Source organism: Mchenga conophoros, linkage group LG3 (assembly GCF_057382185.1).
Source record: "Mchenga conophoros isolate Kocher_MC1m ecotype Shallow Benthic linkage group LG3, M_conophoros_male_GT1.1, whole genome shotgun sequence".
NCBI classification, from domain to species: Eukaryota; Metazoa; Chordata; class Actinopteri; order Cichliformes; family Cichlidae; genus Mchenga; species Mchenga conophoros.
Window position 1 is genome coordinate 22392015 of NC_140528.1, and position 117118 is coordinate 22509132.

The 117118-nt window shown below is 41.6% G+C and overlaps 5 protein-coding genes across 6 annotated transcripts in view; 3 read left to right on the top strand and 2 right to left on the bottom strand.

Moving 5' to 3' along the window:
• Positions 1 to 9127: 9127 nt before the first annotated feature.
• On the top strand, positions 9128 to 25454 carry LOC146577703 (protein NLRC3-like). Of its 2 annotated transcripts, XM_085268264.1 has the most exons (7): positions 9128 to 9289; positions 15793 to 15928; positions 17373 to 17486; positions 19588 to 19689; positions 21160 to 21236; positions 21353 to 23192; positions 23785 to 23965. In XM_085268264.1, the coding sequence occupies exons 2-7, from the start codon at positions 15819 to 15821 to the stop codon at positions 23963 to 23965; spliced, it is 2424 nt and encodes an 807-aa protein (XP_085124390.1). In that variant the 5' UTR covers positions 9128 to 9289; positions 15793 to 15818. The 2 variants fall into 2 exon arrangements, with proteins under 2 accessions (XP_085124390.1, XP_085124391.1); XM_085268265.1 differs by lacking the exons at positions 17373 to 17486; positions 19588 to 19689 and adding an exon at positions 25262 to 25454 and having other exon boundaries at positions 23785 to 23961.
• Positions 25455 to 26228: 774 nt separating this feature from the next.
• On the top strand, positions 26229 to 95158 carry LOC146577704 (ribonuclease inhibitor-like). The gene is made up of 7 exons (XM_085267699.1): positions 26229 to 26299; positions 36009 to 36185; positions 45832 to 46008; positions 49199 to 49375; positions 91273 to 91449; positions 93819 to 93992; positions 94668 to 95158. Exons 1-7 carry the CDS (start codon positions 26229 to 26231, stop codon positions 94678 to 94680), a joined length of 966 nt encoding a protein of 321 aa, XP_085123825.1. The 3' UTR covers positions 94681 to 95158.
• LOC146577705 (neuroligin-2-like) lies at positions 60032 to 64011 on the bottom strand. The gene is made up of 4 exons (XM_085249555.1): positions 63973 to 64011; positions 62104 to 62337; positions 61222 to 61535; positions 60032 to 60916 (listed from the first exon to the last, which is right to left on the bottom strand). The coding sequence occupies exons 1-4, from the start codon at positions 64009 to 64011 to the stop codon at positions 60088 to 60090; spliced, it is 1416 nt and encodes a 471-aa protein (XP_085105681.1). The 3' UTR covers positions 60032 to 60087.
• Positions 80323 to 82470, top strand: LOC146577706 (protein NLRC3-like). Its single transcript, XM_085268436.1, has 2 exons — positions 80323 to 80530; positions 80672 to 82470. The coding sequence occupies exons 1-2, from the start codon at positions 80323 to 80325 to the stop codon at positions 82468 to 82470; spliced, it is 2007 nt and encodes a 668-aa protein (XP_085124562.1).
• A 17382-nt stretch (positions 95159 to 112540) lies between the features above and the next one.
• LOC146577707 (protein NLRC3-like) overlaps positions 112541 to 117118 on the bottom strand; it is a 15774-nt gene continuing 11196 nt past the window's right edge. The window contains exons 8-10 of the mRNA XM_085268238.1: positions 114592 to 114768; positions 113705 to 113878; positions 112541 to 113029 (exon numbers count right to left, since the gene is read on the bottom strand). Of these exons, the coding sequence (XP_085124364.1) occupies positions 113020 to 113029; positions 113705 to 113878; positions 114592 to 114768 (361 nt within the window). The 3' untranslated portion in view covers positions 112541 to 113019. The remainder of the gene's footprint in view (positions 113030 to 113704; positions 113879 to 114591; positions 114769 to 117118) is intronic.

A 117118-nucleotide genomic window follows, 5' to 3' on the forward strand; every position in this document is an offset into this window, starting at 1 on the left:
ACATCGGACAAAGAGACCAAGCACTATGGCTCAATTACACCTTACCTGTTTGGTATTTGGTGAGTATTGAGTTGTATTTTTGTTATTGACCAAATACTTATTTTCCACCCTGATTTACGAATAAATTCTTTACAAATCCTACCATGTGAATTCATGGATTTTTTTTCACATTCTGTCTCTCACAGTTGAAGTGTACCTCTGGTGCAAATTACTGACCTCTGTCATCATTTTAAGTGGGGGAACTTGCACAATCGGTGGCTGACTAAATACTTTTTTGCCCCACTGTATGATCCACCGGTGGTGATATTTTGGTATTTTCTGAGTTCCTGATTTAACAAATCAACTCTTTAATCCAGGCCTGAGAGATTGAACTTTAAAGCGCTATAAAATATTCTTACTGAAAACAGTCGCAAAGTATTTTTCTCCATGATTATAATGAGCTTGGGAGAAATTCACTTATATGGGACACTGATCGAATGAGAAGTCCCGAGCCTAAAAGGATTGCAGCGAGTCAATCCAGTCCAAAAACAAGGAACTGTTTCCTTCAAAATGATGACGTCATCTTGCTGGTGATGGAGGCTCGAATAGGTTGCGCGTGAGACTCCATTATCAGCAATATCTGGTATGAATGTGTGTGGATGTATGCATGTGACTGGACTGTGACGGACTGACGACTAAAAGTTTAACTGACTTGATATTGAGACAAAAACGGTACCGACTTTAGGATTAGTGAATGTCCACAACAATTCACCCAGCCTGTAAAAGAAGGGTGGATGTTTTGTCTTGCTTTGTTTTGTTTTTGCAAGAACAGAAGGATGATAGAGACTAAGGGGGGAGGCTGTAGCTTCACATGAGTGTGAACTGCAGACTGAACCCTTTGGTTGCTAATTTTGAGTTACTGATGTTTGCATTAAGAAAATTGTGTTTTTAGTAGCTGTAGTTCGATTAATGTATCATATTATATGGTTGGGAATGTTAAATGCTAAAGTGAAGAAAAGGTTTGATTCCACTCATGACGGAGCAGGTTATTATTAACCATAGCAGGTCACTGTAAAGAGTCAATTAACTTTTATAGAGGTAAAAAAAACAAAAAAACAAAAACCTCCACTGAGGTCTATGAATAACAGGGGAATGATAGACTTGCCACACTCAAAATGGAGATATGTAATGATAAACACTGGTCCCCGTCTTTTGGGTGCTTTCTTGAAATAGTCAGCAATTTAAAAGTAAGATAGACACAATGTCCTCCTGAGACACAGGGAGGAAGAAAAAAGAAAAAAAGGAAAAGCATTTTCCTTTTTTCTTTTTCTTTTTTTCTTTTTCAGATAAATCAAGTGTTGGGACGGTAAAAAAAACACATTACAAAAACAAAATTGTTTTTAACTAATTTTATTTAAATTTTACAACATGTGCACTACAGTGCACAAGGGGAGTTCATTGATCACGAATGTGAAACTAACAAAATTCAAGAGCTATTTAAGAAAATTAAAAGCTCCACTGAATTTGTTGTAAGCAGGATATTAAAACTTATTTATATAACAATATAATAATAAAAATGTAGATCAGGGACCAACTTAGAAGTCACTGACACTTCACTAGCTGTAAGCCATTGGTTCAGGAACAAGTGATTGCACTGGGCTTTCTATTTCACAAAAATCAATTCATTTATGATATCTGAGGAAGTACTGTGATTTTTTTATTTGGAGACACAAAGCAACATTTGGCACTTCCCACATCTCACATATGTTTTACTGTTGCACCCAACCATTCTACAACTGAAATGCTTTGGACTGTTAACCATCTCAGGCAAGTGGAGGGAACCATATTTTGCTACACTCTCATCTGATTGGGGCCTCCTTTTCTTGATTTTTGGAGAGAACTCTTCATTACTGGTATTATTCAGGTCTTGTTCACATGTTTGTCCCTGGTTTCTCAGCCAAGAGGAGCTTGAACTCCAGATACTGGGAGTTCTTTTTGCACATTGAGATCATTGATAACTTTCAGCAAAGACGTGATCGTGTAGAAACAATCAGGTGTCATGGATTCAGCTATAAATGCGACTCTTATTTTTTACTATACTGGAAATCATTCCTGCATTTTACCCATATTTTATTTTTAACTCAAAGCAAAAATTCCAGATTCTCCTACATGTTGGTTTTGGACCAGATAGGACGACAGATTTCAGGTGGCCCTGTGTTTTTCTCTATCACATCTGCCACTGCATCTCGATAATCTTTGTGTGGCTCCTCCTGGGTTCTCACCCTCTCCTATCTGGCTCACATGACTCTCATCTTCTGAAAAATCTCTGTTTGAATCTCGCTCAATTATTCTGTTAAGAATTCTCTCTGCCTTTGTCAAAGAGTTGTCTACTAGGAAAAAGTGAAATAAATAAGTACAAAGTCCCGACGTGCACTAGAGTACACATTAATAAATTAGTCATGTTCTCTGTGAAACTCAATAAGCCTAATTCTTAAAGACCCCTCAAATTATTTACTAGATGTTTATTTTTTGAAAATTAATAAAAATCTGAGTTTAACAAAACATTTTAAATGTAAATATCAAGCTTACCTTTCTTTCTTCCTTAAAATGTGTTGGTGGGCATGCCAGCCATTTTGAAAAGGTGGGAAAACAATTGGAAAGGCCACACCTCCACACATGTGATATAATTTTAAAGGTACTGTTGTCCTCTCTAAGAAACATCAGGACTTAGAGGAGTGGCAAGTAGAGTATGAGAGCTACAAGAAAAAAACTAAATGTGTACTACAGTGTGCAAAAATGAATTACTGGGTCATCAGGGGGTTATGAGGGACATTTATAAAACTAAAAATCCCACAAACCTTGAAGTGCACTTGAAAAGCTCACACAAGAAGGTTAACCTAGCTTACCTTGAAGAGCTCATCAGGGGGAGCACACCCCCCCCCCCCCCCCCCTCTCCTTGAAGAGCTCCCCCACTTAACCAGCATCCCCAGAAAACAGCTAACCCCAGATAAGGCAGCGTGATGCGTCCCGAGACAACAGGACTGGGACATCTAAATAATTGTGTGAGTCAATCGCCTTCAAAAAGTTTATCAATTCACTTGAACCAAAATTAGGAACACCCGGTGCTGCAAGAGTTAATAGTCTCAATACCCAAGGATAAGCGGAAGAGCATGATTGATATGATGGAACTGGGATTTGGTTACACTTAATTTTTGCAAAACACAACTAAAACTATAACTGAAACTAATCAAAACTAAACTGAAATTAAGGATGTTCAGAAAATAAAAACTAGACTAAACTAGCGACTGATTGGTAAAAACTGATTACAACTGGTAAAAATTGAAAATCTGGAGTCGAAGCTAAATAAAAATAAAAACTAATGAAGATGGCAAAACGTTTAAAACCCTGGTGCAGAGATTGGTGAATCTGACCAGGAAATGTTATAAAATGGATTGTCGGAACAGCCAGCGTTAAAGTCACCTTTGACAGTCCAGACTAAGATGGCGTTGAACATCTTCAGGGCGGAAAAGGGTTGGTGTGACCAAGGTGTGGTTTGGCTTGTTGTATGTATATTTTGAGATCATATGGCTCTGGATGGACCAGTTACCAGGCCATGGAAGGAGGGCAGACTCATTGACTGAGGAGAAGGAATTTTCTGGGATTGGAGATCCTCTGGGTGAGTGGTTGACTGAAAGCATGCATAAAATAAAATTTATCTGTTGTTATTGATTGGTAATAGATTGATAATTGGCCACATTTACAGCTGTATTGACTTGTTGTGGACGTAGTCGACTTCAGGTTTAAGCACTCTAATCAACAGGTTGAAAATAGTGACATTAAAGGAAGAGTATGCAGCGCCACCCTGTCAGACGCCAGTGACGGTGGAGCTCAGTGATGAATCAGGTGAGCTGCATTCATGGTTGACTCATAGCGGAGTTTCCCCTGCTGTGGTCAGTAAGGGGAGATCAGGGGGAAATAAGATTTAAAAGAGGCATTTATAAACGTTTATGTGTCAAGTGAAACGGGATAAAAGGGGGTGTTTTACTCTTATTTTGGCATCAGCTTTATTATTGCATCAGAATCATATAACTAGCATTGCATTAAACATTTATTGAAGTTTTTGACATTGTACTAACATTTGTGTTCCAGTGATTGTTATAACCGCAGGTTAATTTTCTATTTACAGGTGTCAGGATAATCATACGATCTTCTATTGCAGGTGTAACCATGATCATTTTCAGACATATTGCAGTTTGTTGCTCATTATAGAGTTGTGCTCAAGTTAATAAGGGTTAAAAGCTACAGTCAACGCGATGTTTGGCTGATCTATGGTGTGGAGTGACTTCGAGCATAGAGGGCCGCACGCGCTTACATAACATTGATATCATGTTATTCTTTGTGATTTTTATTCAATTATGTCTTTAAGCTAAGTTTTAAATAGTGGCAGTTAATTAAATGACATTCATTTAAGATTATATACTTGAGTCAGAGCATCATACGCAGATCAACTTAACAATCTGGGAAACCTTGTAGCTGCCTAACCTTTTCTTTGAATGTTCTAGCTCCGTTGATTTGACACATTGGAATGTGTCAAAAAAAAAGGGGGGGGGGGGAAGTTGAGTTTTAACATCAAACAAGGATTATTTGAACATTTTTATAACTTCATTTGTGTCTTTAATAACTTAGGAATGGTAAAGCTTAAGCTAAGAGCGGCCCGAGAAGTTTCCGGTCTTTTGTAGAGAATCAGTGAGAAGCATAAATCATTATTTCCATGTGTAAGCATCAATCATTGAAATGAACTGAATAGCGTTTAGAAGATTTGTTAATTTGTTTATCTTTTGTTAAAAAGAGTGGTTTCAATAAGTTTCAGACACACCTTGCAAATGTGCTTATGATGAGTTGGCACTCGGCCTTTTGAAGGTCATAAGCTTCGTTCGGTGTGATGGTCCGGACTGATAAAGTGTAGGAAATGCCTTGAGTGCAGAGGGCTAAATGCAAACACGCTTACACACACATAGGATATGATTAGAATAAGTCCCTGGGACATTCTGAATGTTTTAGACCAATTCTGAATCACTAGAAGGTCAGTAGATAACAACATTAGATTATTAGGGTTAGGAAGAGAGGTGTTTTGGTTTTCTGTCTCTTACAGAGAAAGGGACAGACACCAGACGAGGTCACAGATATGCGAGGATCCTCCGCAGCAGAGACAGACACAGTGACTGCCGAGACATCAACTGGGTCCAAGTGTCATGGCGTTTGGGCTCCAGCTAGTCACCACAAAAGGATGGATCCCATAAACACAGCAATAACCATGAAGGGGTTGGCGGAAATCCAGGAACACCAGACCAACGAAGTTCGAGAGGCTCTTGGGCAAAAAGGGGGACGCGTTCCTGATCTTTTTCTGGAGGATACACAGATCGTTGTTTGAAATCGGGGCAGAATAATCCCCTGATCTGTGCCACGACTGAAGGGTTGTCTAACCCCTGAGGTTGAAGAATGAAGAGCAGAGGATCACCCAACTGGAAGACACTGGTAGCTGCAGCAATAAAATAAAGGCTAAAAGCTCCTTGGACAGAGGTTCTAGTCTGAGTACGTCGGAAGGGTATAAGGTAGCACCAAAATAAAGCTGTGGGAGAACTGGGGAGTGTCATCTGTACCTGCTATTGTTGGAATAATAGTTTTTCTTGCATCTGAACTGCGCAAACACAGAGGTCATCTCACATATGGTTCGCCCCTCAGGGGGACAAAGGGCCTCAGGAGTGAGAAGAGATGAACCCGGCGACACTGGATTATAGGGTGTTGGTGAGCTCATTATTCTAACGAGCTCATCAGGGGGAATTGTTAGATTATAATATTATTTTATGCCATGTTATACCCCTAATTAAAGATTGTGAATTATTATGTAGTTTTAGTTTGCATCATTCTCCTGAATTAGAAGAAGATGATAACTATTGCATTTGTTAAACTGATTTGCATTACATTAGACTGCTGATTTATTGTGGATGAATGATATTGTTTTATGATGCATTATACTGCTGAGTTATAAGAAATACTGTTTGCAGAAAGTCATCACCTTATTGGTCTGATTAGAAGAGAACAGAACATACTGGAGTTTTCTGCCCCATCTCAGCAGGAGCAGATAAACGGGGAGCCAAGGTCGTAGCTTAGGCGCCGTGTGAGCGAAAGGATGTGAATGTTTAGGCTTTTATGATAAGGTGGAGGCACCAGAGGCTATAAGAGTTTGAGCAATGTGTAAAGGATACTGGCAAGTGGCTTTGGCACCAGAAGCGAGAGAGCTGACAGCCTTCAAAACTCCTTTTGGTATGTACCAATTTAAAGTCATGCCATTTGGGCTTCAAGGTGCACCAGCGACATTCCAACGATTAATGGACCATGTACTGAGAGATGTGTCAGCATTCTCTGCAGCATATCTGGATGACGTGGTGGTGAACAGCCAGTCCTGGGAAGAGCATGTCATTCACCTACAGAAGGTGCTACACTCCATCAGAATGGCTGGACTGACTATCAATCCCAAGAAGTGCTCCATAGCCAAGAGAGAAGTGGAGTACTTGGGCTTTGTAGTTGGCTCTGGGAAGATAAAGCCGCAGGTTGGAAAGATTGAAGCAATTCAGTCCTTCCCAGTTCCGACAACAAAAAGGAAGGTGAGAGGTTTTCTGGGTCTAGTAGGCTGGTACCGGAAATTCATACCTTCTTTTGCAGAGCGATCCACTGTACTGAATGACCTCACAAAAGGCTCAGCCCCCAACAAAGTGCGTTGGACAGAAGACTGTGAGCAAGCATTCAGAGACCTCAAGGAAGCAGTTTGCACACATCCAGTTCTACACAGTCCAGACTTCAACAAGCCATTCATCTTGCAAACTGATGCTTCAGGAGTTGGCCTTGGTGCTGTCCTTCAGCAAGAGGTGGATGGTGAAAGAAGGCCTGTGGTGTTTCTGAGTCGGAAACTACTCGACAGGAAGACGAGGTATTCGACGGTGGAGAAAGAGTGCTTGGCCATGAAATGGGCTATTGAGGCCTTGAGGTATTATCTTCTGGGACGTCACTTCACTCTGGAGACTGATCATCGTCCCCTCCAGTGGTTGAACCGCATGAGGGATGCAAATGCCCGCATTGCAGGATGGTACTTGTCTTTGCAGCTTTATGACTTTACGGTCCAGTATAGGCCAGGGAAGTCAAATGTGGTTGCTGATTGTTTATCTAGGATGACAGAGGACTGAAGCACTTCGCGCTCAAGAGAGGGAGGAGGAAATGTAAGGAAGAGGACTCCCTTACTGTATTTTTTTTTTTTTTTGTGCCTGTCCCGTTTGGCTCTTTTGCCATCACAATTATTGTCTAAAGGCAAAGAAAGATGCCCAACGGATTTACTTTACCAAATTGACCATCCCAGCCTTGCCGTAATGGTCCATTTGATTCACCTTTTATTGTTCATTTCATTTTCACTTACTGAATACGGGACAGACTTGACTGTATTTATTTATATTATATGTATAGCACTTTAGAGCACACCTTTCACTTTATTAAAAGCACCTTATCAAGCAATTTATGAGCATTGCACTTTAAGCATGGATTTGCACACAAGAAGTTTAAATATTTATTGACTATTTATTGGGAATTTTAAAATCAGTTGGTAGCCTTATTTCAGATCCTGCACAGCTGCTCCTCATCAAGGAATGTGGTGGTTGTCTGTCAGGAGAGAAGAACGGTGATTGAGATTGTGATTAAGGTTTACCAGTAAGGAAAACTAATGCAAACGTGTGTGTGAAATCTAGGGATAAAAGTGGTGCAAATAAGTGTTTGTAAGTTAATGATTACTCACCTTTCTTGCCTGTGTCCTCTTCAAGGTGTTTGGGCAAATGTTTCCCCTGGGGTCCAGACACCATTTAAAGGTTCCGGGAGAGACCATTGGTAAAGAGAGTGTGGTGAATCTTTTTGTGCTTGGGTTTCTGGGTTTTTATAATATTGGGTTTGGTGTAACATTAAGTGTGAAATATTTATTAATATGTAAATGTGGAAATGTATTTATGTATTTATTTATTCTAATTAATATATTGTATACTGTGGTGGAAGGTTGGGATTTAAGAATTTACCTGAGAGTGGAATAATGGTTAAGTCTGTGACAGCTGAACATATTTAAGGCTGCCAGTTGTCATTAGAGGTGGATTTTTTGTGCTGTGAAGAAGCTCGACAAGTTAATTGTTGTAAGGAGAGCCATATAGCAAATAAATACTTTGTTCCACTACACTTGCCTTGGTCTGTCTCACTGTGTTTCCAGCCGCTAAGGGCCGCCCTGTTACAAGGACAAACAGCAGCACATGTTCTCTAAATGTTTGCAGTCATTTTTAAATGACGCTGATACTACATGAGACATTTTCCACATTTATTGTCTTTGAACAGAGAATAATAAAGCCATCAAACATACACAGGCTTCTGCAAATACAAACTTCTGTGGTGCATTTGATGACCTGCAGAGGAGAACAAGTCGGGCTTTTCAGCCCTAACACAACAAGAACAGCTGTGGAACCATTGGCCATTTGCCATAGTGTAGCTGAGTCAAAACAGCCCAAGTGCTGAGAGGGAAAACATGATGATTTATGTAAAGTCATAACTGGCTGCAGCAGCTGAGCTTTGACCTGTGAGCTGCAGCTTAAGCTTCTTTTATGGTTCAGTGTTTAATGTTTAAACTGTTTATGGCTGCACACACACCCACAGTCAGGTTGTATACATATTGAAATATTATATACAGTGTGGCAGCTGACCTTTGACCTTTGACCTTTGAGCTTCAGACTCATTGCTGGTGTGAGGTGTTTACTATTGAAGCTTGCAGACACACCCACATCCTCTAATTTGTTCTCAGGGTTGTTCAGTGTGTTGGAGTTGGAGCAGAAACCTGCTGCAGGTTAATTATTGATCAAACAATATCACACAAGGTGCAGCAGCTGACCTTTGACCTGCGAGCTTCAGACTCATTGCTGGTGTGAGGTGTTTAATACTATTGAAGCTTGCAGACACACCCACATCCTCTGATTTGTTCTCAGGGTTGTTCAGTGTGTCGGAGTTGGAGCAGAAACCTGCTGCAGGTTAATTATTGATCAAACAATATCACACAAGGTGCAGCAGCTGACCTTTGACCTTTGAGCTTCAGACTCTTTGCTGGTGTGAAGTGTTTAATGTGACTTCAGCCTGCAGACACAGAGGACTGATGAAGCAGAAGATTGTCTCTGTTTCTACACAGACCTGGTCCAGACAGCAGAGCTGCAGAGGGAAGACGTTCATGGGAAGAAGCTGAGTAAGTGCAACGTCCTCTTTGAATCCTGGATCAGGAAGTGAAGCCGGGGAATATTTGGTGTTTCAATAAGGTTTCTGTCTTTGACTCAGTCTGCTGTCACTTTGTTTCAGAGAGAAAAAGAGATTTCAGATTAACTGCATTATATGCTGAGTAACTAAATGCTGCTAGTCTGTGGTGTCACTCCCAGCAGCATCACGTCATTTCTTTACTCTGACCTTTAACATCAGTTAACTTAGCTAGCAGAGCAGCTAGCAGTTAGAGTATGAACTCTGTGTCAGCAGTCAGCTTGGTCCTGGTGGTCACCTGGTTTCATGTTTGCTGATGATCCAGATGTGTCCACATAATTATTTATTTCTGTAAATGTAAAGACTTTACAGATAAACAACAGCAGCCCTCTGGCTGGACTCTAACCTGTGAGTTTCCTGTGACTGAAACCACAAGCTGACATTTTCCTTCTGAAGCAGCTGAATGGATGTTTAAGTTTACCTGCATACATGGTGCAAATAAACCCGCTTTGGATGGTTTGGAGGCGGAGCCCAAAGCAGGACAGGATTCTAATGTGATTGGTCACTTTGATGAGGTGGCTGGAACTCAGGTGGTCGAGCAGGTCACCTGCTAACCAGAAGGTTGGTGGTTTAATGCCAGTCTGCATGGTGTCCTGGTGAATGTTCGACAGGAAACACTTAGACACATGGAAAAAGTGCTTGTGTGAACGTACAAGTTGTGTAAAGCTTGTGTTTGAAAAATAAAGTTTATTTCTTATTATTTATTTTATAATAAAGTTTTTTCCTGTGCAGCAGTGGAAATACTGACAACTATAGCTGGATTATTTATTTGAACTCTTTTAAACCAGAGGCTTCAGACGCAGGTTCTGCAGCCTTTAATGGTAATAGTCAAAGTGTGATCGGTGAATTGTGAGCAGCAGAAAGGAGGAAAGCACTAATGCTGGCACAAGGGGCCACAAGCCAGTGTACTCCAAGTGCCAGCCTGGGTAAATGGGGAGTGTTGCATTAGTAAGGGCCTTCTGAACTAAAGCTTTACCAAATAAAATGCGTGGATCATAATGAATAAGACTGTCATGCTACTGATGGCTGAAAGAAAAGGAAGAGGAGGAAGGAGGCATGTTAGGAGTAGGGATGGGTATCGTTTAGGTTTTATCCGATACCGGTGCCAAACCGGTACTTTTGAAACAGTGCCTGTGCTTAATCGGTGCTCGAATCAGTGATTAAAGAATGGAGAACACAAACTTTGTCCAAAAACCTCTCATGTTTTTATTTTTAGCAGTCTCTTTTTTTCTGCAAAATGATAACCAAGTTAGCCTTTTCTGTTGATACAAGATACCTCCTTTGGTTGGAACCGGTGCTTAAAGAATGGAGAACACAAACTTTGTCCTGAAACCGCTCATGTTTTGTTGTTTTTTTTGTAAAAAGATAACAATGTTAGCCTTTTGTGCAGCTATAGGGCATATATGGTATCACTCTATCAAACAAGAAGACAGCAGCATGTAACTACAACGGTGTTTGCTTGTTCACCTTACATTAATGTAATAACGTGGTTAGCCTACTCAACGTAAATTACACACAAACAACATTAAGCTACACACGCAGAGAAGAACGGCTGCTGCTGCCGTCATCATCCTCATCATTTCTGCTCCTCTGGCAGGGCTAGGGGCCAGGACTCTCCTCTTCAGGTTCTTGGGGGATGTTGCTAACTCCGTGTCCGATAACAGGCACCACACCCGCAGTAGTTGTGCTCGGTGTGAGGTCTTGCAGGAAGCTATCAAATACGGTGCATTTCTCGGCTTTAAAAAAAAAACACTATGCGTCGCCGGGTGTTTCATGGTAAACAGACTGATTCTTATATAGCGCTTTTCTACTCTCCCAGAGTACTCAACATGCCACATTCACCCAATCACACCAGCACTTTATCTGTACTCAGTGCTTTCTAAGTACATTCACACTCCGAATGTGGAGAGCAAGTTGGGGTTAGTATCTTGCCCAAGGATACTTGGCACGAGGAGCCTGGGATCGAACCATCAGCCTTCCGACCAGTAGGTGACCAGCTCTACCTCCTGAGCTACAGCCTCCCTGTTTCACCAGATTCGAGGTGTTACCTCCTTTGCACAGTATCAGCTTAAAGCACTTGTTGCAGGCTGCTGAGTTTGCATCTTTTGCTGTGAAGTACAGCCAGACTTTGACCGCTTAGCCTTGGGCATTTTTAATCTGTCGCTCTGCTCTAAAAGAACATACGTACCGGGGCCCGCCTACTATCCTTGGAAAGGTAAAATGATTGGCTAGAATCCAAAGTGTATGACATCTCAGGAAAAAAAGCACCAAAATGTGCATTGCTTTTCAGTCTGGTTACTACCGTTTATGTCAGACCCGGTGCCATAATGACATCAGATACCGGTGCCCATCCGCAGTTAGGAGGCAATGGTAGAGAAGGAAAGACAGGAGATGGTAAATGGCCTGCATTTGTATAGCGCTTTTCTAGTCCATAGGACCCCAAAGCGCTTTACACTACATTCAGTCATCCACCCATTCACACACACATTCACACACTGGCGATAGCAAGCTACATTGTAGCCACAGCTGCCTTGGGGCGCACTGACAGAGGCGAGGCTGCCGGACACAGGCGCCACCAGGCCCTCTGACCACCACCAGTAGGCAAACACGGGGTTAGTATCTTGCCCAAGGATATTTGGCATGCAGCCAGGGTGCAGCCTGGGATCGAACCACCGACCTTCTGATTAGTGGCTGACCTGCTCTGCCACCTGAGCTACAGCCACCCAGAGTGGAGGTGATGTATCTAAATGCATCTGAACAAAGCAGAAGTGCACACCAAACTCAACGGATAGTCAAATGTAGAATCACAGAACAGAACTGCAGGCTGAGTTTGGATGTTTGTCTTTCACACCTCTCTGTGTCTCACACACACAGTGACGTCAGACACAGTCACACTCACTGTTCCATCTGCTTTGTGCACAAATTCATTACTTTCTTCCTTCAATGATCTACATACTACGTGCTGCCCAGTGAATACTTTGCAATGTATTCCATCCCCTTTCAAGGCAGAATTACCCAGTTTATTCCCCATTACAAGACAACAATCAGTCACACTCACACAGACCACGTCTGGCCCGCACTCGCTCACACGTGCGTTTACCCACCAATGAGAGCTCTATCCTCCTTACATATTGGTGGATAAACCAAACACTCAACGCCCTCAGCGGCAGAGGAAAAACCTCCTTTCGGTGGAGCAACCATCCTTAACCCTCCTTAAAAACTGGCGAAGAAACCAGACCTCCTTAGAATAATTAAAAAACTGGTGGGGAAACCAGACCTCCTTAAAAAAAATAAAGAAAAACCGGTGGAGAAACCAGGTAGCTTCTAAAACACCATCTGTTTTAGAAAACAAAACAGATGGTGAATTCTTTAGAGAATTTTCTAGAAATCTTTTTCTTTCAAAACAGAATTCAGAATATTGATCTTTGACATGGAAGCTGTTTCTACAGGATCCTGATGGACACTCAAAGCTTTCATAAAATGTTCTCATTAGTTGTTTGCAGCAGAATATCACCTGATGTGAACCAAAACAACAAAAGTGCTCTGCACATGTGTGTGAGACTACAGATTCTAGAATCAGAACTGCTGATTTCATTACTCTGAACTTTTAAAGGCAGGTTTTGTATCTGAGAGCAGGGACACTTGCTGTGTTCAGTGTGACTCGTCTCTGCAGAAGGTCAGGGCTCTGATAGTTGCAGTTAGCGGGTGACTTACTGGGCAGGTGGATCCTGAGTGTCTGTGGGAGTCAGGGTTCATTATGGTCCTGGTTGCTACTGGAAATAAAGAAACAAAAGGAGTGTGTGTTGTTCAGGAAGTACAGACTGTAGCTCAGCAGGTAGAATAACTAACTGGAAGGTTGGAGGTTTGATCCCTGGCTGCTCCAGTCTGCACGCCACGGTATCCTTGGGCAAGATGTGGAACCCCGACTTGCTCTCCGATGCATCCATCATAGTGTCATTGTTAGAAAAAGAAGTGCTTGTGTGAATGAAGCACGCTGTATAAAATGCTTTGACTGCTCATACAGAAAAGCAGCTCATAAGAACTGGTTCATTTTCCAGATAATTCCACTATTAAGACAACAGACATTTGGGAGGCTTTCTCTGAGAGTAACACTGAAAGTCTTGCTGCTCCTCCACAAAATGAACTTCAGATTAAAGACACAGCTCAGCTAAACACAACTCAAACTAATCTACACTATTTTTCTTTATTATGCAGCGTTTTTATAACTATTTCCAGATGTTTCTAAAGATGGAAACAGAATTAAACTCCAGCCTGATGCGTTTCTGAGGTTCCTGACTCTGACCGTCCCTCAAACGCCTCTCTGATCGTTTCCTTCCGTCGCTTTCGTGAATGTTGTGGCGCAGTTGATCGTCTCGAAGTTAAGGTAACGTTAGCAGTCTGTACTGTTTTCCTGGCTGACATCAGCTGTGTGCAGCTTAGTTTCAGCATAAATCTGCTTCGTTTTATGTGAGATCAGAGTCTGGGAACGAGACAGAAACAGTTGATGATCAGCAGCTGAACTCGATGTTACTGTGGATCCACTGACTGATGACTGTAGGCAGCTTCTCCTGCCTCCGTCAGTCTGTGGCTGTATGGGCTCAAATTGTGGTCATAAATATTTTGTACTTGTAAACCAGGATTTGTAGGTGTAAAAATAATTTGTGTGTGGACTTAGCCAAGCAATACGTGTGAAACTCTGCACTCAAGTTTCAAGTTACAAGTACGTCCCTATTTTTCTGCCTTTCATCTGATTGGCCAGTGTCATGTCAATCACAAATTTAACAATCCAATCAGAGAACAGGTGGGTCTATAATTCATTTGAATAACATCCTCAGGCCTAATATTGCTCATGTGACACATCGTGGACATTCTCTCAGTTCTGTACATATTATTTGTATTGCACTTCGGTTTTTTGCAAACGGGAGCTTTCTGTATAATATTGGTGACGCTGAGCACGTTTCCAAGGCTACCGTCTGTCGGGCAGTCAGGAATGTTACAGTTGCACTGAAACGTCTCCTGTACTCGTTTGTGGTGTTCCCCGGTCACAGACCCACAAGATTTATCAAAGAGGGATGCCACAAAATTGCAGGTATCAGGATGAACGAAACTTAATTCATGATGTGGTGATACTTGAACTACTACTTAAATTTTACATTTATTTTCACGGTTCCCAGGCGTGATTGGCTGTATAGATGGCACTCACATTCCAATCATTGCTCCTTCAGTAAATGAAGGAGACTATGTGAACAGGAAGTCGTTCCACAGCATTAATGTGCAGGTACATAGTTCCCTGTAGCATTTCAAACTAACAAATTATTTCATTATAGTAATGGATGCTAATTTGTGTTCTCTGCACTGTGAAGATCATATGTGATGCTGCCAACATTATCACAAATGTGGAAGCCAAGTGGCCAGGCTCTGTGAGTGGTGGTGGTGGAGGACCCCCACCTGTTTTTCGGGCCTCCTCTTTTTTTCTGTTGGCTATAACGGGCCACATTTGAGCATACAGAGTAAGCAAATATGTACTTGTAATGTGCTCAGATGATTTCAATAAGTGCTTACAGAAAGAAAATTAATGTAGCCTCTAACTGCAATTGATTTACATCGGACAAAGAGACCAAGCACTATGGCTCATAATACAATTACACCTTACCTGTTTGGACTATATTTTTATATTTCATTTAAACTTGCTGCCAGGCACGTTTGGGGCCTGTTGGGTTGCACCTGCGCTCACATCACGTCACAAAATAAAATGTATAAAATAACAAATAAAATATAATAAAATAACGTGTTAAATGGGTGGAGATCCCTAGATCAATGTTTAAATTAACACTCACGCATTGACTCTGTCGGCTATGTTTTGCCATGCATGCTCCCTTTATTTTGCACCTGAGGCTGTGTTACTTTTTTTCTGCAAAATTTGCATGTTATCGGCATATGCTGCCATCAGAATTTCGGCCTTAAGCGCTGTAAAATACATTGACCGCGCCTTCTTTCCCTCCGTCTCCATGGTGACTCGCTTAATCTGTGCTCCACTAATCAGGGCTTTATGTATCCTCGTGCGCGCGCTTCACTTGGGGTTAAAGCAACTCCGCGTTGACTGAACTAATTGTTATCAGCCTTTCTGAAACCGAATATTCCGAGTTGGACAGTTCGGGGTTACTCAACCCTGAGTATCGTTTTTCACTCTGAGTTTTCTAAACCGGCTTCCTGAAATAGGGCCCTGGTTAGGTTTAGGCTGTTATTGTGCTTCAGGCTGAAATATGAGGAGTAAGGAGTGGGGCTGGTTAGCCCTCATGACCCTCACCATAACACATACGTCACAGGACAGTGTTTACCACAGAAACTCCATGAAATGATCAATGAGAACTTTAGAAACCCGTCAGTGTGATGCTTCCAGTACAACAGCACCTCTGAGTGTGTGTGTTTTCCTCTCAGACTAACTCCACCCTGACATCAAGAAGATGGAGGAAGAGGATGGAGCAGGATCTGCAGCATCCAGCTGTGTGTCTGTGAGGAGTGACTGGTCCAAAGAACAACCTCCAGACTTCAGTAATGAACCTGCAGCAACAATGTAAGAGAGCTGCTGACTCATTTATTCAGTGTAAATAATGATTTTTGATGCAATGGGAGAAGAAAAATGACAAAAACAGTTTTAAAAATAAGGATTAAAATATTACAAACTATGTTTTTGAGTTTCCTGATGTAGCACAAAAATATATGAACATAACTGTATATAGGACAGATATTTTACGGTTCTTTTAGGCAGCACCAAAAAACAAAAAGACTATTTTAAGCTGTCTGAGGTAGTGAGTCAACATGTCACACTGGGTCAAAGGTCAGGGAGTAAAAGTGTGTTTTAAAGAGCAACATGTCAAAGGGTATTATTGAAAACTTTAACAAAAGACTGTTATGTGACAAAGAGTAAGTACATTATTTTTATGAGTTTCAGATTGTTCATCATGTCTTTAATTTAACATTTCCATTTTTTCCTTCCTGTCTCATGAAGCTGTTACATTTATTGTGTGGAGATCAGGGAGATATGTTACTGTTACTGTCATAACCATTATCATTACCATTGCATTAATCATCATTTCATCAAAGCATTTATTGATGCTGTTGGTATTACGTTAAAACTTGTTTTACAGGTGCTATCATAATCCTATATTAACCTTTATTCCAGGTGCAGTTATAACTATTTTTATACACATCTTGCAGTTTGTGCTTTTAAAGAGTTTAAGCTCAGTCTGTTAATTGATGGTCAGAAGCTTCGTCTGGCGCGATGTCGCGATGCCGATCTATTGTGCAAAGTGACTTAGAGGTATGGAAGGATTGCCTACACGCTTACAAAACACACATGATACAAGTATTCATTATTATCTTTTATTCGTTTATATCCTTTTTATTGAGCTTTGAGTAGTGGCATTTGATTAAAGCATTTATTCAATATATTACACATATAGTTTCAGTTAAATTGTTACACATATGAGAGTCTGGGTGTGAGCTTTAGTAGGCGAGAGGTGAGACAGAGTGCAATTGAGGTCGAGACATCCACACACACACACACACACACACACACACACCGTAGGTAGACTTATATTCTAGGTTAGAGTTCAGACATATTTTGCTTGTAACTGCATTTTGTGCCTGCATAAGTGATAGTTTGCTGCAGGACGTGCGTCTGATGTTCCAGGGATAAGTGAAAGCAAGACGAGCTACAGGAAGCACCTGGCGTGGAGACAATGTTCTTTTCAAACTGTGTCAAAAGTTGTCAACAGAACATTTGTGTTTTTAACTCATGCAAGTATCTGCTCTGACGCAAGAGGGGGCGTAATAATACCCTGATGTTATAAAAGCAACTGCTTGTGTGCTTTTGGGCGGAGATCGACGCTGATTGTGTAACGGTGTTCATCTCCCTACGCATGTGTTCATTAAAATCATCGTTTGACCTAATTCTTCTGGACCTTCGTTGTTTTGTTCTCATCCTCAATAATACGCGACAATTGTTTTTCTTTTAGGATCAATAAGAGGCCAGAATCTCCTGGACCTGAACCCAGCTGTGTTTCCTTAAAGAGCAACGAGTCGAAGGATATTTATATAAACTTTAAAGGCTGTTCTTCTGCTGCTGAGAGGTAATGTGTGTCTAGATGTTGTTCCTGACTCTGTATTTTTGAATAAATCCTCATGTTTAATATCAGCTCAGCTCTTTTTCACACACATTTCTATGTTGGTATGTGAAGCGGTGTGTGTTGGAGTGTTTCCACAAACACAGCAGTCAGAGTGGAAAGAGTGGATGTTGTAGGAGGTGTTTGTGTAGTGAAGAGGCTGAGTGTCTGTAGGACTCCAGCTGCTCCAGCAGGTGTCTCCTTTGTGCTTTGCTTCAAACACAGTGTAGGGAGGAGCTTCCACTCAGGTGTTTCAGGTGTTGCTGGATGGAGGAGGACAAATAGTTTTTCCCTTCAGTGACACTTCAGCAGCTCAATGTTCTGGGAGATGTTTGTCTTTATGAAGGTTTATGGATTCTTGTTCTTACTTTGGTGAAACTGAGCAATACATTTTCCATCTAACATTTAAAGTAAATTTCCAGGTGAATAAAAGATCTGCAGCTGCAGCCTCTGTGATGTTTCACAGTCTGAAAGTAACAAATTCAACCAGAGTTCAAACAAAGGCTTAATATACGTGTGTGTTTGATATAATGCCAACAAGTACAAACAGGTGTTCTTACAGGTCTTAATCACAGAGGTCTGATAAGTCTGGTGACTTTCACACTCAGCAATTTTGCTGCCTTTTATTTTATATTGGCCTTTTTAAAGCCCTTCAAAGTCTCCCACATTCATACAGAGCTTTTAACACCAAACTCCTTTACAGTCCTTCTCCTCTCACACACGATCACACGACTGATTTGTCTGCAGCAGCTGTGTTACTGCTAGTATTTTATTATGTGTGTAATCTCCTCATATTGTTCCTGTGGTTTAGTTTGACTTCCTTCTGCAAACTCAGCTGCTCTGTTGCTGATACACGTCTCCATGAATATGATTGATCAGATGCTGCCAACACCATGTGTTTCATGTGAGCGCTCAGCTGAAACCCTGGGTTGACTTATCGAGTTAATAACAAGCTCCACGTGACTGTGAATGCTAAAGTGAATCAGATAAAGGAAAGAGACCCTGCTAATGTTGGACTCACTTCTTAGTGTAGATCCCAGGAGGAAGTTCAACATAGCCATTCTTTGTGCTAGCTCGACCAAACCTGAGAGCACAGTGCAGGATAATGATCATCATCTGTCTCTGTCAAGGACATTTAAAATCCACAAATAACAAACATAATTATATTTGATCATTAAAAATATGTTTTCACTTAAAAAAGCATGAGCACACTGGTGGATTACAGAAACATGAAAACTGGTTAACAGTAAAGTTAATTTAGGCGTAAGATTTTATCATTGATTTTAAAGTCTCTGCTGCAGAGAGGTGAGCTGTTAGTAACAAGAACTCTCTGATTTAAATGATTTTGATGTTTCCTGGTTTCTAAAATGCATCTCTGTAGCAGAGCAGTGTCTCCAAGGACACACAGGCTCAGCTGTAACTGTCAGTTTATCTGGTTTAAGACCCATTTGGACTCAATTGGCTGTTTTTAACTATGTATTTTAATCAGAGGTGTAAATCTAGACCTCACACATCTGGATCCTAAACTATGATAGAAACAGCTGCTAGCAGTGGGTAGTTTGACTTTGATACGCTGCTCTAGAAAGCAAACAAAGGTTTGTGCAGCTCCTCTTCAGAAAAGTGTTCAGAGAGCAGCTGCTGTATTAGACAAAGGCTCGTCGTGTGAGCCCAGATGTGTGTAACAGCTGGATGAAGGAGAACCATCACAGTCGCGTCTCCATCCCGCCTTTATTAATGAACTTCCTGTTGCTTGCAGATGACAGGAACACAAAGTGTTTGTGCCACGTGATGCTGCAGGATTTGTTAACGTGTCCATGATGGTAACATCTCCTCGTCTAACTGCAAACACATGAGCGCTCCTAACGGCAGCTATCACAGCCACACAGGCAGACTGTGTCTCACTGTTGCATTCAGGGACATTTGTTTTCCTGTAAAAAGCTGAACTCTAATCTAAGAGGACTGTTACTGACAGGAAACAGCTGCATTATCTGCAGTCTGTGTGACCACAGCTGCTTCAATCACTTTATCAGAGAATTGATCATTGAATAAAACATGTTTGTGTCTGCAGAGGTCAGAGGTCACAGTCTGCAGGATCCAGCTGTCCGTCTGTGAGGAGTGACTGGTCCAAAGGTCACCCTCCAGACTTCAGTGCTGAACCTGGACCAATGAGGTCAGAGACCTGTGATGACTCCTTTACATGTTTGTGTTTTCCTGGATAAATATGACCAAAGATTCATTAAAAAGATAAAAATATTAGACTTTGTCCTGTAGCGCTGTGTGGCAGGCAGGATTGGACCCAAACACAACAGGATGAAGTCAAAGAGGCAGCTTTATTTCAGCTGTGAACATGCAAACAGCAGAAATAAGGAAACATAACTGTAGGTTAGGTTAGGTAAGGAAAACACGTCTCTGCCTAGTCTTGAAAATCTAATCTTATCATCCATTGTTCTTCTAGGGCCTCTTCTTCTTGTGGCCTCAGCTAACTGCTAATATTTAAATGGCTAACATTAACATGTGTGCCAGCCAGGTTAACATTTATGATGACCTATGATTAATTAACTGATGTTGAAACTGGAGCTTTACTGACCTCTGAAATTCCTCCTAAAGTGTTATTCAGTGTTGTGACAGTCAGCTGCTTCAGCTGCTGCTGGGATGGGCTGTGGCAAAGAGAACAGAGAAAATCCAAATCAGAGTTTTTCTCTGAATTAAAAGCAAGGAAACAACAATATATTCTACATGGTGAAACTGATGGTTTCTGGTGTTTGGGTCTGTTTTTCTGTATTTATGCAGATAAAGTGTAAACTCAGATGAATTATACCATCAAATGTTAAAGGAAAATATCAGGATGAGTGTCTGTGAGCTGAGAAGGACGTGAAGCGAGCAGTTTATCCCAGAGCTGAAGCTGCTCTGTGTGCAGAGATGAGCTCAGATTCCTGCTGTGATTGATCAACAGTCACAGAAATGTAGACTTGTAGTTATTACTGCAGTATGGTCACAGCAGATACTGATAAACATGTATTATGAGGATGGATGATCAAGTTTCTCACTCTCTCCTTTAAATCTCAGTTTTTTCTTCTTCACAGTTTATCTGTTAATTTATTAATGAATAACACTGAAAGAGTTTCTGTTATATTTCCCCTTGAACATCAGCTTATTAGGGCGGCATTAGGAAATAGCCCCCCTCCAAAGAATGAATAAATGAATGATGATAATAATAAAATGATTCAAAAGCAGAGCTCAGAGTGGTAGAATGGTCAAACATGGATCCACGGGTGGTTCAACTGCATTTGGTGACGTGACTAAAGCAAATCTTTCAAATAATCCCACCATCAACGGGATGTTGTCTCCTTTACTACGGTTACTTTACTTGGTCACCGTGTGAATTTCTTTGAAATGAACCAAATTCTTTTATTTGTTGGTTGTTGCATATTTAACCTCTACAGTCAGGAAAGGAGGAGATGAGGCCTCAACAATGTTGGGTTGTAGCTGTGGTTCAGGTTAGAGTGAGTGTCCATGGAATAAATGTAAGTCCGTGAACTGGAAACATGACTGTGTTCAAACTTTGTTTTCCTTTTTATAATGAGTCTAATCAAAGGTGGACAGAAGTATCTCCACTTTGACTTTTCTGTGTCACCATCAGAGCTTCTGCACAGTGTGGAGAAAGATCCAGAAGCAGAGCTGGACTGCAGACAGCCAGTCAGAGCAGCTGTGTACAAAGTAAGACTGAACATCTGTCTGCTGATGGACTCATTTCTGAAAACTGGACTTCTTGTGTTGTTCAGACATTGAAGAGTTTTCTTTCTCTTTAGTCTCATTGTTTTTCTTTCTTTCAGCAGATGTTGGTCTGCAGGAGGTTTTAGATGAACATAAGATCAGTCTGAGGAGGAGATGTGAACGTGTGAGTGAAGGAAGTGATGAAACAGGAAGTAGAACCCTCCTCAACACCATCTACACTGAGCTCTACATCACAGAGGGACAGAGTGAAGAGGTTCATACCCAACATGAGGTGAGGCAGCTGGAGACAGCTTCCAAGATGGACGCCCTCCATGACGCTCCAATCAGGTGCCAGGACATCTTTAAAGCCTTACCTGACCAACAGAGACCCATCAGAGTGGTTCTGACCAACGGCGTGGCTGGTGTTGGAAAAACCTTCTCAGTGCAGAAGTTCACTCTGGACTGGGCAGAGGGCTTGGAGAACCAACATGTCAGTGTGGTGGTTCTGCTTTCATTCAGGGAGCTGAACCTGATCAGAGATGAGCAGTACAGTCTTCTGGAGCTGCTCCATGTTTTCCATCCAACATTACAGAAGGTCACAGCAGAGAAGCTGGCTGTCTCTCAGCTTTTGTTCATCTTTGACGGCCTGGATGAAAGCAGACTTTCATTGGATTTCACCAACAGGAAGCTGCTGTCTGATGTCACACAGAAGTCATCAGTCAGCCAGCTGCTGACAAACCTCATCCAGGGGAATCTGCTTCCCTCGGCTCTCGTCTGGATAACTTCCCGACCCGCAGCAGCCAATCAGATCCCTCCTACATGTGTTGACAGGCTAACAGAAGTACGAGGCTTCACTGACGCCCAGAAGGAGGAGTACTTCAGGAGGAGATTCAGTGATGAAGAGCTGTCCAGCAGAATCATCTCCCACATGAAGACATCCAGGAGCCTCCACATCATGTGTAGTATCCCAGTCTTCTGCTGGATCACTGCTACAGTTCTGGAGCACATGTTGACTACAGAGCAGAGAGGAGAGCTGCCCAAGACCCTGACTGACATGTACTCACACTTCCTGCTGGTTCAGACAAAGAGGAAGAAGAACAAGTACCATGAGGGACGTGAGACGAGTCCACAGGAGCTGACGGAGGCTGACAGGGAAGTTCTTCTGAAGCTGGGGAGGCTGGCGTTTGAACATCTGGAGAAAGGAAACATCATGTTCTACCAAGAAGACCTGGAGCAGTGTGGTCTGGATGTGACAGAGGCCTCGGTGTACTCAGGAGTTTGTACAGAGATCTTCAAAAGAGAGTGTGTGATCTTCCAGAAACCAGTCTACTGCTTTGTTCATCTGAGCATTCAGGAGTTTCTGGCTGCTGTCTACATGTTCCACTGTCACACCAACAGGAAGACAGAGGTGGTAGAAGGTTTTCTAGGGAATTTCCGAGAAGAATACAAAAACAGATCTTTTTTTAAGAACATGTTCAAGTCTTATAGCTTCCCATCACTGGATGTCTTTTTGACTAAAGGCATGTATAAATCCCTCCAGAGTAAAAATGGCCACCTGGACCTGTTTGTTCGCTTCCTTCATGGCCTCTGTCTGGAGTCCAACCAGAGACTCTTAGTAGGTCTGCTGGGTCAGACAGAGATCAGTCCAGGAACCATCCAGAGAGTCATCAACAACCTGAAGAAGATGAACAGTGATGAAATCTCTCCTGACAGAAGCATCAACATCTTCCACTGTCTGATGGAGATGAACCACCTCTCAGTACATCAGGAGATCCAAGAGTTCCTGAAGTCAGAGAACAGATCAGAGAAGAAACTCTCTGAGATCCAGTGCTCAGCTCTGGCCTTCATGCTGCAGATGTCAGAGGAGGTTCTGGATGAGTTTGACCTGCTGAAGTACAAAACATCAAAGCGGGGACGACAGAGACTGATTCCAGCTGTGAGGAACTGCAGAAAGGCTCGGTGAGTCCAGATGTGATCATTAACATCATTGATCAGTGTAGGTTAGTAGTTTAATGTTGAAAATAAAATCAGATTGTAAGCAGAAAGTGTTTGTGTCCGTACGCTGCAACCTTCCACACCATTCCTTTATTGTACAGACTCAGCAGCAGCTCCATGGATCCCAAATCCAAGAGTGGAGAACAGATTTGAAGTGTGTCACATCCATGCAGTCACAGCTGTTTCCACCATGTTTCCACTGATATTAATCCTGTTCAATGACACGTTTCATATCAGTGAATATGTTCTTTAGGACGTCCACTGACATGTTTAAGTGTCCTGCTGGAAATCACTCAAATCATCCATGAAATCCATGAAAAAGCCAAAAGCAGATTAAAGCCAAACAAAGATTCTCATTAAAAGTCTGCAGGTCTGAGAGAGACTCAATCGTTGTGTCATGTCAAACACAGTAAGAGGAGCTGAAGCACAGATGTGAAGAGCAGATTCATCAGATTATGACCTCACTCTGTTTTGTCTTCATATACATTCAGTCTGTGTTTATAATGCAGTTTTTCTGCTTTTATAATAACACATTTTATATTTTCTATCATCACAGACTGACTCGGTGTGGACTCTCAGAGTCTCACTGTGAAGTTGTGGCCTCAGCTCTGAAGTCCAACCCCTCCCATCTGACAGAGCTGGACATGAGTTGGAATGATGGCCTCCAGGATTCAGGTGTGAAGCTTCTGTGTGCTGGACTGGAGAGTCCAAACTGTGGACTGGAGACTCTGAGGTGAGTTCACTGACTGCGGCTGTTGTTGTTTTTCTATATTTCAGGTCTTTGATGTTTGAAACTTTCTTCAGTTCCTAAATGTTCAGGATGTGTCTGAAGACAAATGTGAAGAAGTTTGAGTGCTTTCAGAAATGTTGTCTTTCCAAACGACTGAACAACAGTTTTTCCTTTTGGCTCCAAACAGAAGTGACAGACTTGAGCAGGGTTCATTTAAAGGCTGACAGAAGTGGAGTGGTGACGGGGAGATGTTTGACAAGACAGTGTTTCAGCCTCCACAGGTTCATGTTGTGCTCCATCAGTCAGTGAAGATGAAGTCAGTGCTGATGAGGCTGTAGAGTGTGTGAGGGATGTGAATGAGGATGATGAAGATCTGATGATAGCAGATAAAAACAGGCTGCAGAGACTTTGAGCCATACAGGGCACACAGTGTGTGTACAGAACAGCTGAAATCATTATGGAGGCCTCACTGGAATATGGAAGCATCACAGTACAGCTTCAGTGAAGCATTAAAGTCTCTGATATGAGATGAGAAATGAAGCAGCCAGAGCTTTTTCATGAGTGGAAATCCACTGTGACTGTGAGCTGCTGCTACAGCCTCCAGATTAGCCAGCAGCTCATCCTGCTCAACATTTCCTCACCAACTTTAATGGAAGTGTGATGTTTTCAGCTGGAGTGATGGTCAGGGTGGCCTCCCTCTCCTCTTCTTCTCCTCTTCCTCTTTCATTTGTAAAGCCACTTCTGCTGCTTTCATTCATTTGGAAGTCCTGTAGCTGAGTTTGGGAGAGACTAACAGCCTCGGCAGCAGAGGGGAGAAAGGCTGTAACACCACCACTTTACTCTGTTCTACCTGTCACATCATTTTATCAGGAAACAAATATGCTCATGTTTTTACTATGTTTGTCTTGAAGATGTAAGAAGATCACATGGTGCTTTTTATTATTGTGTTGGTTTGTTTGCTGTCTCTTGGATGGAGCCCAGCTGTGCGTGGCCCCTGGGCCTGTGGTCAGAGTGTGTGCTGGATAATCCGGCCCAGGATGAGGCCAAACTGACATGGGATGAAATGTCTGTCACATAATTGAGCTTTGTGAGAAATGTACGACTTTAATGTGAAACATTCAGAGTTTTTTCTCTTGTTGTGTTTGTTTGAAACTGCTTCCTGTTGGCTTCAGCTGTTTGGAGTTTCCATTTTCTAAACTTCTACATTCTGAACCTTCTTCAGCTCTGAACAGATGATGAAACACTGAATGATTTCAAGCTCACACTTTGTCTAATAAACTTACATCTTTCATTCTTTATACAGATTGATGGACTGTGATTTGTCAGAGATCAGCTGTGATTATCTGGCAGCAGCACTGAAGTCCAACCCCTCCCATCTGAGACAGCTGGACCTGTGGGGAAACAACCTGAAGGATTCAGGAGTGAAGCATCTGTGTGGTTTCCTGGAGAGTCCAGGATGTGGACTTGAAACTCTGAGGTCAGTCAGCATGTTTTAGTTGTGCTGAGATGAATATGATGTGAAAGTTGTGCTGACACTAAACTGCAGACATCAGGCTGATATTATACTGATCCACACTGAGGATCTTCATGGTAAAGTCTGTTTTCTTCTTCTCTGGTTTAGTCCATTGACTGCAGCAGAACAATGTTCACATTTCAAACAGTGAGACTCAACGTATGGCCCGCGGCCCACACGCGGCCTGCCCACCTTTCCTGATTCAGAGAGAGGGGACCCTGATTAACTGTGTAGTGTTCTTCCTCACAGTTCTAAGTATCAGACACAACAATGAATAATCCACAGCTGACTGTCTTTAGCAGGTCAAAGGTCACGGCACACAGCAGGCAGTGGGAAATATTATAACTCTGATCATTTATCAGCACATATCCATATGTATAAAAACAAAGCTGACACTGTGAGACTTGATCAGAGGTGTGATCATCACAGCAGAGGCCTTTGTGTCAAAGTCACTGAGGATCAAACAGAAACACATGAAGCAGATTTTCCTGTTCTGGCTTTTTATAGCAGATAACCTTCAAAATATTCTGCAGTCCATCAAAAACTGAAGCAAACCATGAATCAACATGTGAACATGAGCTGATGCTGCTGAAGGGAAGCAAAGTTACAGAGGTTTGATTACAGACACAGCTGAGAGTTTGTAATCTGTCATCATTTTAAAAGGTTTACATTTCTTCAGTATATCCACATTTGCAGCTGGTACCTCAACCTCCACTTGTCCAACACAACTGCTGTCCACTGCCTCCATGACATTGTGATGTCAGATCTTCATCAATCACTTCTGCACAGGGCACACCTTCAGACTCTGCAGCTGCATAACGAAAGCCTGTAAGATAAAATTAGACATAAGGTAAATGTACACCAATATTCCAATGACAGGTGTGTGATTCATCTGGAAGTTATGTGCGGATTAGTGTACAGTGATAGCAATTTAGTATGTTTTTAGAGGGGGGGGGTTGTTTACCTCCGATGGGTGCTCTTTTTCGCTTCCGTTGCGTACGCCTTGAGTGCCGGTCCGAGTCTGATACAGGTATGTCGTCATGCCCCATGTGCAGTGTTGGTTCTGTGGAGCAGGGAAATTATTTTACTGCTATTGTTAAATAATCATCATTATTACCATTGCATTAATAATATAATCTGGAGTTTATATTGCATTCAGGGGTTGAACAGTGTGTGTCTTTCAGAAAGGCTAAAAGTCACAGGCTGACAGGAAACAGGCTTGCAGAGAGTTTGCAGAAGCAGGAAGTTATTTTGAGCAGCAGGCTAAGACGAGGCTTTAACAATGTAACAGATAGCTTTAAGAAGGCCTTAAGATGTTATGCATACAGTTATTATGTTGACCTTGTATTTCAGGTGCAGTTATGACTATTTTATACACAATGCATATCTGTGCTTATTAAAGAGTTGGAGCTCGGTCAATTAATTGGGGGTTGGAAGCTTTGTTCGGCGCGATGTCCGGACAATCTATTGTGCAAGTGACTTGGAGCCATAGAAGGAATTGCAATACATGCTTACAAAACACTTATATCAGGTCATTTCATATTAAGGTTTTAGTAGAAGTTCTTGGTTAAAACATTTATTTAGTAGAAGACATACACATAGTCTCAGTGAGCCTCTGGTCTAGTGAAAGGTCAGAAGTGCAACAGGTGAATTGAGAAAGAGCATTTGAGGACGGGACACAGACAGTTACTAGGTGAAGAGGTGACACAAAGAGCATGTGAGGTCAACACACACACACATGAGTTAGATTTATTTAGAGGAGAGATTAGTCATGTCTCGGTAAAAGAGGAACCGTCCTTGTTGTCTCGGCAAGAAAGAGGAACAATTCACTTTAAGACAAGAACGGAAAGTACCAGCCATGAAAATAGAAGATGATCTTCTGGGTTAAAAGTCATTGTGGTGTTGATCTGATCTATGTATAAAATGTATCTGTGACGCATGAAGGGGCGTCAGTAAATCAAACCCTGATGCTATAAAATATCTGTTTATGCTTTGATTAAGTCGAAGATTAATTCCTGTCTGTGTACAGATTATTCTTCCCACACGTGTGTATTCATTAAAATCATTGTTTGACCAAGAGCTCCTGGACCAAGGGTGGTTTGTACTCTCCTTCCTCAATTTTGAACCTTAACATTTGGGGGCTTCGTCCGGTGATTGAGGAGGGAGGATTGGAGGTTTAGATGGAGAAATTTGGTGGTCTCTGAGGTGGTCTGACGGGCAGACATGAATTCCAGTGGTCAAAGTGAGTGGGCATAAGCCGGCTTATCTAAAAGGTAAGGCACTACCTGTTGAATTATTTCCAAAGTGTGCCAAATTGGACATGATAAAATTTAAGTCTACTCACTGAAATTACTGGTGGGTGTCTGTTTTGATTCTGATGAAAATTTCATGAGTTGAAGCAGTTAAGAGTCTGATAAGAAAAGTTTAAATACTGGGTTGAAGTCCCAAAGAAATTGAGTTAGAGTCTCAAGTAGTTTGGTAGGGAATTGGTTATTGTGTTGGTTAGAGTCCAAATTTGGTCATAAGAGTAGACCTGAGCGGTCATTTTGTGAGTTGGAGTCTCCATTGACCACTAGGTTGCACCTGCCTCAGTTATACACTTGTTTCGGGTGTTGATTGTTGTTTCAAAGTATTATAAATTATTCTAGAACGGCAGTTCGAGTCTGCTAGGAAGCGCAGTTCTCGGAGGTAATGCTCCCTCCCGGCCAAGGACGCTTGGCCCTGACCTATCGGCGAATAGGGTTAGTACGGTTGGCAACCGGGGAGAACTTGGGAACCTCCAAAATAGCTAGGAGTTAGAGTCTCCTTACCGTTTGGAACGGTAGTCTGCGCTTTTTTGGCCAGCAGAACTTGGACTTCGGGCGTGTAACTTTAACTTAAAACTTCGGGGTAAGCCTTGGCTGGGAAATGCCAAAAATAGAGCTTCAGGCAAAGTTTGGGTTGGTTGACGCTTTTAAATTGAGTTAGGGATTTTAGAGATGAGGCCAGAAACAGTTAAAGTCTGATACTGGTTGATTGGTCGCAAAAAACTCAGGGAGTTTATCCGCTGGGCGGTTATTTTAAATTTGTCTAAATTGTGTAGGCGCTAAAGCTGACAGATCTGACAGTGGTTGTAAATATAAGATGTCTTTGTAATATAAAATAAGAGATCTCTGTGTGAAAGGAGTCTGAGGCAATGCTGGAGCTATTTTTAGACTGTGTGTGTGTGAGTGTGAAAATGCAAATGAGTAAGCAGTGAACTGTTTAAGCCACAGTTGGTTTTACAAATACTGCTGCAAACATTGTAGAGTGTGTGTGTAAGATGCCATTTATGTTTATTAGAGGGTTATAAATAAAGTATTGAGTTGCCGTAGTGATGTATAGTAATTGACTGAGTTTGGATGTAGATATATAAATATATTGAGTGCACTGTATATACTTAAGACTAACACATCACTTTCAGTAGTAACTTTTCTCCAGCATTAGTTGCTGGTGTGTTTTATTTTTTCAATTTCTTGTGTGTGCGGTGAGAATTAATAGAGGTTTCAATCGTTTTTTCTTTGTTTTTGTTTACTTGCTCTTTCTGATTATGACAAGCATGTCTAAAATACTCTTAGGAAAGTGTGTTTTGAGTTATATTCCTCAACTCTGGTCACAGTTTAAGTGTGTGAATGCGGTGACTAGAAGGTTTTGAATGATGAATAAAGGTGTGAGAGGTATTTCTTTGGTGATGTAAAGTAGGATGTTTTAAAGTTTGAAAGTGTTTTCAATTTAAGAGATGCATGAGTGATGTTATAAGAGTTTGAGTTTCTTTTCTTTCAGTTTAAAAACACATAAGTACATACACTTGGTACACCTGTTTACTCTTTGACTTTATTAAAACAGACGGTGTATTTGAGTTTGAATTTCAGTAATTGTATGTTGATATGGTAATTTAGTTTATGTTAGGTAAAGGAGATGTCCATCTCCGCGTCTGGTACTGAGTGAAAGTGAGCACGTTGAAGATTGTGATGTGAATGCTGACAGGTGTGTGTGTGTGGGAGGATTATGAAATCATTGTGTGAATGATGCTACATTTTAGATCAAAAGTTAGCAGAATTACAGAGGGTTTGTAGATTGTGAATACAAAATGAGTTTGATTTGCCTGGAGAAACAGAAAAGCAGCTTGAGCCGCTCTGAGAAGCTGCGTGCTGTGTGTGTGTGACAGGAAGTTACATGCCCATAAAAGGAAGTCTGAGAGAGAAGTGTGTGCGTAGGCAAACTGCAGGGTGTGTGTGCGTGGGAGTATTGTAAGGGAGTATTGTTTTTACATCAAGGTTTAGTAGAACTAAAGTAGAACATTACAAACAAACAGATAAAAAAGTAAAATTGAAGAGAGAAAATAACTGACAATTACATTAATGAATAGAAAACATACATACACAAAGTGCCATATGTGAAATTATTCGAGGAAAGAATCAGAAGCGAGATAGTTTAATATAAGATGCAATGAAGGAAGCAGCTTACACTCCTTTAATTTCCAGAGCCAGTGTGTTCCCTCCCCTGCCCACTTGGGCCCCGTATCAGGCGAGTATGGAAGGCTGGATAGCCCATGACGGGTAAGATCCCACCTCGAAACCCTGGGACAACCTAAGGCAGGCACAGTCACGATTACTCGGCCTCACTCAGTCCCTGTGAGCTTAGACTCACAGGTGAGATGAAGTGAAGAAGACGGGACCTCAAGGGTAAAGCCGCTGGGCTAAGGCGGAGGGGAAAGTGGCAAGTGGAGCCCTGACTTCTGGCTGAGGAGCAGGAATGCTGTTAATAAGGTGGGAACTTAAAATTTGGGTTAGTAAATTTGGGAAAGAAACTGACGGCTTAAGTGGAGAATTATGAAGGAGTCTGACACACTGCAAAAGCAACATACACAAACAGAAAATGCATTAACCTTATAAAGACAAGACAAGCTCATGATGATTATTTGTATAGATACTGATTAAACCTGGCTTAGAACACAAAGATACGCAATGAAGATCAGTTTGCTACTTGTATGAGTGGTAGAATGGTGTGAATGGTTAATGAAATACATTTGAGTTTGAAGCTGAGGAATAACTCAAAGAAGCTATATGACAAAGGGAGTTATGAAAATAAAAGTGATTAAAGTAGTTTTAAAAAGAGTGACTTAGGAGTGCTCTCTCGTACTAAGTGATCAAAACTAGTGATCACTGTAGAAAGAAATAAAATGATTTAATGAGTTGGTAATGTTTAAACATATGTTTCTGTTGTTACAGCAACTCATTGAGAGATGACTCAGTATGCAAATTAGTTGGAGTGAGTGGTGACGAAGGAACTTCCTGTGTGTGTGTGTGTGTGTGTGTGACTGAGGAAGTGACTTTCAGAAGAAGAAGCATGGCAGACAAGAGAAGTACAGATTTGGGTAGGAAATAGTTTATAGTTTAGTGATTATATGTTGTCGTAAGGGGCTTTTATGCTGAATTTAAGTATGTTAAAGGGGGTGATTTTTGTGTGCAAATTGTGTGGTTTTAATGAGACTTTCGGTGTATTGAGGAGGTGAAATTATGTGGTGGCAAAATTTTTGTGTGTTTAAGGTTGTTGAGGTTGTTGTGGTGATGGGTTGATTCTGTCAGTTAGGTTTGGGTTGTTGTTTTTGTTTTTAATAGAGGGAGTTTTAGGAAACATCGACATGTCTAAAATTGGGCCCATTATTTTGTAACAGTGCACTTAAAGAAAACCTGTCAGGTGATTTTGTTTTGTGTTCTCATGAGCTAATAATCAGCTCTATTTTTTTTTCATTTCTGTTTTAAGCAGGCCTGCAACAGTGAATAACGGCGCTGAAAATTCTCGGGAAGAGCAAATATAAGGGGGCTTTCCAGATTACAATTGGCTGAGGAGAAAGCTACCTGTAGGGACTATTCATAGTCCCTGTAAAAAGGATTTTATGCGAGTCAATCCAGTCCAAAAGCATAAAGAAATATTTTCCTATGGAAAATAAAAAATGACTGAGCTCATTTTGCTGAGGGTGGAGTATCTGATCGTGCGGGAAGCTCCACTATTAGCAAATATATGGTGTGACTGCATGTGAGTGAATGTGTGACTGGATGACGGTGAGAATGAATAAATGTGGACAAACAATTGGCTTTTACCAGAGAAAATTTCTGTTTTGTTGACTGGGGTTAGATTATGGGATTATAGTATATTGTTGGGAGAATGCCAAATGTTTAAGGGGAAACATTTTGATGTAACTCAGTTACCATTAATTGAAGAAACACATGACTGATAATTGTTCTGTTTTAAGTTTATTTTATGACATAGATTGGATCATGAGTGGGGAAACTGAGCATTTTTAAGTTTTGTATAGTATCTTGACACATGAAATGTATCAAGATAAAGGGGGGTTTAGGGTTTATTAATTTAATTGTTTAATAATTTAGGATCATTTTAGGACCTTTTGGGTTTTTGATCATTTGGATATGGTAAAACTGAAACTGTTATTTTTAAGTTAAGGTTAAAGGATTAAAGTGAACTGAATCCTGTTTAGAAGATACAATGCCGGTTTTTCAAAGCTGTGAATAAATCTTAGAGGGAAAATTAGTGAGGGTTGAAGGAGTAGAACAGGTTTGATTTCTTTTTTGATTTCTAGAAGTAGTGGTTATAATGTAGGCTTACACATATAGATATTACATAGGAGGTATTTTTAGGATAAAGGGGAGAGCTTGTAAATAGAAATGATTTTTATACATATTGCATTTTTTGATATGAGTTATTGAAGTTATTGAAGGATTGCACGCGCTTACAGACACAGAGTCCATAAACACACATGACAGTATTGATTCCAGGCAAAAGGCCTCAAATTAATTTAGCTTTTAACTGAACTTAAAGAAGGACCAAAGAGGAAGGAGAGTACAAACCACCCTTGGTCCAGGAGCTCTTGGTCAAACAATGATTTTAATGAATACACACGTGTGGGAAGAATAATCTGTACACAGACAGGAATTAATCTTCGACTTAATCAAAGCATAAACAGATATTTTATAGCATCAGGGTTTGATTTACTGACGCCCCTTCATGCGTCACAGATACATTTTATACATAGATCAGATCAACACCACAATGACTTTTAACCCAGAAGATCATCTTCTATTTTCATGGATGGTACTTTCCGTTCTTGTCTTAAAGTGAATTGTTCCTCTTTCTTGCCGAGACAACAAGGACGGTTCCTCTTTTACCGAGACATGACTAATCTCTCCTCTAAATAAATCTAACTCATGTGTGTGTGTGTTGACCTCACATGCTCTTTGTGTCACCTCTTCACCTAGTAACTGTCTGTGTCCCGTCCTCAAATGCTCTTTCTCAATTCACCTGTTGCACTTCTGACCTTTCACTAGACCAGAGGCTCACTGAGACTATGTGTATGTCTTCTACTAAATAAATGTTTTAACCAAGAACTTCTACTAAAACCTTAATATAAAATGACCTGATATAAGTGTTTTGTAAGCATGTATTGCAATTCCTTCTATGGCTCCAAGTCACTTGCACAATAGATTGTCCGGACATCGCGCCGAACAAAGCTTCCAACCCCCAATTAATTGACCGAGCTCCAACTCTTTAATAAGCACAGATATGCATTGTGTATAAAATAGTCATAACTGCACCTGAAATACAAGGTCAACATAATAACTGTATGCATAACATCTTAAGGCCTTCTTAAAGCTATCTGTTACATTGTTAAAGCCTCGTCTTAGCCTGCTGCTCAAAATAACTTCCTGCTTCTGCAAACTCTCTGCAAGCCTGTTTCCTGTCAGCCTGTGACTTTTAGCCTTTCTGAAAGACACACACTGTTCAACCCCTGAATGCAATATAAACTCCAGATTATATTATTAATGTAATGGTAATAATGATGATTATTTAACAATAGCAGTAAAATAATTTCCCTGCTCCACAGTTCCCAGTCTGGATTTGTTACATCCATTTCATATGCTGGTTTGCCTGCAATAATGCCAAATCATAAGCTACTCAGTCGACATGATGTGGTTCTGCAGCATCACACATTAGCATGTTTTATCTCATTATCTATGACCTCAGCACGTTGAAAATAACACTAAAAGCCTTTCAAGAGTGATATGAATTAATTTAGAACTCACCGGAAAGAAAATGCCGTGAGCAAACCAACAAAAAGCTGGGGATTGCAGAGAACTCGATATCCGCTCGTCTCACCGCTGCAATCCAAGCCTGACGTCTTTGTTTAGTAATATCGGATACATGGGATCCCTCACGTTGCCTCCAGGATGGAAAACGATGAAAAGAGAGCCCGTTATCCAGCTTCTTGCCTTCACGATCGTGTGATCTAACGTTGCAACCGACAACACAACACGTACGATCCATAGCTGAAATGGTATCCTTTGGCTGGCCTACTGTCATGGCGGAAGGGGGCATGGCCCATCTCCCGTGACATCACGCTCCAAAGCCCTATAGGTGGGAAAATGTACCATGTCGACCAATCAAAAATGATATGGAAACATGACATTTGGTTGTTTAGCAAAAGGGGGAAGTTTTAGGAGTGACCGGCAAGAGAGAGCGAGTGAGCGAAAGAGAGAGAGAGTTTTGATACGTGAGAGATTTGTGACGTTTACCGTGTTTGGTCTCAAGTTAGTTTGTTGTCTTGTGTATTTAGTGTGTAGCTGTTGTTTTGTTTTGTGTGTCAGTTCTACTAGTGATCGTCACAGTTGCTGCCTTAAAGCCAACAAAGGCAGATTGCAGTGTAAACGCTGAGTGACACACCTGCTGTCAGACCTGCAGGTTTATCCCTGTGCTGTTCTCATATGTGTTAGAGTGACACAAACTATTGTTTGACACCTGATTGTTCTGTAAATAGTTTGAAATGATTATATGAAAAACGTCTGAGCCTTGGCTGCATTTTTTGGTAAATAGTACCATATAACTTTGTTGTTTGCAAAACGTGTGCGTATTTTTAAAAATGTACAATCTCTATTTGCATTTCAAGTTATGAAGATGATTCGTTAAACATGTGTGTGGTTTTTACAGTCAAAATATCACTTTCTATGTGTATTTTAAATTTTGTCTGAATTTAGATAAATTGTGCTGATACAGTTGGTCAAAATGAGAAAATAACAGATTGGCAAGATAAACTGTTTTTAAAGGTAAAATATAGAGGCCACATCAAAAGTAGTCAAGAAGGGTTAAAGGCTAAAAGCAAAGTTGTCACTGTTGGGTCTGTGTTTCCACAAGCCCCGCTAATTCTAGAGACTTATTCATCATGAAGAAAACAAGACAGTCGATCGATCAATTATTTGCGAAAGGGAGGCCTCGTCTGTGTCCACCACGAAAATGACCACAGATCTGACCTCCTGCTGCTACCTTTTATTGGGAGACAGTTCACACAAAACACGTCAGAACAAAGCCACGCCCCCTTTGTTCTAAGACAAAGCATTTTATGTATATGTGTGAACTTCTGTAAGAGTGTGTGTGTGTGTGTGTGTGTGTGTGTGTGTGTGTGTGTGTGTGTGTGTGTGTGTGTGTGTGTCAGACCTCCTGCTGAACAAAGGGTCGTAAACCCAGGAAGTTTACATCAAAAGAAACAGATCTTCCAGATAGGATGTATCTACAATAAAACCTCCCCCAGCACAGAGAGGTTGGAGAGGTGGCCAGGATCAAAGGAATGGCTTTGATCCTACTGCTTGAACTAAGACTGTACAAATTTAAGAAACACAATGGCAACATTCAACAATTAGACTTAACAGTCACCAAGTACTGTTTATATTTGTGTGTATTGCTGCAGCTTTTTTGAGTATTAATTTGGTGCCTTTGTGTGAAATAATGGTATTGTGAGTGATCCATATAGTCACAAAGAATAGCCACTTGTTTCTGTGCTACCAAAGTTCCCCGGCTTTCATTCAAAATGTGTTTATCGTCAGCACCTGCACATTAAACTACTTAAACATTATAAATGTCTTCAAGCTCACACTGAGGCCTGTGGGGTACTATCAGCCACTGAGACAGTACACACATTTATATGTCTTTGTATATGAATATTTCATACTTTAAGACTGCCTGTTTATTTAAGGGAGATGAACAAAATACATTGGAATTGTACAAAATAATATCATGGATGATAAATTAAATAGATTTTAAGTAGATGCTTGTGCATTCTTAAAGTCTTATATGTTGAACTGAACTATGTGATCTGTTCAAAGCCTTAATCTTAATTTGAAGTGAAATGTGCATTTTGAGTTTATACACTATGTATATAAGGCGACCGTTTCCTTTTGCAGTATTTTTGTGTGGTGTACTTTTCTATGTCTTAACAAAAGGGGAACAAAGGTGTTTAAGTTCACCTAGGATGATGTGTTTTAATTTTCACATGGTCTTGCTTGAATTTGACCCTGACAAAGGCGTATGAACTCTGTCAGCTGTTTGGAGTTTCCATTTTCTAAACTTCTACATTCTGAACCTTCTTCAGCTCTGAACAGATGATGAAACACTGAATGATTTCAAGCTCACACTTTGTCTAATAAACTTACATCTTTCATTCTTTATACAGATTGAGGGACTGTGGTTTGTCAGAGATCAGCTGTGATTATCTGGCAGCAGCACTGAAGTCCAACCCCTCCCATCTGAGACAGCTGGAGCTGAGTGACAACTACAAGCTGCAGGATTCAGGAGTGAAGCATCTGTGTGGTTTCCTGGAGAGTCCAGGATGTGGACTTGAAACTCTGAGGTCAGTCAGCATGTTTTAGTTGTGCTGAGATGAATATGATGTGAAAGTTGTGCTGACACTAAACTGCAGACATCAGGCTGATATTATACTGATCCACACTGAGGATCTTCATGGTAAAGTCTGTTTTCTTCTTCTCTGGTTTAGTCCATTGACTGCAGCAGAACAATGTTCACATTTCAAACCTTCAAAGAAGAAGAAAAATCCTCCACTGGATAATTCACTGTGAAACTCTCCAACTCTTCATTCCACCTTAAAGTCTGTCTGACACTGAAATCCAAAGCAAAATGTGCGTTTGCTTTACAGACAGCAGTCCAACACAAACATACACACATCATCCAAAACACAGTCCAACATCCAAATCTCCTCCACTGCCAGCATGAATGATGGGAAAGAGAAGGAGGAACACTCTGACATTCAGGGTTAGAATGAGTTTCATGAAGCAGACTGTGAAGATCAAAGCTGCATTAGAAAGCTTACATGAATGAATGAGTGGACAGAAGTGGACAGAGATCATCTGAAGCACTTCAAAGGCTTTAAATCAGCACATTTCTCTTTATTCTTTATCAACTCTGTTAGTTTCTCTCAGTTTTCTGTGGAATGAAGCTAACAGCAGGCTAATAAGATGCTGACCAATAGGTTTCTATTAAAGGTTGTAATTTGTATATGAAAAAGTGCTTTGGCTCAGCAGGGATCAGCTTACAGGTAGAATACAGCTGCTGGATGGGATTAGCATGTCATAGCTATCTACCAAACTGCTAACTGGGGGATTTCAGGCCATCTATGGATCATTTTTGCTAACTGTTTATTCAGCTTAGGCTCACAGGGCTGCAGCCTGTGCCCTAGCTGTCATAGGGCAAGAGGCGTGGTCCACCTGCACAGGTGAGCAGTCCATCACAGGGCCAACAGAGAGACAGAGAAGCACTCTCTCACATCCACACCTACAGCCAATTTAGAAGCACCAATGAACCTAAGCAGCATTTCATTGGACTGTGGGAGAACATCCAACCTCCACAGAAAGGCCAACAAGCTTCAACCTACAACCTTCTTGCTTTAAGGCACTAGTGCGAACCACTTTTCCCCATTTCAGCCCAAATCCTGCATCTTCCTGTTTCTGACTCCAGGCCAGCTCCACTAACACTTTCTCATCAGACACTGCCACCTAGTGGAGGAAGTCTTAGTTCCATTTGAAGCTTCAGATTACAGTTAGTTCCTTTACAAAGAGGTGGAGGTGGTGGGGCCACAGCACCATCATCACTGAGTGCCATAGGACACTTAACCTTTGTTTCCATATGCTGGGAACTTCCTGTTGTTCCAAGGAGGACTGGAAAATGTGTGAAAACCTCCCAGTCAGTTCCTCACAGCACACTTCAATCATTTCCCTCCCACAGCATCAGGACCAGGGCTTTTTCTCTCTTTGGTCCCACTAAGAGATTTCCACACAAACACCTCATCAGTGGGACTCTCAGAGCTACCAGCCCTTTGCTACAATCACAAAGCTCTTCATTGAAATCAATGATATCAAAGCTGGAATCAAATGAGTCCAAGTCTTCTGCTGATTCAGCATCACATTCATCTTTGCTCCTTGTTCTGCATCCCCACCATGGACTTCATTCCTTTCCAAGCCAGCCTTGAGTGTCCTTTATTCAGCTCATCCTCTGCTTTACTTTTACACCTGATTTTAGCTGCTTTATCTCTCTTTCAACAAGTTTCTGTGCCTCCATCTTTTTCTTCTCTCCCTCATAACAAGACAGCTTCTTCTGCCTGAGAACATGTTGGAGTGATTTACTAATCCAGGGCTGCTTATTGGGGAAAATGCTTCCTGTTTTCAAAGTAATCCCCATTTTTCCCAGAAAGAAATGCAAGTAGAAATCGATGATCTAAGTGAGAACATGAGCCTTTAACAATAGCAGCAAAATATCTCTCCAATCTCAATACTCCCTCTCTCGACCTCTGGAACACCAGAGGTCACAATACATTGTGTTGGGTCACTCCTCGGCCCACTCAGCTGCTTCCATGTCCATCCATGGCATCATGGACATCGGGGTCACCACTCCCGCTCTGACCCTCTCTAGCCGTCCTCTGGCTCAGCAAATCAGACAACCTCATGTCATCTAAGTGGTCCAGTAATAAACACCAGCTCCCCCTCGAGAACACTCCATGCGTAAGATTAGGTTTTTTCTGCGTCCCTCTCTTGTGGTCCATCATGCCTCGGGCCTCCAGGATCCTCACCCCCCTGTGGTCTCCGAGATCTTCTGTAAAGCAAACCAAACACCTTTACCTGCACCTCCCTAACTTATCATCTTTGGGACTCTTTAATCAAAAGCCTGATCCTAATTATCTTCTTGACTTATTGACTTGTATTTATATATATTCTTCAACGTTACTCATCATTTTAAAACTCTTAAAACGCTGCTTTCACGTCCCTGCATGCGTTTCCTGTCGCTTGCCTTATCTAATCATCAACATCCTGTACACAGAAGTCTCGCTGCTGCAAGGCCTCCACTCTGACCTAGAATCTCCTTTCACAAGAAAATCATTATAAGCGCCTATTCTACTAAAAGATCCAAAAAAAAACAACCACTTTAATCAATTAAGTTTAAACATATAAGCAATTACTCCTGCATACATTTTATCACAGCTAAACGCTGCCTTGAAACAACTCCTGTGTGTTAACACCAGTGTTGGTCAAGTTACTTGAAAAAAGTAATCAGTAACTAATTACTGATTACTTCCCCAAAAAAGTAATCCCGTTACTTTACTGATTACTTATTTTCAAAAGTAATTAATTACTTAGTTACTTAGTTACTTTTTAAAAACACGATTTACAACCTGAAGAGGTGATAAAGCGATAGATCTTTCAGCCCAATTCTACTTTTTCTGCATAATCCATCATACAAAATGTAATCAAATGGAAAAGTCTCTTTTTTTAAACTTGTTTTATCAGTTTTAATCTTTTAATTTTATGCATCAAGCAAAAATTGAATTATATGCAACATTCTCTGACTTGAATAAATTAGTTTAACATTGAAACCTATTTTCTGCACATTCCAGCACATAAAATGAAATATTTTTTGTGTTTATACTCAGTCTTTCAAATAGATGCAAGTAAAACACAGCAGAAAATAAATAAACTCAAAGACTCAGCGGTCCTGTTGCTCTGTTTTGACCTGTAAAGCAGGACTGGGGGTAGGTGGAGGTTTACCCTGGTGCAGGTGTGCCGCGGTCAGTTGAAGAATCCGCGAGTTTCTCTGTGAATTTCCCATTACGTCGTTGCGCACTCGGTGCTTGCTTGGAAGTTTAGGGTTTTTTTTCCGCTGTAAAAGGTTTTCTTCCCACGCACAACGGACACTAATGTTTCTGTCACTTTTTATGGAATCAAACTCAAAGTAAGGTCAGTACTTCCACGCTTTAAACGCTGCACGCTCATACTCTCTCCCACAATCGATTTATGATCCATTGTTGATCTGCACACAGCTGTTGTCACTAACGGCGCACTCGCTTAGGTCACTGTCGTGAGACATTCTCGCAAAAAAATCACGGTTTTAGTAACGCAGTAACGCAGCGTTCCTACGGGAAAGTAACGGTAATCTAATTACCGATTTTGCAATAGTAATCCCTTACTTGTTACTTGAAAAAAGTAATCAGATTACAGTAACGCGTTACAAGTGACGCGTTACTGCCCATCTCTGGTTAACACTAACTTCATTTTAAAACTCACATTTCCTATGTTATAACCTGTTTTTGGTACAGCCTTTTTATTTCATCTTGCTCCTTTGATGTAACAATACCTTCTCATTCTAGTTTATCAGACTTAACCAAAATATATGCTTTCCTTCCTTTGGTCCTTCTCTAAAGCAAGAAACTCCTATTCAGTTCCTCTTTTCTGTCACTTGTTACAGGGCCAGCTCAAGTTCAGTTAAACGCTAAATTAATTTGAGGCCTTTTGCCTGGAATCAATACTGTCATGTGTGTTTATGGACTCTGTGTCTGTAAGCGTGTGCAATCCTTCAATAACTCATATCATCCTCACAGTAGATTGGCTAATCATAGCGCTAGCCAAAGGCTCGTGACCCACAAGAGACGAATTGAGCCACAACTCCCTTAAAGGCACAAAATGCAATATGTATAAAAAGTCATTTCTACGTATAAGCTCTCCCCTTTATCCTAAAAATAAATCTATGTAATATCTGTATGTGTGTCTTCTATTCATTAATGTAATTGTCAGTTATTTTCTCTCTTTATTTTACCTTCTTTTTGTTTACCTCTTTGTTTGTGACGTGGACATCCCTAAACCATCCTGAGTTCCGGCTTCAATTTCAACATAATTGTACCCTCTATTCTCGCAGTCGAACTCGTCTGGGCTTCACCTTCCCACTGGCCCCTGTGCCCTTCTCTTAGTGTCCTTTGTTGTCTTGTGATCCCCAGCAAACACAGTCTGTTTCTTCTCTGTTTCTTCTCCGTTGCTCTTTTCAGTATTTTCCTTTTAGATTAAATCCCAGCCTGGCAAAATATCCCATTCAGTGTCTTTAAACAGTTATGTCACACTGTTCTTACCAGCCTGCAGTTCACCGTGCATTTTCCATCACGTGCTTTTCTTCCATGCTGCTGCTGGTATCGTCAGTGTAGTTTCAGTTGCACTGTCTTTTGCCTGCTGTTAATTCTTGAAGTCCACGATGTTCTGTCGGTCTTCATCAGGAGATTAACTGTCCTATGAGCTTCTTCTCAGGATCGGGACAAGTGGGAGGTCAAGCTGTAAAATTTTAAGCCAAAATCTGGCCTGTTTTCCTCCCAATTCTGTTAATCAATGGTTTTGTACTCAAGATTCTAGGTTGAAAGAAGTCCACCTGTATTGACACACTAAAGCATACAATTAATATCCTTTTCATTTCTTTTCTTAAAACCTCCATTTGCTTCATCTGCCTGGAGTTTAACTCGTATGTTTCTCTCTCTGTGTGCTCACTTGTCACAGTCAGTTCCTTTTATGGGCATGCAAAGTTCCTGTCACACACACCATTTCCTGTCAACCTTGCAGCTGCTCAGAACCATATTTTCTGTTTCTATCTCTCCTGTTTTGTTTTTTTTACAGGCTAATAAAACTCTTGTTTTACTAAGTCTTGATCTAAAACAATTCACCCTTATTTCACGCACACACTTCTAAATATACTAAATTCTTTGCGTTTGTCAGATCGTCTCACACACACACCGCCTTTTCTCTCACACTTCCACTTCTGCACTCACTCTACTATCAACTTTCATAGTGTTATTATTATTTATTATTTTGTACAAATCACACCCAATCACTCAAAACCTGCTACTCACAGCATTCACACACTTAAACTGTGACAAGAGTTGAGGAATATACTCACAACACGCTTTCCTAAGAGTATTTCAGACATGCCTTTCATAATCAGAAAGAGCAAGTCAAAGAAAACAATTGAAACCTCTATTAATTCTCACAGCACACACATAGAATAGAAAAAATAAAACACACCAGCATTTATTGCTGATGAGAGGTTACTCCTAAAAGTAATATGTTAGTCTTAAATATATACAGTGCACTCACTATATTTATATATCAAAACTCAGTCAATTACTATACATCCACTACGGCAACTCAAAACTTTATTTATAGCCCTCTAATGAACATAAATGGCGTCTTAAACACACACTCAACAATGTTTGCAGCAGTATTTGTAAAACCAACTGTGGTTTAAACAGTTCACTGCTGACTAATTTGCATTTTCACACTCACACACACATAGTCTAAAAATAGCTCCAGCACTGCCTCAGACTCCTTTCACACAGAGATCTCTTATTTTATATTACAAAGACGTCTTATATTTACAACCACTGTCACATCTGTCAGCTTTAGCGCCTAAACAATTTCGACAAATTTGAGTTAACGGTCCAACCGATAAAGTCCAACTTTTTTGTGATCAATTAACCAGTATCTGTCCAACAGTTTCTGGCCTCATCTCTAAAATCCCTAACTCAATTTAAAAGCGTCAACCAACCCAAACTTTGCCTGAAGCTCTATTTTTGGCATTTCACAGCCAAGGCTTACCCCGAAGTTTTAAGTTAAAGTTACACGCCCGAAGTCCAACTTCTGCTGGCCAAAAAAGCGCAGACTACCGTTCCAAACGGTAAGGAGACTCTAACTCCTAGTTATTCTGGAGTGCCCCAAGCTCCACAGTGACCAACTGACTATCCCTCTTCGAGGACAATGCCTAAGCGTCCTTGGCATTGGCAAGCGTTACCTCTGAGCACTGCACTTCCTATCAGTCCAACTGACGTTCTTGAATAATTTATAATACTTTGGAACAACAGTAAAACAGCCAAAAAAGTGTAAGACTGAAGCAGGTCCAACCTTATAACCAATACGGGCTCCACCCCAAACAATAACCAAATTCCCTAATATACTAAAATCACTCAGCAGTCCAACTGCTTTCCACGGTCCAACCGTATTAAATCCTTTAGCGGTCCAACCGCATTCAATCATTTTTAGCAGTCCAACTGCATTAAATCCTCAGTACTGTCATGAGATTCTCATCAAAATCAAAGCAGACATTCCCCAGTAATTTCAGTGAGTAGACTTTAATTTGTAATGTCCAATTTGGCACACTTTGGAAATAATTCAACAGGTAGTGCCTTACCTTTGGATAAGCGGCTTAGAACAACAATGAGAAAAAGAGAGCTGATTATTAGCTCATCAAAACACAAAACAAAATCACAATGAATTATCGGTTAATTTCATTTAAAATAATTCATTATGTATTTATATACAATTCAAATTAGTTAATTACATATTTTGTTGGTTTGTTTTCTATTTTAATTATTTTACTGACACATTTAATGAATTATTTAATGATGTATTTATTTAATTCACGTTGCTACTCCTGGCCCTGCATCGCTGTTCATAAATACATTTTATTTGTCAGCTTCACCCATCAAAGTCAGGGGGCGGGGTTAATGCTGATCAAGTCAACACCATTGCTTTGGTCTGGTGGGCGTTCTTTTAGTGGGCTTTTCTCAATACTAAGTAGGCCTACACACCAGGGTTTGGACATGTGTGGACCCAAACTATACTTTTACCCTTTTTTGTGTGTCACCAAATACACTTTAATATTTTCTAGACAAGAATGTAGTGGCATAATCTTTAACCTCGTTTGGCTCCAAACAGAAGTGACAGACTTGAGCAGGGTTCATTTAAAGGCTGACAGAAGTGGAGTGGTGACGGGGAGATGTTTGACAGGACAGTGTTTCAGCCTCCACAGGTTCATGTTGTGCTCCATCAGTCAGTGAAGATGAAGTCAGTGCTGATGAGGCTGTAGAGTGTGTGAGGGATGTGAATGAGGATGATGAAGATCTGATGATAGCAGATAAAAACAGGCTGCAGAGACTTTGAGCCATACAGGGCACACAGTGTGTGTACAGAACAGCTGAAATCATTATGGAGGCCTCACTGGGATATGGAAGCATCACAGTACAGCTTCAGTGAAGCATTAAAGTCTCTGATATGAGATGAGAAATGAAGCAGCCAGAGCTTTTTCATGAGTGGAAACCCACTGTGACTGTGAGCTGCTGCTACAGCCTCCAGATTAGCCAGCAGCTCATCCTGCTCAACATTTCCTCACCAACTTTAATGGAAGTGTGATGTTTTCAGCTGGAGTGATGGTCAGGGTGGCCTCCCTCTCCTCTTCTTCTCCTCTTCCTCTTTCATTTGTAAAGCCACTTCTGCTGCTTTCATTCATTTGGAAGTCCTGTAGCTGAGTTTGGGAGAGACTAACAGCCTCGGCAGCAGAGGGGAGAAAGGCTGTAACACCACCACTTTACTCTGTTCTACCTGTCACATCATTTTATCAGGAAACAAATATGCTCATGTTTTTACTATGTTTGTCTTGAAGATGTAAGAAGATCACATGGTGCTTTTTATTATTGTGTTGGTTTGTTTGCTGTCTCTTGGATGGAGCCCAGCTGTGCGTGGCCCCTGGGCCTGTGGTCAGAGTGTGTGCTGGATAATCCGGCCCAGGATGAGGCCAAACTGACATGGGATGAAATGTCTGTCACATAATTGAGCTTAGTGTAGTTTCATTTCTGCACAATTTAAAAACAACCAAAACTTTGTTCTGTCTTTTCTATGTTATACTGTAGACTTTCTTTGATACTGTGTCCAAAAGGAGCAGCTTTTACTTTGAAGGGGAGGCGTCTCTGTTTCCTCTTCAGGTTGGATGATGGAAGCAAATTAGTAGCTGTGTCCCAAAACGTCGGCTGCATCCTCCAGAGGCTGCATTTGAAGGCCGATTACGTCACAGCCAGGCGATGAAGGCTGTCCGTATTTGTCGACTCCTTCAAATGTGCCCGACAAATGCGTCCTTCATTTCCCCGAATTTGAAGGATTCGTCGGGTGTGTCCTTCGTGGCCCACCATATCCCAGAATTCATAGCGCGGCCCAGCCAAATTTCAGCTGCCAACAATGGCGGCAGCTACTAAGTTTTCAAATTACTCTTATTAATCTTTCTGGGTCACAAAATAAACTTTTAACATATTGTCAGGCGAGAAAGTAGCTGTGTAAACTTCAAATATCTGCTTGGTTTATCAAGACATCGCATATTTGCAAAAGTGTGCCGACGTTTTCGGAGACGTCTGTTACCCACCCGCTCGCTAGCAAGCCGGGGGGTTCAATGGTCACTCCAGCCGGCGAGAGCAGCGGACGCCCGGCTTCATCGTTTTCAGACCCCGCTCTTTCGCTACTCAGGTTAAACATGATATATAAGTCACTCGGATAACTTAAAAATGTAATTGTTTGCCTTTTTTCTGTGTTTTATTTGTTCCGGAGTAAATCGGTTTGGCTGAGATCAAAGTTCCTCCGGGATTTTCACACAGCTGAATAAACGTTAAACAGGAAACTGATTAAACAGAAGTGTGAGACGGTCGAGAATTTACGCCAGTGTCCTGTTATATTTTAGATAGCAAGGAGCAGACGGCCGAGTTTATTAAACTCCACAAAGACAGCGGTGACGCAAATCTGAAGGCTAGACCGTCCCATTTCACAGCCTCGCACTTCCAGCCTTTTCGGTCTTTGAAGGACCCGGCCCACGTAGACCGCGAATACCGGGTCCTCCGAAGGATGCAGCCGACGTTTTGGGACACAGCTAGTGTGCGATGTTCTTTCAGTGTTGCACTTTGTAGACGCTCCCTGAGCACTGGTCTCACAGCCAGCTGCACATAGAGACCAGTGTTGTTAGTCCAGGTCAGAAGATGACTTGTTGGAATGAAAATGAGCTTGTAGTTTGTCTGCTTTAATAATGTGACTGGAAAAAGGTGTTGGACTTCAAATATGTCCATTTCTTTCACACTTCACCTTTAAAAGTGAAGCCTTGTGGTTCCTGGAAGGAAAAACACGACTTTTTCAAGTCTTTGTCCTGTTTTTATGATAAATGTACGACTTTAATGTGAAACATTCAGAGTTTTTTCTCTTGTTGTGTTTGTTTGAAGCTGCTTCCTGTTGGCTTCAGCTGTTTGGAGTTTCCATTTTCTAAACTTCTACATTCTGAACCTTCTTCAGCTCTGAACAGATGATGAAACACTGAATGATTTCAAGCTCACACTTTGTCTAATAAACTTACATCTTTCATTCTTTATACAGATTGAGGGGCTGTGGTTTGTCAGAGATCAGCTGTGATTATCTGGCAGCAGCACTGAAGTCCAACCCCTCCCATCTGAGACAGCTGGACCTGAGTGACAACAACAAGCTGCAGGATTCAGGAGTGAAGCATCTGTGTGGTTTCCTGGAGAGTCCAGGATGTGGACTTGAAACTCTGGGGTCAGTCAGCATGTTTTAGTTGTGCTGAGATGAATATGATGTGAAAGTTGTGCTGACACTAAACTGCAGACATCAGGCTGATATTATACTGATCCACACTGAGGATCTTCATGGTAAAGTCTGTTTTCTTCTTCTCTGGTTTAGTCCATTGACTGCAGCAGAACAATGTTCACATTTCAAACAGTGAGACTCAACGTATGGCCCGCGGCCCACACGCGGCCTGCCCACCTTTCCTGATTCAGAGAGAGGGGACCCTGATGAACTGTGTAGTGTTCTTCCTCACAGTTCTAAGTATCAGACACAACAATGAATAATCCACAGCTGACTGTCTTTAGCAGGTCAAAGGTCACGGCACACAGCAGACAGTGGGAAATATTATAACTCTGATCATTTATCAGCACATATCCATATGTATAAAAACAAAGCTGACACTGTGAGACTTGATCAGAGGTGTGATCATCACAGCAGAGGCCTTTGTGTCAAAGTCACTGAGGATCAAACAGAAACACATGAAGCAGATTTTCCTGTTCTGGCTTTTTATAGCAGATAACCTTCAAAATATTCTGCAGTCCATCAAAAACTGAAGCAAACCATGAATCAACATGTGAACATGAGCTGATGCTGCTGAAGTGAAGCAAAGTTACAGAGGTTTGATTACAGACACAGCTGAGAGTTTGTAATCTGTCATCATTTTAAAAGGTTTACATTTCTTCAGTATATCCACATTTGCAGCTGGTACCTCAACCTCCACTTGTCCAACACAACTGCTGTCCACTGCCTCCATGACATTGTGATTTTGCTGTTGGTCTTCTGTCAGATCTTCATCAATCACTTCTGCACGGGGCACACCTTCAGACTCTGCAGCTGCATAACGAAAGCCTGTAAGATAAAATTAGACATAAGGTAAATGTACACCAATATTCCAATGACAGGTGTGTGATTCATCTGGAAGTTATGTGCGGATTAGTGTACAGTGATAGCAATTTAGTATGTTTTTAGAGGGGGGGGTTGTTTACCTCCGATGGGTGCTCTTTTTCGCTTCCGTTGCGTACGCCTTGAGTGCCGGTCCGAGTCTGATACAGGTATGTCGTCATGCCCCATGTGCAGTGTTGGTGCCCAGTCTGGATTTGTTACATCCATTTCATATGCTGGTTTGCCTGCAATAATGCCAAATCATAAGCTACTCAGTCGACATGATGTGGTTCTGCAGCATCACACATTAGCATGTTTTATCTCATTATCTATGACCTCAGCATGTTGAAAATAACACTAAAAGCCTTTCAAGAGTGATATGAATTAATTTAGAACTCACCGGAAAGAAAATGCCGTGAGCAAACCAACAAAAAGCTGGGGATTGCAGAGAACTCGATATCCCCTCGTCTCACCGCTGCAATCCAAGCCTGACGTCTTTGTTTAGTAATATCGGATACATGGGATCCCTCACGTTGCCTCCAGGATGGAAAACGATGAAAAGAGAGCCCGTTATCCAGCTTCTTGCCTTCACGATCGTGTGATCTAACGTTGCAACCGACAACACAACACGTACGATCCATAGCTGAAATGGTATCCTTTGGCTGGCCTACTGTCATGGCGGAAGGGGGCGTGGCCCATCTCCCGTGACATCACGCTCCAAAGCCCTATAGGTGGGAAAATGTACCATGTCGACCAATCAAAAATGATATGGAAACATGACATTTGGTTGTTTAGCAAAAGGGGGAAGTTTTAGGAGTGACCGGCAAGAGAGAGCGAGTGAGCGAAAGAGAGAGAGAGTTTTGATACGTGAGAGATTTGTGACGTTTACCGTGTTTGGTCTCAAGTTAGTTTGTTGTCTTGTGTATTTAGTGTGTAGCTGTTGTTTTGTTTTGTGTGTCAGTTCTACTAGTGATCGTCACAGTTGCTGCCTTAAAGCCAACAAAGGCAGATTGCAGTGTAAACGCTGAGTGACACACCTGCTGTCAGACCTGCAGGTTTATCCCTGTGCTGTTCTCATATGTGTTAGAGTGACACAAACTATTGTTTGACACCTGATTGTTCTGTAAATAGTTTGAAATGATTATATGAAAAACGTCTGAGCCTTGGCTGCATTTTTTGGTAAATAGTACCATATAACTTTGTTGTTTGCAAAACGTGTGCGTATTTTTAAAAATGTACAATCTCTATTTGCATTTCAAGTTATGAAGATGATTCGTTAAACATGTGTGTGGTTTTTACAGTCAAAATATCACTTTCTACTTGTATTTTAAATTTTGTCTGAATTTAGATAAATTGTGCTGATACAGTTGGTCAAAATGAGAAAATAACAGATTGGCAAGATAAACTGTTTTTAAAGGTAAAATATAGAGGCCACATCAAAAGTAGTCAAGAAGGGTTAAAGGCTAAAAGCAAAGTTGTCACCAAGTACTGTTTATATTTGTGTGTATTGCTGCAGCTTTTTTGAGTATTAATTTGGTGCCTTTGTGTGAAATAATGGTATTGTGAGTGATCCATATAGTCACAAAGAATAGCCACTTGTTTCTGTGCTACCAAAGTTCCCCGGCTTTCATTCAAAATGTGTTTATCGTCAGCACCTGCACATTAAACTACTTAAACATTATAAATGTCTTCAAGCTCACACTGAGGCCTGTGGGGTACTATCAGCCACTGAGACAGTACACACATTTATATGTGTTTGTATATGAATATTTCATACTTTAAGACTGCCTGTTTATTTAAGGGAGATGAACAAAATACATTGGAATTGTACAAAATAATATCATGGATGATAAATTAAATAGATTTTAAGTAGATGCTTGTGCATTCTTAAAGTCTTATATGTTGAACTGAACTATGTGATCTGTTCAAAGCCTTAATCTTAATTTGAAGTGAAATGTGCATTTTGAGTTTATACACTATGTATATAAGGCGACCGTTTCCTTTTGCAGTATTTTTGTGTGGTGTACTTTTCTATGTCTTAACAAAAGGGGAACAAAGGTGTTTAAGTTCACCTAGGATGATGTGTTTTAATTTTCACATGGTCTTGCTTGAATTTGACCCTGACAAAGGCGTATGAACTCTGTCAGCTGTTTGGAGTTTCCATTTTCTAAACTTCTACATTCTGAACCTTCTTCAGCTCTGAACAGATGATGAAACACTGAATGATTTCAAGCTCACACTTTGTCTAATAAACTTACATCTTTCATTCTTTATACAGATTGGAGAGCTGTGGTTTGTCAGAGATCAGCTGTGATTATCTGGCAGCAGCACTGAAGTCCAACCCCTCCCATCTGAGAGAGCTGGACCTGAGCTACAACAACAAGCTGGAGGATTCAGGAGTGAAGCATCTGTGTGGTTTCCTGGAGAGTCCAGGATGTGGACTTGAAACTCTGGGGTCAGTCAGCATGTTTTAGTTGTGCTGAGATGAATATGATGTGAAAGTTGTGCTGACACTAAACTGCAGACATCAGGCTGATATTATACTGATCCACACTGAGGATCTTCATGGTAAAGTCTGTTTTCTTCTTCTCTGGTTTAGTCCATTGACTGCAGCAGAACAATGTTCACATTTCAAACCTTCAAAGAAGAAGAAAAATCCTCCACTGGATAATTCACTGTGAAACTCTCCAACTTTTCATTCCACCTTAAAGTCGTGTCTGACACTGAAATCCAAAGCAAAATGTGCGTTTGCTTTACAGACAGCAGTCCAACACAAACATACACACATCATCCAAAACACAGTCCAACATCCAAATCTCCTCCACTGCCAGCATGAATGATGGGAAAGAGAAGGAGGAACACTCTGACATTCAGGGTTAGAATGAGTTTCATGAAGCAGACTGTGAAGATCAAAGCTGCATTAGAAAGCTTACATGAATGAATGAGTGGACAGAAGTGGACAGAGATCATCTGAAGCACTTCAAAGGCTTTAAATCAGCACATTTCTCTTTATTCTTTATCAACTCTGTTAGTTTCTCTCAGTTTTCTGTGGAATGAAGCTAACAGCAGGCTAATAAGATGCTGACCAATAGGTTTCTATTAAAGGTTGTAATTTGTATATGAAAAAGTGCTTTGGCTCAGCAGGGATCAGCTTACAGGTAGAATACAGCTGCTGGATGGGATTAGCATGTCATAGCTATCTACCAAACTGCTAACTGGGGGATTTCAGGCCATCTATGGATCATTTTTGCTAACTGTTTATTCAGCTTAGGCTCACAGGGCTGCAGCCTGTGCCCTAGCTGTCATAGGGCAAGAGGCGTGGTCCACCTGCACAGGTGAGCAGTCCATCACAGGGCCAACAGAGAGAGACAGAGAAGCACTCTCTCACATCCACACCTACAGCCAATTTAGAAACACCAATGAACCTAAGCAGCATTTCATTGGACTGTGGGAGAACATCCAACCTCCACAGAAAGGCCAACAAGCTTCAACCTACAACCTTCTTGCTTTAAGGCACTAGTGCGAACCACTTTTCCCCATTTCAGCCCAAATCCTGCATCTTCCTGTTTCTGACTCCAGGCCAGCTCCACTAACACTTTCTCATCAGACACTGCCACCTAGTGGAGGAAGTCTTAGTTCCATTTGAAGCTTCAGATGACAGTTAGTTCCTTTACAAAGAGGTGGAGGTGGTGGGGCCACAGCACCATCATCACTGAGTGCCATAGGACACTTAACCTTTGTTTCCATATGCTGGGAACTTCCTGTTGTTCCAAGGAGGACTGGAAAATGTGTGAAGATCTCCCAGTCAGTTCCTCACAGCACACTTCAATCATTTCCCTCCCACAGCATCAGGACCAGGGCTTTTTCTCTCTTTGGTCCCACTAAGAGATTTCCACACAAACACCTCATCAGTGGGACTCTCAGAGCTACCAGCCCTTTGCTACAATCACAAAGCTCTTCATTGAAATCAATGATATCAAAGCTGGAATCCAATGAGTCCAAGTCTTCTGCTGATTCAGCATCACATTCATCTTTGCTCCTTGTTCTGCATCCCCACCATGGACTTCATTCCTTTCCAAGCCAGCCTTGAGTGTCCTTTATTCAGCTCATCCTCTGCTTTACTTTTACACCTGATTTTAGCTGCTTTATCTCTCTTTCAACAAGTTTCTGTGCCTCAATCTTTTTCTTCTCTCCCTCATAACAAGACAGCTTCTTCTGCCTGAGAACATGTTGGAGTGATTTACTAATCCAGGGCTGCTTATTGGGGAAAATACTTCCTGTTTCCAAAGTAATCCCCATTTTTCCCAGAAAGAAATGTAAGTAGAAATCGATGATCTAAGTGAGAACATGAGCCTTTAAAAAGTCCCAGTGGGTGCAGTCAAAGCAGTCCCTCAGTCCCAGTATATAGTCTTTGGTCCAGACTGGAACAAGTGTGTGCCCAGTTTGAGCTCTCTTCAGTGCTGTGACCTGACAGACCCAGAGGGGCCATCACATCACATTTAGATGCTCCCCTAATGGAGCCACAACACATGTCCAACACTTAGTCTGTCTTGTTGGACCAACTGGAAGAAATGATTCAAGGACTTAGTCACAGAACAGAGATTCAAATCTCCAAAATCCAACTGGCTGCATCAGGACATATAGTCTGAAACTCTGCACAGTTTCCTGTTTGAAGCTGCTTCCTGTTGGCTTCAGCTGTTTGGAGTTTCCATTTTCTAAACTTCTACATTCTGAACCTTCTTCAGCTCTGAACAGATGATGAAACACTGAATGATTTCAAGCTCACACTTTGTCTAATAAACTTACATCTTTCATTCTTTATACAGATTGAGTCGCTGTGGTTTGTCAAAGATCAGCTGTGATTATCTGGCAGCAGCACTGAAGTCCAACCCCTCCCATCTGAGAGAGCTGCACCTGTGGAGAAACAACCTGAAGGATCCAGATGTGAAGCAGCTGTCTGATCTTCAGCAGAGTCCAGACTACAGACTGGAGACTCTGGTGTAAGTAGAGTGATGGAGTGAGTGGGTGGTGCTGTCAGCAGTATTGTACTAAACACAGTCAGTATGAAACAAAGATCCAGTGTTTCCTGTAAAGCTGCAGCTTCTCAGTGAAGCTGTGAGAGGAGAATGGTGACAGGCTTCAGGATTGGACACAAACACTTCCTGTTTCTGACCTTTATGGTCACCATGGTAACGGCTGACACGCTCTGATCAAACGCTGTCAACAGCCAATCAGCTCTCTGAACAAAGCAGCACGCAGACCAATGACTGCATTCATTTCCAAGTTTAAAGCAGTGAAGAACACAGTCTGTAGGTGAGGAAGAATTTAGTGAGAGCAGATGTTTGGATGGAATTCCTCCAGTTAACAGCTGGAACCGTCCATCTGGATTGTTGGGCTTGTTGTTGGGGTTCCTACAGAGCTCAGAGTGGACACACCAAGGTTCTTCTAATGAATGAAAGTCCAAACTCAAACTAGGAGGGAAAAACATTTTCATCAACTTCAATAAAAATCCAAAGATTAGAAAAAGTGAAGCAACAATGAGTCCTAGTACAGTCCCAGCACTGAAGTCCCTGCTGCTCTTTATACTGGATGTGCTGCATCACTGACTGACAGCTGATGAAGAGTCTCTGGAAACACTCGTTTATCTCCTCTGCTCTTCCTTCTTCTCTCTGCAGGTGGAGGCTATGGTGGTAAACAGGACGGTGTGTGTGCTGAGAGAGGAGGAGCTGTGTCCTGATGATCCAGAGAGGTTGAAGCAGCAGCAGCTTGTGTGTAGAGACGCTCTGACTGGGCCATGTTACTGGGAGGTGGAGAGGAGAGCTTCATCCAGCAGTGACTGACAGAGGAATGAGAAGAAGTGCAGATGACTGTCAGTGCTGCAGAGTGAACTGCTCTGAGAACAGCTCCACTGTCAGACACAATGTAGAGTCCAGCATCATCCCTGTGTGTCCCTCTGGATCTGACAGAGGATCATCAGTGTATCTGGACTGCTCTGCTGCTGCTCTGTCCTTCTACAGTCTCTGCACAGTCTCTGTCTGACTCTGGCTTCAGACCCTCCTGGATCAAACTCACCTGGAAAGACTTTCAAACATCACTCAATAGATTTGAATACAGAATATATTTGATATATACTGTAGATGTACTGTAGAGTTGCAGTTTGTCACTTGTAAATACAGTCTGTGAGCAGCTGTGAGCTGAAAAACTTTTTATCTTTTAGGCGCAGATACAAATATGACAAGTATCAGTGTGAGATACAAAAGGTCACATCAGTCAGCAGAGGGAACAGTGATCACACAGCAATGTAAGAATAGAAACATAACAGTGAATCTGGACATGTATACAGATGGAAGCAAACAAACAGGATGTAACACTACATTAAAGCCACAAATGGGAAGAAAACAAAGCCAAAGGAAAATATATTTGATCTCAGGAATCCAAATCAGATGCTTTAGAGCAGGGGTCGGCAACCCTGGGCACGCGTGTCACAGCTGGCAAGCGAAGGGTTAACTGATGGCACGACCATAGCTGGACTGGCCATCGGGCATACTGATGGTGATTTTTCATTTTTATGGGCTGATGATGTTTTTTTATTTTTTTGTAACGGTATAAACGATGGAAGGTGGTGGATTGGCCGGATGCTGGTCGATGTGTAGAAATAACTCAGTTGTTTGGTGGTGGCTATGGCGGAGCTTCCACAGAGGCAGCAGGTGGATGAGGGAAAGGGGAGGCAGGAGGAGCAGAGACCCGAGGCGGCCGCCGGTCCGAGTGTTGGCCCCCTTGAACTTTCCCACATTTTGTCACATTACAGCACAAACATGAATCAGTTTTATTGGAATTCCACGTGAAAGACCAACACAAAGTGGAACGGAAATCATACATGATTCCAAACATTTTTTACAAATAAATAACTGCAAAGTGGGGTGTGCGTAATTATTCTGTCATGGAAAAACACACTGCCATCAACTGTTTTGTTTTTGTCAAAATCACTGTAATATAATCACTGTACCTTTATATACATGTGACTTATATTAATGCTGCTGCCCTCTTGTGGCTAAAGTGTAATTATGTTCTTGTTATTAGGGAAAACATTTGAGAGTAACATGACAAATGAGTCAGCACTTTGGCTTCAGCTTAAGAAATCCTCATTTTTATGTCATCAATTATAGTTGCATGTATTCATTATCATAAGTTAACCTTTAATATTGATGTCTTAAATTGATTTTACTTAAACTAGCAATAATTTTATGGTTGCATTAAATAAATGCATCACTAATGAATGAACTATTTCAGTAATTAATTTAAAAAATCTACATAATCAATTAAAGATATATATTAATAATGAATTATCCATTAATTTCATTTAAAATTTTTCAATATTTGTTTATATACAATTCAAATTAGTTAATTACATATTTAATCAATTATTGGTTTGTTTTCTATTTTGATTATTTTACTGACACATTTAATGAATTATTTAATGATGTATTTATTTAATTCACGTTGCTACTCCTGGCCCTGCATCGCTGTTCATAAATACATTTTATTTGTCAGCTTCACCCATCAAAGTCAGGGGGCGGGGTTAATGCTGATCAAGTCAAAACCATTGCTTTGGTCTGGTGGGCGTTCTTTTAGTGGGCTTTTCTGTCACGGCCTGCGTGGCAGACTATGATGAGGGGAAGGAGGACCCAAATGCCAACACGTTCTCACTCCTGTATGGAGGACCACAAGAGCCACGCGCATCGAAATAAAGAATTCTGTGCTTAAGTAATGAATTATAGAATAAATTCTGCATTTGTAAATTCATTTTTGAATTCCCATTTAATAAACTGATTTTTGAAATGCTTTTAAAAACTGCATTTCAAAATCCTTTTTCCAATTGCACTTTAATAAACTGCATAAATTGCATGAATGAAGGGATCCTGCAGCGAAACGGAGAGCCCAACCTCTGACTTAGTGCCTGTTTACTCAGTCTGACCACCTGTGAAGTTAACGCGCTAACGTGGCTAACGCTAGCATCACCACACGTAGCCCCGTTATTTTAAGGTCATCTTAGCTCATGAAAGTTTAACGTCGCAGCTGTACGAGCTAGCTACGTGTTTTGTAAGCTGCTGTGCTCTTCACAAATAAAGCTGGAAGCAGCTCAGACTATTAGAACCAGCACTGAGGCCTGTTACATTTATGTTAGAGCAACAGCTGCAGCCTTTAAACTAGCGATTAAAATGCTGACAGTAATCAGAATCAAAAACGGTTTTATTGCCAAATGTTGAGCAGGTTTACAACATTAGGAAATTGCTGCGGTGCTTCAGTGCAAACATACTGTCATATAACACTTAAATAAAAATAAAAATAAGGATTAAAAGTGCTAAGTAGATAGATATATACATGAGTGCAGGTGGTGATCAGGGCCAAACATGGAATGATGCAGTGAACACAGCGTAGGGTCACGTGGTAGTGGTGGGAACAGTCATACGGTTATTGTTCATGTGTCCAACAGCAGAGGGGAAGAAACTGTTCTTATGGCGAGAGGTTCTGGTGCGAATGGACCGGAGCCTCCTGCCTGAGGGGAGCAGGTCAAACAGACTGTGTCCAGGGTGAGAAGGGTCAGCTGTGACTGAGCTGCACGCCCCAGTGTCCTGGAGGCGTACAGGTCCTGCAGAGATGGGAGTCTGCAGCCAATCACCTTCTCAGCAGAGCGCACAACACGCTGCAGTCTCTGTTTGTCCCTGATAGTGGCTCCAGCGTACCACACGGTGATGGAGGAGGTGAGGATGGACTCGATGATTGCAGTGTAGAATTGCATCATCGATCATATAATCCATTGTTTCAAATTAGACCTAAAACTCCCCCTTTTGACACATCTTCATGTGTCAAACAAAACCACAACTAGAAAATTAAAAGAAAAAGGTTCATCAGATCATTTCTCAGAAAACCTCAGCGATTCTCCTCTCGAGTATATTTGCTCCGGGCCTGCAAACCTGTGTTTAAATAATAAAATCAGTTTAATTATCATGTTCGATCTTTTCAGCTCCTGGCTCCACCCAGAGCCTGCATCCCCAGAACGACCTAGAAACAAAACCTGTATATTAGCATCAACTTCACATTTAAACTCAGTTCCCCCCCTGTCCTTCCCTCACTGTGATCCACTCTGTGCTATAAGAAACTAAACTTAAAACACAACAGTTATCAGTCATGTGCTTCATACAAAATGTGCGTATGTTTTAGTTTCACGTTGATCCTCTGAGTGTCATGGTACTTCTTTTAATTTGACTTTATCAAATCGAACCAAAATAGGTTTGCTGTCTTTACTTTGCTCGTTTTCCTCCAGCACCACCTTGTATCACCTGCCCTTTCCCTTGGACCAGTGTTTGTTGTTCCATAACTGAATTTGGAATGTGACAAGTCCACCAATCCCCTATATAACTCCTACATTTGGCTTTGGTTCTGTTTTCCTTCTATAAAATGTCGTTGACTTCTACAGTGGCCTGCTTTGGTTAATGGTAACATCAGTAATGTCAAACATTTTCTCCCCTTCAGCATTTGGCATTTTCCCAACAATATAATGTGACACCATCATCTAAACCCAGTCAATAAAACAACATTTTCTTAAAGCAAACATCAGCAACCCAAAATTAGCCGCCCAAGGGTGGAGTCTGCAGCTCCACTCTCATGTGAACCTTTCGGTCTCCCTCTCTCTCTCTTGTGCTCCTGCCAAAAGCAAAGCAAAGCATCCACCTTTTTCTTACCGGCGTCGTGAATTGTTTGTCAACATCTACTCATCCTAACGCTGGTCCAGTCTTTGTCACGGCTGCACAGCAGACAAGTGGAGCCTCACGCGCAAAGCATCAGAGTCTCCACCCTCATCAATATGAGCTCATTTATTTGTTCTTTCTTTTGTTTTTAGAAAAAGAGTTCTTTATGATCTTGGACTGGATTGACTCGCTGCAATCCTTTAGACAGGAACTCGCAGGTTCCCACAGGTGACCTTTTCCTCAGCCCATTGTAATCTGGAAAAGCTCACCTTATATTTGCTCTCACAACAATGTTTTACAGCGCTGTTAATTCAATCTTGCAGGCCTGCTTAGAACAAAGAAGGAGGAAAAGAGAGCTGATTATTAGCTCATCAGAGCACAAAACATCATCACCAAAGGGGGCGACACCTGACAGTTTTCTCTAAGTGCACTGTTACAGAAATAATGAGCCGCTCCTCGACATGTCCATGTTTAGTAAAACTCCCTCTATTGAAATAAGAAAACAAGCCAAAGCTAACTGACAGAATGAACCCATCACTAAAACAACGACCCCAAAAATCTTCATCACAGAAAAGTTTTGCTTACTAATCCAACAATATGTTGTGGGAATTAGAACTTTCCGGGTCATAAAGCTTTTGCCGACTCTTGGCTTAACTAATACTGACATAGTCTGAAATCAGACTTAAAGTCACTCCCTCTGTTCATTTAGGATAAATGTATCTATATCTGATTTAGGCTAAATGCCTTTTGTTTAGATGAACTGCTGGACTTCCAGACCAGCAGGTTTAGGGAAGTCTTTATGGGGTCACACTCTGACCCCCCCCCCCCACCACACACACACACACACACACACACACACACACACACACACACACACACACACACACACAGGCAACGTACTCTTTGTTTGTATGTAGACGTCATATGTTAATGAACGTCATATGTATATTCATGTAACCTCAATAAAAGAGCAGTGTTACGGGGGAGCGGACGAGAGCAACTGGGGTGAAGCGAAGGAACGGCGTTTGTCCGGTTCTCTCCCGTGCACGGGAAACATGAAGAACTTTGCCTACTCGTGTCTTGCTTTGCTATGTAATTAAATTGTCCTTAACGTTCCAACGAATAGGTTTATGCTACAAACCTATCACTGAGGTTAACTACACAACCCCTCGCCACCTCCTTATACACAGGAGTGAGTACAAAAGGGTTCGTACGGACGCATCAGCCGGCCGTCCTTCTGCTCGACACTGTTAGCTGAAAGATGATCGGATCATCCTCTGTCCTGTATTTAAGGCTGAGAGTCTTTGTCCAGTCTCTTTTCCACAGCTACTGTCCACAGCACTGATCCACCTGCAGCACAGCCCCACTCAGTTGTTTTATGATTTACATTGTGCACGTTTCCCTTCCACTGAGCTTACAAAACCTCTGACAGGAGAAGTCAGGCATGTGTTTCCCCCACCTCCCCTTTTAGGCAGTAATAAAATAGAAAACAAACAATCAAACAGGCTAAAGCTAGAGCACAAGCAAAGACAGCACCGGTGACTAAGTTCTCCCATACTGGACGTACGCTACCACGTGGGCTCAAACAGCAGCACATCAGCTCAGTTTACATACTGTTGACATCTTCATCAGAGGGTCAGCAGGGAGCGCTGCTGAGCTGCAGTGGTCTCCACCAGAGTGACGGAGCAGGAATCACAAACAGCACAAACCCACCGTGTTGTTTCCACCCTGTTCAGGAGATCTGAGCCCCCATCCCTTTTTTTCATGTTGCAGCTCTGCACTGCAGGCCCTGAACGCCTCCCGGTTACCCTCAGTGTGCTTAGAGTTTAATTTACAACCGACGAGCTCACAGATCATCTGCAGGCAGGTGAACGAACCCTTAATGTGAGGATAATAGCAGAGCTGAGCTGAGGTCAGAAATAGTCAGGAACGGTGTCGACACAGTGAAGTCAGCTGTTTGGGAATTTGTCTGATTATCAGTTTGGGGGGGTCGGTGTTAAATAACAAAGGCGGTGTAGGATGGAGAGAGGAGGAGGGAGGGAGCAGTGATGATATGAAGTCAGAATACACATGTGGCAGACATAAGGGGGTCAGACAGGAGCAGCATCAGTCTCTGCTCTGTTTTGTTAATAACGTAGAAAAATAGTTTTGTACAATCAAGCTACATCGACGGACGCTTTACCTCACGTACCCTAAAATGAAAAAGTAGTGACAGTAAGATGGAGGCTGCACATGACACCATGACTGAGTTCACAGCTGTTGCTTTGATTCTAACGTTTAAGACTTTTGGCATCGACTCCGTTTTAATAAATGAGTGCTGGGAGGCGTCGTTTGACTTCAGGAGCTCCTGCAATGCTCCTGCGATGCTCCTGTAATGCTCCTGCGATGCTCTTACTCTGCGGGAGAAAACCAAAAACCAAAAGTAGCAAACATGGAGCGATATGACTCGTTTAGATTTTGGGAAACGTGCATCGACAGGTACAGTGTCCTTTTCCCCGCGTCTTTAAAAATAATTCATGCATAGATCCCCCACTGAGAAAACCCTTTTATATACTTTCTCCTTTGTACACATTTTATATAGAACTATATATAATATCATTTCTCTATATCTATATTTTCAGAAAAATTCTTTCCACACAATAAAAAACAACAATTAAACAAATGCTTCAAACAAAACAACAAAAAGAGAGAAGATGGAAGAAAGAAAATCACGACTGAGGCCAGTTTGGCACTTTGTCATGAGAACATGACAGAACTCTGTTAGTTGACGGTAAATAGCGATACTCTATTTTTCTTTCGTTTTTCTTCTCCCTCGATGAGAAATGAAACACAGCAGTACTTACTTGGCACCTAAAAATGCTGGTCGAATGAAAGATATCAGTGTTTTCATAGTTATATGTTTAGTGTACGCCTCCCGCCTCCAGACTGCTCAGCAGATCGGGAATTTTTAGAGAAGAGCAGGAGGGAGGCGTGTCAAATGAGAGGAAGAGAGCAGTAATAAAACACGGATGTAGAAAAGAGAAGCATAATGTGCACATAACACACAGGAGATGGAAAAAGAGATGTAAAAAAGAGAAAACAGCGAGGAGCGAGAGAGCATTCGTCCCTTTGACAAATGTTGGAGGTCTTGAGCCTGGAAACAGCAGACCGTCTTTGAAAACAGTATCTTTGAAAGATCTGAGTCACCCACCCCAAACTGCTCATCTGCTGCTGGACACTTCAGTTGCACCTCCACATGCCACCAGTGGAGGGAGCTGCCAAGTTTCACAGCACATGACGCAGCAGGTGTAGTTGCTTTTGGAGAAAGAAGAGAATAAGAGGACAGAACGAAGGCCCACGTCTAGAGGCCTCCCTTCCAGAGCGGTAGCAGAGCCAGTGTTCCTGGTCCCTAGGTGGCGCTGTGTCGGGCCTGTCCCTACTATACCCTGGTGGTGGAGTGGGGGTGGGGCAGGGTGTTGTTGTGGCCGGTGGAGGGGAATGTGTTGAAGGCGTGAAGAGGCTGCATGCTGGTGATGGTGCTGGGGATCACGGTGATGGTGTATGGCGTCATCAGCGGCACGTTGTCGGGGGCGCGGCGCAGCGCCAGGGTGTAGTCGGGAGGGCAGGCGGGCCGCAGGATGTCGTGGGGTCGCAGGGGCTCCATGTCGTGGTGAGCGTCGTGCTCCCAGTCCTTCATCTGCAGGGACATGATCTCCTCCTCCTGCCTGTGAGCCAGGTCGTTGGCGGGGCCGCCCCGCTGAGGGGACAGCCGGTGCCGGCGCATCTCGTGCCGCTTGTCACGCTTGTAGTAAAGGGCGGCGAAGGCCAGGATGTTGAGGAAGAAGAGCGACGCTCCAACTGCAACTGTCACGCTCAGTTCGGTGGAGTAGTCGCGGGTGTCTCCAGGAAAGAGGTCCTGGGGCGGGCGCTCTGAGCCCTCGGGCTCAGGATCTGATGGGAAGGTAGGGTAAGGATGACGAGTGGTTCGAGGAACGTTGTTTCTGGGCCTCATGGTGCCGGGGTCACGGCCTGCGGGGGAGCGCGTAGTGGTGGGAAAGAGCACGTCGTGCAGGCTGTGAAGATGAGGGACTAATTCCAGCCAAAAGGCCACTTTGTTAGCTCTGTAGTTGTCTCTGATACGAGGTTTCAAACCGATGTGAAGGTACTGCTTGTCCTTCCAGTTGAACTTGGTCCAGATGACCTCCTCGAAGCGGTTGGGCTTGGTATGAATGAACTCGGTGTCCTGAGGGACGGGCAGGTTGGGGTCCCTGGTGGAGCATAAAGGTTAAACGTTTCAGTTCAAAGTTATATTCAGTCTCCATTATAAGTAACATGTGGAATCAATACACTGAATACAGACAGGAGGCCCATTCTCTGTGCAACCTTTAAACTATCTAAGACCAACCGGCTGCTCTGGGATCTGGATGCTTTTGGTGAACCAGTATGTTAAATTCTTCAAAGCCACACGGGAATTAAACTAGCAACCTAGATTCAAGTATTCAAGATGACTAGAAGGCTGTCAGAGAACATACAGTAACGTGTACAGTTTACACTACTGTGACATGAGGCCTACCCAGTCTTTGCGAAGTTAGTCCAGTAAGTCATGACCACAGCGCTCAGCATCACATCGTTCTTGGAGAAGTTGCACGGGAACAGGTCCGTGGCACCGATCATCGGTACGCCGAACACGTAAGGTATCTCGTCTCCGTGCGCGGCGTCGGCCCACTCGGGCCGCGTCTCGGTTTGGCAGTGGTGGTAGAACGTGTAAAAGTAAACTGGGGACTGAAACTCAGCATGGAGTTTGGCAGTGGCCACAGCTGGTGCCACCCACTGGTGGTCCGTAAACAGGAAGCGAGTGAGAAATCTAGAGAGGAAAAAAAAGTCTTTCTGATAACAGAAGGAGTGACAGGCAGCAGAGAGGAAGCATGACTGCATTATCCAAACATGTCTGTACTGTGACTGTGGTCCGGCTGTGAGGGGTTCGCAGGCCGATCTGTCAGAAACACCGACACTGAGATTGGGAGCCCACTACCTGGGGGATGATAGCATTACTGCCCACAGAGCCTCAAAGGTTAAGGCGCAGACACGCCGTGATGTGGATGAGTGGCTCTCTTTAGCACGCTTGTCTTGTTTGATGCACTTCACTGGGCTCACATGTTACTGATTCCATTCTTTACTCGCATGTTTTAAACGCTTAAAGCACTTTCACAGCTTTTTATATTCTTTTGAAAATTCATGTGAACTCAAGCTGTCAGAATTGTAATGTAAGCTTTGATAATTGTCCACATTTGTCATTTTGACGATTATCCGTTTATTTTAATGAATACAGCAAACAGAAAAAAACTAACAGATCAACAAACGCGGCTCCTAATGAGACAAAACCTGATGATGCTGCAAAATGCAGTTAAGTGAGAGGAGGCTGTAAAATGGAATAACTGAAAAAGTGGCAGTGTACAGAGGTGGCGTCCTCACCCTCTGGGTAGCCGTAGAGGTTGTCAACAAAGTTGGAGATGGTGTAGTCGAACGCCGCAGCTGAGATGCCGTCGTTGTCCTCACTGTCGTCCACAAACTTCAGCCCCTCTCCCTGGTTCACTCCTATCAGGATGTCATAGTTTAGGAGCTCCCCCTGGTGGAGCAAATAAGGAAGAACATGCTGAGTGCTGGAACAGAGCCTGTGTGCATCACAAGTCTACAACAGGAAGTGCAGCTGAAGCACAGCTTTGTGAATTGGCAGCATTTCATTTCCCAGTAAACAAAATAAAGATTAGCTGTTGCCATGAAATTCCTACTATAAACTGTAAATACTGCAATATATGCAGGGTTCATACACATTTTTAGGGTCAAATTCAAGCACTTTTTAAGCACATTCAAGGTCAATTTTCAAGCTTTTCCAGCACATTACCAAAAAAGAAGCATGTTTCACTTTGCATCACCTCAGTAAGACCTTGTAAAAATTTAAACAAATCATCTGAGGTCGATTTAAATGTCTTTTGTTCCCCTTTTGTTAAAAGAGCAGCACACAAAAATACAGAAAAAGGAAACGGTTGCCTTACATGCATATAGTGTACAAACTCAAAAAAACACATTCCTCTTAAAAATGTGCAAATGTGAACAAATCAACTTGTTAGAGATCTTCATCTCCACTGTAAATAAACAACAAGCCAGAGAACAAGAAAACTGCACCAAACACCACAAACACCAACAAATTAATGTCTTCTCATCAGACATTGAAGCTTCTTTCCTGTGTGACATAAAAAATAAGAGACTGATGTTTGTTTGTTTTTTTAACTAGTTAAGCACCCACGTTCAGTCATCCACCCATTCACGCACACATTCACACACTGGTGATGTAGCTACAGCCACCCTGGGGCGCCACCAGGCCCTCTGACCACCACCAGTAGGCAACGGGTGAAGTGTCTTGCCGGGTGAAGTGTCTTGCCCAAGGACACAACGACCGAGACTGTCCAAGCCGGGGCTCGATTACAAGGCGAACTCCTAACTCTTGAGCCACGATCGCCCAGTGGGGACATGGGGACATTTCAATTTCCAGCAGGAAGCTCCCCCTTTTTGTTAAACCCTTTAGATCAGGGGTCGGCAACCTGCGGCTCTTTAGTCCTTATAGTGCGGCTCCGCGTGGTTTGTGAAAATAAATTAGCTGAAGTGTATTTTATTTATGTTAGTTCTTTTTTTAACTTGTATTTCTAAATTGGAAGATTATTGTGATTTTGCAATATACAAATAAAATTATATTTTCTTATTTTTTCATCGCTCAAAATAAGCGTCACACTCGCGGAAGCCGGTGTACCCGGCGAAACGCCGTGCATTTATCGAGCCTTTCAACCCCAGATAGGCCAATTATGGCTCTTTGGCTCTTTGGGTCTTAAAGGTTGCTGACCCCTGCTTTAGATGAACAGAGTTTTTTAATTAAATACATAATCTTTAATAAATGTTCTCTTTTATAAAAAGTAGGATAATTAAAAAAACTTTTATTATACCTCTATTGAGTAGAAAAAAAACTTGTGTTTTCTGTCGTCTGTTATATAATATTAGGGATGTTTGTGACAATTAATTTCTTAATCGGCTGGACTAACCAATAGTCCACAACCAGGAAACACTGAAATTTTAAGTTAAGTTTGAAAACAGTTTAAAAAAAAATACCCCATTCCAAAATGTCTTGTGACAATCTCATTGGCTTAGGGAGTGATGATGTCATAGATCTTAAGAATCTTAAGTCCTTTGATGTTTTTCCTTAAGTAGGGGTGAGAAACAGCAAGTTTTAGTTCGTTTCAGCAGCATCTGTGTTTGCAGCCTACAAAACGTTCACCACAAGCTCTTCAAAGTCATCGTATAGAAACTCCAACATGTTTCCAAGAAAAAAACAACCAATTCAAAAAGATTACGCCGCCTCTCCTTCCTGGCGTGGCCGGCCAATTTCCCCAAATGGCTCCTCATCCTTCCAAAGGGCGTTAGAGGAGAGTAGGAAGGAAAACTACTTTCTCCAGAAAAAAATGCAACAAATTGAAGAAGAGAAACTTCAACTGGAGGACAAATGTAGACGAATGGAAGCCCAAAATAAAGAGCTGGAAGAAAGACAACAGCGCCAGCCGGACATAAAAATTATTAATGAGGGCTGGGGAATCAAGTTTGCTCAGAGCCGAGAGCAGATTGTGCACCTCATTAAAGAAAACAGGCAAAAGAGTGCAGAACTAAAAGAAATGACCAACCAGCTCCAAGACAAGAAAACGATGACTGATAAGATACAACGGGATCTCCAATACATGGACCGAAAAAATCGGCTCCTCCAAAGACAGCTCCATGAAGCTGTGGAAGAAAAGAAAGAATTCCTCCAACAGAAGGAAGAGCAGGACAAAAAGCAACGAGACATGCAGCACGAACTGAAGAGCATGCAGGAAAAATACCGCATGCTGAAAGAAAGCCTGGATGAAACACTGCGCCAAAATAAAGACCTTCTTCAACAGAAAGATCAACAGCAAGAAAGACTGAAAGAAGGAAAACGTATCATCTAGGACTTTGAGTCTAAAAATCTAAAACTGCAAGAGTTTTGTAATCAGCTGGAGGACAAAGCAACTAAAGTGGAAGAAGAAAAGGACAAACTGGAGAAACGCTGCTCACAGATGCAGAGAAGGATCGATCAGATAGCGAGAAACAACTCCGAGCTCGTTAAGGGGATTTTGGTGGAATTCAATAACTTGAAGCGTGAAAACACTCAAATGCAGGCGCAAAAACAACAAGAAGACAAAATACATGAAGACCTGCAGCTCACGCTCCAAGAAATCCAGAAAAGAAACGAGCAGTTAGAAGACAAGCACAAAGAGGTCCAACAGAGAAATGCAGACATGCACAAGGACAAGCTGATACAGGAGGCAACATCCAAACAACTCAAAGACAAGCTTGAAGAACAACAAGCAACATTGGAAGAGGTGGAACAAAGATGTGAGAAACTTGAAGAACAAAACGCAGAAACCATCGATGAGCTGAGAAATCTCATCCTGGAGAAAAAAGCGCTCGTGGAAAAGTGCATGAAAAAAAAGAGAAAATGGTTCCACTTGTTCCGGAGGAGAGAGGCTACTGCTTCCTCACCTGATGTAGCCTCGTCTTGCTCCACCTCTGTTAACCCCCCCAACCAGTCCCGGCCGTTGACTGTCCCCTCCTGAGCCTGGTTCTGCCGGAGGTTCCTGCCCGTTTAAAGGCAGTTTTTCCTCCCCACTGTCGCCAACTGCTTGCTCAGAGGGGATTGTTGGGCTTTTCTCTCCTCTGCCTTGTTTCTTCATTTACTTGTTTAACTTTTTTCAACTTATCTAAATAATAAACCAATTAAATTTATCCTTTGAGTATTTTTCATCTCATCTTTACAGAATCTTTCCAAAACATTTTCAAACATTCAGATCTGTCTTCTATTTTCTTCTTGAAGCCTCATAAATGGTGAACTAAAAACCCGGAACATGGTTTGAAACATAGTTTCAGCTGAAACTGGCATAACATGCTGTGTGTGTGTGTGTGTGTGTGTGTGTGTGTGTGTGTGTCAGGGTATCACTAGTTAGGTCATCATGTTTAGACTCATTCACTCCAAAATTATTTAGGCCAAATCTTTAAAACAGTGTCATTTCATACACATTTTCAATTCACTTCAATCGCACAAATGCAGAAATAATTATTTGCAGTATCTTATTTATTATGAGAATGTCATGCCTGATCATTTGTACCTACACCACCAAAAATGGGGGCAAAAGGGAGGAGATCATGTTTAATCGGTTATAAGAAAAGGTCAGAAATATAAGTGCTGACATGAGCAGTGTCCACAGAAACCTCTGACTCTCAGCTCAAAGCTCATATAAACCATTTCTACAACCAGCAAACAAACAAAGACACCGAACAGTTAAAAGAGCAGTGACGTCACCACGAATCTGTGGTCAGGTAATATCCATGTTTTGACTGATGATTTTCTGGAGTTAAATGTGAACCGAAGCATATTTTGGGTGTTATATGCTATTAAATACTTTTTAATTTATTTAAAAGTATTTAATAGCATATAACACCCAAAACATGCTGGGTGTGGAAAGAAAAAAATCAGAATTTCCTCTGTTTGAGTCACAGTAACTTTGACATAGTAACATTTGCAGTAAGTCCTAAATGTTCACCTTTAAAATCCCTCCCTCTGTTCATTTTGCCCACATCATGTTTCAGTGGTTGGCCTCAGGTTCTTCAGCTTCCTGACAGTCTGAAGTCAGCTGACAGAGTTTCACCTGCTAAATACACAGAAAATCTTGTTAAAGCCGCACAGTTTGCCCAACAGTAATATTCCCATTAAGCCCTTTCTAAACACTTTATAACAATGTGTCATCACTAAATTATAAACTTCTTCTCCAAATCTGCACGACTGCACTTAGTCACAGACTTTATTTAATTGTCCTGCGGCTGCTATCATATATTTGACCAAACAGTTCTTCTCACACAGTCACAGATATATTTCTCTCAATGCAAACTTCACTCATGTCTCAGACAGGAAACTTGAGTTTTTCTTTTTTTTCTGTCCCCACTCATTCAACTAATTTGCATATTGAGTCACATCTCGAGAAGTTGCCCTGACAACAGAAATGCATATTCAAAACATTGCTGCATAATTCAATTATTATTCTTTTATTTTTATTTCTACAGTCGTCACTTCTTTTGCTCAATCAGCTGGAAACCACTTCTAATTCACTATTTTAAACCTGCTTTAAGCTTCTAATCCCTGGTTGGTCCTCCCAGTCTCTTTTTCCTTGTCACAAAAGTCGCTCTATTGTCCTGCAACTTCCTGAGTTATTCCTCAGCTTCAGCCTTTAAGTGTGTTAAATCTACACCATTCAGCATTTATGTCATGTATTCACATTCATGAGTGTAAGCATGTCTTCATTGCGTGTATGTTGTGTGTTCATATTAATATTGAGTGTAAGCTGGTCTTCGTTGCCTCGATGTGTTTTTATAATCAGATTTAATTCCTGCATCTTTGCGCTGAACTGTGGATTCAAACTGTCTCACTTCTGATTCTCTCCAAAAACAATTTCACATGTGACAATTTCTACATGTGTGTTTTCTATTTTTCTATTCATTTATGTATTATTAGTTCATTTATTTCTTTATCTCTCTCTCTCTCTTACTTTTTTTATTTACCTTTCTGTTGCGATGCTCTGGATGTTTCTAAACCCCACAAATGCAGTCTCACTGTTCAACCCAATTTTCCTATGCTGGCATCCTGGCAGCTGCACGCTTGACTTTTCTCAGTTCATGGGCAGTTATTTTGCGCCTTGGTTTTTCCACACGCTTCTTGCGACCCTGTTGACTATTTTGAATGAAACGCTTGATTGTTCGATGATCACGCTTCAGAAGCTTTGCAATTTTGAGACTGCTGCATCCCTCTGCAAGATATCTCACTATTTTTGACTTTTCTGAGCCTGTCAAGTCCTTCTTTTGACCCATTTTGCCAAAGGAAAGGACGTTGCCTAATAATTATGCACACCTGATATAGGGTGTTGATGTCATTAGACCACACCCCTTCTCATTACAGAGATGCACATCACCTAATATGCTTAATTGGTAGTAGGCTTTCGAGCCTATACAGCTTGGAGTAAGACAACATGCATGAAGAGGATGATGTGGACAAAATACTCATTTGCCTAATAATTCTGCTCTCCCTGTAGACTTTTGTCTTATCGCCTTAACCTCCATGGTCTCAAATTCTTTAAGGATATAATTTCTTTTAACCGGATTAGGGCAAATTTCATTTATCAAAATATTCCTGATCACTTTGTTTGTAAACCTGCTGTCACCAAATTCAACTCCAGCTATGCAGAGCTGCCTCAGTCCAGGAGAAATTTTAGAGTGCACAATATCTTCTTTTATCATTGATCTCAAAGGGACTGGGATGGCTTTCACTGGGGATTTATATCTCTTAGCAGTACATCTTACATCAAATTTCTCACAAAACGTCTCATGTTTTAGTAAGACCCCATTATCATCCATAAAATGAGCTACAGCCCAAATCCCTTTAGATCTCCATTCATCCACGTACACAGATTTCCTACACAAACGGATATACCTGTTGTTCCATATAGGGGTGTTGTGAGGAGTAAAGCTATGTTTATAGATTAATTTCCAGTAGAGACGGACCTGCTGATGGAAAGCTGAGAGTTTAACAGGTAACGAACTGCAATCAAAGTCACAACGTAACAAAAAGTCTATTCCACCCATTTTGCCAAAAATCACATTGGGAATAATGTTCCAAAAGGAATTTTTGTTCCTAATGAAAGATCTTAACCATTTCAATTTTAGTACACCATTCATAACATCAAAGTCAGTGGCATTAGCCCCACCCTCTTCATAATTCTTAATCACATCATTTTTCTTTATATAATGACATTTGTTCCTCCATATGAACCTAAAATTAAGAGTATTTATAGATTTAATTAGTTTTGGAGGTATGGGCAGAGAAAAGGCTGGATAGATGAGTCTGGACAGACTGTCCATGTTGGTTAGCAAGATTCTCCCAAACAGAGTTATGTCCCTTTGCAGCCACATGTTTAAAATTGACTTACACTTTTCTATATTGGTACAGATATTCTTATTTTCTGTTGATGTCTTATCCTTGCAAATTACAATGCCCAGATACTTCACCTCTTTTTTGATCTGCATATTATTTATTGCTTGCAGGGGACACTCATGCAGAGCTAGAATTTTGCATTTATTAATATTCAGCTGTAGGCCAGAAGCTTTGGAGAAATGGTTGATCGCCTGCAAGGCTAAAGGAATCTGGTCCTCATTTTTTAGAAACAGGGTGGTATCATCTGCCAGCTGACTGATTATTATCTGTTCACCCATCACAGTTAACCCCTCAATGTGACTGTTTTTAATCAAAATAGACAACAGCTCAGCAACCATGATGAACAGAAGTGGTGAGCTGCTACATCCCTGCCTTATCCCTCTATTAACCTCAAACCTTGAACATGTACCATGTTCTAGCAAAACAGAGCTGTTAATGTCATTATATAGCATCTCTATAACATTGATAAATTCCTCTCCAAAACCAAAAGACTGCAGAGTTTTTAATATGAACGTATGTTCAACTGAGTCAAATGCTTTGTAAAAATCCAAGAACAGGATGTACCCTCTCTCTTGGATTAATTCACTGTATTCAAGGAGATCCAAAACCAGCCTAATATTGTTATGAATTAGTCTTCCTTTCAAAAAACCTGATTGTGTTTCACTGATAATGTTTGAGATGCCTTTCTTTAGCCTCTCAGCTACAGCTCCAGACAGGATCTTATAGTCAGTGTTTAGTAAGGTGATGGGTCTTAAATTGTCTAAAATTCTTTTATCCTTACCCGATTTAGGGATCAGGGTTATCAGCCCTTGTTTCGTGCTCGGCATCACTTCTTTTTTCTCTATCGATTCCTTTAATGCATCAAACAATAAAGTTCTTAGGTCCTTCCAGAAGAATTGATAAAAATTAGTAGTGAGTCCATCTGTCCCTGGGGACTTGTTTAATGCCATTTTCATGACCACCAAATCCAGTTCCTCAATTTTAAGCTCTGAATCACACAGATCTTTGAACGGCTTGTCAATACATGGGATGAGATTATGAATGTTATCAAAGAAACTATCAGAATCAGCTGCTGAATATTCTGAGGAGTACAATTTGGAATAAAAAGTGAAGACTTCTTTTCCAATCTTTCTGAAATCTTTACATTCAGTCCCATTTATCAACAAGCTTGAGATTAGATTTCTCTGCTGTCTGCACTTTTCCAGCTTACTAAAATATGATGAGTTCTTTTCACCTGCCTCAATCCACTTGGCTCTCGATCTTATAAAGGCACCCTGGGCTTTCTCTAGGTAAAGATCGTCTAATTTAGTTTGTAACTCCATCAATTTATTCTTTTCTTGCACGTTTAGTTTTTCTTTACTACAGCACTGAGTTATTTCACGAAGTAAATTACTTTCATATTCCCGTTTTTCCCTGTTCAGTTCTTTGCAGAATTTTATAGTGAATTCTCAGATTTTGAATTTAATAAGTTCCCATTTCTGTATATTACCCACTACTGAGTCATCATTTTTTATATCTGTAATTTTATGTCTAATTTTATCACAATACTTGTCCTTATTTAAAAGGCTGGCATTAAATTTCCAATATCCCCTGCTACTACGTTTCATCCTTGTTGGTTCTAAGACAAGATCAATGAAACAGTGATCAGATAGGGGTGCTTTGGAGATTTTAGATGGTGAAGTACACCTCAAAATGTCATCGCTCACTAACCAATAATCAATTCTTGACCTGCTTTCTCCATTAGGTTTAAACCATGAATAATTCTTAACTCCAGGATTCAAACTTCTCCAAATGTCTGTAAAATTATTATCACTAGAAAAGTTCTCAATAATGTTATTCTGTTGCCTCCTTCCTAAGCGAGGAGGCCATCTGTCCATCCATTCATCTGAGGTCATGTTCCAGTCTCCTCCTATTAGGATGTAATCTGTGGGGTACATAACTTTAAACTCTGAAATAACATTTGTTAGATTTTCCAATAGACGTTTATTTTGACCTTCGTTATTATGTCCATAAAGATTTGTAACAATTAGAAATATACCTTCGCTCTTCAAGCTGCAGTTGACCAATGACCCTCACTATCAGCTTTATATGTTATAATCTCCCCTGGGAACTTATTAAAACAAATCGCCACACCTCCAGATCTGTTAGATCCACGACTGAAAAGAATCTTGTCTCCCCACTGATTAGCCCAAAAGGTAACATCGGCATCCACAGAGTGAGTCTCTTGTAAAAACAGACAGTGACATTTTTGCCCCTTGCAAAATAAAAAAAGTGCCTTTCTCTTAACAATTTCCTTCAAACCCCGAACGTTTAATGAACCAAAAGAAATTTTTGAGTGAACCATAATAAGAGTATGCTAAGAAAATAACTTTTTTTTTAAAAAGAAAAGAAAAATATATAAACATGAGTTTAAATTGTAACACTTGTCACCAACTCAGTGACTAATAACCTTTAACTTTAAGTAGAACTCTTTTGTCCCATTAATAATATTCCACTGTATACAGTCTTACATCAAGTCTTTCATTCAACGTCGATGATCCTCCGTCCTTCGATGTATCCATGAGGACCCCGGAAAAAGGCCCGTTTCCCAGCCCGTCTGGCTTGTTCAATTTGCGACCACAGCCGCCTCCTCTCTTCCCAGTCCTCCCGCGGCAGTACCTCAGCGAAGTGGAAACCGCCGTTCTTACAGACAGCCGAATCTTTGGTGCGACGCCAAATCTCCTCTTTCACGTGTCTCAGAGCAAACAGAATGATGATATGTCGGACCTTGTTCTCAATCTTCTTCCCAACTCTATGCACCACATCCACAGATTCTTCAAGCTTTGATATCATATCAGGTGCGATCTTGCCAAGAATTCCAATAACCAGCGATCTGACACCTTCATCTCTTTTCTCTTCTAATCCTTTAATCCGGAGGCACCACCTCATTTTGTACCTTTCTTGCTCTCACACTCTCTCCTTGAGATCGTAGTTATCTTTGGTCAACTGCTCGTTTCGTCTCTCCAACTCTTTAACCTTTTGTTTACATTCTTTCACCTCCTCCGAGTTGAACTGAACCGCTTTGGCTAGGCTGGCTAGCATCGTACTAGCTTGCTTGCATTGCACACTCAGGTCAGCTAGCTGCTCGTCCACTCTTTTTTCAAGGTTTTTTCTACGTAGTCATGATCCGTTCCTTCTCTGCTGTCTTCCTTTCCATCACATGGCGATGTTGTTTCTTGTTTTTTGAGGTCGAGTTTGAATTTAGCAGGTTTAACTATACTTGGGGCAGTCATTTTACTACTTTCGAGTGGAAACAATAACGAACACAAAGTAAATTCTGGGACAAGTTCAACGAGCTCCTAATTCGTGCGACTGCTCAACTCGCCATCTTGCGCCACCGTCTCACTACTAGATGAACTTGTGACACACATCTGCAGCAGAGGCTGAGTGGCTGCTCTCACACCTGGAGCATCCAAATCGACCCACAAACACGCTGAAAGATGCAATGCCATCAATGTGGATTGTCAAGACTGAGAGACCTCTTCCCTCTGACCCCTCCCCAAACCCTCAAACCCTCCTACCCACCTCGACATACAAACTCTGTGTGGCTTCACGTGTTCTGTTGATGTTTACATGATCGAAATAACTTGAACACAAACACAAACAAAGAGGAAGACCGCACCGGAAGGAAACAACTACAAGTCCCAGCATCCTCTGTGTTTAGGGAGCAGCAGTGAAAGTGAAAGCAGGAGGAGGAAGGTGGAGCTGAGGCAGGTGAGTGTTTACATGAATATGTTTCTTCTTATGACATAAAATAATTCCACGCTGTTCGTGTCTGTGGGTGAAATGTGAGGCCGGTCGGCTCCTCTGAGCGCTGGTTTCCTGTAAGTAGAGAGGAAGTGAGTTTAGCTGAGCCTCCGTTTAGTGTGAGAGAGCAGGAGGAGAGTGAGAGCTGTGCTGAGGCAGGGTGAGTGTTAACACCGCTCTGACATTACTGTGTCTCTGTGGCGGGAACAACAGGCTCCGTCAGTGGAGGCAAAAATAATCAGACTTTGGTTTTTCAAAGGAAACAACTTTATGTCGGAAGTTCCCGCACGCTCATTGGATAACGATGTGTCAATCTCGAGCTATTAGCCAATGAGCGTGCGGATTCACAGAAAGACCCGCCTTTATCACGGGACTTTAAAAACTACAATGGCGACAGAAACTCCGTGAGTGGAGTTCAGGGTGACGTTATGAAACTGTGACGTTTGAGCCACTTCCCGTTGAACGTGAAACTGATGGTTTCTGGTGTTTGGGTCTGTTTTTCTGTATTTATGCAGATAAAGTGTAAACTCAGATGAATTATACCATCAAATGTTAAAGGAAAATATCAGGATGAGTGTCTGTGAGCTGAGAAGGACGTGAAGCGAGCAGTTTATCCCAGAGCTGAAGCTGCTCTGTGTGCAGAGATGAGCTCAGATTCCTGCTGTGATTGATCAACAGTCACAGAAATGTAGACTTGTAGTTATTACTGCAGTATGGTCACAGCAGATACTGATAAACATGTATTATGAGGATGGATGATCAAGTTTCTCACTCTCTCCTTTAAATCTCAGTTTTTTCTTCTTCACAGTTTATCTGTTAATTTATTAATGAATAACACTGAAAGAGTTTCTGTTATATTTCCCCTTGAACATCAGCTTATTAGGGCGGCATTAGGAAATAGCCCCCCTCCAAAGAATGAATAAATGAATGATGATAATAATAAAATGATTCAAAAGCAGAGCTCAGAGTGGTAGAATGGTCAAACATGGATCCACGGGTGGTTCAACTGCATTTGGTGACGTGACTAAAGCAAATCTTTCAAATAATCCCACCATCAACGGGATGTTGTCTCCTTTACTACGGTTACTTTACTTGGTCGCCGTGTGAATTTCTTTGAAATGAACCAAATTCTTTTATTTGTTGGTTGTTGCATATTTAACCTCTACAGTCAGGAAAGGAGGAGATGAGGCCTCAACAATGTTGGGTTGTAGCTGTGGTTCAGGTTAGAGTGAGTGTCCATGGAATAAATGTAAGTCAGTGAACTGGAAACATGACTGTGTTCAAACTTTGTTTCCTTTTTATAATGAGTCTAATCAAAGGTGGACAGAAGTATCTCCACTGTGACTTTTCTGTGTCACCATCAGAGCTTCTGCAGTGTGTTTCTGGGGCAGATAACATTGCAGCATTATGGAGACATTATGGAGACAAAAAGAAAAGCGTCTGGACTTCTTTAAGTTAAACTTAAAGAAGTCCAGACGCTTTTCTTGGACTGTTCAGTGTTGAGTCTCATTCACACACTCCCTCAGACTCTTCACACACACTGATTTGCTGACATAAACACACTCCTGTGTGCTTCACACACACACTGAGGACCATCTACAGACTGTGAGCTCCGTCTTCTTTGTCTTTGGAGCCGAACTCTGACAAAGTTAGGAACAAAACTTTCTCCAGCGTGTGAACTTTCCTCCTAGACTCAGTCTGAGCAGTCAGACCACATATTTCTAAAGCAGCACATGAAGGTGTGGCTCACACACACACAGGTGAAGGAAACAGCTGCAGTATTAAAAACTGCTTCACTGTCTACAAATATATGAACTGAATGTTTCTTTCAGGCTGTAAAAACCTTATTTATCCTCCATTACAGTCCTGCATTCAGAGCATTACTTCTGTTATATTAGTACATGTATTTTATTCTGATGAACACATGAAACTCTGAGCTGGATTGAATCCATTGAATCAGAGTCCAGGACTCAGACTAAACACACTGAATGTGTCCTGAGCTCGGCCGCTGTTCCACAGTAACTGCTGTCAGAGTCACTGTTACTGAGTTAGCTTAGCTAGCAGAGCAGCTAGCAGTTAGAGTATGAACTCTGTAAGCAGTCAGCTCGGTCCTGGACATGGTTACTGACATAAAGCTGCTCTCTGCAGCCATGTTTGACCTGCTGCTTTGTAGGACTACAGTAATGGAGGATTTGGAGGCTGAACTGGGCTCTGTGACACTTTTTGTAGTGAACTGATGAAAGCTGCGTCTCAGATGGATGTTAGTCCAACACATCAGACACGACCTCTGCAGCTCTCAGTTGATGTGCACATGAATGATTTGTGTTTCCTCTGCAGGTGAAGGTAGAAAGTGTGTGTGAGCTGATGTGAATTGAGCAGCATGGATCAGTGTGAGGACAGAGAGGAGGGAGTCCCTCCCTCTAAAAGCACTCTGTGTGGGGAACATGAGAGCCAGACCAAAGCTCAGAGGTGAGATGACCATCTCTAACTGTCCATGACTCTTCTCCATGTCACAGCTCAGCACTCACATCACTGCTCCATCATTATTCACACTCATACCTCTGTGTGTGTTGTTTTAAAGCCCAGAGCTGTGGGGCGTACCAGGCTCAGCTGGACATAACCCTGAAACTAATCCAGAGCCTGGACCTGAACCCAGCTGTGTTTCCTTAAAGAGCAACAGGTCGAAGGGTGTTGGTGTAAAATTTAACAAAAGACTGTTATGTGACAAAGAGTAAGTACATTATTTTTATGAGATTGTTCATCATGTCTTTAATTTAATATTTCCAGTTTTTCCTTCCTGTCTCATGAAGCTGTTACATTTACTGTTTTTCTTTTAGGATCAATAAGAGGCCAGAATCTCCTGGACCTGAACCCAGCTGTGTTTCCTTAAAGAGCAACAGGTCGAAGGATTTTAGTCTAAACTTTAAAGGCTGTTCTTCTGCTGCTGAGAGGTAATGTGTGTCTAGATGTTGTTCCTGACTCTGTATTTCTGAATAAATCCTCATGTTTAATATCAGCTCAGCTCTTTTTCACACATTTCTATGTTGGTATGTGAAGCGGTGTGTGTTGGAGTGTTTCCACAAACACAGCAGTCAGAGTGGAAAGAGTGGATGTTGTAGGAGGTGTTTGTGTAGTGAAGAGGCTGAGTGTCTGTAGGACTCCAGCTGCTCCAGCAGGTGTCTCCTTTGTGCTTTGCTTCAAACACAGTGTAGGGAGGAGCTTCCACTCAGGTCTTTCAGGTGTTGCTGGATGGAGGAGGACAAATAGTTTTTCCCTTCAGTGACACTTCAGCAGCTCAATGTTCTGGGAGATGTTTGTCTTTATGAAGGTTTATGGATTATTGTTCTTACTTTGGTTAAACTGAGCAATACATTTTCCATCTAACATTTAAAGTAAATTTCCAGGTGAATAAAAGATCTGCAGCTGCAGCCTCTGTGATGTTTCACAGTCTGAAAGTAACAAATTCAACCAGAGTTCAAACAAAGGCTTAATATACGTGTGTGTTTGATATAATGCCAACAAGTACAAACAGGTGTTCTTACAGGTCTTAATCACAGAGGTCTGATAAGTCTGGTGACTTTCACACTCAGCAATTTTGCTGCCTTTTATTTTATATTGGCCTTTTTAAAGCCCTTCAAAGTCTCCCACATTCATACAGAGCTTTTAACACCAAACTCCTTTACAGTCCTTCTCCTCTCACACACGATCACACGACTGATTTGTCTGCAGCAGCTGTGTTACTGCTAGTATTTTATTATGTGTGTAATCTCCTCATATTGTTCCTGTGGTTTAGTTTGACTTCCTTCTGCAAACTCAGCTGCTCTGTTGCTGATACACGTCTCCATGAATATGATTGATCAGATGCTGCCATGTTTCATGTGAGCGCTCAGCTGAAACCCTGGGTTGACTTATCGAGTTAATAACAAGCTCCATGTGACTGTGAATGCTAAAGTGAATCCAGATAAAGGAAAGAGACCCTGCTAATGTTGGACTCACTTCTTAGTGTAGATCCCAGGAGGAAGTTCAACATAGCCATTCTTTGTGCTAGCTCGACCAAACCTGAGACCACAGTGCAGGATAATGATCATCATCTGTCTCTGTCAAGGACATTTAAACTCCACAAATAACAAACATAATTATATTTGATCATTAAAAATATGTTTTTACTTAAAAAAGCATGAGCACACTGGTGGATTACAGAAACATGAAAACTCGTTAACAGTAAAGTTAATTTAGACGTAAACAAAGTGTCAAACATACTTAAGTAGAAGGACTGATGTTTGTGTTAAAATACCCTCTTAAAGCTGAAATAATGATTCAGCTTCTTTACTCAAGTAAAGGTAAAAGAGTCCAGGCTCTGAAATGTACTCACAGTATTAAAGTAAAAACTCCATCTTTGAAGGAAATTTCTGCCAGTTTTTGTGCAAAGTTCCCTGAATTTCTACCTCCAACATTAATATGAGAAAATTATCTGAACTTTTATTCTAATGAATTTAATCAGCTTGAACATTTTGTAGCACAAAAGTAGAAAAAACCCAAAGGGAATCAAAAATAGCTCCGTTTGCTGTTGCCTGCATTGTAGATGGGCGGCTTTGCCTCAACACCTAAACAGGAAAATGAGTTTAGTCAAGTATTAAAGTGGGATTGAAGAGGTGAGGAAACCAGAGATCAGGTGTTGTGGTGCAGCATGGTCACAAGAATCATTTAGAAATGGGTCAAAATATTTTCTCTTCTAGATTTTTTGCACACAGTCTGAAGTGCTGCTGCTCTGAGGTTTACTGCTCTCTGTGCACTTAGAAAACTGTGAGGTACAAGTAGATTTGACACAAGTTATAATGGCTGATTTCCATATAACGGTGGAATACAGGGACTTAATCGTTAAGTTAGAAGAAAGTTTGAAGCCTAATCTTGAAAGTAGAGATAGTGTCTGTCTCCTGAATCCAAACTGGAAGCTGGTTCCACAGAAGAGGGGCCTGAAAACTGAAGGCTCTGCCTCCCATTCTACTTTTAAATACTCTAGGAACAACAAGTAGGCCTGCAGAGCGAGAGCGAAGTGCTCTAATAGGGTGATATGGTACTACAAGGTCATTAAGATAAGATGGGGCCTGATTATTTAAGACCTTGTATGTGAGGAGCAGGATTTTGAATTCTGGATTTAACAGGAAGCCAATGAAGGGAAGCCAAAACAGGAGAAATCTGCTTTCTCTTTCTAGTCCCTGTCAGGACTCTTGCTGCAGCATTTTGGATTAGCTGAAGGCTTTTCAGTGAGTTTTTTGGACATCCTGATAATAATGAATTACAGTCGTCCAGCCTGGAAGTAATAAATGCATGAACTAGTTTTTCAGCGTCACTCTGAGACAGGATATTTCTAACTTTAGAGATGTTGCACAAATGGAAGAAAGCAGTCTTACATATTTGTTTAATATGTGCATTGAAGGACATGTCCTGGTCAAAAATGACTCCAAGGTTCCTCACAGTGTTACTGGAGGCCAAGGTAATGCCATCCAGAGTAAGAATCTGCTTAGAGACCATATTTCTAAGCTTTTCAGGGCCGAGTACAATAACCTCAGTTTGATCTGAATGAAGAAGCAGAAAGTTAGCGGCCATCCAGGTCTTTATGTCTTTAAGACATTCCTGCAGTTTAACTCATTGGTGTGTGTTATCTGGCTTCATGGACAGATAGAGCTGGGTGTGCTATGTCTTCTGATGAGGCTGCCTTGGTGATTTCAACATCCATGTCTGCTGTGACTTTAAACTTCTGGTCAAGGACTTTTTAAATATTATTGACTCTTTTAACTTGACCCAGTGGGTTACTGGTCCCACACATGAAAAAGGTCACACACTAGACTTGGAGCTTTTCCACGGGCGGGATGTGTGCGTCACTGAAATATCTGAGTTGGGCATCTCTGATCATTTTCCTGTGTTGTTCACTCTGACACTGCGCTGCTCAGAAGATAAGCCGTACAGCTGGGTCTAGGGATGCTTTTTAAGTAAAGGTTTAACTACAGCCAGCTAGGGATGGGTACCGTTTAGATTTGAAAACCTGCTAAATCAGAATCAGTTGCTGATGACGGCTTTTTTCTTTTACATCAATCACGTATAATCTTAACTCAAAGTGAACATAGACTTGATTGCTCAGATCAGCCAATTCAAAATGCTAATTCAATCAACTCTGAGTTCATGGCTAGACTCAGTTTGTTGGCCCTGCACCTTAAAACTATTTCCTGTTTGTCTCTCGTGTTTTTTGGATATTGTTTTCACATCTTATGTCACGGCTAGCGGGGCGAGCCATGTTGAATTTAATAAAGGACCCAAGATGCCGACACTGCTGTGAAGTGAGTGAGCTGTATTGAAACGGTGAAGTGCAGTGGAGATGGCCTGTGCAGAAGCTAAGATAACTACTAACTGAAAAAACTACAAAACTAACCTGAAACCTTAAACGGAGACACGGGGAGACAACACAGACGAACCAGCAACAAGCAGGAGAAAACAAAGGGCTCATATACACAAAAGAGCCATCAGGGAATGAGAAAAGGGAGACACAGCAGGATTCATTGGACATAACCAGACAAGGGGAAGCAAAAGTAGACACACTAACATAGGACATGGCACTGTCAAAATAAAACAGGAAGTGAACACAGAGACACAATACTAACACAGTACAGAGGGAACACAGAAACCAAAACCTCAGAACTAGAAAATCTTAATCAGAATGAAATTGTAACAAAAGACAATAACAATCAAAACAAAACTACTGAGTCCACAGACTCGGGACATACATCGGCTCAAACTGTGGTCATAAATATTTTGTACTTGTAAATCAGACTGTGTAGTTGTGAACTGAGATTTGTAACATTGTAAAACAAAATATCTGGAAAGTTCATGTTTTTGCGTTCATTGATTTGTGTGTGTAAAAATGTAAAAATGTAATAAATGTAAGAAACATTAGAACTACTTTTGCTGACACAAAGTTTGGCGAGCACTGCAAGTTGTCCCTTTAAACCAGTCACTGATATAAAGAGAGCACCTTGTTCCAGGGCATCTGAGCATGGAGGGAAAGCTTTATGCAGGAGATGGTAAGAGCTGTTGGGACTAAAGAAACTGAGCAGAAAACTACAGACATCTGGAAACTGAGTTGTTAATTCTCAGTGGGATCACCAGGACTAGCAAAGCTTCACCATGACAGTCATCTGATTGACTGAACCCATCCAAACATCACTTCATGGACCTTTAGCTTGTGTCTGTGTGTGGACAGACATAACATGAGCTAATTATACATTACTCCTCCACAGAGTGGACCAGCAGAGAGCAGAGGTTTCCACTGGTCAGTCTGCACAGCAACATCAAACACACCTGGACTCTGTGGTTATGGTTTGTAGTACTACGTTTACATTTGTTCTTTTCAGTCACCTCTATGCTGCACTTTGTGGACCAGAGGATTGTCAGTGTGTCCAACATAAATCAGAGTTTGGGCTCCATGATTTCAGTCAGATTGGGGTGACTGTAGCTCAGGAGGGGAGCAGGTCAGCTACTAGTCAGAAGGTTTGTGAATCAAACCCTGGCTGGCAAATGTACTGGGTAACGTACTAAACCCAAGCTGCCCTCTGATGCATCCATCAGAGTGTGAAAGAAAGTATTTAAGCATAGAACAATGTGCTTGGTTGAATGAGGCATGTTGTATAAATACTTTGTGTGCACAGAGTATCAAAGAGAGCTATATAAGAACCAGTCCATTTACCACTGGGTAATTCATATAGTCTTCTTTTCCAGCGGCTGGAGGACAACATCACCATGTTTGTGAAGAATGAGCTGGAGAAAATCAAGAAGGTTCTGTGTCCAGATCACCCAGAAACTTTAAAGAGCCAGATGGAGGATGAGGAGATGTTTGAAGGAGAGGATGAAGATGAAAGAAAGAGCTGCAGAGAAGCATTTCTGAAGATCACACTCCACTTCTTGAGGAGACTTAAGCAGCATGAGATGGCTGACCATCTGCAGAGCAGTAAGAGAATTTCTCTAAAGACTGAATATTGATCTTTCCTAATAGCTCAAGAAATGGACAAATAGACATTCATCCTTTCAGGGTACTGAAAGGCTATGATATTTATTATATAATATTTGTTTCTGAATTTCTTACCTTCAGAAATATTTGCTCCACTCTGTAAACGAGAACTTAAAGCCCAACTGAAGAAGAAGTTCGAGTGTGTGTTTGAGGGCATCGCTAAAGCAGGAAGCCCAACCCTCCTGAATCAGATCTACACAGAGCTCTACATCACAGAGGGAGGGACTGCAGAGGTCAATGATGAACATGAGGTCAGACAGATTGAAACAGCATCCAGGAAACCAGACAGACCAGAAACAACAATCAGACAAGAAGACATCTTTAAAGCCTCACCTGGAAGAGACGAACCAATCAGAACAGTGCTGACAAAGGGAGTGGCTGGCATTGGGAAAACAGTCTTAACACAGAAATACAGCCTGGACTGGGCTGAAGACAAAGCCAACCAGGACATCCAGTTCATATTTCCATTCACTTTCAGAGAGCTGAATGTGCTGAAAGAGGAAAAGTTCAGCTTGGTGGAACTTGTTCATCACTTCTTTAATCAAACTAACGAATCAGGAATCTGCAGGCTTGAAGACTTCCAGGTTGTGTTCATACTTGATGGTCTGGATGAGTGTCGACTTCATTTGGACTTCAACAAAACTAAAATCCTGACTGAAACAAGAAAGTCCACCTCATTGGATGAGCTGCTGACAAACCTCATCAGAGGGAACCTGCTCCCTTCTGCTCGCCTTTGGATAACAACACGACCTGCAGCAGCCAATCAGATCCCTCCTCAGTGTGTCGACATGGTGACAGAGGTCAGAGGGTTCACTGACCCACAGAAGGAGGAGTACTTCAGGAAGAGATTCAGAGATGAGGAGCAGGCCAGCAGGATCATCTCCCACATCAAGAAAGCTCGAAGCCTCCACATCATGTGTCACATCCCAGTCTTCTGCTGGATCACTGCTACAGTTCTGGAGGATGTGCTGGAAACCAGAGAGGGAGCAGAGCTGCCCAACACCCTGACTGAGATGTACATCCACTTCCTGGTGGTTCAGGCCAAAGTCAAGAGGATCAAATATGATGGAGGAGCTGAGACAGATCCACACTGGAGTCCAGAGAGCAGGAAGATGATTGAGTCACTGGGAAAACTGGCTTTTGATCAGCTGCAGAAAGGAAACCTGATCTTCTATGAACCAGACCTGACAGAGTGTGGCATCGATATCAGAGCAGCCTCAGTGTACTCAGGAGTGTTCACACAGATCTTTAAAGAGGAGAAACAACTGTACCAGAACAAGGTGTTCTGCTTTGTTCATCTCAGTGTTCAGGAGTTTCTGGCTGCTCTTCATGTCCACCTGACCTTCATCAACTCTGGACTCAATCTGCTGGAAGAGCAAGAAACAACGTCCATGTGGTCTAAATTATTTGATAAACCAAAACTCCAATCTCTCCACCAGTGTGCTGTGGACAAGGCCTTACAGAGTCCAAATGGACACCTGGACTTGTTCCTTCGTTTTCTCTTGGGTCTGAAGACTAATCAAACTCATTTGCAAGGCCTCATGACACAAACAGGAAGTAGCTCAAAGAGCAATCAAGAAGCAGTTCAGTACATCAAGGAGAAGCTCAGTGAGAATCTGTCTGCAGAGAAAAGCATCAATCTGTTTCACTGTCTGAATGAACTGAATGATCGTTCTCTACTGGAGGAGATCCAACAGTCCCTGAGTTCAGGACGTCTCTCCACAGATAAACTGTCTCCTGCTCAGTGGTCAGCTCTGGTCTTCATCTTACTGTCATCAGAAAAAGATCTGGACGTGTTTGACCTGAATAAATACTCTGCTTCAGAGGAGGCTCTTCTGAGGCTGCTGCCAGTGGTCAAAGCCTCTAAAAAAGCTCTGTAAGTTATAAAGTTTTTATTATTTAATTTGGTTGGTATGTTATGGAAAACACACTGCATCAACTTCTGTTTTGTTTTTGTCAAAATCACTGTAATATAATCACTGTACCTTTATTTACACGTGACTTGTATTAATGTTGCTGCCCTCTTGTGGCTAAAGTGTAATTATGTTCTTGTTATTAGGGAGGATTTGAGAGTAACATGCCAAGTGAGTCAGCACCTTCGCTTTAGCTTAAAAAATCCAAATTCTTATGTCATCAGTTATAGTTGCATGTATTCATTATCATAACTTAACCTTTAATATTGATGTCTTAAATTTATTTTGAGTAAACTAATGTTAAGGTTCAAATATTGGGGAAGGAGAGTACAAACAACCATGGTCCAGAACTTGGTCAAACGATTTTAATGAAATACACGCGTGGGAAGACCAGCTCCGTTCGCAGACCGGGCTGATCTCCGACTTAATCAAAGCATAAACAGATATTTTATACCATCAGGGCTTGAATTTAATGACGCCCCCTCATACGTCACAAACAGAATATATGCATACGTCAAATCAAAACCACAATGACTTTTAACACAGTTTAAAAGAACATTATCTCCTATCTTCATGGCAGGTACTTCCTGTCACTGCCGGATGCTCGCTTATCATCTTGACACATCAGCAGCAGTTCTGCGACAAACTGCTCTTTTGCAACCCCGAGCAAAACATGATTAAACTTCCACCTATAAATGATTCTCTTTAACTAAGTGTGTGCCTCGTCCTTAAAGGCTCCTCAAAATAACCTGCACTTAGACTCTGCTTTCGGTTTCAGTTCTGCAAAAGGCACACTCTTCAAACCTGCAACTTCCTGTCAGCCTGCAACTTAGTCTTTCTGAAAGACACACACTGTTTAAACATCTGAATGCAATATCAATTTTGTAGATTATATTATTAATGCAATGGTAATGATGATGATTATTAACAATAGCAGCAAAATATCTCTCCAATCTCAATACTCCCTCTCTCGACCTCTGGAACACCAGAGGTCACAATACATTGTGTTGGGTCACTCCTCGGCCCACTCAGCTGCTTCCATGTCCATCCATGGCATCATGGACATCGGGGTCACCACTCCTGCTCTGACCCTCTCTAGCTGTCCTCTGGCTCAGCAAATCAGACAACCTCATGTCATCTAAGTGGCCCAGTAATAAACACCAGCTCCCCCTCGAGAACACTCCATGCGTAAGATTAGGTTTTTTCTGCGTCCCTCTCTTGTGGTCCATCATGCCTCGGGCCTCCAGGATCCTCACCCCCCTGTGGTCGCCGAGATCTTCTGTAAAGCAAACCAAACACCTTTTCCTGCACCTCCCTAACTTATCATCTTTGGGACTCTTTAATCAAAAGCCTGATCCTAATTATCTTCTTGACTTATTGACTTGTATTTATATATATTCTTCAACGTTACTCATCATTTTAAAACTCTTAAAACGCTGCTTTCACGTCCCTGCATGCGTTTCCTGTCGCTTGCCTTATCTAATCATCAACATCCTGTACACAGAAGTCTCGCTGCTGCAAGGCCTCCACTCTGACCTAGAATCTCCTTTCACAAGAAAATCATTATAAGCGCCTATTCTACTAAAAGATCCAAAAAAAAAAACAACCACTTTAATCAATTAAGTTTAAACATATAAGCAATTACTCCTGCATACATTTTATCACAGCTAAACGCTGCCTTGAAACAACTCCTGTGTGTTAACACCAGTGTTGGTCAAGTTACTTGAAAAAAGTAATCAGTAACTAATTACTGATTACTTCCCCAAAAAAGTAATCCCGTTACTTTACTGATTACTTATTTTCAAAAGTAATTAATTACTTAGTTACTTAGTTACTTTTTAAAAACACGATTTACAACCTGAAGAGGTGATAAAGCGATAGATCTTTCAGCCCAATTCTACTTTTTCTGCATAATCCATCATACAAAATGTAATCAAATGGAAACGTCTCTGTTTTTTAAACTTGTTTTATCAGTTTTAATCTTTTAATTTTATGCATCAAGCAAAAATTTAATTATATGCAACATTCTCTGACTTGAATAAATTAGTTTAACATTGAAACCTATTTTCTGCACATTCCAGCACATAAAATGAAATATTTTTTGTGTTTACACTCAGTCTTTCAAATAGATGCAAGTAAAACACAGCAGAAAATAAATAAACTCAAAGACTCAGCGGTCCTGTTGCTCTATTTTGACCTGTAAAGCAGGACTGGGGGTAGGCGGAGGTTCACCCTGGTGCAGGTGTGCCGCGGTCAGTTGAAGAATCCGCGAGTTTCTCTGTGAATTTCCCATTACGTCGTAGCGCACTCGGTGCTTGCTTGGAAGTTTAGGGGGTTTTTTTTTCGCTGTAAAAGGTTTTCTTCCCACGCACAACGGACACTAATGTTTCTGTCACTTTTTATGGAATCAAACTCAAAATAAGGTCAGTACTTCCACGCTTTAAACGCTGCACGCTCATACTCTCTCCCACAATCGATTTATGATCCATTGTTGATCTGCACACAGCTGTTGTCACTAACGGCGCACTCGCTTAGGTCACTGTCGTGAGACATTCTCGCAAAAAAATCTCGGTTTTAGTAACGCAGTAACGCAGCGTTCCTACGGGAAAGTAACGGTAATCTAATTACCGATTTTGCAATAGTAATCCCTTACTTTACTTGTTACTTGAAAAAAGTAATCAGATTACAGTAACGCGTTACAAGTGACGCGTTACTGCCCATCTCTGGTTAACACTAACTTCATTTTAAAACTCACATTTCCTATGTTATAACCTGTTTTTGGTATAGCCTTTTTATTTCATCTTGCTCCTTTGATGTAACAATACCTTCTCATTCTAGTTTATCAGACTTAACCAAAATATATGCTTTCCTTCCTTTGGTCCTTCTCTAAAGCAAGAAACTCCTATTCAGTTCCTCTTTTCTGTCACTTGTTACAGGGCCAGCTCAAGTTCAGTTAAACGCTAAATTAATTTGAGGCCTTTTGCCTGGAATCAATACTGTCATGTGTGTTTATGGACTCTATATGTCTGTGAGCGTGTGCAATCCTTCAATAACTCATATCATCCTCACAGTAGATTGGCTAATCATAGCGCTAGCCAAAGGCTCGTGACCCACAAGAGACGAATTGAGCCACAACTCCCTTAAAGGCACAAAATGCAATATGTATAAAAAGTCATTTCTACGTATAAGCTCTCCCCTTTATCCTAAAAATAAATCTATGTAATATCTGTATGTGTGTCTTCTATTCATTAATGTAATTGTCAGTTATTTTCTCTCTTTATTTTACCTTCTTTTTGTTTACCTCTTTGTTTGTGACGTGGACATCCCTAAACCATCCTGAGTTCCGGCTTCAATTTCAACCCAATTGTACCCTCTATTCTCGCAGTCGAACTCGTCTGGGCTTCACCTTCCCACTGGCCCCTGTGCCCTTCTCTTAGTGTCCTTTGTTGTCTTGTGATCCCCAGCAAACACAGTCTGTTTCTTCTCTGTTTCTTCTCCGTTGCTCTTTTCAGTATTTTCCTTTTAGATTAAATCCCAGCCTGGCAAAATATCCCATTCAGTGTCTTTAAACAGTTATGTCACACTGTTCTTACCAGCCTGCAGTTCACCGTGCATTTTCCATCACGTGCTTTTCTTCCATGCTGCTGCTGGTATCGTCAGTGTAGTTTCAGTTGCACTGTCTTTTGCCTGCTGTTAATTCTTGAAGTCCACGATGTTCTGTCGGTCTTCATCAGGAGATTAACTGTCCTATGAGCTTCTTCTCAGGATCGGGACAAGTGGGAGGTCAAGCTGTAAAATTTTAAGCCAAAATCTGGCCTGTTTTCCTCCCAATTCTGTTAATCAATGGTTTTGTACTCAAGATTCTAGGTTGAAAGAAGTCCACCTGTATTGACACACTAAAGCATACAATTAATATCCTTTTCATTTCTTTTCTTAAAACCTCCATTTGCTTCATCTGCCTGGAGTTTAACTCGTATGTTTCTCTCTCTGTGTGCTCACTTGTCACAGTCAGTTCCTTTTATGGGCATGCAAAGTTCCTGTCACACACACCATTTCCTGTCAACCTTGCAGCTGCTCAGAACCATATTTTCTGTTTCTATCTCTCCTGTTTTGTTTTTTTTACAGGCTAATAAAACTCTTGTTTTACTAAGTCTTGATCTAAAACAATTCACCCTTATTTCACGCACACACTTCTAAATATACTAAATTCTTTGCGTTTGTCAGATCGTCTCACACACACACCGCCTTTTCTCTCACACTTCCACTTCTGCACTCACTCTACTATCAACTTTCATAGTGTTATTATTATTTATTATTTTGTACAAATCACACCCAATCACTCAAAACCTGCTACTCACAGCATTCACACACTTAAACTGTGACAAGAGTTGAGGAATATACTCACAACACGCTTTCCTAAGAGTATTTCAGACATGCCTTTCATAATCAGAAAGAGCAAGTCAAAGAAAACAATTGAAACCTCTATTAATTCTCACAGCACACACATAGAATAGAAAAAATAAAACACCAGCATTTATTGCTGATGAGAGGTTACTCCTAAAAGTAATATGTTAGTCTTAAATATATACAGTGCACTCACTATATTTATATATATATATATATATATATATATATATATATATATATATATATATATATATATATATATATATATATATATATATATATATATATATATCTCAAAACTCAGTCAATTACTATACATCCACTACGGCAACTCAAAACTTTATTTATAGCCCTCTAATGAACATAAATGGCGTCTTAAACACACACTCAACAATGTTTGCAGCAGTATTTGTAAAACCAACTGTGGTTTAAACAGTTCACTGCTGACTAATTTGCATTTTCACACTCACACACACACAGTCTAAAAATAGCTCCAGCACTGCCTCAGACTCCTTTCACACAGAGATCTCTTATTTTATATTACAAAGACGTCTTATATTTACAACCACTGTCACATCTGTCAGCTTTAGCGCCTAAACAATTTCGACAAATTTAAGTTAACGGTCCAACCGATAAAGTCCAACTTTTTTGTGATCAATTAACCAGTATCTGTCCAACAGTTTCTGGCCTCATCTCTAAAATCCCTAACTCAATTTAAAAGCGTCAACCAACCCAAACTTTGCCTGAAGCTCTATTTTTGGCATTTCACAGCCAAGGCTTACCCCGAAGTTTTAAGTTAAAGTTACACGCCCGAAGTCCAACTTCTGCTGGCCAAAAAAGCGCAGACTACCGTTCCAAACGGTAAGGAGACTCTAACTCCTAGTTATTCTGGAGTGCCCCAAGCTCCACAGTGACCAACTGACTATCCCTCTTCGAGGACAATGCCTAAGCGTCCTTGGCATTGGCAAGCGTTACCTCTGAGCACTGCGCTTCCTATCAGTCCAACTGACGTTCTTGAATAATTTATAATACTTTGGAACAACAGTAAAACAGCCAAAAAAGTGTAAGACTGAAGCAGGTCCAACCTTATAACCAATACGGGCTCCACCCCAAACAATAACCAAATTCCCTAATATACTAAAATCACTCAGCAGTCCAACTGCTTTCCACGGTCCAACCGTATTAAATCCTTTAGCGGTCCAACCGCATTCAATCATTTTTAGCAGTCCAACTGCATTAAATCCTCAGTACTGTCATGAGATTCTCATCAAAATCAAAGCAGACATTCCCCAGTAATTTCAGTGAGTAGACTTTAATTTGTAATGTCCAATTTGGCACACTTTGGAAATAATTCAACAGGTAGTGCCTTACCTTTGGATAAGCGGCTTAGAACAACAATGAGAAAAAGAGAGCTGATTATTAGCTCATCAAAACACAAAACAAAATCACAATGAATTATCAGTTAATTTCATTTAAAATAATTCATTAAGTATTTATGTACAATTCAAATTAGTTAATTACATATTTTGTTGGTTTGTTTTCTATTTTAATTATTTTACTGACACATTTAATGAATTATTTAATGATGTATTTATTTAATTCACGTTGCTACTCCTGGCCCTGCATCGTTGTTCATAAATACATTTTATTTGTCAGCTTCACCCATCAAAGTCAGGGGGCGGAGTTAATGCTGATCAAGTCAACACCATTGCTTTGGTCTGGTGGGCGTTCTTTTAGTGGGCTTTTCTCAATACTAAGTAGGCCTACACACCAGGGTTTGGACATGTGTGGACCTAAACTATACTTTTACCCTTTTTTGTGTGTCACCAAATACACTTTAATATTTTCTAGACAAGAATGTAGTGGCGTAATCTTTAACCTCTTTTGGCTCCAAACAGAAGTGACAGACTTGAGCAGGGTTCATTTAAAGGCTGACAGAAGTGGAGTGGTGACGGGGAGATGTTTGACAGGACAGTGTTTCAGCCTCCACAGGTTCATGTTGTGCTCCATCAGTCAGTGAAGATGAAGTCAGTGCTGACCAGGCTGTAGAGTGTGTGAGGGATGTGAATGAGGATGATGAAGATCTGATGATAGCAGATAAAAACAGGCTGCAGAGACTTTGAGCCATACAGGGCACACAGTGTGTGTACAGAACAGCTGAAATCATTATGGAGGCCTTACTGGAATATGGAAGCATCACAGTACAGCTTCAGTGAAGCATTAAAGTCTCTGATATGAGATGAGAAATGAAGCAGCCAGAGCTTTTTCATGAGTGGAAATCCACTGTGACTGTGAGCTGCTGCTACAGCCTCCAGATTAGCCAGCAGCTCATCCTGCTCAACATTTCCTCACCAACTTTAATGGAAGTGTGATGTTTTCAGCTGGAGTGATGGTCAGGGTGGCCTCCCTCTCCTCTTCTTCTCCTCTTCCTCTTTCATTTGTAAAGCCACTTCTGCTGCTTTCATTCATTTGGAAGTCCTGTAGCTGAGTTTGGGAGAGACTAACAGCCTCGGCAGCAGAGGGGAGAAAGGCTGTAACACCACCACTTTACTCTGTTCTACCTGTCACATCATTTTATCAGGAAACAAATATGCTCATGTTTTTACTATGTTTGTCTTGAAGATGTAAGAAGATCACATGGTGCTTTTTATTATTGTGTTGGTTTGTTTGCTGTCTCTTGGATGGAGCCCAGCTGTGCGTGGCCCCTGGGCCTGTGGTCAGAGTGTGTGCTGGATAATCCGGCCCAGGATGAGGCCAAACTGACATGGGATGAAATGTCTGTCACATAATTGAGCTTAGTGTAGTTTCATTTCTGCACAATTTAAAAACAACCAAAACTTTGTTCTGTCTTTTCTATGTTATACTGTAGACTTTCTTTGATACTGTGTCCAAAAGGAGCAGCTTTTACTTTGAAGGGGAGGCGTCTCTGTTTCCTCTTCAGGTTGGATGATGGAAGCAAATTAGTAGCTGTGTCCCAAAACGTCGGCTGCATCCTCCAGAGGCTGCATTTGAAGGCCGATTACGTCACAGCCAGGCGATGAAGGCTGTCCGTATTTGTCGACTCCTTCAAATGTGCCCGACAAATGCGTCCTTCATTTCCCCGAATTTGAAGGATTCGTCGGGTGTGTCCTTCGTGGCCCACCATATCCCAGAATTCATAGCGCGGCCCAGCCAAATTTCAGCTGCCAACAATGGCAGCAGCTACTAAGTTTTCAAATTACTCTTATTAATCTTTCTGGGTCACAAAATAAACTTTTAACATATTTTCAGGCGAGAAAGTAGCTGTGTAAACTTCAAATATCTGCTTGGTTTATCAAGACATCGCATATTTGCAAAAGTGTGCCGACGTTTTCGGAGACGTCTGTTCCCCACCCGCTCGCTAGCAAGCCGGGGGGTTCAATGGTCACTCCAGCCGGCGAGAGCAGCGGACGCCCGGCTTCATCGTTTTCAGACCCCGCTCTTTGGCTACTCAGGTTAAACACGATATATAAGTCACTCAGATAACTTAAAAATGTAATTGTTTGCCTTTTTTCTGTGTTTTATTTGTTCCGGAGTAAATCAGTTTGGCTGAGATCAAAGTTCCTCCGGGATTTTCACACAGCTGAATAAACGTTAAACAGGAAACTGATTAAACAGAAGTGTGAGACGGTCGAGAATTTACGCCAGTGTCCTGTTATATTTTAGATAGCAAGGAGCAGACGGCCGAGTTTATTAAACTCCACCAACACAGCGGTGACGCAAATCTGAAGGCTAGACCGTCCCATTTCACAGCCTCGCACTTCCAGCCTTTTCGGTCTTTGAAGGACCCGGCCCACGTAGACCGCGAATACCGGGTCCTCCGAAGGATGCAGCCGACGTTTTGGGACACAGCTAGTGTGCGATGTTCTTTCAGTGTTGCACTTTGTAGACGCTCCCTGAGCACTGGTCTCACAGCCAGCTGCACATAGAGACTAGTGTTGTTAGTCCAGGTCAGAAGATGACTTGTTGGAATGAAAATGAGCTTGTAGTTTGTCTGCTTTAATAATGTGACTGGAAAAAGGTGTTGGACTTCAAATATGTCCATTTCTTTCACACTTCACCTTTAAAAGTGAAGCCTTGTGGTTCCTGGAAGGAAAAACACGACTTTTTCAAGTCTTTGTCCTGTTTTTATGATAAATGTACGACTTTAATGTGAAACATTCAGTTTTTTCTCTTGTTGTGTTTGTTTGAAGCTGCTTCCTGTTGGCTTCAGCTGTTTGGAGTTTCCATTTTCTAAACTTCTACATTCTGAACCTTCTTCAGCTCTGAACAGATGATGAAACACTGAATGATTTCAAGCTCACACTTTGTCTAATAAACTTACATCTTTCATTCTTTATACAGATTGAGGGGCTGTGGTTTGTCAGAGATCAGCTGTGATTATCTGGCAGCAGCACTGAAGTCCAACCCCTCCCATCTGAGACAGCTGGACCTGAGCTGCAACAAAAAGCTGCAGGATTCAGGAGTGAAGCATCTGTGTGGTTTCCTGGAGAGTCCAGGATGTGGACTTGAAACTCTGAGGTCAGTCAGCATGTTTTAGTTGTGCTGAGATGAATATGATGTGAAAGTTGTGCTGACACTAAACTGCAGACATCAGGCTGATATTATACTGATCCACACTGAGGATCTTCATGGTAAAGTCTGTTTTCTTCTTCTCTGGTTTAGTCCATTGACTGCAGCAGAACAATGTTCACATTTCAAACCTTCAAAGAAGAAGAAAAATCCTCCACTGGATAATTCACTGTGAAACTCTCCAACTCTTCATTCCACCTTAAAGTCTGTCTGACACTGAAATCCAAAGCAAAATGTGCGTTTGCTTTACAGACAGCAGTCCAACACAAACATACACACATCATCCAAAACACAGTCCAACATCCAAATCTCCTCCACTGCCAGCATGAATGATGGGAAAGAGAAGGAGGAACACTCTGACATTCAGGGTTAGAATGAGTTTCATGAAGCAGACTGTGAAGATCAAAGCTGCATTAGAAAGCTTACATGAATGAATGAGTGGACAGAAGTGGACAGAGATCATCTGAAGCACTTCAAAGGCTTTAAATCAGCACATTTCTCTTTATTCTTTATCAACTCTGTTAGTTTCTCTCAGTTTTCTGTGGAATGAAGCTAACAGCAGGCTAATAAGATGCTGACCAATAGGTTTCTATTAAAGGTTGTAATTTGTATATGAAAAAGTGCTTTGGCTCAGCAGGGATCAGCTTACAGGTAGAATACAGCTGCTGGATGGGATTAGCATGTCATAGCTATCTACCAAACTGCTAACTGGGGGATTTCAGGCCATCTATGGATCATTTTTGCTAACTGTTTATTCAGCTTTGGCTCACAGGGCTGCAGCCTGTGCCCTAGCTGTCATAGGGCAAGAGGCGTGGTCCACCTGCACAGGTGAGCAGTCCATCACAGGGCCAACAGAGAGAGACAGAGAAGCACTCTCTCACATCCACACCTACAGCCAATTTAGAAGCACCAATGAACCTAAGCAGCATTTCATTGGACTGTGGGAGAACATCCAACCTCCACAGAAAGGCCAACAATCTTCAACCTACAACCTTCTTGCTTTAAGGCACTAGTGCGAACCACTTTTCCCCATTTCAGCCCAAATCCTGCATCTTCCTGTTTCTGACTCCAGGCCAGCTCCACTAACACTTTCTCATCAGACACTGCCACCTAGTGGAGGAAGTCTTAGTTCCATTTGAAGCTTCAGATTACAGTTAGTTCCTTTACAAAGAGGTGGAGGTGGTGGGGCCACAGCACCATCATCACTGAGTGCCATAGGACACTTAACCTTTGTTTCCATATGCTGGGAACTTCCTGTTGTTCCAAGGAGGACTGGAAAATGTGTGAAAATCTCCCAGTCAGTTCCTCACAGCACACTTCAATCATTTCCCTCCCACAGCATCAGGACCAGGGCTTTTTCTCTCTTTGGTCCCACTAAGAGATTTCCACACAAACACCTCATCAGTGGGACTCTCAGAGCTACCAGCCCTTTGCTACAATCACAAAGCTCTTCATTGAAATCAATGATATCAAAGCTGGAATCAAATGAGTCCAAGTCTTCTGCTGATTCAGCATCACATTCATCTTTGCTCCTTGTTCTGCATCCCCACCATGGACTTCATTCCTTTCCAAGCCAGCCTTGAGTGTCCTTTATTCAGCTCATCCTCTGCTTTACTTTTACACCTGATTTTAGCTGCTTTATCTCTCTTTCAACAAGTTTCTGTGCCTCAATCTTTTCTTCTCTCCCTCATAACAAGACAGCTTCTTCTGCCTGAGAACATGTTGGAGTGATTTACTAATCCAGGGCTGCTTATTGGGGAAAATACTTCCTGTTTCCAAAGTAATCCCCATTTTTCCCAGAAAGAAATGTAAGTAGAAATCGATGATCTAAGTGAGAACATGAGCCTTTAAAAAGTCCCAGTGGGTGCAGTCAAAGCAGTCCCTCAGTCCCAGTATAGAGTCTTTGGTCCAGACTGGAACAACTGTGTGCCCAGTTTGAGCTCTCTTCAGTGCTGTGACCTGACAGACCCAGAGGGGCCATCACATCACATTTAGAAGCTCCCCTAATGGAGCCACAACACATGTCCAACACTTAGTCTGTCTTGTTGGACCAACTGGAAGAAATGATTCAAGGACTTAGTCACAGAACAGAGATTCAAATCTCCAAAATCCAACTGGCTGCATCAGGACATATAGTCTGAAACTCTGCACAGTTTCCTGTTTGAAGCTGCTTCCTGTTGGCTTCAGCTGTTTGGAGTTTCCATTTTCTAAACTTCTACATTCTGAACCTTCTTCAGCTCTGAACAGATGATGAAACACTGAATGATTTCAAGCTCACACTTTGTCTAATAAACTTACATCTTTCATTCTTTATACAGATTGGTGAGCTGTGGTTTGTCAGAGATCAGCTGTGATTATCTGGCAGCAGCACTGAAGTCCAACCCCTCCCATCTGAGACAGCTGGACCTGTACGGAAACAACCTGAAGGATCCAGATGTGAAGCAGCTGTCTGATCTCCAGCAGAGTCCAGACTACAGACTGGAGACTCTGGAGTAAGTAGAGTGATGGAGTGAGTGGGTGGTGCTGTCAGCAGTATTGTACTAAACACAGTCAGTATGAAACAAAGATCCAGTGTTTCCTGTAAAGCTGCAGCTTCTCAGTGAAGCTGTGAGAGGAGAATGGTGACAGGCTTCAGGATTGGACACAAACACTTCCTGTTTCTGACCTTTATGGTCACCATAGTAACGGCTGACACGCTCTGATCAAACAGTGTCAACAGCCAATCAGCTCTCTGAACAAAGCAGCACGCAGACCAATGACTGCATTCATTTCCAAGTTTAAAGCAGTGAAGAACACAGTCTGTAGGTGAGGAAGAATTTAGTGAGAGCAGATGTTTGGATGGAATTCCTCCAGTTAACAGCTGGAACCGTCCATCTGGATTGTTGGGCTTGTTGTTGGGGTTCCTACAGAGCTCAGAGTGGACACACCAAGGTTCTTCTAATGAATGAAAGTCCAAACTCAAACTAGGAGGGAAAAACATTTTCATCAACTTCAATAAAAATCCAAAGATTAGAAAAAGTGAAGCAACAATGAGTCCTAGTACAGTCCCAGCACTGAAGTCCCTGCTGCTCTTTATACTGGATGTGCTGCATCACTGACTGACAGCTGATGAAGAGTCTCTGGAAACACTCGTTTATCTCCTCTGCTCTTCCTTCTTCTCTCTGCAGGTGGAGGATATGATGGTAAACAGGACGGTGTGTGTGCTGAGAGAGGAGGAGCTGTGTCCTGATGATCCAGAGAGGTTGAAGCAGCAGCAGCTTGTGTGTAGAGACGCTCTGACTGGGCCATGTTACTGGGAGGTGGAGAGGAGAGCTTCATCCAGCAGTGACTGACAGAGGAATGAGAAGAAGTGCAGATGACTGTCAGTGCTGCAGAGTGAACTGCTCTGAGAACAGCTCCACTGTCAGACACAATGTAGAGTCCAGCATCATCCCTGTGTGTCCCTCTGGATCTGACAGAGGATCATCAGTGTATCTGGACTGCTCTGCTGCTGCTCTGTCCTTCTACAGTCTCTGCACAGTCTCTGTCTGACTCTGGCTACATTTTTGGCATTTATATTCTTGGTTGCTCTCTTTATATTTTTCACATGCAAAATGTGCCCATCTTTGGCAAGATTCATACTGCACCTGGAAAGGAAAAATAAATGGCTCATATTCTGTTTGGTGAATACTATTACTCAACATTTTAATTATGATTGGCAAGTAATGATACTAAGACTTATGTGTTTCTTTTGTTTTGTTTTGTTTTACCATTTCAATCATGCTGCGGTCAGCGTTAGCATCTAACATGGAGCAAACAATGCAGTAGTCCTCAGCGTTCCCTGAAACACAATCATAGTTAGGTTTTAATCAAACATTATTTATTGAATAATTAAAAAATAATAGTACATTTTTTCCAAATATACTTCCTGGAAAATTAGTCTAAATTAGACTTTGAGAAGGGTCTTATCTGAAAGTGTTTGAAGAGCACTATTTGTACTGTGCTGTTTGAAAAGCACTATTTAAATTGGAAGTACGCACTAACGTGATAAGGACTTTACTGGACTTACCTCGATTTTCAAGTAGGGTGCAAGCTATCTGCATTCGCTCCAGCACAACTGCCTCTGTAGTGGTTGACACCTCACTGACCTCTCCAAAATCAAGGTAGTGTTCTGCAAACTGTGAGATTGATCATAATTAGAATGTAAAGTCTTAATTAGGTAAAGGATAGGATAATTATAAGCCACAAGGCTTCAGCCTATTCCTTTTTCAGTTACTGTATGATTAAGTACTTCTATGTAAAATGATCATCTTTGTTGTTGTTGACCGAAATAACTTTCACTTCACTTAAATTCACTTAAAGTCTTAATTCTAGCTAACAAGAAACTGAATCATTTGAATACGGGTTACCTTTAACAGTAAAACTCCACAACTGCTGGAATCCTGTCGCTTGTTGTGTTGCATAGTCTGTAACTGCCACTCCATGGTGTCTTCATGCCCTCTCATCCTCAGAAAATTCCTAGTTGAACAAAAGTGTTTGTAATGAAACAAGATTTTTTTTTTTTTTAATCTAAGAATAACACCTCAGTATCATACATACCTCCAGTTGCGCAGAATTTTCCTGTCATAAACACCTTCATTCCCATGGGGTCTATGAGCAGTATTTTCTGTGCAGAAATGTTGACAATCTAAAGAAAAAGTTGAATTAAAAATTACAATTGTTTGTGCCACTGAAAACTTATTTAAAAATAACACTTTGTGCAAGAAACTGCTTCACAACAAATTATGCAAATTAATAACAAAATGAACACATACCACAAGAATCCAGTGTGTACCAAAGTTCACAGGGCACAGCCACGTCTTCAACTGGGAACTTCATCTGTGGGATTGGAAGTGCAGAGTAATTTGGATTTACTTAGGTACCATGCGTCTCAGGGTGTTTTCAAATATAGTCTTCTTTAAAGGAACCGAACTCTTTCCTCAGCAACAGAAAGGAGTCAACTGTTTGGACCACTTCTGAGCTTTCAACATACCAGTTGAGGCATCTGAACTGCCCAGAAAACAACGAGCTTGCAACTACTGAACAGAGCAGGTGTGCAGCATTCTGCACAAGTATACAAAAATGTTATAGAACAGTAAATAGGGTTTTTTTTTTTTAATTTCAAAATTAGTAGGTAAATGACATTTCTTACTTACCTTTCGTCTGTCAATAACACGGTGCAGATATGCATCAATGACCTGTTTTGAAAAATCTGAGTTTATACAACAACAGCAACAATTTTTGAAGTAACTGCTTGAGTGCTGTACACAAAAACATCTAAAGGAATAGAATTGCTGATAAAGGTTCTTTCTGCATATACTGAAACTGGGTATTATGATGTCACAACATCTGTGTTGTGGTTGATAACATTTTTTCCTATTGAAGTGAATGGGTGAAACCTTATCAGAGTTTTGCTATATAAACCCCCCACCTACCCGCACATTTTAAACTATTAATGGTCTCTGCACTGCAAATGCTTCAGAAGGAGCAGAACCTCGAAATCAGAATCAATAATGATAAGTTCTCTTACCTCATCAGAAAGCCACCGTGACCCCTCCAGTGTTCGAAAAATAACTTTTATGTTCCAACAGCTGCCTCCAAGCGCCCAGTATCCTTTGCACGCCATAGCCTCTTTACTAAAAGAAAAATATGATAAGTTAGCTCAGGCATGCATGAGATTTGTAGTGGATACGCTTGGTAAAGGCCGACGGGCCACAACAGGAAAAAAGTCAATACAATAGGCATGCATTTACACGCAGAGAAGTAGGAAAGGTACAGCGGGTGGGCAAAATAGAAAATTACTGACAGGCAGATCCATTTCCAGACTTCCACAAGCTCAGTGCACGTTGCATGTTTCTTTATATCCAATATGAGTTGAAGACTTCAAAATGCAAACAAAGTCATGCAACAGTCAATTAAGTTGCAACGCCAAACTGGCAACAAATGACCAACTGGTCAAAAAGAGTTGTTCACTATGTCACCTTCATTTTCTAAGCTTTGTTTCCGGGAGGGAAGTTCTTGTTCACGCGTTTCTGGTCCTGGAACACAATTAAACTCCTTGTGTCAGCCGTTTTGGGTGCAGAATGAATCCTCTGGACTTTGCTGGCACTGAGGGTTAGCAGTAGGATGGCAGGGAGGCATCTTCAGGTCTGTGCTGCTGTTCACCGTCTGACTGCGAGTTGGGTATTTTTAATTGTCACTGATATTTACATGGTGGCTTCTTCTGTATGGCTTGATATGGTCAATGCTGTAGTGATTTCTTAAAGTTGCTCCTTCTGTGTTTTTTAATCTCACACATTTGCCAGCGATGTCTTGAATGGTGTAGGGTCCTGAAAAATCTCGATCAAGTCTTCCTCCCTTCCTTCCATGTTTCATGTTCAAGAGAAGAACTTCATCTCCAACGCTGTACACAAGGTTTCTGTACTTCTTCTGGACTCGTCTAGCATAAGCTTCCTTTTGTAAGTCTTGGGACTTTGCCATATTTTCCTCTACAGTTTTTTTTTAAACTTGCTCTTGTGCGTCTCTTGTAGAAGATACAAAGTCACCGTAACTCGACTCCTCAGGGAGAATGATGGAGGACAGCTAAAATTTTCACATTTTAAATTACAATTAGTCCACCACCAGCACCTTTGTTTTGGCCACATTCAGTTTCAGGTGATTCTCCTCACGAACCGACCAATCAGTCCTCTGTACTCCTCTTCCCTTCCCATTCCCTCTTTAATCCAGGATCTCAACCAGTTTGTTATGTTCTCTCTTATAACTCAACTGGTAAAGTAACAACACATTTTTGGTTGTTAGTAACTTACTTTATTAACCATGTTGTGGAACGGCACAGGCATATCAATGCACACATGCACCACGCTTGGTGTTCTCTACTTTACCACAAAATATAGACTGATTTTACTAAATACATCACAGTTCCTCCCATCCAGCTTTGATGAACACATTAAGTATCAAACAATCGAGATATTTTCAGGTAAATGCCGTAACCCAATAATTGTACTTAAACTGAAATATGACACCTACTCAGTGATTTACAACATAGAGGTAGGTTGTTTCCTCTTAAACATTTTAACTGCTTTCCTTACAAAATGAACTGGAAACCTATAAGTTCAGTCTCTGAGGTGCTCTGCGATTTCTCTCAGGGTAATGTCTGCCTGTTTGTCAGAGTCCATAGTGCTCTGTGTGGAAAGTTCAGGTGTTTGAACATTGGTGGTTTCACGTAAACCCTGAACCTCAGGTGGTGAAGCGAGGGCAAACTCTTCTGAATCTTGAAGTGTAGATGTGTCCTCTCGGGTTGCTCTGGAACTACGTGACATTCTGCATCTAGAATCTGATCAACATGTCTACACCAGACTAAGTTGGCTCCAACATTTATGGTGTATATCAGCGGTCCGGTCCGTGAACGAATCGTGCCAGAATGCCATTTCTGACTTGGGTCTCTGTAGTCTCTGGCGAGAACTTTTTGTCCAACATTGAAGAACCTGGTTTTGTTTCTTGTTGCTTCCACCATGGAAGACTGTTTATCTTGGACATCCTTGCGAATGTCTGGTTTCAGCAAATCTAGATGTGATCTCAGATCTCATCCCATGAAGAGCATTGCAGGTGTGTGTCCAGTTGTTGCATGAGTGGTAAGACAGTAAAAAAATTGTCAATTTTCTGTTGTAGCGGTTTCCCCTCTGTGCGACTGGCTGGTTCAGCTTTGTTGCAGGATGATGGGGAGCTGAAGTGATATGTCTTACGAGCTGTTGTGGCGGACCTGTGCGTGCAAACGGTGACCAAAGACTATTGATCGTGCTGGCAGCTGTTGCTTGCTTTACGGGGAAGATTTCTGGCCACTTTGAGTGGGCATCAACCACAACCTGGAACATTTAGTCCATAAATGGGCCAGCATAGTCTATATGAATGCGTTGCCATGGAGCGGATGGCCACTCCCACGCGTGTACAGGTGCTGTTTGAGGCTGGCGCAGCGTCTGCTGGCAAACAATGCAGGATTTAGCCATATTCTCCATTTCACAATCAGTGCCTGGCCACCAAACATAGCTTCTAGCAAGACCTTTCATCTTAACACCCAAATGTCCATCGTGCAGTGAGTCCAGTACCTTTGTACGTAGTTTGGGTGGCAGGATGACACGAGTTCCCCACATGACACATCCTTGGCAAACGGATAGTTGGTCTTTGCGGGTGGAGTACGCAGAGAACTGAGTGTCACTACAGGACGGCCAACCATTCACAGTAAGATCGTTTGACAAGATTGTGTTTTGGCTCATTTCTCTTTTCACCTGAGCACTTGTGACAGGTAGGGGTTCCATTTGTGTAACATGAAACACAGTAGCTGGAGCAGTCATTTCTTCGGTGGGTTGCATGTGTGGAAGACGTGAAAGTCCATCTGCATTTCCATGTAGCTTTGTCCCTTTGAACTCAATGGTGTAGGTGTGTGCACCCAGGAACAAAGCCCAAGCAAGCGTACGCAAGCCATGGTTGGAATACCTTTCTGAGGGTTAAAGATGGACACCAGCGGTCGGTGGTCTGTGATCAGGGTGAAGTGTCGTCCATATAAATACTGATTAAACTTCTTCACTCCCCACACTAGACTGAGTGTTTCTCTGTCTATCTGCGTATAGTTGTGCTCGGCTGCATTTAGGGACCTTGAGGCAAAGGCAAGTAGTCGTTCGGATCTATCAGGCATTTTGTGAGATAGCACGGCACCAATGCCATATGGTGAGGCATCACAGGCGAGGCGAAGTGGTAGATTGGGGTCAAAGTGTGTCAGAACCTCCTCTGATGTAATGAGCTGCTTAACTTAACTAAATTAAATGCCTCTTCATAGTTTTTTGTCCATTTCCATTTGACATTTTGTTGCAGCAGAGAGTTCAGCGGGTGCAGGACTGTTGAAAGGTTTGGTAGAAACTTGTGGTAATAATTAATTAAGCCCAAGAATGAACGTAGCTGACTCACATTTTTAGTGTCTGGTGCCTTCAGGACTGCTTCAACTTTGTCCTCGGTTTTGTGGAGCCCATGTCTGTCGATCTTGTGTCCACAATACTCAATGGCATCCTTGAAGAACTCACATTTGTTTTTGTTTGCTCTCAATCCATATTTTTCTAGCCTGGCCAGGACTGCTGTTAGGTTAGCCAGATGAGTCTCCTCATCAACACCAGTGACTATTATGTCATCCAGAAAACACTGTTCCTGGAATGCCTTGTAGGACCTGATCCATGGCACGTTGCCATACTGCTGGGACACTGGCGATACCAAATACCAGCCTGTTGTACTGATATAGGCCTTTGTGAGTGTTTATCACCACATATTTCCTGGATGTCTCTTCTACTTCCAACTGGAGATAAGCCTGGGCAAGGTCAGTTTTTGAAAAGTGTTTGCCACCTGCGACTGCTGTGAATATGTCTTCTATCCGCGGAAGTGGGTACTGATCTATGTGGAGAACTGGGTTCACTGAAACCTTAAAATCACCACAGATCTGCACTCTGTCACTTGCTTTCTTGCTTACTGACACTATTGGTGTAGCCCAATCTGACCATTCCACCTTGGTGAGTATTCCTTGCTCTTCCAAGCGCTGGAGCTCTGCTTCGACTTTGGGGCATAAAGCATAAGGTACAGGACGTGCTTTGTGAAATCTTGGTTTTGCATTGTCCTCCAGTATGATCTGTGCTTTAATATTTTCAGGGTGCTGATTCCATCTTTGATCACCTGGGCACGGTTATTAAGTTTCTGTTTCAGTCTTTCATCCACAGAATGTGCACTCAGGCCTCATTCCAGTCTCATTGACATAAAGTTCCAGGTTGCGTTTCTTTTTCTCATATTCCACTTTCACTTTTCCCAGAGGAGTTATTCTTTCACCTGTGTATGTTTTCAGTTTCACCGAGGTGTGTTTCAGTTTCAGATTGGGGAATTTGTCTCTGTAATCTTCATATAAGATCAGTGAGAGGGCAGACCCAGTGTCCAGTTCCATCTGTAACTCAACCTCTTGTATTTTTGGTGTGAGCCATATTGCATCATTGTCTTTCTCTTGCATTGTGTACAGCTCCAGGCATGCCAAATCCTCCTGAGAATCATTTGAGTCTTTCTCAGTTACTTCATGCAGCTTTCGGTCTCTTTTGCACATTTAGTTTTTGTTTGATGCTGCGCAACAAGTTATATGTTTTTCCTCCCATGACACTCAGGAACACAGCAACTTTCCTCTCATCCTCTATTTTGTTAGCCAGACAATATTGTTCATCTCTCACCACATATGTTGTTCAATCCTCTTTGCCATTATCAAAAATGTCCATTTGTCCAACGCCTCCTGACATTTTCTCAGTATTTTCAAAAACATCCTTCACTTAAAAGAACTGATGTTACTCACGTCCTCTCTGCAGCGCACTAGCCAGGCGAGTGAGTTAGTATCCACACGGATGATTAGTTGTTTTTGCCGTAACCTTTTTCGTGTCTTTTGGCCACTTTCACAAGGATTTCCCCCTCCTGTCGTCCAGTGCACATTGGAGATCCGTTTTAATGCCATTTTTCGGCTAAATTATCCACACCCACTGCCGCGCTATGCATTCTGGGATATGTTGGGCCACGAAGTCTACACTGCCACAGCCTTAAAATTCAGGGAAATGAAGGACGCATTTCACGGCCGCATTTGGAGCAGCCTTTGAATTGGGACAGCCTTCGGCGCGCCGCTGTGACGTAATCGGCCTTGAAATGCGTACTTTAAGGCTGCAGACCCTGAATTGGGATACAGCCACTGACATGAGACAACCCTTCACAATAAAACAGGAAACAAGAAACAGACGCAGACTTGACACTGAACCTATACTAAACACGAGACACAACCTAAGAACTAATCCTCACTAAGAATAACAGAAACATGGAATACCAATAAACAAAAGCATCGGGATACAAACCATAATACAAAGTAATATAAGAACTGAAAATGCTGGGTCAAAATGACCCAGAACCGTGACAAAAGCCCAGAGTTCAGTTTGGTCTTGAATTCTTTTAGTTTCTTCTCCACGTTCAACGACCGATTTACTTTTTGGTCCTTTGTGAGATGAATTTCCAAATATCTTATTTCTGATTTAACAGGAATCTTACAGTTTATCATTTATGGCAAAGAGTTCACAGTTATTAGGATTTAACGTTAATCCAGATGTCTTGGAGAGTTTTTACATTTTTCACTAGTTATTGGAGCTTGATTTGTTTTATCTTGAAGATGGCTGTTAGAAAGTGTGTGTGTGTGTGTGTGTGTGTGTGTGTGTGTGTGTGTGTGTGTGTGTGTGTGTGAGAGAGAGAGAGAAAGCGCGAGAGGTTGCGTCTTGATTTAAATCGAGTAGTTAATAGTCAGTAAGTGTCCGGCTGCTCCTGTATGCGATTAGAATGATGCCACCTTATCCCATAGTCCAGCCAATGATGCGATTCACATTCGTGTATATACGCAGCTAATCAACATGGTTGACAGGCTATGACAGCGTCCTTATGTGTTTTAGCGAGCAAAGCGGCATGGCTGATGTGGAGTGATACATCTGCTGTTGTCAGGCCTGCAGGTATCAGGCTGTTGTTCTCCTTTATCTCATAGTGGACAGAAATTATTTTTTGCAGTGGCACAAATAATTTGTGTGGCATCAGATTTGATGCCGAACAGCTGATTGTTCTGTAAATAGTTTGAAATGTTTATTTTAAAAACGCCTTGGCTGCATTTTTAGGTGAACAGCTGCAAAAAACTTTGTTGTTTGCATAACTCACATAACTCATAACTCAAACATTACAAAATCCAAACGCTGAACTGCACCTATGCCACAGAGCTTCATTCCAACACATCAAATTAATGACGTTCCTTTCAATAAACCTTGGACACAAACAATTAACAGGAGTAACATCCCCACTAATCTGCCTGTTAAACCTAACTAACTCAGCCTAGTCTTCCGTACATACTGGCGATGGGTATTTATGTACCTCCATACCGTCAGCTGTGAGGAAGACAAACTGTCTTAAACACAAACTGCGGCGGTACTCCCAAGCCAATGGCTTCAGCCGCCTGATGCACAATAGAAAGCAAATCAGTACAACGCCTAATGCAGGTGAAACTGCTGAAACCTAACAGGGGAATAAGACTCCTGATTGAAACAGCTGTGTGAAGCCACAGGCTTACTCTAAAAGGCAACAGCGAACCATAAAACTCTCACCAATAAAACTATATATAAATAATCTAATAAAACCTACAAACTCTTCTTGTTGACAAGTTGTTGTGGCTCCTCCAGCAAATGGCCGCAGCAGGCTAAACATGAGGACGCTGATGACGACAACAACAAACACATGAGATGCACTTCTGCACTATTTGCTCCTTTAATTCCACATGTTACTGTCCACTATACAAATCAGCACATCGAACTATTAAACAAATGCACAGACTGCACAAACACAATGACTGCAACTCACAAAGAATTACACCAATTACTACACCAAACTACAACATCGGCCTATGGCATCAATTAGTGCATAAAGCATACATCAAGTTACAGCCAAAAATGCATCAAAATGACTCAAGCTGGGGTCAACAGGTTTCCCCTCATGCTCACCCGACCTTTCTGCTCATCAGGTGCGGTGAACAGGTGAGTGCAACCACATTTATCACCTAACACACCCACGAGTCACGCCTCACACCCGTGCACCAATACAAGGTGTGCATTTAAACCAACCCTCTTAATCCAAAACAAAAAGGAACAACTCATATGGCTCCTACACTTGTGCTCAAGAACTCAGTCCTATATTTTAGGTTATTCTGAATAAATCGTTCATGCCCTCTCTTGGGAAAGAAGCTGTTGTGGTTCCTGGTCCTAAATCTAGTCGTCCAAAAGTTCTAAACGACTTCAGGCCTGCTGCCCTCACCTCAGTCTTTGAACAAATCATCAGAAATGTGATTATGGAAGACACTGAACTTCAGCTTGATTCAATGCAGATTGCACATAAGCCCAACAGAGGAGTGGAGGACGCGCTTTTGATTCTACTTCACCTGATTGTCAAACATGTAGAGAGTAAAGGACTTCAGTTCATCGATTTCTCTGCTGCTTTCAATAACACAGCCCCAGATTTGAATCAAAAGACTTTTAGAACAGTTTGAAATCCGGACAAACCTGAGCAAGTGCAGTCATATAAATATCTTGGGGCCATTGAGTCTGTTTTATCATGAGAATGATGCAGGACAAAGTCTTATAAAAGCAGCTTTGTCCCTGCTGCCGTCACTAAACTTAATAACTAATAACTGTTTTTCTGATTTGATTCATCGCGTCTACTTTCCAAATATGTGTCTGTCAGGTTTAAATCGATGTGTGTGTTTGTGAAGGGATGACAAACGCTATTATTTTTCTGTAAAGCAAATTTACGTAAAAGTAAAGTAACCTTGATATGTCAGGATGTAGATGTCCCACCCAAAAACGTCATCAGCCCTGAAACATCGGTACTGTTCCAGGCAGCATTGCTGTCCACACGTCCATCAGAGTGTTAGAGGTGGCTGTCACAGATGTTGCAGTCTGCTCTCTGTTTCCATGAAACAACCACACTTGAAATGATCATTAAAGCTACCTGTACTAAAGGAAGCTGAGAACATGGCAGACGTGGGACTGACTGTGATCAGACTGTGACGATTGTTCTTGAGCAGATCTACAGGTCAGCTGTTCCACATCATGTTTCTAGGATGGAGCCGTTTGGAATAATGCCGCCCTCTGCTGGACAGATATCGTGTTGTCCCTGAGTCCTTCTGATCCTCAGCACTTTCTATCAGGAGACAACGCACTCAGGTCCCATCTGACGTTGTTCACTTGATGTTCTGAAGCCCAGTACGGACCTTAACACGGGCTCCATGTGGACACATTAGATTAACTGTTTTTAAGACCAGTTTCTTAAATTACATGACGGTGTGGTTTTTATTTTGTGCTTTTAGTGCAGAGAGAGTCTCTGTGGAGGTTGGATGTTCTCCCCGTGTTTGTGTGGGTCCTCTCAGGGGACTCTGGCTTCCTCCCACAGTTTACAGACATTCAGGTAGTGGGGTTAGGTTAACTGGTGAATAAGTGTGAGCGTGAACGGTCGTCTGTCTCCTCACCCTGTGTTAGCTGGGATCCACTCCAGCTCGTACATGCCCGTCAGGCACCGTCCTCATACCTGTTCTGGTAAATCCAGTCCTGGAGGACACAGCTCACCTGGAATCTGTGTTCATGTTATAAAATGTTACATTTCATTAGAAGTTGGTTGTATTCCAGTTTTATGTTGCAGTTTTCACTTTTGAAAGGGAAGGTTAGTCCAGCTCAGTCAGATGCTGAATGCTCTCTTTCAGTACGTTGTTGTATTAAACGATGACTCAGCAGACGACACATTGTAGCCATGTTAAAAATCATGCAACAGACCCTTGGTCACGATGTCGTTGTGGGGATGTCTAAAGGCTGGGTTCCTTCTAATAACCGTAACAAGTGTTTATGGCGCTCGTTGTGATGCTGGGTCAAAGTTCAGCCTCTGAAGACCTCGACGTGTTTGAAGTTATCCACAGGCTGCGAGGTCCACTTCAAAGGTGTTCTATGTTAGATGTTGGTCAGGTTAATCAAAATGGAAACTGTGGAACGTTTCAGAAGTTTACACATTAACCAACATGGTCCAGCACTAAACATCGTAACGCCTTTAGTTTATGGAGAGAGGATGCTGCCATCAAATTCAAAATGGGCTAATATTTTTCTTTAAATGTTTCATTTTCTCACTTTGTTTAAAATACTGGTTTACAGGATTTGCAAATGATTGCATTCTGTTCTTAATCATATTTAACACAGCGGATCAAACGTGGGGAAGTGGGTGTTATATTCAGATTGTGGGATACATTTAGGAAATGTAAAACTTTTGATGTTAATGTTGTTTATTTGCAGGCAGTGGCGGTCCTAGCCTGTTTGGCACCCTGGGCGAACAATCCCTCTGGCGCCGCCCCCCCCACACACACACACACACACAAATCCTTACACACATTAACATAAAGCTGCTGCACACACACACACACACACACACCCACACAGAGAGAGAGTATGCATTGTATGCAGACGGCTACCAAACAGCCATCATAATTCGTCATACAATGAGAACAGGACAAATCAACAATTGACAAGGACTAATTAATATTTAAATCTGTAACATAATGTATTGTTTGGAGTTTAGTCTGTTACTGTTTGTTTTTTTACCATTTCTTCTTGGAGCAACTGTAACCCACATAATTTCTGACTCACTCTGATTCTGATAGTTTCAGGATGACCTGCCATTATCCAATCACACATCTGCTTACCTGCATCTTTTGCTCGTTTCTCCTCCTCTTCTTTTCTATTTTTTCTAAGTTGAGCACCATGATGGCTTTGAACTTTTCTTGTCCATCTTCCATTGGTTTTAATTTTGCACTCCAGTATGAACACAAATCCCCCAACACAAGGATCACCACAACATGATCTAATAGACCGACACCTTAGTTCACAGATTCACTTCATCTAGGGTGCATTTCTGAGATTTCACACAACCCAGGATTCAAATCATGAATACATAATGGACTTGGATTTACAACATTATAAATGAAATGTGCTCTTTTTGGAAGCAGCAGGGGCCCCCTCCCCTCAAACTGTAAATTTAAATTGTTATTGATCCTTTACCCCTGGTCCTAAAGTGTATATTTATTTTCTTACTCTTCTTATTGTTTGTTTACTTGCACTGCTGTAACTGGAGCCTCGTCATCTCATATCTCTGTATACTGGACTGTCTGTAGCGGAGATGACAATAAAGTTTACTTTGAGTTTGGCAGCGAGCAGGCGCACCGAGGGCTCTCGCGCTCACTTTCGTGTATAGAATTTCGAAAAAACATTGGTGCAAATTATAAGTCTGTATCATGATGCCTGGTGTTTTTGTGTTTGTTGGTTTGTTTTTATTTTTCTTTATTTTGTGAGTTGGTTATTAGATGCTGCTCCAGCCGGTCAGACTCATCTGGCTAACCTAACAGCAGTCCTGGCCAGGCTAGAAAAATATGGATTGAGAGCAAACAAAAACAAATGTGAGTTCTTCAAGGATGCCATTGAGTATTGTGGACACAAGATCGACAGACATGGGCTCCACAAAACCGAGGACAAAGTTGAAGCAGTCCTGAAGGCACCAGACACTAAAAATGTGAGTCAGCTACGTTCATTCTTGGGCTTAATTAATTATTACCACAAGTTTCTACCAAACCTTTCAACAGTCCTGCACCCGCTGAACTCTCTGCTGCAACAAAATGTCAAATGGAAATGGACAAACTATGAAGAGGCATTTAATTTAGTTAAGTTAAACAGCTCATTACATCAGAGGAGGTTCTGACACACTTTGACCCCAAGCTACCACTTCGCCTCGCCTGTGATGCCTCACCATATGGCATTGGTGCCGTGCTATCTCACAAAATGCCTGATAGATCCGAACGACTACTTGCCTTTGCCTCAAGGTCCCTAAATGCAGCCGAGCACAACTATACGCAGATAGACAGAGAAACACTCAGTCTAGTGTGGGGAGTGAAGAAGTTTAATCAGTATTTATATGGACGACACTTCACCCTGATCACAGACCACCGACCGCTGGTGTCCATCTTTAACCCTCAGAAAGGTATTCCAACCATGGCTTGCGTACGCTTGCTTGGGCTTTGTTCCTGGGTGCACACACCTACACCATTGAGTTCAAAGGGACAAAGCTACATGGAAATGCAGATGGACTTTCACGTCTTCCACACATGCAACCCACCGAAGAAATGACTGCTCCAGCTACTGTGTTTCATGTTACACAAATGGAACCCCTACCTGTCACAAGTGCTCAGGTGAAAAGAGAAACGAGCCAAAACACAATCTTGTCAAACGATCTTACTGTGAATGGTTGGCCGTCCTGTAGTGACACTCAGTTCTCTGCGTACTCCACCCGCAAAGACCAACTATCCGTTTGCCAAGGATGTGTCATGTGGGGAACTCGTGTCATCTGCCACCCAAACTACGTACAAAGGTACTGGACTCACTGCACGATGGACATTTGGGTGTTAAGATGAAAGGTCTTGCTAGAAGCTATGTTTGGTGGCCAGGCACTGATTGTGAAATGGAGAATATGGCTAAATCCTGCATTGTTTGCCAGCAGACGCTGCGCCAGCCTCAAACAGCACCTGTACACGCGTGGGAGTGGCCATCCGCTCCATGGCAACGCATTCATATAGACTATGCTGGCCCATTTATGGACTAAATGTTCCAGGTTGTGGTTGATGCCCACTCAAAGTGGCCAGAAATCTTCCCCGTAAAGCAAGCAACAGCTGCCAGCACGATCAATAGTCTTTGGTCACCGTTTGCACGCACAGGTCCGCCACAACAGCTCGTAAGTGACAATGGTCATCAGTTTACTGGAGAGGAGTTCCAGTATTTCCTTGGGAGTAACGGCATACGACATATCACTTCAGCTCCCCATCATCCTGCAACAAAGCTGAACCAGCCAGTCGCACAGAGGGGAAACCGCTACAACAGAAAATTGACAATTTTTTTACTGTCTTACCACTCATGCAACAACTGGACACACACCTGCAATGCTCTTCATGGGATGAGATCTGAGATCACATCTAGATTTGCTGAAACCAGACATTCGCAAGGATGTCCAAGATAAACAGTCTTCCATGGTGGAAGCAACAAGAAACAAAACCAGGTTCTTCAATGTTGGACAAAGAGTTCTCGCCAGAGACTACAGAGACCCAAGTCAGAAATGGCATTCTGGCACGATTCGTTCACGGACCGGACCGCTGATATACACCATAAATGTTGGAGCCAACTTAGTCTGGTGTAGACATGTTGATCAGATTCTAGATGCAGAATGTCACGTGGTTCCAGAGCAACCTGAGAGGACACATCTACACTTCAAGATTCAGAAGAGTTTGCCCTCGCTTCACCACCTGAGGTTCAGGGTTTACGTGAAACCACCAATGTTCAAACACCTGAACTTTCCACACAAAGCACTATGGACTCTGACCAAACAGGCAGACGTTACCCTGAGAGAAATCGCAGAGCACCTCAGAGACTGAACTTATAGGTTTCCAGTTCATTTTGTAAGGAAAGCAGTTAAAATGTTTAAGAGGAAACAACCTACCTCTATGTTGTAAATCACTGAGTAGGTGTCATATTTCAGTTTAAGTACAATCTTATGCTTATGCATAAGCTTATGCTAGACGAGTCCAGAAGTACAGAAACCTTGTGTACAGCGTTGGAGATGAAGTTCTTCTCTTGAACATGAAACGTGGAAGGAAGGGAGGAAGACTTGATCCAGATTTTTCAGGACCCTACACAATTCAAGACATCGCTGGCAAATGTGTGAGATTAAAAAACACAGAAGGAGCAACTTTAAGAAATCACTACAGCATTGACCATATCAAGCCATACAGAAGAAGCCACCATGTAAATATCAGTGACAAGTAAAAATACCCAACTCGCAGTCAGACAGTGAACAGCAGCACAGACCTGAAGATGCCCCCCTGCCATCCTACTGCTAACCCTCAGTGCCAGCAAAATCCAGAGGATTCATTATGCACTCAAAACGGCTGACACAAGGAGTTTAATTGTGTTCCAGGACCAGAAACGCGTGAACAAGAACTTCCCTCCCGGAAACAAAGCTTAGAAAATGAAGGTGACATAGTGAACAACTCTTTTTGACCAGTTGGTCATTTGTTGCCAGTTTGGCGTTGCAACTTAATTGACTGTTGCATGACTTTGTTTGCATTTTGCAGTCTTCAACTCATATTGGATGTAAAGAAACGTGCAACGTGCACTGAGCTTGTGGAAGTCTGGAAATGGATCTGCCTGTCAGTAATTTTCTCTTTTGCCCACCCGCTGTACCTTTCCTATTTCTCTGCGTGTAAATGCATGCCTATTGTATTGACTTTTTCCTGTTGTGGCCCGTCGGCCTTTACCAAGCGTATCCACTAGAAATCTCATGCATGCCTGAGCTAACTTATCATATTTTTCTTTTAGTAAAGAGGCTATGGCGTGCAAAGGATACTGGGCGCTTGGAGGCAGCTGTTGGACCATACAAGTTATTTTTCGAACACTGCAGGGGTCACGGTGGTTTCTGATGAGGTAAGAGAACTTATCATTATTGAGTCTGATTTCGAGGTTCTGCTCCTTCTGAAGCATTTGCAGTGCAGAGACCATTAATAGTTTAAAATGTGCGAGTAGGTCGGGGGGTTTGTATTGCAAAACTCTGATAAGGTTTCACCCATTCACTTCAACAGGAAAAAATGTTATCAACCACAACACAGATGTTGTGACATCATAATACCCAGTTCCAGTATATGCAGAAAGAACCTTTATCAGCAATTATATTCCTTTAGATGTTTTTGTGTACAGCACTCAAGCAGTTACTTCAAAAATTGTTGCTGTTGTTGTATAAACTCAGATTTTTCAAAACAGGTCATTGATGCATATCTGCACCGTGTTATTGACAGACGAAAGGTAAGTAAGAAATGTCATTTACCTACTAATTTTGAAATAAAAAAAAAAAAACCTATTTACTGTTCTCTAACATTTTTCTATACTTGTGCAGAATGCTGCACACCTGCTCTGTTCAGTAGTTGCAAGCTCGTTGTTTTCTGGGCAGTTCAGATGCCTCAACTGGTATGTTGAAAGCTCAGAAGTGGTCCAAACAGTTGACTCCTTTCTGTTGCTGAGGAAAGAGTTCGGTTCCTTTAAAGAAGACTATATTTGAAAACACCCTGAGACGCATGGTACCTAAGTAAATCCAAATTACTCTGCACTTCCAATCCCACAGATGAAGTTCCCAGTTGAAGACGTGGCTGTGCCCTGTGAACTTTGGTACACACTGGATTCTTGTGGTATGTGTTCATTTTGTTATTAATTTGCATAATTTGTTGTGAAGCAGTTTCTTGCACAAAGTGTTATTTTTAAATAAGTTTTCAGTGGCACAAACAATTGTAATTTTTAATTTAACTTTTTCTTTAGATTGTCAACATTTCTGCACAGAAAATACTGCTCATAGACCCCATGGGAATGAAGGTGTTTATGACAGGAAAATTCTGCGCAACTGGAGGTATGTATGATACTGAGGTGTTATTCTTAGATTAAAAAAAAAAAAAATCTTGTTTCATTACAAACACTTTTGTTCAACTAGGAATTTTCTGAGGATGAGAGGGCATGAAGACACCATGGAGTGGCAGTTACAGACTATGCAACACAACAAGCGACAGGATTCCAGCAGTTGTGGAGTTTTACTGTTAAAGGTAACCCGTATTCAAATGATTCAGTTTCTTGTTAGCTAGAATTAAGACTTTAAGTGAATTTAAGTGAAGTGAAAGTTATTTCGGTCAACAACAACAAAGATGATCATTTTACATAGAAGTACTTAATCGTACAGTAACTGAAAAAGGAATAGGCTGAAGCCTTGTGGCTTATAATTATCCTATCCTTTACCTAATTAAGACTTTACATTCTAATTATGATCAATCTCACAGTTTGTAGAACACTACCTTGATTTTGGAGAGGTCAGTGAGGTGTCAACCACTACAGAGGCAGTTGTGCTGGAGCGAATGCAGATAGCTTGCACCCTACTTGAAAATCGAGGTAAGTCCAGTAAAGTCCTTATCACGTTAGTGCGTACTTCCAATTTAAATAGTGCTTTTCAAACAGCACAGTACAAATAGTGCTCTTCAAACACTTTCAGATAAGACCCTTCTCAAAGTCTAATTTAGACTAATTTTCCAGGAAGTATATTTGGAAAAAATGTACTATTATTTTTTAATTATTCAATAAATAATGTTTGATTAAAACCTAACTATGATTGTGTTTCAGGGAACGCTGAGGACTACTGCATTGTTTGCTCCATGTTAGATGCTAACGCTGACCGCAGCATGATTGAAATGGTAAAACAAAACAAAACAAAAGAAACACATAAGTCTTAGTATCATTACTTGCCAATCATAATTAAAATGTTGAGTAATAGTATTCACCAAACAGAATATGAGCCATTTATTTTTCCTTTCCAGGTGCAGTATGAATCTTGCCAAAGATGGGCACATTTTGCATGTGAAAAATATAAAGAGAGCAACCAAGAATATAAATGCCAAAAATGTAGCCAGAGTCAGACAGAGACTGTGCAGAGACTGTAGAAGGACAGAGCAGCAGCAGAGCAGTCCAGATACACTGATGATCCTCTGTCAGATCCAGAGGGACACACAGGGATGATGCTGGACTCTACATTGTGTCTGACAGTGGAGCTGTTCTCAGAGCAGTTCACTCTGCAGCACTGACAGTCATCTGCACTTCTTCTCATTCCTCTGTCAGTCACTGCTGGATGAAGCTCTCCTCTCCACCTCCCAGTAACATGGCCCAGTCAGAGCGTCTCTACACACAAGCTGCTGCTGCTTCAACCTCTCTGGATCATCAGGACACAGCTCCTCCTCTCTCAGCACACACACCGTCCTGTTTACCATCATCACCTCCACCTGCAGAGAGAAGAAGGAAGAGCAGAGGAGATAAACGAGTGTTTCCAGAGACTCTTCATCAGCTGTCAGTCAGTGATGCAGCACATCCAGTATAAAGAGCAGCAGGGACTTCAGTGCTGGGACTGTACTAGGACTCATTGTTGCTTCACTTTTTCTAATCTTTGGATTTTTATTGAAGTTGATGAAAATGTTTTTCCCTCCTAGTTTGAGTTTGGACTTTCATTCATTAGAAGAACCTTGGTGTGTCCACTCTGAGCTCTGTAGGAACCCCAACAACAAGCCCAACAATCCAGATGGACGGTTCCAGCTGTTAACTGGAGGAATTCCATCCAAACATCTGCTCTCACTAAATTCTTCCTCACCTACAGACTGTGTTCTTCACTGCTTTAAACTTGGAAATGAATGCAGTCATTGGTCTGCGTGCTGCTTTGTTCAGAGAGCTGATTGGCTGTTGACACTGTTTGATCAGAGCGTGTCAGCCGTTACTATGGTGACCATAAAGGTCAGAAACAGGAAGTGTTTGTGTCCAATCCTGAAGCCTGTCACCATTCTCCTCTCACAGCTTCACTGAGAAGCTGCAGCTTTACAGGAAACACTGGATCTTTGTTTCATACTGACTGTGTTTAGTACAATACTGCTGACAGCACCACCCACTCACTCCATCACTCTACTTACAGCAGAGTCTCCAGTCTGTAGTCTGGACTCTGCTGAAGATCAGACAGCTGCTTCACATCTGGATGCTTCAGGTTGTTTCTCCACAGGTGCAGCTGTCTCAGATGGGAGGGGTTGGACTTCAGTGCTGCTGCCAGATAATCACAGCTGATCTTTGACAAACCACAGAAACTCAATCTGTATAAAGAATGAAAGATGTAAGTTTATTAGACAAAGTGTGAGCTTGAAATCATTCAGTGTTTCATCATCTGTTCAGAGCTGAAGAAGGTTCAGAATGTAGAAGTTTAGAAAATGGAAACTCCAAACAGCTGACAGAGTTCATACGCCTTTGTCAGGGTCAAATTCAAGCAAGACCATGTGAAAATTAAAACACATCATCCTAGGTGAACTTAAACACCTTTGTTCCCCTTTTGTTAAGCTTTCTAATGCAGCTTTGATCTTCACAGTCTGCTTCATGAAACTCATTCTAACCCTGAATGTCAGAGTGTTCCTCCTTCTCTTTCCCATCATTCATGCTGGCAGTGGAGGAGATTTGGATGTTGGACTGTGTTTTGGATGATGTGTGTATGTTTGTGTTGGACTGCTGTCTGTAAAGCAAACGCACATTTTGCTTTGGATTTCAGTGTCAGACAGACTTTAAGGTGGAATGAAAAGTTGGAGAGTTTCACAGTGAATTATCCAGTGGAGGATTTTTCTTCTTCTTTGAAGGTTTGAAATGTGAACATTGTTCTGCTGCAGTCAATGGACTAAACCAGAGAAGAAGAAAACAGACTTTACCATGAAGATCCTCAGTGTGGATCAGTATAATATCAGCCTGATGTCTGCAGTTTAGTGTCAGCACAACTTTCACATCATATTCATCTCAGCACAACTAAAACATGCTGACTGACCTCAGAGTTTCAAGTCCACATCCTGGACTCTCCAGGAAACCACACAGATGCTTCACTCCTGAATCCTGCAGCTTGTTGTTGGAGCTCAGCTCCAGCTGTCTCAGATGGGAGGGGTTGGACTTCAGTGCTGCTGCCAGATAATCACAGCTGATCTCTGACAAACCACAGCCCCCCAATCTGTATAAAGAATGAAAGATGTAAGTTTATTAGACAAAGTGTGAGCTTGAAATCATTCAGTGTTTCATCATCTGTTCAGAGCTGAAGAAGGTTCAGAATGTAGAAGTTTAGAAAATGGAAACTCCAAACAGCTGACAGAGTTCATACGCCTTTGTCAGGGTCAAATTCAAGCAAGACCATGTGAAAATTAAAACACATCATCCTAGGTGAACTTAAACACCTTTGTTCCCCTTTTGTTAAGACATAGAAAAGTACACCACACAAAAATACTGCAAAAGGAAACGGTCGCCTTATATACATAGTGTATAAACTCAAAATGCACATTTCACTTCAAATTAAGATTAAGGCTTTGAACAGATCACATAGTTCAGTTCAACATATAAGACTTTAAGAATGCACAAGCATCTACTTAAAATCTATTTAATTTATCATCCATGATATTATTTTGTACAATTCCAATGTATTTTGTTCATCTCCCTTAAATAAACAGGCAGTCTTAAAGTATGAAATATTCATATACAAACACATATAAATGTGTGTACTGTCTCAGTGGCTGATAGTACCCCACAGGCCTCAGTGTGAGCTTGAAGACATTTATAATGTTTAAGTAGTTTAATGTGCAGGTGCTGACGATAAACACATTTTGAATGAAAGCCGGGGAACTTTGGTAGCACAGAAACAAGTGGCTATTCTTTGTGACTATATGGATCACTCACAATACCATTATTTCACACAAAGGCACCAAATTAATACTCAAAAAAGCTGCAGCAATACACACAAATATAAACAGTACTTGGTGACAACTTTGCTTTTAGCCTTTAACCCTTCTTGACTACTTTTGATGTGGCCTCTATATTTTACCTTTAAAAACAGTTTATCTTGCCAATCTGTTATTTTCTCATTTTGACCAACTGTATCAGCACAATTTATCTAAATTCAGACAAAATTTAAAATACAAGTAGAAAGTGATATTTTGACTGTAAAAACCACACACATGTTTAACGAATCATCTTCATAACTTGAAATGCAAATAGAGATTGTACACTTTTAAAAATACGCACACGTTTTGCAAACAACAAAGTTATATGGTACTATTTACCAAAAAATGCAGCCAAGGCTCAGACGTTTTTCATATAATCATTTCAAACTATTTACAGAACAATCAGGTGTCAAACAATAGTTTGTGTCACTCTAACACATATGAGAACAGCACAGGGATAAACCTGCAGGTCTGACAGCAGGTGTGTCACTCAGCGTTTACACTGCAATCTGCCTTTGTTGGCTTTAAGGCAGCAACTGTGACGATCACTAGTAGAACTGACACACAAAACAAAACAACAGCTACACACTAAATACACAAGACAACAAACTAACTTGAGACCAAACACGGTAAACGTCACAAATCTCTCACGTATCAAAACTCTCTCTCTCTTTCGCTCACTCGCTCTCTCTTGCCGGTCACTCCTAAAACTTCCCCCTTTTGCTAAACAACCAAATGTCATGTTTCCATATCATTTTTGATTGGTCGACATGGTACATTTTCCCACCTATAGGGCTTTGGAGCGTGATGTCACGGGAGATGGGCCATGCCCCCTTCCGCCATGACAGTAGGCCAGCCAAAGGATACCATTTCAGCTATGGATCGTACGTGTTGTGTTGTCGGTTGCAACGTTAGATCACACGATCGTGAAGGCAAGAAGCTGGATAACGGGCTCTCTTTTCATCGTTTTCCATCCTGGAGGCAACGTGAGGGATCCCATGTATCCGATATTACTAAACAAAGACGTCAGGCTTGGATTGCAGCGGTGAGACGAGCGGATATCGAGTTCTCTGCAATCCCCAGCTTTTTGTTGGTTTGCTCACAGCATTTTCTTTCCGGTGAGTTCTAAATTAATTCATATCACTCTTGAAAGGCTTTTAGTGTTATTTTCAACGTGCTGAGGTCATAGATAATGAGATAAAACATGCTAATGTGTGATGCTGCAGAACCACATCATGTCGACTGAGTAGCTTATGATTTGGCATTATTGCAGGCAAACCAGCATATGAAATGGATGTAACAAATCCAGACTGGGCACCAACACTGCACATGGGGCATGACGACATACCTGTATCAGACTCGGACCGGCACTCAAGGCGTACGCAACGGAAGCGAAAAAGAGCACCCATCGGAGGTAAACAACCCCCCCCCCCCTCTAAAAACATACTAAATTGCTATCACTGTACACTAATCCGCACATAACTTCCAGATGAATCACACACCTGTCATTGGAATATTGGTGTACATTTACCTTATGTCTAATTTTATCTTACAGGCTTTCGTTATGCAGCTGCAGAGTCTGAAGGTGTG

Excerpts from the sequence above, each read along its gene's own strand:
- LOC146577703 (XM_085268264.1), top strand. The coding sequence starts at position 15,819 with ATGGAGGAAGAGGATGGAGCAGGATCTGCAGCATCCAGCTGTGTGTCT. Across the intron at positions 21,237-21,352 it reads TCAGAGCAGCTGTGTACAAA|CAGATGTTGGTCTGCAGGAG; the intron begins GTAAGACTGAAC and ends TCTTTCTTTCAG. Across the intron at positions 23,193-23,784 it reads AGGAACTGCAGAAAGGCTCG|ACTGACTCGGTGTGGACTCT; the intron begins GTGAGTCCAGAT and ends CTATCATCACAG.
- LOC146577704 (XM_085267699.1), top strand. The coding sequence starts at position 26,229 with ATGTCAGATCTTCATCAATCACTTCTGCACAGGGCACACCTTCAGACT. Across the intron at positions 26,300-36,008 it reads CAGCTGCATAACGAAAGCCT|ATTGAGGGACTGTGGTTTGT; the intron begins GTAAGATAAAAT and ends TTCTTTATACAG. Across the intron at positions 36,186-45,831 it reads TGTGGACTTGAAACTCTGAG|ATTGAGGGGCTGTGGTTTGT; the intron begins GTCAGTCAGCAT and ends TTCTTTATACAG.
- LOC146577705 (XM_085249555.1), bottom strand. The coding sequence starts at position 64,011 with ATGTTGGAGTTTCTATACGATGACTTTGAAGAGCTTGTG. Across the intron at positions 61,536-62,103 it reads AGGGTGAGGACGCCACCTCT|AAAGACTTTTTTTTCCTCTC; the intron begins GTACACTGCCAC and ends TTCTGTTATCAG. Across the intron at positions 60,917-61,221 it reads ACTAACTTCGCAAAGACTGG|GGACCCCAACCTGCCCGTCC; the intron begins GTAGGCCTCATG and ends ATGCTCCACCAG.
- LOC146577706 (XM_085268436.1), top strand. The coding sequence starts at position 80,323 with ATGTTTGTGAAGAATGAGCTGGAGAAAATCAAGAAGGTTCTGTGTCCA. Across the intron at positions 80,531-80,671 it reads GGCTGACCATCTGCAGAGCA|AAATATTTGCTCCACTCTGT; the intron begins GTAAGAGAATTT and ends TCTTACCTTCAG.